The 121896-nt window shown below is 42.4% G+C and overlaps 1 long non-coding RNA gene across 4 annotated transcripts; it reads left to right on the top strand.

Annotated features, from left to right (window-relative positions):
- The first annotated feature begins 1270 nt into the window (after positions 1–1270).
- Positions 1271–72638, top strand: LOC309524188. 4 transcript variants are annotated; one of them, XR_014215840.1, is made up of 8 exons: positions 34226–35060; positions 35709–35820; positions 37332–37431; positions 37827–37972; positions 39564–39680; positions 41680–41820; positions 51375–51535; positions 70571–72638. It is a non-coding gene; the product is annotated as an uncharacterized lncRNA (long non-coding RNA). The 4 variants fall into 4 exon arrangements; XR_014215837.1 differs by lacking the exons at positions 34226–35060; positions 35709–35820; positions 37332–37431; positions 37827–37972 and adding exons at positions 1271–1403; positions 2635–2983; XR_014215839.1 differs by lacking the exons at positions 34226–35060; positions 35709–35820; positions 37332–37431; positions 37827–37972 and adding an exon at positions 2083–2983.
- The last annotated feature ends 49258 nt before the right edge of the window (positions 72639–121896 follow it).

Genomic DNA, 121896 nt, shown 5'->3' with positions numbered 1-121896 from the left:
CATCACATAATTTCAGAAGTCATGCTTTTAAAAAGAGTCATGTTCCCACATCCAGCCACTGGTCACCATGTGCGCAATCATCAGGCAAGAGAACAAGCAACAAATGTGTGAAGGAGCCCATGGTTTTCTTGATGTCAAGTTCAAATAGGGTATTCTATTTTAAGTCTTTCCTCACTCTCTCTGGTTTATACCTGTGAAGAACTATGGCCCCCTTTTTTTTTTTGCTATAAATTTCAAATTTAATTGCCTTTTGCAGTAGTTATTTACGCCTCATATTTTATTCATTTTTCAAATGTCAGGTAGGACACCAGGGATGCCTGGAATCTTTATCCAAAGTCCCAGGTGAGCCTAATTAACATTCCTGGCACAAATGCAATCCTAACTAATTTGTTATTGAGCTTAATCAAGCTATCACATCTAATTTCATCTTCCTGTAAAAACTCATTTCAGGTGAAATTATTCCTCTGTGCTTCAGAAAGGGCAACATTGGCATGAGCAGCATCAGTCTTGGCCCCCTTCTAATTTCTTGCTTCTGGACAAGACCCCAACTTTGCCCTCTTACTCCACCCTGCTTTTCTAATTGTTGCCTACTGAGCAATTACTCAGAACCATGGAGGCACACACACATGCAATCCATATTAAGAACCAGCCACCTTTCTTCCCTTTTGGTATGTAATCATTTTTTTGATTATTGCACTTTTAAAGGTTGTGAGCTGTTTAGTGCCTCTGGAGAAAGGCAGTTCACCAACTGGTATGTTCAAACCGCCGTTTGACTAATATCCTGCTTGTTCTTACAATCAAAGGGAGTATGATTCTCATTTTAATCCTTGGGAAGGGAGGTTGGGCGTTCTGTGTAGAGTTGCCAGCTCCCTTTTACTGGCCCTGCTCCCATGCTTTTAACAGTAGCACGATGCTACGTTTCTTTCTCAATTTCTTTTTGCCAGGAAAAGCTTCCCTTGATGAATTTCCTCACTTTGGCACAGGATGAAGGCAACTTGAATGGAAGTTGGCCACTCTTCACTACTCCTAATGCCTGTCATATCCATTGGATCTGATGGTTTGCATAACTTCTGAAACTTCTGACTCTGCTCCATTTTGTATGTATTAATTTAGAGTAGCTTTCCCCAACCAGGAGCCCTCAGATGTCTTGGACTGCAGTTCCCATCAGCCCCAGCCTGTGGTGGCTGGGGTTAAGGAAAGATACAGTTCCCAAACGCTTTGGTACCTGGACATTTTGGCTCCTGAACGCTGTAAACCCAGAAGTGAGTGTTCCGGTTTCCAAATGTTCTTTGGAACCCAAACATCTGATGGGGCTTCTGCAGCCAATCAGAAGCTGTGCTTCGGTTTCTGGACATTTTGGAAGTCGAATGGACTTCCGGAATGGATTCTGTCCAGCTTCCAAGGTACAACTGTATGTTTGTATGTTTGCCATCAATTGCCAAAAGGCACAATTGTTTTTTGAGAAAAAGTTGGAACTGAATGTGCTCGAGGCCTATGTTCTTGGGAGTGGTTCCAAGATGGATGCCAGACTAAAAGCTGCATAACAGAAATCAAAACCAGCTATTGCTCTTGTTACTGGTGTAGCCTAGATCATAGCTGTCAACTTTTCCCTTGTCTTGAGAGGAATCCTATTCGGAATAAGGGAATTTCCCTTAAAAAAAGGGAAACGTTGACAGCTATGGCCTAGATACGTTATAGGAGTTGCAGGCCGAAACATCTAGAGGGACCAGGTTGGGGAAAGCTACTCTAAATATTAGTAGTGGTAGAATTTATTAATTTTCTATACTGCCCTTCACCAAGAGACCATAGGACAGTTTACAACATAAAACACAAAATACAGTGGTACCTTGGGTTAAGTACTTAATTCGTTCCGGAGGTCTGTACTTAACCTGAAACTGTACTTAACCTGAAGCACCACTTTAGCTAATGGGGCCTCCCACTGCTGCCACACCGCCGGAGCCTGATTTCTGTTCTTATCCTGAAGCAAAGTTCTTAACCTGAGGTACTATTTCTGGGTTAGCGGAGTCTGTAACCTGAAGCGTATGTAACCTGAAGCTTATGTAACCCGAGGTACCGCTGTATATAATATAATAATAGTACATTGGAAAAAAGACAAATACTCCCCAAACACTTTAAAAGGCCATAGAATGAATAGCAGCCAAAAAGGAATATTTTCACCTGGCAACTAAAGATACTCAACAAAGGCACCTGGCCAGCCTCCCTGGAGAAAACATTCCTCAAATGGGGAGCAACCTCAGAAAAGGCCCATTCTTGTGTTGCCACCCTCTGGATCTCAAGTCATTTCCAAAACAAAAAAAGGGATTTCTTGCTAGCCACTGAAGGATCATGTAGCTATCATGTTGAGATCACAGCATTATGTAATCAGTCATATTTGGCTTGGTGCTAGCAGCATGAAGCCAAATTAAATAGAGGGCAAGCTTCTTGTTTGCACTCTGAATGGGAGAAACATTTCACTCCATTTCCCGGGTCCTCACAGTTATTGCCAGAATGTGGAGTGCATTTTGCAGGAAGTGTTTTTGTTTTGTGAAATGTGACCCCTACTATATTTTGGGCTCATCTCTACAATAGGTATGCCAGCAATACTGCACCAATGAACTATTATCTCTATTGTAGAGTCAGGGAGCTGTCCACTGAGATTTTCTGATGTGCAAGCCCTATGAAGTAAATGGGAACTGTGTACAAGAGCAGCGAACAGCATCCGTTAGTTTCAAATAGGTTTGTATTGGATAGCCTCCCAGTGGATTATGTCCATGGTGTATTTCATTTTCATTATTCAGTAAAGTTTCTTGACTCTATTCCCGGTGTCAGGCGGCGGCTGTTTCCAGAGCTGCCTCTTTCCTGAACTTAAAACATGCACCCTGTAAAGAAGTGAAAAGTTTCTAAATAATTGGACAGATGTGTGCAAAACAGCAGAGTATTCCTGAACAGGAAATTGGAATTTGCACTACAAATCCCAGGAAAGGTCAGTCTCCTGATGGAATTGTGATATGTGTTAATAGGGGTTGGGGCGAGGAGAAAAAATGCTTGAGCATATCAAGGGACTGCAGAAGTGCAAAAATGTGCTCTCCATTTGTGTTCTGGGGGGGGGGGACATACAAGAAACGTATTTATTGCATTTATATATCACCTTTCCCTCCAGTGAGCTCAAGCTCATGTACATGGCTCTCACCTTCAAAGTTAGCCCTCACAAGGTTACCCAGTGAGCTTCATGCATTCTACAGTGGTACCTCGCAAGACGAATGCCTCGCAAGACGAAAAACGCGCAAGACGAAAGAGTTTTCCGTTTTTTGAGTCGTTCCGCAAGATGAATTTCCATATGGGCTTGCTTCGCAAGATGAAACGTCTTGCGAGTTCTTGCGAGTTTGTTTCCTTTTTCTTAAAGCCGCTAAGGCACCACTGTAATCCCAACCTCCTAGGTCATATCTCAACACCAGGGCTGGTCCAAGAAGTTTTGCCACAGTAGGCAAAATGCCCCAGTGCTACCCTCACCCCCTTGCAAATCTGGGTACCTCTGCCCCCCTCCCAACCCCACCATCATGTCATGACAAAGGTTCTTGAGAGCAGAAGCAGGCAAGGCCTAGGCAGTGCGGCCTATGAGGCCTACACAAATCTTTCAAGCCTAACCGTTAGCAGTAAAATGCTGTGTCACTGTGACTCGTGACTCATCTTGGGTTCCCTATAAATGTAACCAGCCATCTCTGTGGGTCTCAGTGGAAAGAGAGAGAGTGTGTGTATCTCAGCCAGTATGTTGTGTTGTTGCAGACAGAGCGGCTGCAGGACTCAGATCTGTGCCTCTGTGAAGAGTCAGATAGCTATTATGAGCACTCTGTGTATGCTCTTTGACTATGCTGTTTCTGAGCAAGTTTATTGTCTTCAGTAAAGTTTCATTCTGTTTATGAAGAAGACTCTGTGTTGATTAATTTACTGCTGCGCGACACATCATGCCCCATCATCACAATTGTACTCTCACCTGCAGCTGTGCCCCTGCAGTGTCAGAGAGCAGGCAGGGGTGGGGCTGGTGCGTGTCCTGGGGTCGTGGTGTGCCACCCGCAGGGTCGTGGCTCGCGTTCTGGGGGTGTGGACGGCTGCCTGCGGGGGCATGGCACCTAGCGCAGGCAGGGGCGCAGCCACGATAGCACCCCACCAGGATCGTGCTGCCGGGGGTGGTGCACTCCCCCCACACTCTTCCTCCACCACTGCGCCCACGCTGCCACTATGCTGCATTAGCAGCAGCAAGGGCAATGGGGCTGTGTTGTTGGCATGGGTGATGCTCCAGTGTGGCTGGCAGCACAATGGCAGGGGCAGGATCTGCCACTTGAAGCAATGGGCTTCACTTTGCCTAATGGATGGGCTGTGCTTGCTCAACACTCAGTTATACCACACTGACTCTTAATGGCAGAATCTGTCAGCAATTAATGTTTCTAATTGTTTGGCATTTCATGATGTATGGAGAGAAAAGCACAGGCCATTCTGTTGGCATCTAAAGCATTTCTTTCTGTCCCCCTTGTACTAAAAGTATTGACAATGGAGCCTGAAGTAGTTATCTCTAGTGAACAGAGAGGCATTTCTTTTCATGTGGGTGCCCTTAATGGTTCATAAATGTCTGCATAATAATGCATCTGTTGACTTAACATTCATATTTATTTATTTTTACCATTCCTGTCTGTTACTTAAGTTGCTGTATGGTGCAAATTATTTGCTGCTCTGAAGAGAGAGGAGGAAAAATATTAGCTTATCTCTCGACTTTCCACCACAATCTCTTTGCATATTTTTCACTATGAAGCCTTTGCTTTTGTGCCTTTCAGAAACGATAGATTGTTCCAGCATTAACTGAAAATAATATGCAAACTGTACATTTTCATTTTAAGAGTGGTACAATGTAAAATATGGTCATTCTAGGCAAGTTAAAATAACTGTTGATCATTCCCAAGTTTAACTACTGATCAACAATGGCTGGTAGGGCTGGCACCTAGAGCTTTCCAGTTAAGTTTGTTGCTTTTCAGAATGATTTCCTATTATAGAACTGAATAGAGCAAAAGCATTTTGCATTCCAAACCTTCCCATGCAATCAATGAAACATGGAATCGATGGAAGAAGAGTGGTCAATATCCACTATTGGCAGTTCATTTGCACTGAAGGTGAGAGATTGCTAATCTTTTTAGAGGCTGGGGGCACGTTTGGAATTTTGTGAGTGTCATGGGTGCTTGCCACAAAATGTCTGCTGTGGAGTGTGTGTGTGTGTGTGTGTGTGTGTGTGTGGCAAAACACAAAATGGCTGCCACATCAAAAAGAACAGAAAAAGAGACAGGGAAACAAAATGGTGTAGGCATGGCCCTGGGGGAAAGAAAAAGACACCTACACCAGCCACTACTGCACAGAGACAAGCTATTTGCACCTCAAAATGGAAAAGTGGATGGGTGTCTAATCCTTGAATACAAAGAAATGTGGGCATATTTAAGGGGCATGTTAAGTAAGTAGGGGTAGCCAAACTAGAGCAAACAGAAACTGAGCAGGAAGCAGAAACAGTCTCTTGCACATTGTGGATTTTGCAGAGATATTTATTAAGACCTTTCTCAGGTGCAACAGAAGGTACTGTTGGCCTGTTTGACATTGGAATGGATTGCCTTGGAAGATGGTGGACTCTCCTTCATTGGAGGTTGTTAAACATATGTTGGATAGCCATCTGTTAGGGATTCTTTAGCTGTGATTCCTTCATTGTAGAGGGTTGAACTACAGTGGTGCCTCGCAAGACAAAATTAATTCGTTCCGCGAGTTTTTTCGTCTAGCGAAGGAGCTTTTATGCTGGAGGAAATTTAGGAGACACCCACTCACGGATTCGTCGAGCGACTGAGCGGCAGCAGCACTTAGGCTGCTCAGTCAGGGAAAGACACCACCAACTTCTAAGCAGTTTGGAACCGCTGGAGGTTTACACACAAGCAACCCCCATTTCCCGTGATAGCGTTCTATGAGTTGCTCCTCGAAGTCAAGTCACAACTGTATTAACGGTGTTAAGAAAAAGGAAACAAACTTGCAAAAAACGCAAGACGTTTTCGTCTTGCAAAGCAACCCCATGGGGAAATTCGTCTTGCGAAGCAGCTCAAAAACCGCAAAACCCTTTCGTCTAGCAAGTTTTTCATCTTGCGAGGCATTCGTCTTGTGCGGCACCACTGTAGATGACTTTTGGCATCCCTTCCAACTCTACAAAGCGTGTTCTCCAATAAATGAGAGCACATGTTGCGGTGTGGGCCACTGGGCCAGGCCTCTTGTTGCCAGGCAGGTTAATAGTTGTTGCCTGGCATTGTGATTGGATAACCGGGTTGCTGGGGCAAATTGTATGTTGCAAATTGGGTGGGTGGGACCATAGTCTTTAAATATTGGTGCACTCTGGTTTCTCTTTCTCTTTGCAGAGTGCATCGGATCACCCGCCCACCCGCCCTCTTTTCCGGTTGACCTTGCTTTGCCTGTCATGGGGTCGTCTGCCTTGGCGCAGGGGCCTAGTAGGAATTTTGCCATTTGGTGATTGGCTGTGCCATTTGGTTTTTGCCTACTACTCAGCAATTCGTCACAACTTGTAAGGTTGCGGTTAGGCATTGGTTATAATATGCTGCTGGTGGAGGGGTCAGGATAGGCCTTGCCTGCCCCTCCCATTGCGCTGAAGGGAATTCCGTTAAAGGAATCCTGGGGCTTGCCATGATTTCGTCCAATCCCTGTCATGGGACCAGGGCCGCCCAATCCCTGTCATGGGAATCCATGTCATAGGATCTGGGCTGGCAAGCTTTCGGGGAGCTGCTGGGGTGAGCGGCGTGGGTCCGACGCTTAGCTCAAATGACCCCCAAGTTTGACTTTCCCTTCTACTGGCTACCGATCGGACCTCGGGATGTCAGTTCTGTCCCAGGCGGGGGGACAGATAGTCATAACCAATGTCTAAACAACCACTCACTGATTTTGTATTTTAATAAAGTTGTGGCCAAAATAGTGCCCAAAAACCAAAACTAAATTACGTGTTATGTGTGAAGTTATTCAAGGGGTGGCCTGGGGACCTACACACGCAATTCTATGATTCTATGAAAAGCTCCAGGTTTGTTTGGTTTTTGTCTTTGGTGTCAGGGAAGGGATAGTACCTCTGGTGGGGGACATGTTTCCTACCTTTGGTCTCCACTCTGCACTTAGCTCACAGCTGGGGCTCCTAGAAGCTGTCACCATGTGACACTGGCAACACCCCAGGAAAGGGTTTTGATTGGCTGGCTAAACCAGGTGAGTGTAGCCAATGTGTCTCAAATCTTTGGTGAGTTAGGGACTTCCCCTACATGTGAGCAGACAAGACCAATAGGGGGTCTAATGATTCAGAAGGCAGTTTGGAGCAAGTGAGGGGCAGATGAGGCTCATCAACCTAGGCAGGTAGACAATCTAGGAAGAAGACAACTCTGATCCTAAACCTCCTCTGCCTTAATGGACATCTTCAGGAGAAGAAAAGGCTAAACCCTGCACAGTCCAGAGGGGAGTCCCTAAGGTGATTGGATGGCACCTTCTACGCCTTCTTCTGGCAACTCCTGCAGCCAAATGGTTTGCTCTGCTTTCCTTTGGACCACATCAGCGAGGCTGAGAGTGGGATCTTGGTCATCTGGGCAGCTCAGGACCTCCCTACACACTGCCCAGGCTTGCACTCCAGGGAAGTCATTTCAGTGCTGCTAATGCAGCGGTTTGTCTTCACCCCCAGAGACGCACTCCATTGTCTCCCAAGACAGACAGATTCCAACAACAACAGTATTCCTCCAGATGGCAATGATGCACTGACATTGGGGAAGCATTGCAGAACAACTACTAAAGTGAAATGATGTATTGAGGGTTCGGTAAAAATCCTGTCATTGACATGTTGGCGAATCTGGAGGGGTCCATGTTTTTTGCTGGCTTGCAATATCTGCTGCTATGGTTTTCAGTTGCTATGACTATTCCAAATTTGGTTAGACCTTCCCATAGCATTGACCTGGCTGTGATGATCAGATCACCTTCACTACAGAAGGTTAACACAGTGGTGCTCTTTTGACTGTACAGTAGTAGCAATAGAACGAAGCAGGAACCATTAGGAGTTGTATAGAAGGAAACTATCCTAGAGTGTTCTGAAAGCAAAAATAGAAGCCCAGGTTTGTCGTTTTGTTATGAGTTGCACAGTGTGCCTTGCTTTTCGATTGAGGTCAGCCATGTGCATAGTTCTATAATCCTCTGGGGCAAAATGCTCCTGTGGGCTTTGAAAAAAGAGTTGCTATCTGGCCCAGCCGTATAAGGATTCCATCAGTTTTATTTTTGTGCCACACATTGCTGATGCTGTATTATATAACTTAGTTTTAATGATGCAGTAAAACTCTGGAACAGGAAATGAATGGGCAGGGAAGTGATAGCTATTTAATACAGTTCTAAAGGTTGTAGGCTGGGTGATAATGCTGAATTTAATTACATTCACTCTGTCATAAACTATGATTGTTAGTCATAATATTATTGTACTCTGGTGTGTTTTAATCAGAACATTATTATTTTTTAAGTGCAGTGGACTGGATTTGCACTAAAGGCATAAGATTGTAAGAAGAGCTTTACTGGATCAGGCCAAAGACCTTATTACTCCAGCATCCAGTTTTTTTCAGTGGCCAATCAGATGCCTACAGGAAGCCCAAAAGCTGTATCATATCTTTTCTTTTCTTTTAAAATTTTATTCTGATTTTCGGTTATATGCATTTCAGTAGTTTCACAATCATTTAAAAATTTCAAAACTTGACTTCCTTCCCCCTCTTTCTGTGGTTCCTTTAAAAAATATTTTTAAATGTTTCCTGCATATTCCAGATTAACTTAATTTATTCATTTATTCATCTTCTTTTAATATATACTCTTATAAAACTGCAGGTTATGCCAATAATCCTGCCAATGTTCTTATCTGTTTATGGTTTGTTTGTAAATATTCAATAAACCATTTCCATTCTTTGGTAAAAAAATGTTATCTTGATTTCTTATTTTTCCAGTAAGTTTTGTCATTTCTGCATATTCCAAATTTTTTTGTATCCATTCTTCTTTCGTCAGGACTTCTTATTTCCATTTTTGGGCAAATAAAATGCTTGCCATTGCAGTCGCATATATGAATAAATTTATATACAGTTTGGATAGTTCTCTGCCCCAATAATTACAAAAAGGAAAGCTTCTGGTTTGTTTGTTTTTGTACAAATATTATTTTAAACATCTTTTTCAATTCATTATATATCATTTCCCAGTAAGCTTTAACCTTGCTACAAAACCACCACATATCATTAAAAGTACCTTCTTTCTCTTTGCATTTCCAACACTTGTTTGATTTTGATTTACACATTTTTGCCAATTTACTTTGTGTTAGATACCATCGATATAACATTTTCATATAGTTTTCTTTTAAACCATAGCATGCTGTGAATTTTATATCTGTATTCTACAATCATTCCCATGCTTCCATATCTATATTTTAAACAATAGCTATTGACCAATGTATCGCTGAGGATTTTACTTGCTCATCCTTTGTCTCCCATTCCAATAATACCCCAAGATGTATCATTGGATTGGTGTGAAATGGAGTGGGAACAGGAAGGGATTACTTAGATGCAGTGGCGTAGCGTGGATTGTCAGCACCCGGGGCAAGGCAAGTAATTTGCGCCCCCTAGAGTGAGTGAGCCAGGTAGGGGCAGAGAGCTGTGAGTGCAAGCGCGCCCCCCCATGTTGCGACCGGTGCGACCGGCCCCCCCTGCACCCCCCACGCCACGCCACTGCTTAGATGTAATAGAGTCAGAAGCAGGGATGGTAGAGAAACTCATGCCACTTTGCATTTAAAGGCAAATCTACCCAATTTATGCTTTCTAAAACATCTATAAAAATGCATGTATGAATGACAATAACATACAAAAATGCATTTTGTTTAGGGGAAAGTGCATCAGATTTTTATATTTTTAGGTTTTTTTGCATATTAGGAAGAATTGTATGCAAATAGGTATATGAGGAGAAATTCACACTAATATGCTGATAAATTTCCAGAAGGATTTTAAAGAAAGAAATTAGGAAACTGATATGGAAATGTGAAGAACAGAACTGAAGTCTGTAAAAATGAGAAAATGGAGAGAAATCATAGCTGACAGATTTGCCCATCCCTAGTCACAATGAAGATGAGAGGCTTTAATAATTTGGGGTGTAGATGAATTGTTGCATGCTGTATTTACACACACACACACACACACACACACAGGCAACAAAGTGAGCCTTGAATTAAGGTTGTAGCAATATCTGGTGCTTTATTTATTTTTAATTCCAAATGGCAAACAAGCAAATGTTTCCAAAGTTATTGCAGATCTGTGAAAATGAAAGAAACAGCTGTGACATCAGCCTTGGGAGCGTAAAACCTGAGATGTCTCTGTGTCAGTTGAGGATTGACTTATTGAAAATGTATATTGGTTTAGTAGCTTTCCAACTTGAGGACAATCAAAAAGTCAGGTGAGGTGGGGGGGGGGAGAGTTAGGTTTCCTTTCTGGAACTAAAGTATGTGCGTGTATCTGTGATGGAAAGATACCTAGAACTTATTGTTGAAGTTGGAAAGATACACGAGTGCTCTTGATTTTCTTTTAAGCTCGCTAGAACTGCTTATGGCTGTGATTTATTTATTCACTGTGTTTTTTATCCTCCTACTCAGCAGCTATGTGGTGCAGAAAATTTTCCAGTGATTTGTTTTTCCACAGGAAAAATGTTTCATAAATTCATTAGTAACAATGAATGGATGGCAAATTTGGCAATTTCAAAGTTTTTAGCTGTGCTTAATAAACACAAGTAAAGTAAGCTTGATGAGTTTGATCACTCTCTGGGGTATCAGGAAATTTTCTGATGCAAACTGATTCCCCCCCCTGCTGCAAATTGCCCTATACAAATTGTCCTAATTTGCATAGGAGTCCCACCTGCCCTGAAACCCACATCACTGCTTTTCAGGCGATTTGAGAATTGTAATGAATGATTTATTCACATGGAACAGTGAGAATTTTATGGGTGAGTTGAGCTGCATCTACTAAAGCTGGCCATGAGCATCCTTAAGAGGTTGAATTTACGGAAGTGATTTTTCCATGTTGTTAGTAGCCCATTTTCATGCATTTACTCATCCTTGAAGAGGAAGTCTGGGGGTGGGTGGCAACATTCATATACAGCATTCCAAATTGGAACTGGAGAAGCTAGTGACTGTTTCAAGATATGTGTAGTTGCTGTTTTGTTTGGCTTTGTCTCTTTGGAGCCGAAGCTATCAGGTGCTACATTACAAGGTCATCACAGGTCATCAAAGAATCATAAAGTTGGAAGGAACCACGAAGATCATCTAATCCAACCCCCTGCAATGCAGGAACATTTTGCAGACCTTCCAAGGGTCCCTATTTTCCAGGGACAGTCCTGGATTTGCAGAAGCCACCCCAGTTTCTGATTTGATTCCAGAATGTCACGCTTCCCTATTTTTATCAGAGAAATGTTGGAGGGTATGCTTTTGTCCAACGTGTGGCTTGAACCCACAGACTTGAGATTAAGAGTCTCAGGCTCTACCAACTGAGTTATATGCATGAGATGTTGAGGTTACAACTGAAAAACTAGCATGATCCTAGAAACAACCCCCCTCCCCGTGCTCCGAGGCCACTGAGACTGTAGGAAGACTGTGGAGGCAGAGCAAATGGCAGGTAGAGCCAACTATTTTTAGCTTTGTCCCCATCCTCATACCTGTTGACTTCAACAGTTGGCAACACTGAGACTAAGGAGGAAGAAACTGACTAGCTGTGCCACCCACTGGCAGACTATAAAAAAAGATGGCAGGTAACTGGGGGCTGACTGAGGACAGATTGAAAATGGCGAGTCAGGGCCCCCTTTGCCCTAATGAACCATCCTCTTCTGCAAGGACCAAGCTGACTAAGGTGTTCCACCTTCCTCGAATTCATAGGATCAAGCAATGCAATAACATTTCTCTGTATGTTACTCTAGTGATATGCCACCTTACTTCTGGTTTGTTTCTTTGGCCAATTTCAAGTGCTGGTTTTGAACTTTAAATGCTCCAAATTGTCTGTGGCCAGGACACCTTAAGGACCAGTAACTATCTACCTATATACCTGGATAGGAAACCTCCAGGCCCTGAGCCTAATTAGGTGAGCCAGGCCTCCCCATTCAGTCTGGCAGGCCATTTTGGCCAAGTCATGCCCACCTGTCAATCACCTGTTGACATGATCTCACATGTGGGCTGTACCAAAAGAAACTTCAAAGAACAGCAAAGGGTTCTTTAAAGCCCCTTTCAAAGAGCCCTGCACGATGAAGCCCAGGCAATCAGAGGTGCATTTGGACTTCCTAGTGCTGTGTCAACAGGTGGCTGACAGGTTGGTAGCCCTACTCACCTGATGAACTTGGCCCACAGTGGATAGGGAAGATAAGAATATGGCTCACTGGTCAGACCCAGTAGCCCACCCTTGTTATATATGAACTTCCTTGGTCATAATGTGATGAGTCTTGGCTGGCTGTGTAGATAGGGCCTTTTAAGTGCTGCCACATAGAATGGAACTGTTTCAGGGGGAATTTGGGTAATAGATAATTTTGTGGCCCTGATGCCCAACCTGGTGATGTTCAGCTTCTTGGCTGTCACTTGTTTTGTTTTTATGAAGTTGCTGTTTCAACATGTTTATCATGTTGCTTTGTTTTATGATTGCTGAGCTGCCTTAGGAACCTAGTGGCTTGCCATTACTAATATTTTAGATGCAGATTTCTATTAAATGTAAGCTGGCTCTCATTGACCTGACACATGAAACAGTGGGAATTTGTTTGGTCTTTTAACTTGATCTACTTCCCCCTATATTTTGCTTTCATTAAAATCTGGTGTGGACTACTGTGATCCAGATAAAAGGATTGTGTATTTTTTTCTTGGTTTCTCTCTGTGTGTGTCTGCTGGGTCTATGCAAAGCCTAATTATCAGTTGCCATAATTTCCAGATTCGCTCAGAAGGAAAGCCTCTGCTTTGCGTCCCTCTATTTGTGTAGCTGGCTGCTGCTGTACCCAGAAATAAGGCAATAAATGCTTTTAGCTTCCATTGCTGCCAAGCAATATTCCGTTTGGAAATAATCCATTACTTAGCAAATACACTGCAAATATGAGGATGGCAAAGGTACAGCCATGAGATGAGACTACAATATTGGGGCTTTTGGATGTGGAGCTCTCTGGCCTTTGGATTCTATCTTTCATTTTTTAGGTACAAATGTGAATTTGATATAACTCTTTGTTGAAAGGATTCAGTTCCTTCCCCTGACAGTAATCCACCGCTTTACTCTTTGTTCAAGGCTATAATTTATCTGCTTAACAGCAGCAACCATCTGTTAGAAAAAAAGGACTGAAACCAAAGCTTAGGTAGGGACAGAAAAAGAAAACAAAACCTGAATAGCAGCAAAGCAGGATTTGTAAAAAGGATAGTAGCAGAAGATTGTACGAAAGGTCCGTTTGAGAGCAAATGATTTTATTTTGGGGAGACGACTCACAAGCTCAGTATGAATGCTATAAGTTAGGGGTGAGGAACCTCAGAACCTCAGTACCAGTTTGGTACATATATTGCAGTGGCATGCAGAAATAAATAGTGTGATAAAACTACTGGTTGAAAGAATAAAGAACACTGATGGTATAATACTCTTGACAGACAAAGCCATTTACATGTGGTCAATATGGAGCAGTTAATACTAGCACAGACAAACAAAGGTTAACTGAACTTGGAGAAGCCAGAAGGAAGTAAAGCCTGATAAAACAATCTACCAACAGGTATTTAATGAAGAATCAGCAAAAGAGGAATAGGCTGCTTCTCCCCACTACTCCCCAGTTCAGGTAACTTATTGAAAGGGCTGTTGCTTTATTCCCAATGCTAAGCATGTTTACCTGGGTAGAAGAACGTGTCCCTGAACTGTGATATCCAAATTGCTTCTTTGGATGAAGAGGCTGTGTGTGCATTCACAGAACCTTCTGACTTTTGTGTGGCTGAAAGGAAACCTACTTTACAAAGGTCAGGGTTGCACCCATTGCTCCACCTTTTTGGCCACTGTCCCTGGCCACCACTAGAATTCAGCCTCCAGAATCTTACTCATGAATGAATGTGTCATTTGGGGGATTAAGGATCCCTATCCCTGTTATAGGTAAACTGAGCATCTCAGGAATACCTGGAGCAGATCCACACCATATGTTTAAAAGCACATCCAATGTGCCTTTAAAGCACATTCGTTTCCCCCAAAGAATACCAAAAGCTGTTGTTTCTCCCTCACATAGATACAGTTCTCAGACTACATTTCTAAGGTTCTTTGGTGGACATCATGCGCTTTGAATGTGCATTGGATGTGCTTTTAAATGTATGGGGCAGCTCAGCCCAAGGAAGAAAGTAGAAGGACAACACATATCCGTAGAGTAGGTATTGGAGGCCTCTGAATGACAGTTGCTAGAAATCACAAGTGGGGAGACTGCTGTAATGCTCAGGTTTTGCTCTTGAGCTTCCTGTAGGCTTCCCCTGCTGACCATAACCTTGTGCGGAAATCTGTTGACAGTTATTTTTGTCTGGAGTTAAGTGCACAGTGTAGAATTTGCAAAACATTTGGCATTCATGAAGGCATAGCACGGCACGGTGCCATAGATGCCATTTATGACTCCACAGACCTGCTAGGGACCTGTGGGTGCAATCCAACCACTACTTGGCATGACATTTAGCCTGCATAATAGACTTCATTCAAAAGACACATTATACTAAACCAAAATTTAATATGCACTGCTGTATGCTGGACAAGCGCTGCCACTCCCCGCCCCCCCCTTAATGGAGGTTCTGTGTCTGCCTGTCAGGCAGACAATCAGTAGATTAAGCTAGTGCCCTTCAGTGCACCACAATATAGAATTGCAAAATTCAGCCCTGCAAGTGGGAACTGAAGCATTCTGTCCAGGATTAAAATATCAGATGTGACAATGAAGGTGGGTAAAATAACTACTCTGAAGGCAGAGAAAATAAATGAACCTCCCTGGGATCTATGGATTAGGGCGCTATGCAAATTTTATAAAAAACAAAAATAATTAAAAAAATGTATTTCACTTTTCAAGCTTTAAAAGGGACTAGAAAAATTCAGATAGGTTTCCAATAAGTTGCTATATGAAACCTCATTGAATACAAGGTGCTGTGGAGCAACAGGAGAGGTCTGTTGGCTTCCCAGAGATACCAGGTTGTTGTTTTGAGAGCCAGTGTGGTGTAGTGGTTAAGAGCGGTAGTCTTGTAATCTGGGGAACCGGGTTCGATTCCCCGCTCCTTCACATGCAGCTGCTGGGTGACCTTGGGCCAGTCACACTTCTCTGAAGTCTCTCAGCCCCACTCACCTCACAGAGTGTTTGTTGTGGGAGAGGAAGGGAAAGGAGATGGTTAGCCGCTTTGAGACTCCTTAAAGGGAGTGAAAGGCGGGATATCAAATCCAAACTCTTCTTCTTCTTCTTCTACTATGGAAAACAGAATGGCAGGCCAGATAGATCTTTGAACTGATTTAGCAGGGCTCTTCATCTTCTTAGGCATGCTATGCTTGCTAGGTAGATACAAATTAAAGATGAGCCAACATTTCTCAGAAGATATTTCTCTGACAAAATTTCAGGTTTTCTTTTTTCTCAATACCACCCAACCCAGAAAAAGAAGGCAATTTCCCAGAATATTTCAGAATAAAGAATTTTGAGCCACAGGTTACATTACCAGCATTTGCCCTCCAGGTGCCCTCCAGAAGCTGTTGCAATGCAACTCCAACATCTGTTGTCCAACATCTGTAGGCACTAGGTTGGTGAAGGCTGACACATATGTATTTTCTGCAGAGAAGTTCCCAGTTTCTATTTTAGCAACTTTATTTAGTGGGATTTTGGGTAGCAAGACTGAAAAAGGTATTTCTGACAATTTGCAGTTGTAATGCAGTAAACCCACAACTTACCCAGAAGTTGCGCATTTGGTTCAAAGGCAGATGGGATTGTTAATGTCATTTACCCCAGGACCTGGCCCCCTTTCCATCTCCCCCTTTTATTTTTGTCATGTGCATAAAGCTGAATGTTCACAAGTTAAATGTGCATAAGTTATGGTCTTACTGTAATCACCTTTGGGAAATATGAGACCATGGTTTGCCTCTTTAAGATGGGTTGGGGAGGATATGTGGCCCTATGTTGTGTTATACTTAAGTTTCAAAGAGCCAACCCCAGTCCTTTTGGCAGCTGACTGATTGCAGCCCATTGGCATATGTTGGTCCAGGAGCGCCTCTTGATTAATGCCAATTGTCTGAGTTATAGAGGAATCAATGACAAATCATGCTGGAGATGGGGGCTTGTCTATGGCAGGGACACACTCCCAGGTCGCACTTGCTCTGCCTTTCAAGTTGGCAGGCTCGAGAGGCACAGTGGGATGCACTGAGCTCCCCTGACCACACTGGGTAACATTGCCAGGATTTTTGCATCATGAATCCTGGCTTTTCCTTGCCTGAACCTCCTCGCTGCCTGTGGAGGGCAGCAAGGAATGACCACTACTGACTCGTGACGACGCTGGAAACCCGAAATGGCTTAGTCCTTAATCCACTCTATTTCAAGCATAGTTTGCAAGACCCCAGCTGGTCCCAAGACTGAATCAAGAAAGTCAAAGAGCCTCCTAAATATATAAATAAAATCTCCAACATATTTTACAGGGACAATAACCATTTTGTCACAGGTGTGTGTGTGTGTTAGTCACCATGAAAAACAACAACAGTGTCTGTTGGGCTTGCAATAATTGCTTTTATTAGGGTATAAGTGAGAGCTGATCGCATAAAGAAGGCTGAACACCGAAGAATTGATGCTTTTGAATTATGGTGCTGGAGGAGATTCTTGAGAGTCCCATGGACTGCAAGAAGATCAAACCTATCCATTCTTAAGTAAATCAGCCCTGAGTGCTCACTGGAAGGACAGATCCTGAAGGTGAGACTCCAATACTTTGGCCACCTCATGAGAAGAGAAGACTCCCTGGAAAAGACCCTGATGTTGGGAAAGATGGAAGGCACAAGGAGAAGGGGACGACAGAGGATGAGATGATTGGACAGTGTTCTTGAAGCTACTAACATGAGTTTGACCAAACTGCGGGAGGCAGTGGAAGACAGGAGTGCCTGGTGTGCTCTGGTCCATGGGGTCACAAAGAGTCGGACACGACTAAACGACTAAACAACAACAGGGTATAAGGTTGTGTAGGTCAAATCCTACACACACACACACACACACACACACACACACACTACATATACCATCTATATCTATATCTATATCTATTTCTATTTCTGAATGATTTTATTGAGGTTAAAATAATTACAACAGATCTTATAACAAAGAAAACAACCACAGTTTTGTCTCCATGTGTGGTGGGGTTATTATTATTTTGTTGTGCCAACCTGAGATTGTTTTGTAGTTAAATTATTTGGTTCATGAGATTAATTACTTTATGATCTGTAATTGGATGACCAGGAAGTTGAGCCGATGACTCTATATCTACATTGTGTCTGACTCTTCAGTCATGCATAGGTCATTCCACTCCCCACCCCACAAAATTGGAAAGACTACACCCCCAGAATAGGGAAATTCTTTTGTCTGCATATGCCCATGCTGCGGGGTTGGGGGGAATAGTACAGAGAACCTACTTAACGAGAGATGCTTTTGAAAGAGCTGTTAAGTAGAATTTAAGTACTTTAAAAGAAACAAACACTCAGCAATTCTGTTGTGAAGAAAAGCCAATCAATTGGAAAGTTACAGGAAAGGATTTAGCAGGCACCTGAGATTGAAAATCGGTAGAGGCAAGCTGCTTTATGATCTAGCTTGAAAGCACTTTAGAAGTGTAGAAAATTTGTTCCTTCCCTAACCACAGGGTACAAAGTTTTTTGGCTACTTATAGCAGCTCTGAGAGGTTATTGTCTGAACTATTGACATGAATATATCAGACCCTCCAAATGTCCCTATTTTCCAGGGGCAGTCCTGGATTTACAGAAGCGATTCCAGTTTCTGGTTTGATCCCAGAATGTCCTGCTTTCCCTTAGGATGTCCCTATTTTCAATGTAGAAATATTGGAGGGTATGGTATATATGAGCAGTTATACTTTCTGTTGACTAAATGGGACCAAACTGCAACTAACTTGGGTCTGAGCCCAGCCCAATATTTTTCTTCTTTATTTATTTGGAATATTTATACCCTGCCTATTAATCAAAGTTCTTGAGGCTGCTTATAATATATCTTTAAATGAAATGAAATTAATTAAAACAAATTAGTTAAAACAAAGAAGAGTTACTTGGAACAGCGATCTAGTTGATTGCAAGGGAATGCATCTCAGGTTCCTCTTTCAGGATCCTTGCTTACTCTAACAAGTGAATGAGGTGATAACAAGGCTTTTGCGTGTGGCATTTTTCATTTACCCATAAAAATCCTGTTAAAAACAAGTTGACATGAATTTTATATAAATGTAAGTAAAATCAACTGTTTTAAAACAAATATACATTAAGAATTACATGCTAAAATTATATGGCTGGGTAGCCATGCCTAAATGGAAGTTTTTAGCAGGTGTTGGAAGCAGTACAGTGAGGCTGCCTGCCTAATATCAGTAGATGTTGAATTGTATCACTTGTGTGTTTGCTGCACTAGGCACATTTGGGAAGAATGGTAGGATAGACAATTTATTATCAACAACTAGCAAATGTTTTAGCAGACATTGGAAATAGTACAATGAAATCACCTGCTTAACACTGATAAGCAGGAAGTTCCAGAGGCTAGGTGGTGCCACTCTGAAGGAACAATTCCTTGCAAGCATGGAACAAAAATTATGTGGCACTTGTGAAAGTGCCAGTTCCACAGACTAAAGTGGTCAAGTGGAAACTGCCTGTCTAGACAGATCCTATACAATCATACCTTGGAAGTTGAACAGAATCCGTTCTGGAAGTCCGTTCAACTTCCGAAACATTCAGAAACTAAAGTGTGGCTTCTGATTGCCTGCAGTAAGCTCCTGCAGGCAATCAGAAGCCCCGGAAGCCCCGTCAGACGTTTGGCTTCCAAAAATAGTTTGCAAACCAGAACAGTCACTTCTGGGTTTGCAACGTTCAGAAGCCAAAACGTTCGAGAACTAAGCTGTTCGAAAACCAAGGTATGACTGTATGTGAACTGGGGGCCCTGCAGTATGTTGTTCTTCACCTAAGCAAGGTGTCCTTGGACTCCATAGCCTAATTTAGAAGGGAAAACGATATTTTTGGGGGAGAGGGAGGGGAGGGAAAGTGCTGTTAAAGAATTGAGAGTTGGCATTTTTGTGGTGACCTACTGCAAATCACACAGATATCTACTGGTAGATCCTCACCTACCATCTACCCCTCCAGTTTAAATTTACCTAACTGCATCACTGAATGCTGTATTTTGCAAAAGGGGAAATTCTATAAAGGGAATTGGCATTTGAGAAGTCTCTTGTCTCTCTCTGACATCCTTGATCCTTTAAGTTGATAAAGCTGCACTTTGATCAGGCTGGCTCAAAATCTTTTTGAAAGGATAAGATATCCAAAAGACTGCTAAGTCTTTTTTAATGATCTGTTAATTGTTTACATTCAGTCTGAACCTGTCCAACAACTTGTGGCATTCCCTCTCTCTCTCTCTCTCTCTCTCTCCCTCTCTCTCCCTCTCTCTTGCTTCTGCCAAGGCATTTTTGGCCCTCCTGCTCTGTTCACCCTCAGGCAGAACACCCCCCCCATTGAAGTGCAGGTGTGCTTAGCAGGTATCATAAAACTATCATAAAAAGTGCAGATGCGCATAGCATGCCTGTCAGGTGACATGCTCCTCTACGTTAAAAAGACACTGGCTGTGTATAAATTAAGAACCAATTTGCTAGCGTGCCACCTTTCTGATTGCCCTGCCTGAGTAATTTTCTCTGCAGCCCCAGACTGAATATGCTATTTCACCAGAGCTGGCTATGACTCATTTCCCTGCATTAGTTTCCTCTCACAGATGGCATCATTTCATCTCCTGCATTGAGAGTGACAATTGACATTGTGGAACTGAGGCGGCAGAGAGTACCTCCATGATGAATATATAATCTGCATGATAAATTTTCTCTAGTTTTGTGTTTTAGGGAGCGGGGGACAGCGGGGGGATTAAAAACATAAATGTGCACATATGCGCATGCAAGCGGTCTCACACATATCCAGACAAAATGACTTGGAGCTGTTAATTTGATTCCAAAGGCACTTGGTGATACGAATTGTTGGTCTCTCACATGCCAAAAATAGGCTAAGGGGAGGGGAGAATGGCTGCAAAAGATGTGAGGATGATCCAGTTATTCTTGGTGCGTGAAAGTTGGTTATTTACAGCTATTGCCTTCTTCTTCCCTGTTTGCCCCACTGCACCTGACAGTTTCTCTAGAGGTTGTGTTTCCTCTTGGACCCTACAGAGTGACATCACTCTTTGAAATGGTGACAAAACAAGCTGATTTTCTTGGCTGGTGAAATAATAGCCTTCCCAGGAGCTACTGTCAAAAGGCATAAAAATGTATCTGAATACATTTGGGCAAAATATCCCTCAATTGCAGGGAGCTGGACTAGAGGACCCTCTCTGTTCCTTACAATTCTACAATTCTATGCTTCTAAGACGATGTTAGGGACAATCACAATTTTGGACTCTTGCGTTCCATCTCTTTGCTCTTAGATATGCATGTGTTGGCACCATCTCAAAAAGAATTTCTGGAAAGGGGTGTGTTTGCCAAAAATGGCTCCAGCCTCTTCTGAAATGGTTGGATGTGGTTATGACACTCCTCCTCCTCCTCAGCTGGAAGCAGCTTTTTCATTACAGTGTCTTCCTTGATTACCTAGGTTGAGCATTGCTTCTTTGTTTAAATGGATGGATGTGCAAAACAACCAGGTGTGAAGATGCTGGGTGTATTCACTTCTGGGCATCAATTCAAGAAAGACATTGACAAGCCAGAGGTGATTCAAAGCAAAGATTTAGAAGGCACTAAATCTATCCTTGTTGCTGTTTATATATATTTTTTCTTTTCTTTTCAGATTTACATCCTAATGCCCACTTAGCTCCATAAGCCTGCTAGGCAACTCATAATATCGCACAGCTTATTAACAGAAGAGAGGTTGTTGTTATGGAAAAAGTCAGCGTGGGGTAAGAGTAGTAGACTAGGATTGAGTTGGAAACCCCATTCAGTTATGAAGCTCATAGGAAGTAGGGAGACTAGGGAAATGGCATGGGAAGAAAGGCTCTAAACACCTCATCCTGCAGAATATAAGGCTGGGGTAAGATACACATTCTGCAGAATTGGAGCCACCACCCAAAAGGGTCAATGCTCTGCAGAGTGGGGACACACTTTTAGCCCCATGTCCTGTAACAACCACACACTGTGTATGGTTATCTGCAGAGAAATCTTAGTGCGTGAGCCCCAGCACCTAGTTGCATGTAGAAGATCACATTTCAGAATATCTCTGCAGACAATACATGCTTTTTCCAGGAAGGCGTTGCAGTATGTGGTATGTGTGTGCTGAAACACACAGGCAACATGGCTATTTCCTTGGTGTAAGCAGGGTGATGCTAACATCAGGTTAGCTAGGATGCAGACATCTGAGGAGCACAGTGCTGATCTTTGAGGGGCACAGTTTTATTCAGATTAGTTTTTGTTATATCTTATAAATTTCCAATAATATTTTACTTTTATATTTTGAAGGATTTTATCATTTTTCAAGTAAATCATACATCAGAGTTCTTGTTTTTTAAATGTATGTATCAAATAGATAAATTGTAGAGCTGATTGGAGGTCAGTGCAATATAGTGAAAATGCACTTACTTTTAAATCTTACAGTCAAATCTTAATCTTATTTAGAAAATGCATTTATTTTTCTATGAGCTATGGCTGATTTTTTTTTTTAAAAGACTACCTGGAGCTCGGTATTGGAAACGAAAGGCAGAAAAAGCTAAAGAGCAAGCAAAGCAAAAGGGGTTCTTCCCGCAATGCCTTTGAACACAGAAAGCCATTGAAGAACAGCACAACTATACTTTTGTTGAAACTAACATAGAGGGAGCTGAATGTAGTGCTCCTACTACCAATGATGTAAACTCTAAGACAGAAGTTTCACAAATTGGAGATATTTCTATAAAACACACAGAGAAAAAGGAGGATGTCAAGAAAAGTGAAAATATTGCAAAGTCTGCAAAGGAAGATTGTATTGTGCTTGACTCGAATTACAGGGACCCTGCTAACTGGCCTAACTACTGCAGTGATAATTTTCAACAGTTATAGACACAACATGAACCACAGCAGATAGTATCACATGAAGTGTGATATATTCAACCTCAAAATATGTAAGTTTTTTTTTTAATAGATGGTAGTCACATTGCAAAGGAGCAAGGAGTCTACCAAACTTTGCGGCAATAGGTTTCTACTGTGCTATATTATACATAGCCATACATTCTGTTGAAGAGAGATTCCATCAGCTACAAAAAAAAAAAAAAAAATCTACTGAAGATGTACTTAAGGCCTACATGAATTTGGAAAAAGCACTTGATGCACAATGGAAACAACTATATTGATTCTGAAGATCTCTGCTGTGAACTTATAGCAATAGCTCGAAGACTTCCAAAGTCTATGCTGCTTCAAGGAGTACTTCTCTTCATACTACGACAAAAACTCCTGGATAATGTGCCTAATGTTTCTGTTGCTCTAAGGATCATCCTCAAATTTCCAGTGTCTGTGGCAAGCAGTGAATGCAGGTTCTTAAAGCTCAAACTTATAAAAACTTACAAACGCTGAACGATGTTGCAAAAGAGACTAATTGGCTTGGCCGCTATATCAGCTGAACATACCCAAGCACGAGCACTCGAGCCGAAAGAATTGGTGACAAATTTTGCAGAGGAAAAGGCATGGAAAGTGAGATTTTGATGTGCCTGAAACTGAAACTTTTAAGAGACTTAAATGTTAACATCAAAATCCACAAGATTATTCAAAATTATTTGTATGTTAAAACATTTTCTTTTGTACTTGAGAAAGGTAATAAAAGATGGTTGTATTACTTTTTCTTGCAATTTAAAATAAATTTAGCAGTTTCAAGTTTTGTGCATTTCATTTTTTCTACAAGACATATGTTTTGAAAATTGAAGTTAACAGTGTGTGTGCGTGCACGCGCCTTACCTAAGGTGCAAAATAGACTGGCACCGGCACTGGTGGAGGAAGAGGAGTGCGGGGGGGGGGAGCGCACCGCCCCTGGCAGCACGATCCCGGTGGGGTGCCATTATGGCTGTGGCCTCACCTGCGCTGGGCGCCACGCCCCCGCAGGCAGTGCATCACACCCCCAGGATGCGTGCCAGCCCTGCCCCTGCCTGCTATCCGCCACTGGGCACCGGCACTATAAGTATCCCATGGAAAGGCCTTGTAATAGATTGTGATCTGGCTTCTGGAATCTGAATATGGGCCTCACATAAATAGGAAGTTCCTATGGAAGAGGACGGGATGCGGGTGGCGCTGTGGGTTAAACCACAGAGCCTAGGGCTTGCCGATCAGAAGGTCGGCGGTTCGAATCCCCACAACGGGGTGAGCTCCCGTTGTTCAGTCCCAGCTCCTGCCAACCTAGCAGTTCGAAAGCACGTCAAAGTGCAAGTAGATAAATAGGTACCACTCTGGCGGGAAGGTAAACGGCGTTTCCGTGCACTGCTCTGGTTTGCCAGAAGTGGCTTAGTCATGCTGGCCACATGACCCGGAAGCTCTCTGCAGACAAACACCGGCTCCCTCGGCCAGTAAAGCGAGATGAGCGCCGCAACCCCAGAGTCGTCCGCGACTGGACCTAACTGTCAGGGGTCCCCTTTCCTTTACCTTTTTATGGAAGAGGACATTTTAAAGTTCTGGTGCCATTTGTGGAATTCTCTCTTTGAGGACGTTCACTCAACATCTACTGTTATCTCTTCATTGCCAGGTGAAAACCTAATTGTAGGTTTCCCATACTTGCAAAATTTGCTAGAACAGGCATCAGAATCTCACTAATGGACACTTATTTTAGCCACTCTTTTTTGTCACCTTTATATCCATGCCATCCTTCCTCTGGGTGATAGTGTGCACAGGTTGAGCCAGGTTGACGACTCATTCATGAATCCATCAGCTGCTAAGAAATGGAAAATGCAAACCCAATGTGGAGTTAGTGGTGGGCTGAGACACCTGTGCCTAGGGGGCTAACCCTGAACAAAAGGAACATAGTAATGATAATGATAATAATCATAATCATAATCCTCTCTCACTTGGTGTCTAATTATGTCAATATCCTATTGATGCCCTCCATTACTACAGCCAGTTGCAATTACTCTTATTGGTTTTCTGCCACAATTTAGTTCCATTGTCAAGTCTGTAACATTGTGGAGTTAAGTAACGTTTTCCTTCCCTGTTGATGTCAGTTGCCAGGGTAGCTGCATGCATTAAACTTAAAGGTTACGCTTTCTCTGTGTAAGAGATTTCTCTGAAGTGTTGAACTTTAATCTTTCCAGCACCAAACGTATCGGTGAATGTGTTACCTTTCATTTTTCTCCCCTTGAAGTTTGTGCAGCAGAGGTTACATCGCTGAAAGCCTGCACGCTTAAAAATAAAAGAGGGATTTTTTTGTTTGTTTGTTTGTCTGAAAAGAAACTCTTTCAGCTGCCTTTAAACCCACCCACTCCACCCCTTGGCAGACCATGGTCATTGCAAACCTGCTGTAGCCTTTTCCTCCAGCACGGATATCACCCCTGGGGCAAAGTTCCCACCTTATTTTTAAGTGCACACCTATGATTTTTTAAACTTTGCTTTATGACAAACAAGGTTGAATCCTTCAGATCTAGTGTTTTGTTTTTTGTTTTGTTTTTTAAGGTCACATCCACATCATACATCTACCATATTTTTTGCTCTATAAGACTCACTTTTTCCCTCCTAAAAAGTAAGGGGAAATGTGTGTGCATCTTATGGAGTGAATGCAGGCTGCGCAGATTCAGAATATTTTTTTTCTTGTTTTCCTCCTCCAAAAACTAGGTGCGTCTTGTGGTCTGGTGCGTCTTATAGAGCGAAAAATATGGTAATTCTGGGAATTGTAGGCCTGGGCCCTTGAAGACATCCTTTTTATTGTGCATTCATGATTATTCATGCTCATGGTGCTATTGGGGCAGACATATGTTTCCTGCTTTCAGTGTTGTTTGTGCCTGCAAAAGTATTGGGACAGTCACACTGCAGTCATACTGCTTCATTTCCATCTAATGAATATGCAGCGCAGCCGGCTAGTTTTGGGCATGCTAAACATATGGCTCAGTTCCCAGTAGAAGGAAATACTTGCTCCACGCCCCCCCCCCCCCAGCATTCACCTCCTAAACAGATTGCCTCATTCTGACTAATGGTAGGCCTGACCTGCCTGTGCCCCTGCAGGTGCTGTTGGGTTCCAACTCACCACAGCCCTACCCAGCATGGTACTGGCCAGGGGTCAATAGAGTAGTAGTCCAGCAATAGCTAAAGGGTCTCTAAAGGGCTTCCCATAAGACCATTAAATTCACAGCCAGCACCAGTTACCTGATCCTCTTAACTGGAACTGGCAGGATTGAACCTGGGATTGTCTACAAGCAAAGAATATATTCCGCCATAGTTGTTATTATTTGTATTTGTTTTTCATTGATGAATTGCTTTCCATAAAGCAACCTGAAGAAATCTATAGCACAGTAAACGCCACCCCACCCCCCTGGAACAACTGCATATGCTAAAACATTTGCATATACAGTGGTACCTCTGGTTAAGTACTTAATTCATTCCAGAGGTCCGTACTTAACCTGAAACTGTTCTTAGCCTGAAGCACCACTTTAGCTAATGGGGCCTCCCGCTGCTGTCGCGTCGCCGGAGCACGATTTCTGTTCTCATCCTGAAGCAAAGTTCTTAACCTGAAGCACTATTTCTGGGTTAGCGGAGTCTGTAACCTGAAGCGTATGTAACCTGAGGTACCACTGTATACTGTGGGTATCTAGGATTAAATATTGCAGTCGTACCTCGGAAGTCGAACGGAATCCATTCCGGAAGTCCATTTGACTTTGAAAACATTTGGAAACCAAGGCGCAACTTCTGATTGGCTGCAGGAATCATCGGACGTTTGGTTTCCAAAGAATGTTCGCAAACCGGAACACTCACTTCCAGGTTTGTGACTTTCGGGAACCCAAACATTCAACTCGCAAGGCGTTCGGGATCCAATGACTGTATTTGATTTATTCCCCATCATCTGGTGGGGGGGTATCCCTAGCTGTCAGCTGCCTCCTTTTTAGTCTCAGTGTTGCCCTGCCCTCAGCAGGGAGATGGAATGGGATAAAACTTGTATTAGTTGACTTTGCCTGTCATTGGCTGTGGCTTCACGTAGTTCTGGTCTCCTTGCCTTCCACTCTGCCAGGTGCAATGGGCACCAGCTATCACTGCAATGTGGTTTACACTGACAGCATCTCTCCAAGTTTCAGGCAGGATTCTTTTCTAGCCCTCCCTTCCTCAAGATGCTAGAGATTGAATCTAGAACCTTCTGCAAATTAAGCTATGGTCCTTCTCCTTTTTTAAAAAGGGGGAAAAGGAAAAAAGACTGCAAATGGCAGATGACATGATCTAGTCCAAGTGAAGTATATATATATTTTTAAAATCCCAATGGTTTTAACAGGAAAAGTTCAAAGCACCTGTTTAACACTTTCATTGACATCAACAGCAGTTTGAATTGCCTAACTTTTGACAGCATCACATCCTCTTTGTCTTTAATTTAGCTTTTGGGTGACCTCTATAAGTTTTATGCATTAATTTGTTTGCAGTGTTTCCATAATGAAAAATAAAGCTAAGTTAAATAATACTTCCCCTACATTTTATGAGCTCCTTTTATATTCTGAAACAGAAGCTTAATGGTCTCTGACTGTAGCCATATAAACTAATGAGAGCCATTAGAAGCTACTAATCTTCCAACAAGAACTTGGAAATGTTGCTCAACACTGTCAGGGCTGTCAACTGAGCAAGCTGGACAGCCATCCATGTCTCCTTGCTTGGGGATCAGGTGGGGATGGGGATGGGGAAAGCAGTCATCAGTTTGACCCTCTGCTCTGCCTATGAAACTGGTTCAAAACTGCAACTGGGGAAAAAAGAGGAATGATAGAGCTGGAAGGTAGCAAGAAGTTCCAGCACTAAAAGCAGGAGGCATTGTTTCTGTGGGCAGCAGCCCCATGTGGTGAGCCAGAGCCGTCTTTCCCATAGGGCTTAGTGGTGTGTTGCGCCAGGGCGCCGGCCTCTCATGGGCGCTCCAGTGAGTGGGGGAGCTGTGCAGCTTTGCTGGTGGCTTCCCCTTTCCCTCCTGCATGCCTGCCAGCTGCGCCCCATCAACCATATGGCTGGCAGGCGTGCAGCTTGCCTCCTAAACCTCTGCAGGAGGAGAGCGATCCCCACAGAGGCTTAGGATGGAAGCTACGCCCTGCCAACCATATGGCTGGTGGATGTGCAGCTTCCTTCCCCAGCCCCTGCGGGAGGAGAGCAATCTCCACAGAGGCTTGGGAAAAGGTCAACAACTATGGGAAATTGGGGGGGGGGACACAGGAGGGATCTTTGCACCGTGGTGCTAGGTATGCTTAAGACGGCCCTGTGGTGAGCTATCCAGAATGGCAGCTTAGAGGATTTTGTGGCCGCACACACACACACAGATCATTGGGTCTCCCTAGGCAGGAAGGACAATAAAGGGCTTCCTGTTTGGGTTGGGATTTTGCCTAACCACCTATGCTCTTGCTGGCCATGATGGGTTTCCCCATCAAACTCTAGGTTTGGTTCCTCTGTCCAGGCTAAACTCCCAGAAGTGGAACTTAAGTCTGGTGCCCATATAATACATGAGGTGTGGTAGCTACAGCAGGATTGTTCTTTCCAGCATCTCCAGGGGAATGGGCACTCACACTTTACACCGTGAGTGCCCTTTGCGGGATCGCGTGCTGCACTTTGGACCCCAGGAAACTTACCGGTTGTGTGGGCTGGCCTGCCTCTCAGGGTTATTCTTTGGAGGTTCACGCCCAGCCTCAGTTAAGTCAAATTACACTGCTGGCAGGTGGAGCCAGGCAGTTGGCTCAGGAGCATGGGGCTATCTGTTTAGCCCATTTTAGTGTTGGCTAAGCTCTAAAATCTTCTCGGAGCTTTTAACTGTGTATTGACAAATGTACTTTTTTCTGACTGACGGTCGAATAAAAGGTTGATGGTGATGATGGCTCAGGAGCTTCACCCACCCAACCCTCCCTTAGTTTAATGTTTCTTGTTTGCAGGCTAACCTTTTTACTTCCTGTTTAGTGGGGGATGCTACGTTCTTTGGAGTGGTTGCTGTTGAAGAACCGGGAAGAAATTTTCCTGCATTGGCAGGTTTTGTCTTCCCTGTAGCAATTTGTCACAACTTTGGTGGTTTAAGGCCTTGGGTGGACTCCTTTAGTCTTTTCTTCCCTAAAATTGGGGGAGGAGGCTTGAAGTGATGACTCACCCCCCACATGGCGGCAGCGGTTCTAGGGTCCTTTCTTAAAGGGGTTGTAATATGAGTGTCACTGGCCATACACTGAAAGGTTGTCAGTGAACTAGCCTGCGTGTGGGGATATGGGGTGGGCTGCCTGCTTACATGTGTGTCTTGCAGGGCACCCCATACCCTATTTACCCTGAGGAGCCCCAGTTCCCCCAGTTGGGGGGCTGGGATGGATACATGCCCAATGCCTAAGCCAAGGTCTTCCTACATTTGAAAGTTTAATAAAGTTGTGGACAAATTTTAATTCCATAAGACGTTGTCACAAGTCATTATTCCTTTCTGGCGGTCCCTGGGGCTGGGGCAGTCACTGCCTGGTCACACAAAGTACAGTGGTGCCTCGCAAGATGAAATTAATCCGTTCCGCGAGTCTCTTCGTCTTGCGGTTTTTTCGTCTTGCGAAGCACGGCTATTAGCGGCTTAGCGGCTATTAACGGCTTAGTGGCTTTAAGAAAAAGGAAACAAACTCGCAAGAACTCGCAAGACATTTCGAATTGTGAAGCAAGCCCATAGGGAAATTCGTCTTGCGGAGCGATTCAAAAAACGGAAAACTCTTTCGTCTAGCGAGTTTTTTTGTCTTGCGAGGCATTCGTCTTGCGGGGCACCACTGTAAGATTGTTCACAAAGACCCCGCATGGTAGTTCTGACTAGAATGGCCACTTACAAACAGCTGAAAGAAGAGAGGAAATGCATTGCCGAGAGAAAGAGGACAAAAGAGGATGTTCATTTGTGTCAAAAAATTACATATGCCCCCAAAACTCTATATCTCTTAACGACTCTGAGGGCTAGAGACTTAAACCATCTTTTACAGTGAGATGATCAGGAAGCTAAATTCTGTGCCAGATACCAAATGGAACTTGGAACATATGTCTGAAGTTGAGATTACCTTCCTGGAAAGCTTCTTGGTTACAATCCCATCTGGATTACTGTAAATGCGCTCTACGTGGGGCTGTCTTTGAAAAGTGCTTGGAAAATTCAGCTGGCTCAAAAAACTGCAGCCAGATTGTTAACTGGGGCTGGTTACAGGGAGCTCCACTGACACTGGTGTGTTTCTGGGCACAATTCAAAGTGCTGATTATGACCTATGAAACCCTACATTGCTTATGTCCACACTATCTGAAAGACAATATTCCCTCATATGAACCTGCTCCAGTTTTGAGGTCTTCAAGGGAGACCCTTCTCTCAGTCCTGCCACCCTCACAGGCATGCTTGGAGGGGACGCAGGGAAAGCTGTCCTTGGTGGCTGCTCCTAGACTCTGAAATTCCCTCCCTGGGGAAACTAGACTGGCTCCTTCCTTGTTGTCCTTCTGCCAGTGGGGAAGAAGCCTTGTTCTAACAGGCTTTTGGAAATTGACTGCTTTTAATGAAAGGGCTGGTGACATGATTTTATTGTAATTATTTGTATGTTTTAAAAAGAGTTTATATATGCATATTGTTTTAATTCTATTAATGTTCAGCTGTATTTTTAATGATTGCTTTTTCTATGTTTTTAGCAATTCTTGTTTTTATGTGTAAGCTGCCTTGAAAAAGGAAAAAGGCAGAGTATAAATAAATATATATTAATTAGTATTATTATCATTGCTTAGCAAATATGCAGTCAAGGCTACTGGAATACATTCATTTCCACACTGGATGCTCACTTTTCTGGCCTAAACTCTTATTCTATAAAATCAGAGTTGCATGTCCTTCTTGGCTATATGTGACTTTCACTGTTTTTCTTTCTTTGTTTGTTTTAATATCGCTTATCCAACTCTGTCCCCAGACCACATTAAAAGCTTAACTACCTGATACCTCTGTAAGTCAGAGTAACTGCCTCATGTGATGCTCCTGTAGATCAGCTGACTGCCTGGCTGAATTGCATAATTCACCAATACGTTAGCTAAACATATGAGTTCATCACAACATTCCAAGAAATTAGCTAGCCTTGGTCAAAAGACATGAAAAGTTGATCAATCTCTTTAGGGCTTCATTAAATTAATCTTGCAGGGGAACACATTAAAATTGCTGAATTTGATGTTATCTGTCCTTTAATAAGGGCAGCATTGGTTGGTAGGACTGTAATCAATAATTAAAAGATGTTATCTATTTGTTTGTAGTGTACAATAAACAGTTTCTGCGATTGAGTAGCAATCACCGCAAAGCTGAGGCATTTAATCAATCACTAAACTTGCTTCTTGTGAGTTTACTGCAAAGCAATATAGATTATAGATAGTGGGTCAGAGCTGCAGTAAAATTGCAGAGATGCTTTTCCAGGGGACATAATAGTAATCTACATAATATTTGCAAAGTATAACAATAAGGATAAGAAATACTTCATTGTAAAGGATGGTCATCACTATCTCATGAAAGATGTGAGGGAGCAAAACCTAATGGTGCAAAACACATTTGATGGGCTTTGGAGTTAAAGCTCCACAAAGATTAATATCATCTGATATGGACTAGTTACTTAAAATGTGTATTGTTTTTCAAATATGTAGAAGAGCACTAAAACGTCAATTCCATACCTTGTATTTATGTGTCTAAAGCATCTTCATGTTTTGTTTTATTTGCCCTTTCAGTTGTCGCGCTTTCCATCTCTTTCAGATATAAAATAAGCCTGTCTTTCAGGGAACCTTGCCCACAGATCTTTCCATCAGTAATTAGAAGGATTTCAAGTCACCATGTCTACGCACAACTGGTGACTCTGGATTATTGACGTAACCAAGGCCTTATCTGCACTACACACTTAAAGCAATATCACACCACTTTAAATGGTCTTGGCTTCTCCCAAAGAATCCTGGGAGATTAGATTATTAATAATTTATTATTTGTACCCTGCCCATCTGGCTGGGTCTCCCCAGTCACTCTGGGCAGCTTCCAACAAAGATTAAAAATACCTTAAAATATCACACATTAAAAACTTCCATAAACAGGGCTGCCTTCAGATGTCTTTTAAAAATAGGATAGCTGCTTATTTCCTTGACATCTGAAGGGACGGCATTCCACAGGGCGGGTGCCGCTACCGAGAAGGCCCTCTGCCTAGTTCCCTGTAGCTTTGCTTCTCACAGTGAGGGAACCACCAGAAGGCCCTTGACCCTGGACCTCAGTGTCCAGCACCTCAGTAATGGCGCTGAGAGTTGTTAGGAGACCACTGTTGTCCTCACAGGGCTAGAGTTCCCTGGGAAAAGGGACTTGCTGTTAAACCATTCAAGGTTTAAGCTGATAATTAAGCACCAACAGTCCCCATGTAGGCTGACACTATGAAGTGCAAAATCCCATTTCTGCCTCTATCTGCTTTAATCTGCAGCTTTCCTTTTATTTTGGCATTGGAGTAAACAATAATTAGTGTGTGTCAATGTGTATATGTATGTAAATAGATGGGAGTGTGTGGACAGAAGGAGGAGATGTATGTGGATGGATGGGGATGTGTGTGTATGAAGGGATTTGTGTGGTTAGATGGGGTGGATGTCTGTGTTGGGATGAGGGGATGGTGTCTACAGATGGATGCATGGATGGATGCGACTGTATATATGTATGGACTGGAGGATGTGTAGTTGGTTTGGGAGATGCGTGTACTGGGATGAGGGCATGGTGTGTTTTGGATGAGGGGATGGTGGCATGTCTGTGTTCATGGATTAGTGGTGTGTGTGTGTGTGTGTGTGGACTGGGGGGGTTGTCTCTGAGTGTGCATTTGTGATGTGTATGCATGCATATGCTATGTGCTTATGGATGGGGAATGTGTGAGTTGTGGTGAGGGCTTGGTGTGTGTATATGGACGGGGTGGTTTTGTGTGTGTGCATAAATGGGGGATATGTGTTTATGTATATAGATGGGGGGGCTGTGTGTGTCTTATGTATGAGATGAATGGGGTGGTGGCTTATGGTTTCCTGACCATGGGGAAGGATGGGTGTGTGCTTGAGAGTGCATGGACTGGGCTGGGATGTAAACACACAATCCCTGCTTCTGCCAACCTAGCAGTTCGAAAGCACGTCAAAGTGCAAGTAGATAAATAGGTACAGCTCCGGCGGGAAGGTAAACAGCATTTGCATGTGCTGCTCTGGTTCGCCAGAAATGGCTTTGTCATGCTGGCCACATGACCTGGAAGCTGTTTGTGGACAAACGCCAGCTCTCTCGGCCTATAGAGTAAGATGAGGGCGCAACCCCAGAGTCGTCCGCAACTGGACCTAACGGTCAGGGGTACCTTTACCTTTACTTTACCCAAGAAATGAATGAGAACAGCAAGAGGCAGTGGCACTTCATAGTGTCAGCCCTCCATGGCAATTCCCGTGGCATCACGATCAACCCAAAACGGGAGCAGCTGACTATATATAATCATAGTTAAGCAGGAATGACATTAACTAGAGTGTTTACTTTTCTTGCTCTTCTGCCCACAAGATGGTGCTCCACTGTTGGGCTTCTTGCCATCTGTAGTACCAGTTGCAATGGGCATCAGCCAGCCCTGACTGTTTGCTTCAGGGAACAGATACTGCTTTGCAAGCTGGCATTTTCTGCCTGGATGTTTTTCTGTCTCCAGTGAATACACACACTCACTCTGTCATCACGTGGCAAGACTGAAAAAAGGTGAACCTTGTGTCTTTCTACTTAGAGAAGTAGAGGTGGTGGTACTAATTTCTTGTAACAATATGGAATCCACCTACATTTGAGTAAAATAGCAAGTGTCTGAGAGTAACAAATAATGTATCACTTCCCTTGTTTCTTTGGAAAAGCCTATGTGCTCATTGACCTTTGACAACTGCTAAAAATCTTACCACAGTAAGGCTAATGCAGAGCCCTTCTTATTTCCTTTTATACATTCAAATTGGAGCTGTTTCATTAAATAACCATTTGTTCTCTCTCTCGCTTAAATGAATTTACATTACTTGGGGATTGCAAAGACAGCCTTTAACAATGAGAGCTGAAACTCATTTGATTTAAGCAGGCATGGATTTTATGTTGAAAGTTTGATGGGCTTTTGGTTTTGCAGGATGACTTCATTAAATGGATCGTAACTATATATTTTAAATGCACTTCTTTACTAGTCTCCTTCTCTTACGTTGTACGGACATAAGGCATGATGGGCTATTTTCACTGGGTGCCCTAAGTTCACTAGAAAATAATTTGAGCAGTGTGATGGGTCTTGATGTGTTGTTCCCTCATTCAAGCCTTTATATGTGTGTAAACACACACATACACACAACATTTTACTAATAGAGTCTAATTAAGACTGCAGTCCTAACTCTGCTTACCTGGGAGTAAGCCCTACTGAATTCAATCGGATCTGCTTCTGAGTAGACATGATTTGGGTTTGGTTTGGTTGTGCTGTTACTCATCTTTAAAAGAAAGTGAGATTGTTATTATTCCAATTGAATATATGTATAGATATATATATGGGTTATTGTTTATAATGGCAGAGATACATTTATTCTGGGATGATATATTGAGGTCTATAATAAATGTCAATATCAATTGCTATTATATTTCAGTGGATGCTGGTCCACTAGGGCAAGCAGGGTGGTAACCAACCAACCTCAGTATGCCTTTAGCCAGCCATCACTTGTCTGTCTTTTTATTTACTACCAGTCGGGTGAGGGTGGTAATGGTGGTGCTAGCTGTCAGCTTTCTCTGTCTTAGTCTCAATGTTGCCGTTATAGAATGTAGCAGCAAGTAGGCTGGGGTCAAATCTTTGGGGAATTAAATATCTGAATCCCTGTGGACCCTTGTGGAAAAGAAGTGGCTGTGTGCCTGGATTCAAAACATGGGCCTTGCATGCAGAGTATTAAACTCACAAAAGTTGAGCAGTAGTATAGCACTAGGAATATAGGTTGTTAGACCTCTTTGTCCCCTTTAGCTGCATTTAGCCCTTTTGCAAGGAACAGAACACACACTGCTAAGTAAGTTAAAAACACTTTACTTACAGCTATGTAGGTCTGATACATGTGTTGTTCCATGCAGCTGCAAGGAGAAACACAGGCAGGACACTCTTGGGTAGAAAGTACAGAATAAAGTTCCAAACATGCTGTATGCTTGGGAGGAAGTTTAAACATGTCGTTCTTGTTACATGATGCTGAGGGAGAGATGAAGAGGAAAGGTTTCAATTATTCTCCAGTTGAGAAGGAGCATGACCTGAGTCTATCTAGCAATACAACTCTGTGGTCTTTAACCCCTTCGTGCACTAACTAGCAGTCACGCATAGTTATGTTTGACTGTAATCTGCCACAAAAACCTGTTGGCTCTGCCTGTCATTGGCTCTGCATCAACTCCTGTTGGGCTATCAGCCTTCTGTCCTACTAGTCTCAGTGGCCACCAACCACTCCTGAACATAGATTCCCAGATCATTACTCATTCTTTTCCTCTCTCCAAAGCACACCTTTCTCCCTCAACCTTTCAGTTTTAGAAGAAGCTAATATATTCATTTGATCCATTGGTATGAAGAAGAGAAGCTGATCCATAGGGAGCCCCGAAGGGAAAGTGGCTGCAAAAAATCACTGCAGAGTAAGCAATGCTTTATTTCCAATCAGTGCATGCCCAATAGGTTCCTGCTAAAATAATGTGACTCGTTGTGTCACAAATGTTCCAGGTTATTCTTTCCTCCTGCTTTTGTTGTACTACAGTGCAAGAATGCCCCTCCAGCTGGCAATAACGAGATAATACTGAGAAAGCACCACAGAACAGTTAATAAAGTGAAATGATATCTGGATGGTCTAGTATGAATCCACCACTAATGCACCATTATTGTGTCAATGGCATGTTGCAGAAAATACCCACAAAAAGCAAAGAGTAAAGTAAACAAGTACCAGTGCTGAGGGACACATACACTGAAGGTGAATGAATAAGATCCTAGGAGCTCTTTGTTAAGCCTTATACTGTACTATGAGAACATTCACACTATTTACAGCCAGGAGAAGCCAGTTTGTTCAACTAGCAGCAACAGTTGCAGTAAAATGATCAACAGTATTGGAATAGTTTGCAATCGGAAATAACTTCCTCCTCCAGGGTGGAACTGTTATAACAATATAGGTGTTACTTTTAGAAAAATGTTTTGGCTAGCCAGCATGGATTTCAACTGCTGTCAATCAGTGGCTTAAACAGTCTGGATGGCAAAACTTAATTGAAATATTTTCTCTTGGGTCTCATACCAAGTGTCTGGATGTGAGACTTGCCAAGGTCTTTAAAAAGAAGAGGTAGACAGATGGTACTCATGCCTTGATGGACAACGGCAGAAAGCCAAGTTTTCAGCTTCCAAAATAGCAAGGTATTTCTTGAAAAGCTGTTATATTCCATTTCTTGATATTCTTTTTTGCATGAACTTTCAGTTTTAAGTACACACACACACACACACACACACCACACACACACAAATGTACAACCAGTATGGAGTACTGTCACCTTCTTCTACTACTTACAGAAGCATGGAGTAGACAACCAGTGGTCTGTGAGGTTTGTTCAGGTGGCCAGTAGCATGTCTATGTTAAATATTCATATTGATTGGAATTGCATTTTTATCGCTTCTTTTATTTCTTATATTGAATTGCAATTCAAATTCTAGGAAATGCAAATTGGAATAGAATAAAAGGCAATGTAAGGATAAAAGAAGCAAAAGGAACACAATTAAAAATCATATAGCACCTAGCACATTACAATTGCTACCACAGCCAAAAAAATCAAGTAGTTTGCCAAGACCCTCATCAGTGGTCTGTAGTATATGCAATATAAGACACAATAGAAACAATACTAAATCATTGAAATGATTGGCTGAGTTTATACAATTAAACAGTTGCATAAGCTTGTCTATATAAAAAGATATTCAAGACACTCCTGAAAATCAAAAGCCTGCTGAATCTCTGCTGGAAGTACATTCCACAGCAGAGGTCCAGTGATACCAAATGCCTGAGGAGGTACTATGTGGTTGAGTATTGTGGCTGAGTAGCTGATTTGAACCCTCCACTCCAAGTCTGGTTGGCTAAACACACACACACACACACACACACAGAGAGAGAGAGAGAGAGAGAGAGAGAGAGAGAGAGAGAGACTTTCAAGACTGGCTGTCAGACTGGTCTCACACATTGCAAATCTTATTGAAAGATAACATTTGGAGAAGAACGGGAAGCATTTTCCATCTGTACCACTGATGGTCAAAAATATCCACTCTGCTCTCATTTCATGGAACTTTATGCTACACACGGCACAACACATCTCAGAAAGATGTAGGCTTCCTGGGCCGCCAAGGGGAGGGGTGCGAGAAATAAAATTTCACAACTTCTGCAAGAGTTCTAAAACAGACGAATCATAATTAAAGCGGGAATTATGGCATTGCTCTGCCTGCCCACCCCCTGCCAAACACTCAATCCCAAATGATTGCTTGTTATACTTTAAATAAATAAATAAACCCAGACAAACCAACCAACTACTGGGACTTAAGTATTCATGTTAGTAGCAAATAAAATAGCACAAAAATCTTGGCAGAATTACCCTTTGACAACAGAGAAATTTTCCATCCCAGCTGGTCATTAGGCCTTTCCAACTGTCAGTGTCTCCTGCAATCTGCTTTAATAGCTGCATATAATTAGCTTTGTACAGATCACAGGCTTTGGGGGGTAATATTCAATCCAAATATCAAAATCCAAAGAAAGATAACTCAAAGGGACATATGTTTGAGGCAGGCTCCTCAGTGCTGTCTTTACTCCTAAAGACTGTAGCTGTGTTGATTTATGCATATTAGCTTTGAATCCTGATAAGGAAATCTATCAATTACTTTCCTTACAGGAGTTCTGGAAAGAAATATAGGATGCTGGCATAAAAAAGCAACATGTCATCTGGATACATAGATATCTTTGGGGGATATAATCCAATAATGATTTCAGAGGTGAACCTGATTTCATTAATCTCAAGGTAGAGTTTTGGGGGGGATTGGGGAGTGCGGCAGACTTGTAGAAGAGAGTAGTTCTGTTTGGGATTCCCAATTGGGATTAAAAAGTTTCAGTGTTTTCATCTGAACCTGATGGGTATTCACAGACCAATTATAATTGCTTCACCATGTTGAACTTGGGTGTCCATTGCAATAGCTAGAAGAGGCATTGACTAGAAGACGCAGCCAAAATGGTGCCCCTTCCCACTACCCTTGACCATTGGCTAGGCTGCTGGGACTGGTGTGAGCCCAATGACATCTGGGAGGCACTACGTTTGCTGTCCGTGAGCCGCACTGTAAATATTTTATTAAAATAAATACAAACTTTGTCTGACGGGATTGGGTCTTTTCAGAAACACAGTGGTTGTGGAATGCATTGTTTAGGGAATGCTGTCATTGTGCAAAGTAGATGAAAAGTAGAAGGGACTCAGGAGTCCACTGCATATTCCTCTGGCATTTCAGAGACCAAGCACGTGGTTCTAACCATGTCTGCTCAGAGGTAAGTTCCATCTAATTCAAAGGGCTTACTTACTGAGAGCCAGTGTGGTGTAGTGGTTAAGAGCGGTGGACTCGTAATCTGGTGAACCGGGTTCGCTTCCCCACTCCTCCATATGCAGCTGCTGGGTGATCTTGGGCTAGTCACACTTCTCTGAAGTCTCTCAGCCCCACTCACCTCACAGGGTGTTTGTTGTGGAGAAGGAAGGGAAAAGGAGAATGTTAGCCGCTTTGAGACTCCTTCGGGTAGTGATAAAGCGGGATATCAAATCCAAACTCTTCTTCTTCTTCCCAGGTAAGTGGGATCATGATTACAGCCTAAAATAGGGACATGCTTGTAACATTTCAGTTCTCATACTAGGAATCCAAGCCCAAGAATTCTGCTGCCATCAGAATAGGCTCTAGTCTGCCTTCAGTTGCCTCCTTTAGTCACCAGTATTCAACCAATTTGAGTCTGCAGAGGTGTAGTGTGTGTGTGGGGGGGGGGAGGGGAGAACAGTGGGGAAGTGCAGTTCATAATTTTTTCCAGAGCAGGAGTGATAACAGCCATCTGAAGGAGCACCAGGGCAATTTATGGGTATTACTTGCTTTGGCAAGTGAATGAAGTGATAATGAAGCTTTTATGTTTGCTTATGACAGATTTGCATAGAAGCCACAGAATGGGGGGGAGGGAATCAAGTAGAGGCCATATACTTCTTTCCTTTGATTGGGTTCCTACTTCACACTCATAAAGCTGAAAGGTTGCAATTTTTCTATATGAAGATATTTTGCTAAAGCTCACCATTGCTTACAAGTTTCACAGAGTTTATGACCATGTAGCTATTTGGAGAACTGCAGTCATGTTCAACCTAGTCAAGTGGGGCATGGTGATGGGTTTTCCTCCAGTGCTGTCATGATGTACACCTGCACTTCAACATTACCACTGCACCATTGAGAGCCAGGAAAGTGTTCATTCTTTAGGTTCAAGCAGAAAACAAAGGGTTGTATCCAGCTGTATTCTACTCTGAATAGACCCATTGAAATTAATGGACCTAAATTAATCAAGTCGTCAGCTTCAATAGGATTACTGTGGGATATAACCCATAATAGTGTGAGAATTGCATTGGTTGCCTATATGCTACTGGGCTTAATTCAGTGTGCCTATGTTAGCTTACAAAGCCCTAAATAACATGTGACCCAAATACCTATAGGTGTGTCTCTCCCTATATCAGCCTGTTCAGGTCTGATTCTTGAGGCATTCCCTGGTCTGATTCTTAACTCATTCATTGGTGATGTTAGAGAGGGCATCCTCTGTAGTAACACTTTGATTATGGAATTTCCCCCACTCAGATGCGCATACAACATCTTTGCTACTTGGGTTTGATGCTATTTAAATATACATCTTGTTACGTGGGCTTTTTTGGGGGGGGGACAGAGAATGTCTGGTGGTGAAAGATGTAAGATGCCTTAGTCCTTCACCTAGAGGGCCTGGTTGAAGATCCTTGATGCTTTTGAGATTCATAGATTAATGTACTGTACTACTTTCCAAAGCATCCTGGAAACTTCAATTGTTTTCAGCTAGATTTTATTTGTCTTTTCCCCTTCCTTCTATCCAGATGATGCCAACTTTGCCCGATCAACCTTGGCTTGTCCAATTGGCATCCTCACAGAGGCAAATATTGTTTGAAGAGACATGCATATTGACTACGAGACATTTAGAAGGCTGCACTACAGTGAGTAGATTTCTGAAAAATGATGTGTGTCCTTGTATTTTTCTAAATAAGGTACCCCCTAAGTGGTGCAATTTTTAAAGTCTGCAGGATCGCATTGGTGATTCAGGCAATCCTAAAGCACCACAGCTTTTATTTCTATAATAAAAGGATAAAATTAAGGGGGGAATTATTTGCCTTCATCATGTTAATCTGTCTAAAACCTTCAAATGAATTAATCACAAAGTATTCTGCCAGCAAGGCTGGTTCTGCAATATTGTTTTGTGCTTTGTAAAAGTCTTAACATTTTAATCTGCAACTATAGATATAAAAATAAATGTAATTGTACCATATAAATCCACATCATAAAAATGATAGAGATATTAAAAAGTGATGGCTAATTAAAAGTAAAAAAGTTGGGTGAAATGGAGTTCCAGAAAGTGCTAGGATTTCAATATAAGAGTAGCTTAATCCTTGGGTCTTCTTGGAAGCTTCTCTCTCTCTCTCTCTCTCTCTCTCTCTCTCTCTCTCTCTCTGTGTGTGTGTCTATATCTATCTATCTATCTATCTATCTATCTATCTATCTATCTATCATCTATCTATCATCTATCATCTATCTATCATCCATCTATCATCTATCTATCATCTATCTATCTATCTATCATCTATCTATCATCTATCATCTATCATCTATCTATCTACCATCTATCTATCTATCTATCTATCTATCTATCTATCTATCTATCTATCATCTATCTATCTATCTATCTATCATCTATCATCTATCATCTATCATCTATCTATTTATCTTCTATCGCAAAACCCTTGAAGATAATCCAGAAAGCTAGTGTATACTTCTTTGCAAACATACCTTTATGGCTAATTTGTGAGCACCTTTGGGACTATATCTTTGAAACATACCAATAATACTAGTTAAGGATCTAAAGAAAGTGGGTATATCATATAGTAAAAAGGTAAAGGGACCCCTGACCATTAGGTCCAGTTGTGAGCGACTCTGGGGTTGTGGCGCTCATCTTGCTTTATTGGCCGAGGGAGCCGGTGTACATGTGGCCAGCATGACTAAGTCGCTTCTGGCGAACCAGAGCAGCACCCGGAAATGCCGTTTACCTTCCCGCCAGAGTGGTACCTATTTATCTACTTGCACTTTGATGTGCTTTCGAACTGCTATGTTGGCAGAAGGGGTATATCATATATCTCATTCAAAAAAAACTGGAAGCATTGGATATCCTCAGAATATATGGTGAAAGTCTGCCCCCAATGAACTAAACTTTTATCAGTCTCTATTAACTGAGCTGGCTCTCAGGCAGCAGATGCCAGGGGGTTGGAGGGGGGCAGTGACAGCAGTCTTTCCAGCCCTGCCCCCGCCTGCTCTCCACCCTGGTGCCGGAGCATGAAGCTCCGCCACTGGGCTGAAGTAAAATCGAACTGCCAGTCATGTCTAGACATTCCACCATTTATATACCCAGTTGATCCCTGTGCTCTGCAGGTGAGGGTGACCTGCAGAAACCATGGACACAGCTATACAGCTGCAAATAAAAAAATTTAAGTGTGTTTTTGGTGCAATATACAATGTGGCACTAGACTGAGATGGTGAGCCTATATGGAAAATTCAATTTATTTTTAAAAACGCTTAAAAAAAAAAAAGAATTTTCAGAACGGTTTTTATATGTGTGTAGATTCCACCCATCTTATCAGGAACCCCATTTCACATGGTACAGGAATGGTGACACCTACCCTTTGGAATACATACGCTTCAGGTTACAGACTCCGCTAACCCAGAAATAGTGCTTCAGGTTAAGAACTTTGCTTCAGGATGAGAACAGAAATGGTGCTCCGGTGGCGCGGCAGCAGCAGGTGGCCCCATTAGTGGTGCTTCAGTTTAAGAACAGTTTCAGGTTAAGAACGGACCTCGAGAATGAATTAAGTACTTAACCCGAGGTACCACTGTAGCTCTTCATAATCAAAGCAAACTTCACCTTATTTTCTTTTGCTTGCTTTTCAGCTGAAGGTTCAGGTTAAACACCCAACCTAGCAATGAACGTTAATGGCCAGCGATTTTTCAGATACATTACTGCGAGGCGTACTCAGTATCTGTATGGATAGAAGCCGAGAGAAAAGGCAGGAGAGGGAACAGATGTAAATGGTGAGCTCATTTTCTCCTGCAGGTGTATTGATTTCTTACATCTCCTCTGATAGATAGTATGACTAAGCAGAAAACTACTTTCAGAAGCATCTTTTCAACAGGAATTGGGAGGGTGGCAGGAGTGGAGAGGAATGATGAATGCTGCTTCGTTAGAGGAAGCCAAAACGCAATCCTTCTTCATGAGGGATTTATCATTTCCCACCTTGTTCTGCAGTCATCTTAATAAACATTTGATAAATGCCCATTTAGTGGTAACAGAAACATCATGCTCAGAATCCCAGTTCATGGGTCATCTTTCAAAACAGCATCTCTTTCCAGGCCTGCTTAATGCGTTTAGGTTTCAAAACAAGCTCTGGGAGAAAACTGTGTGTGTGTGTGTGCGTGCATATCTGTGTCTGTAGGTTGGTAGTAGTGTCATTTTATCATGAGTGACAGAGGATTTGTGGCAAAATGGAGCATGATATGTTAATAAGTGTATATCTATGTCAGTGCCAGACTGCTTATGTGAAAACTGCAGTGGAAGAATTGGTCTCAGTGGAAATGCATGTTGTTAAAAGTAATGGGTATTCTGGATAAATGTAAAACTATCCTCAAAAGGGGCTTCTGTGGTATTAAATGAAGACATTAGCGAACACTGGGCGGTCAAAGGGATGATAGGAAAGATGTCTCTACAAATATTTCTAACAATTGATTTAATGTACCGGTCTTGATTTGCTAGTTTATGGAGGCTTAGAGGAGAAAGAGAGAGAGAGAGAGAGAGATACCTATTACTGGGCCTTTTTCTTAATGCATTCCTCCTATTGCACCAACATCCTCCTAAAAGCCACGAGGGAAAATAATAAGATAGCTTCCTTTCCCTTCATTTCAACACAACACGATCAGGAACTCTCTGCAGGGATAAATCTTGAATTATTATTGTTTTTTAAAGTCTTTATGGAATATACAGATGGTGCAAAACAATGAATAATTCCGTTGCACGTAACGTTATAAATTAGGTTGCAAACCATTTTGAGAGCTGAAGAGTTGTCTAGCTGACTTAAGGAGCCACATTCTCCCTTCTCCTTTGAATAGCTGAACCTGATGGCATATTGAATTCTATATTTGGAATGTCATATTAAATAATACCTTCCTTCCTTCCTTCCTTCCTTCCTTCCTTCCTTCCTTCCTTCCTTCCTTCCTTCCTTTTTTGAAAAAAGCATAACTATGAAAAAACATGTCTAACAGCCCAATCCTATACATGCCTACTCAGACATAAGTCCTATTGACTTCAGTTAACTTACTCCTAGGCCAGTGGGCATAGAATTGCAACTGGAAGTCCCACAGGGCTTCATTCAATAGTGCTTTGGAACCTTGCCCTGTTTACTATTTCAATATTATTTAAATCATACCCCCCCCCCAAATCAATACATTGATTTCTGCTCGGATTAAGAGCATTGCATGTTTGTCTTTTCTCTTTTTATCTTTGTATAAACTAGTCACTTGTGACATTATAGCTGTATTTCAAAGTTTATGAAGCCATTTGATAGCATTGTGAGCTTTATTTAGCTTTTGCTGTCTGGCAGAATCAATTTTGGCCATCTTAAAGCATCAGTGTCATAATACAGCAAGGAAGATTCTTGATGGACCGAGGGCAGCACAAAAACAACAACCAGAACACAGATTTGCACGGTTCTCAGTGTTTGAGCTACTTCTTTATCTATGGGGATTTGAGTGGCTTTTAAAAAGTTAAACAATGATATTCTAATATGCCATCCTGTTTGACCTGAATCATCCTGGTATTAAAAATCTTGAGGAAGTTAAAATAACTGTTTCCTCTTTGGGTCTTGTAGCTCATTCCTAAGCATGCTTTCTTGAGAATACAGCTATGAATAGGCAGGACATCTATCATGTGTTTGTCTCTTTTGTACTTTACATTTGAGGGGTGAGGGGAGGACTAATCCAGATTGAAACCATGGAGTATGAGTAGCTTTTTAAAAAAACCCTTCCTCTGTGCAATTATTCCCAATTAAATATCCCCCCCGAAGTTTCCATTTACCTTCACTCCTGAAAGTGCTATTTGTTGAAATGACATTTTGTGTATGTTTAGGGCAGAAACAGTGTGGAGGAATGCTATCTCTGTCTCCATGGTCCTGATTCATATCTTTTTCCCCTTGTTTATGGCTGCTTTTTCTTTTAAAGGCCTGAGATGATAGATGATAGATGATAGATAGATAGATAGATAGATAGATAGATAGATAGATAGATAGAGATATATCCAATGCTAATCATAGTCAGAATAGAGAATAGATTCCCTTAAATTAAATTAACATAAATGTAAGCCCATCCAATTCAATGGGTTGTATCCAGCTAAGTTTTTCATAAAGTTGACCAACTGATAAAAATGAACCTAAGTTAGTTGTGTCTATTAACTTCAATGGGTGGACTCTGAGTCAATGGATGTCTACTCTGAGGAGGACATAGTGTGATTTAACCCATTTTCAAAACACATTGTCCATTCTGAGCCTAAATTCCACAAAAATCAACATTTTATTATTATTCATTTTTACTTTGCATATGTATAAATACAGCCGGAAGCTATGGGAACATGCTTCCAATTTTAATGAAGTTAGGAATAGAAAGTATGGGCTTAGAAAAAAGCCTGTGCTCATCTTTCCTCCTACCCAAAACATGTAGTCAGAGCAACTTGTACATAAGAGATTTTTATTCAGTCAAATGGTACAGCCTCAGCAGCAGACAGAGTGCTGAATCATGATTCAGGAATTGAGGAGCAGGGCAGGGAGCTCAGAACTGAACAGAAGCAACAAAGATATCCTAACAATTTTTCTCTTTCCCTCCTACCAAGCTTTAAAAAACGAAATGTGACATGCTTACTCATGAGACTCTCCCAGTTTGCAGGAATGCTGAGCTTGCATGCTTTGTTGGGTTGAGTGGGTCTGCTATCTGCAAAGGTAGCACCTACTGATCGGTCATGGCCACCTCCTATTTAACCTCTCCCATCAGCTGATCAAAGCCTCCACTGACTCCTTCCTCCACAAAAGGGTTGGAGGGGAGACCCGGCATCCCTGTTTCCTCTTCCAAACCATCTGAAGTTAGGACAGAAAGGGGAGATTCCCCTCTCCAACTCAGGTTCCTTCAGTTCAGCCCCCCTCTGGTTCTTCCTCCTTCTCCATCTGGACCTGCCAATCCAAGTCCAATTCCAACAGCACTGCAAGGCTTAAAGTAAAGGTAAAGGTACCCCTGCCCGAACGGGCCAGTCTTGACAGACTCTGGGGTTTGTGCGCCCATCTCACATCTATTGGCCGGGGGCCAGCGCTGTCCGGGGACACTTCCGGGTCACGTGGCCAGCGTGACAACGCTGCTCTGGCGAGCCAGAGCCGCACACGGAACGCCGTTTACCTTCCCGCTGGTAAGCGGTACCTATTTATCTACTTGCCCCCGGGGGTGCTTTCGAACTGCTAGGTGGGCAGGCGCTGGGACCGAGCAGCGGGAGCGCACCCCGCCGCGGGGATTCGAACCGCCGACCTTTCGATCGGCAAGCCCTAGGCGTTGAGGCTTTAGCCCACAGCGCCACCCGCGTCCCCACTGCAAGGCTTATCACAGTGCTATTCTTGCTGAGGAGTTTGCGTCTGGCTAGAAACATTTGGACTTGGAGCATTGTATCTAGCATTTAGTAGCACTTATTCAAGAGCAAAAGTGTTTACAACCCTTTCCCCCCTAGCTTATTGTTATGTGCTCCCAAATTCCTCAAGTGGTGAAAATTGAGCACACTGCTTTATGGAAGTGAATTGTGGACAACTTACACCCACCAGGAATGATGCCTCAATGCCTTCCATATGCTCTGTGTCAGGAGGCTTTTGGGCATCACATGGCAAGACAAAGTTTCAAAAAAAGATGTGCTCTTCCAAGCCCACATTCTCAGCATGTTTGCACTCCTGTCTCAGCGACAACTATGCTGGCTTGGTCATGTACACAGAATGGAAGACGGCAGGATCCCCACGAGCTGGCTTGAGGCACCAGGCCTGTTTGCGCTACAAAGATCTCTGCAAATGTGACGTGAAGGCTGGCAACATTAACCCCCGCCATGTGGAATCCCTTGCAGATGACTGCAGTGCCTGGGGACAGACAATCAGTATCCACAGCTGTGACCAGAGGAGGAATGCCCTCTGGAAGGAGCGCAGAGAGAAAAAATGCAATGCTAACAGCAAAACCAGATGCCTAACTGCCTCTGCTGCAACAAAGCCTCTCTCTCCCATATTGGTCTCTATAGCCACAGCATGCTCTGCAACTCTCCAATGGTGTGACTTTACCCCAATGGCACACTCTCCCATTTTCTCTCGAGACAGATAGATGCCAAAAACATGTGAGAATGGCAAGTTACCACATCAGAGAAAATGCTAGTTATTAAAATGCTCTCTGATGTGGTGGTACATAGAATGATAATGTAAAATTCTGAGTATCAAAGGGAAAGTCATGTTACCTGGCCTTATGATTCTGCTTCCATTACCTGTCCTTCTACTTCTATACTGAATTTCATACACGGCTGCCTAATATAGCCTCATTACCTGTAATCACAGGCTACAAAGCAGACTTGGTATTGTTTGAAGGAATCTGAATGTAGCAGATTTTCTTGTTTGCTGACTTACTTTGACTCTCTGTCTCCATTTCCTTTCAACTATTTTTGGCAGTTGGCACCTGAAGATAATTGTTAGGTATGCATATGATAGTCTTGGTTAGCAATGGGATTCATCACAAGCTCACAAGGAAATGCCAGTCTTTGATCACCCCATTTGGAAAAGTGACAGATTGACATGCAGATATATTTTTTTTTGACCGAAATAGATTCATAGCAGTTAACCCCCTCAACATGGCGAGGGATATCATGTGGTTTCTTAAGACTAGGACTTATTCCACAGCTTGTACATTTTCAGGGGGGTTCCTCAGCCGCGCATCTTCATATAGCTGCTGTAAAGCAGTGTTGCCATATTCTTGGCCCCGGTGAGGCCATTTTAGGCAAACCATGCCCACCTGTCAATCACCTGACATTCTAGGAGGCAGAGATCTGTTATCTCAAATCTCAGTGCTAAAATAAGAGACAGTTCTCTTTGATCTTAGTGCTAAGCACCACAGCACTAAGATCAGAGATAAACTTAGGGTCAGATTATGGTTCCATGGTCCAAGTAGTTAGGAGGATGAAATTCTTAATAAAGCAAGAAAGATCACATGCAGTAAGAGTCTATGAGACAGCACTAGGACTGAAAAAGATAAGCAGGCTATGCCCTTCTCAACTCAGCAAGGATGTGTGGCCTGCTTGTAGACAGGATAAAAGCAAGTTGTTTGTTTTTAAGCATAAATAAGGAAAACAGATGCAAGAAGAATAACAGAGTATGTTTTCCGTGAAGGATTTGAGTGTAGGGAGCTATCCAGAATGCTGTGGTGCTGAAATCAGACTGCATCTTGCCAACGTGTTTGCAGACCACATTGCATAAAACCAGTAGTTGTGTGGTGGAGAACAATACTTAACTTTTGTGGGGAAGGGGGAAGAAAGCACTCTAAAGCTATGCTGAGAATGAAGAGTACAATTCTGTGTACATTTACACAGAAGTAAATCTCACTGTGGGCCTTAAAGGTCAAGGTCAAGGGACCTCTTACCGTTAAGTCCAGTCGCGGATGACTCTGGGGTTGCAGCGCTCATCTCGCTTTACTGGCCAAGGGAGCCAGTGTACAGCTTCTGGGTCATGTGGCGAATCAGAGCAGCGCACGGAAACGCCGTTTACCTTCCCGCCGGAGTGGTACCTACTTGCACTTTGACGTGCTTTTGAACTGCTAGGTTGGCAGGAGCAGAGACCGAGCAACAGGAGCTAATGGGGATTTGAACAGCCAACCTTCTGATCAGCACTCCCTAGTAAATATGTTTAGGACTGTGACCTGAATTAATATAGCCTTATACACAATATTATGATTTAATTCAGTCCTCAGCATTAGCCATATAAACTTCAATATCTTGTTGTCAGCAGTGTATAAAATAATAATATATACTCCAATCAGGTTTATCCATTCCACTCATAAATCATAGAGAACTTGGTTGTGTAATGGAAATGTAAGATTGAATTGTAACCTTGATCTTCAATCAGGAAGCATGCTTTAATATTGATTGCAAGAGAGTTATCAAGTTAGGGAAATGATTTGTGGAGGAGCAGCACAAGGAGAACACCGTGCTCTCCCTCATTGGTTACTTACATATATCTCCCTTCTAAAGAGCAGAATTGTACATATTTTACTCAAAATGCTTGAAAGAATAATAATAAAAAAGATTCTCAGTGGTAACAGGAACATATTTTATTACTATATGCTATAAAGTTGGGGTTTCAGCTGAGAATGGGTTTAACTGAGTTGTTCCTGGATCTGATAATATCATCTGCTGTTGCCACATCACATAAGATATCTAGGGAATTGTGGGCTGGTGTTATTTTTTTTTGTTTTTTGTTAGTTTCACCTTGAAATTTTTTGGCAGCTACGAGATACTGGAGGGAAAGGTGATTTCTACAGCAAGCGAATTGACATGGATTTTTTTTTTTTTTGGCAGGCCACTGAAATATCAATATTGCAGAGCATATCTCAGTGTGAGAATGTCTTTCACATGATTATTCTTGGGGCAAAAATCATGGAACCTATTTGCCCCCTCTGCCACCACTGCTGACAGAACTAAAGGGAGGAAAATAGAGGGGTAATTCTTCTCCTTTGCAATTCTTCCCTGCCTGTTAGGTTGTTACTCTTAAAACAGGTCTGCTCCCACAGTCTTAAGCCAGAAACTTTGTTTCTATATACATTTCTCTGTATTAGTGCTGAATCTGCCCCATTCCTGCCACATGGTTCATTATTAGAGAATCCATGGAGCTGTTTTGTGGGTTTACAGGCAGGACCAGATTTAGGTCTGATGAGGCCCTAAGCTACTGAAGGTAATGGGGTCCTTTATATGTCCAGCTGTCCTTTGTCAACAACAAATTGTTGCTTTTTGTGTGTTGAATATATGCTATATGGTAATTTATGGACCTAATAGGTATCTAAAGCCATTTGCACATAACAAAATATGTGATACTTTAGGGAGCAGGCGAGCAGGCCAGGCCCATTACTTACATCATAGGCGCCTACGCAACACAAAACACTGTTGCTGTATGTAGGCTTTATTTTATTTATTTTTTATCTTATATTTTGGAAATGTACGTCCAGTTTTCCCCCCTTTAAATTTTTTTGGGAGCCCCCAAGGGAGTGGGGTTAACCCTAACCCTAACCCTAACCCTAAGCTATAGCTTGTTTAGCTTATACATAAATCCGGCACTGTTTACAGAGCAGACTCAGATAGCTATCTTGCAGGGAGCCCGGTAAGATAAGGTGCTGCTTCAGCACTGGGTGGGTCCTGTTTTTTTCTTTTGAACTCGTGGCTTCCTTGAGCAGCTAAACACTTATTTTTAATATATATTTTATTCAGGATTTTCTTGTTTTACATAAGTGTAGTGCCTCGTATTCCCCCCCCCCATGTAACATTTTTACAAATCCGTTTCATTTGTTGAGGCATTAGGGGGAGAAGAAAAGAAAAAAGAAAAAAGAGAGGGGGTGGAGGGAGGGAGGATGGATGGGGTGGGGTCGGGTGGCGGTGTTTCTATTATGTTTAATGTATGTAGAGTTTGGTGTCAGCGTTGCTTGTGTTGTTCACTTGTGTTCCTTTGGTGGTGAGAGAGGTTGGGGTTGGCCTAGGGTGTAATTGTTTGCTTGCGATTGGCTGTGGTGATCTTTGTTTTCATGTGTGGGTGAGGTGGATGGGTGTTTTGGATCAGGTTAGTCATATTGATTTGTATGCTGTTGGTGGATTATTGTCACTGTCCTGTTGGGCTGTGTATGTGATAAAGGGGAGCCATACCGGGGTGAAGGCGTCTTCTTCTGTTTGTCCCCGTGTCAGTTTCAGTTTGTTAGTTAATTTTTCTAGTAGGGCTGTTTCCCATACTATTTGGTACCATTGGTCCATGCTTACTCCTGACAGGTCTCTCCAGTGTCTGGTTATGGTGTTTCTGGCTGCTGAAAGTAGGTGGGTTATGAGTTCTTTGTGGTGTAAATGGGCATTGTTGTCTTGGAAGATGTTTAGTAGGGCCAATTCTGGGGTGATGTCTATTACTTGCATAGTTATTTTACATATTTCTTGTATGGCTGTTGTCCAGAATAGTTGGATTTTGGGACACTCCCACCACATGTGGAGGTATGTGCCTGTGGAGGTGCACCCTCTCCAGCATTTTGGTGAGGGAGGTTCCTGGGTGTATTAGCGCTGGTTTCCTTGGTGTTAGGTACCACCTGTAGGTGAGTTTCAGTGTGAGTTCTTTTCTTTTCGTTGATATGGATTTAAAGGGGGGGTTAGACCACATTCTGGTCCATTGAGTGGGGTTAATCTCATAGCCTATGTCATTCTCCCATTGTTTTTTGATTGTGTCTAGGGGATTTGCGGGATTTTGGAGTAGTATTTTGTATATTGCAGATACTGTCCCTTTACCGTTTCCCTTTGTTGTTAGGAGGAGGTTTTCGAAGGTTGTCAGGGGCCTAGTTGCTGCTGATTTTACTGTTGGGTTGTTTAAGAGGGCATGTAGTTGGTGTTGTGTTAACCAGGGCATTTGGGTGTCTTCTAGTTTGTCTTGTATTTCTTGTGTTGACAGCAGCTAAACACTTGAAGTGGTGGTCTTGAGAGGGTAATGTGTGTCCACTTATGCTCCTTGTGCCCCATATGTACCAAGGCTACCTATATAGTCCATCTCTTCTTCCAAGGTTTTGTTTAATTCAGGACTGGTACTACCAGGAAGATGGTGGGACACAACAGAAATATGCCAGCATCTGGAGGCAACTGACATTGGCCTGGGAACCACACTGTAACCACACAGTCAGGTTCCTTCAGACACTGGCAATGATGTTGCTGTGTAATGTGTGGCTTTGCTTGTAATATATGAACCAGACTTGAGATGCTGAGCCGTTTTCATAATAAATGAAATAAAAATAATAAATAAAATTTCCTAATAATAAAATGGAGTGTAAAATAAATAAATATATTAGCTATAACCTGTTTATTTTAGGATTTAAATGAGTAAAACAAGCTACAACCCCCACCCTCTAAAAAGTGGTTACAGACACTTTTTACCTGTGTGAAATAATTGGATGTAATTGGTTCTTTTAACACATTTTCTTTTAACATTTTTAATCTTACTTAATTTTTCATTCTCCTCATGTGCAATAAAATTTCATTTTTCAAACACCTTCTTAAAAGAGAGAGAAAATGTCTACCTTCCATTTTTTCTTCCCTAATTATGTTTTTTTCTTCTGAAACAGGGCCAACATGGAAGAAAAAAACCCTATATGCCTATTTTTAGCAAAATACACAGGATCCATGATTATTATTAATTTAGAATAATCTAACACCCTCTGGTTCTGCTTTTTACTTTACTCTTTCACCTCCCTTTTGTGAGTTTAACAGGTCCTGTGTAATAGAGAGCTAAGCTAATCTATTTTGTTTGTTTGTACAGGTTTTTAGTTTTTTAATGGAATAAATACGTGATGGGGAACCTGTGGCCCTTCAGATATTGTTCGACTCTGAACTCCCATCAGTCACAGCCTGGCCAATAGTCAGGGATAATGAAAGTTGTATTCTCGCAACAGTTCAAAGGTTCCTTACTCCTGGAATAAAGTGAGTTTGCCAGTTTTAGAATCATTTTTCATTGTCTTATTTGAAGATTAAAGGTAAAGGTAAAGGGACCCCTGACCATTAGGTCCAGTCGTGACCGACTCTGGGGTTGCAGCACTCATCTCACTTTATTGGCCGAGGGAGCCAGCGTATAGCTTCCAGATCATGTGGCCAGCATGACTAAGCCGCTTCTGGCAAACCAGCGCAGCGCACAGAAACGCTGTTTACCTTCCTGCCAGAGTGGTACCTATTTATCTACTTGCACTTTGACGTGCTTTCAAACTGCTAGGTTGGCAGGAGCAGGGACCGAGCAATGGGAGCTCACCCTGTTGCGGGGATTTGAGCCGCCGACCTTCTGATCGGCAAGTCCTAGGCTCTGTGGTTTAACCCACAGTGCCACTCGCATCCCTATTTGAAGATTAAAGGTAAAGGTAAAGGTACCCCTGCCCGAACGGGCTAGTCTTGACAGACTCTGGGGTTTGTGCGCCCATCTCACTCAAGAGGCCGGGGGCCAGCGCTGTCCGGAGACACTTCCGGGTCACGTGGCCAGCGTGACAAAGCTGCATCTGGCGAGCCAGCGCAGCACACGGAACGCCGTTTACCTTCCCGCTGGTAAGCGGTACCTATTTATCTACTTGCACCCGGAGGTGCTTTCGAACTGCTAGGTTGGCAGGTGCTGGGACCGAGCAGCGGGAGCGCACCCCGCCGCGGGGATTCGAACCGCCGACCTTTCGATCGGCAAGCCCTAGGCGCTGAGGCTTTTACCCACAGCGCCACCCGCGTCCCATTTGAAGATTATCTGTGTCTTATTTGAAGATGCACTATATTCTGTGGGGCTTTCTCCCCATTAGGTTACATGTAGATCAAGCTGCACCCTAAGATAGAGTGGCTTTCCTATTACTTTGGGGGGATGCGAAACCTGTGGCTGTCCAGATGTTGTTAGAATTCGCCTCCCATCAACCCCAGAGAGCATAACCAATGGCAAGAGATAATGGGAGTTGTAGTCCAAAGATGTCTGGAGGGCCACAGGTCCCCCACCCCTGTATTGATATGGCAGAACAGAGCCAGAGTTTTAGAGCATGATATCAGGAGTGAAAAGTATGCTGAAGAGATTAAAGAACAATATAAAGAATTCTAAGCAGCTTGAGTATTTAAAAAGCTCCTTGCATGTGGAATTTAGCAAATTATGCTGCTGAGGATTGAGAAAGATTTAGATGGGAATTAGAGCTGTTTATGATAACAAGCCAAGCAAATGATAAGCCAGATGTACAGAAAATAACAATATTGCCAAGCGGTGCTGGGGAAGAAATCATCTATATTTTGTTTTTAAGAAATAAATCAGTTATGTAGTGAAGCTTGCAGCACTTGAAGGAAGATGTAATGAAACCGTAATAGAAGGGAGGGTGGGAAAAGGGGGCAAAGAATGTATCACATTCCTAGGGACAATCAAGCATAAGATTATCCATCTTTGTTCTTTTAGGCAAGTGTGCTGTAGAAAAGCACATGAAATATTTGTACCCAGCCAATCTAAATCATGAGACGAAAAACTGAAAGCTGCAATTTGATCTATTTTGTCCTGTTGCTGTCTGGTCTGTTCTTATCCTGCTGAGGACAGCCTAGGGCAATGCAAGTTGGGTGCTACAAAAGCAAGGAGAGCTCCTAGTGAGCAACATGCTGTACTCCCTTATGGGAGAACTAGTGTCTCTTAAAGAGCCAGCTCTCTGGTCTGAATATTGTATCGCTCCTGTGCTCCATGGCTTCTTACCTGGTGTGCTCTCTGCACAACTGAAGTGATAAGGTAGCATGTAAGGCACTTGATTCATTGGGCCAAGGAGAAGATGCTCAAGATGCCATATCTATAGGCTTTGGGGTATGACATATCATTATCACATGCGTCATCAATTTATTACAATCAGCATACAAGAAATACTATGATATCAGCAGACTCATGTCTACCAGGTTGAGTGGCCCCCTGATTGGCAGCCTTAGGGTGAGACCCAGGAACTCATTCCTTAGCTGTCAACACCGTAGCCTTGCATTCAATGCTGGAGTCATGACAGATCCATGTGAAATGAGAAAATGCCCATGTTCTCTCCTAGATTCTAGACCATGCAACTGTCATCCCACTTTCCAGTTTCTGATGCAAGTTTCTGATTTCTTCATTCAGTTATGGTGATTCAGCTAGCTCTCCTACAAGACCTAGATTCCTTTCAGCATACAGAATCTCTGTTTCACCTGCCCAGCTAGTTGTGCAAATGTAAGAGAGGGAGGCAGCCAGCCAACTGCTTTGCTCTGAGAGAGGGGACCAGGCAGAAGGTGGAAGAGTGTAGCTTTCCTTCTCTTATGAAGAAAACACACCTGAGGTAGTGGCGTGCTCAAAGCCAATCTGAATGAATAGCGTATTCTACTGTTATCCACTGGCAGGGAAAAGAAGCTGTTTTAAGAACACTAAGCCCCTTCCCCAACCCCCAGATACCATATTGAACAAGTATTTTGGCTTCTGAGATGACGCATTGAACCCATCACCTACCTGTATGCCTTTATTTAAACTTCATTTAAAGCAAACTGAAATATGGTGCTCTTGGGTAACTGAATTATGTGCTTAAGGTCACATTTTATGCAGTTTCTTACCTGCCACAGATTCAAGTTATAAATACAGTCCTGAAAAATCTACCTCCTATTTTTGAAACTAACTTTTTACCCCATCCTTAGGTATATACCCCTCTTCCATTTTCTTCCATCTTCATGGCAACCCTATGAAGCAGGTTAATCTGATGGTGACCTCCCCAAGGTCATCCAGTGAACTTCATGGGTGAGTGGGGCCCGCCTTCTGGAGCTAGTCCAGAGAGCTAGCATATCTATGATACTGACTAAGCTTGGAACTGTCCAAGCAGTTCAGCAATGGAACCAGTTACTGTGTGTGTTCACTCTCCCACAACAGAGGTTTTCAAGTAGAGGCTGGACAGCCATCTGTTGTGGGATGCTGTAGCTCTGAATTACTGGCATCAAGCAGATGGGCTTCTGGACCCTTGCCAACCCTATCTTTCTGTGACTCTGCATGTAGAAGCATTATGGCTCTTCGCAGAATATGGCTGTGACAACATACGGGAGTTGATGGCAATCTCGGCAGAAGTTTTATTGGCATGTGCACTCCCCCAAGTCTATAGGAATTGCTAGTGTTTTCTAGTGAGAAAATGTTGGATATCGGGTGGAGAAACTCAGCTTGAACTCCCAGCTCAGCTGGTACAACGTGGCTTCTTGACTGGACAGCTCCCTTCCTCCTACAGCAGAACTTCCCAAGGAGCTGCCCCTTACAGTGCTGGACAGCTCCCCAGACTGACTTGTTAACAAAGAGGAACTTGAGCCACACCACTCAGGGTTGGCAGAAACAGGATACTTGTCCAAAGGCCCCTGGAATCTGAGTGCTAGCTTTGCTTATAAAAAACGAGGGGTGAGATTTATGGAGCTTGCAGGCAGCTGGATATCAGCTTGTGTGTCAGCTGGACACATTTTTATCACTCCAGTGTCTATACAGTTGATGGCTGTAGTCAGATAACAATGGAAAAGTAATAGCCTGGCAGGCAGGCAGGCAGCCTAAGCAAGTTATGTCTATCTAATGGGGACAGATTGTCCTTGGTGAAAGAATTTCTAAACCATTGGATCCAAAACAATGACTTTCATTAGTGGAGAAAGCCAGCCAGATCTGTCACAAAGCAGTTTGTGTGTGTGTGTGTGCACGTGCGTGCGCGCATGCATGCATGCAAGACCACACACACACATCAGCATTTTCCCAAGTGCAGAGCAACCAGAATTGGAAGATGGCTTGTTGACTCAGCATATTAATTTACCACAGCCCATTGCCAAAAGACTGGAAATCTGAAGGCAGATGATTTTCAACTTTAGGAGAGGAAAGAAAAATTCCACTGCCAGTTGTAGGCTTTAAAGGGCTGTATCTAATTTATCACCCTCTAAAAGCTGCAATAACTCCTCAAGGAGGTAGTTAGGGTGGGTAGAGGGAAATCCTTACAGCAATTTAAAAATAAAACAAGACGCCCAGAGAGAAGAGCCTCTTTACTTGCAGGATCCAGAAGAGTTTCAGCAGACCTGACCAGGAATGCTTTAGGCATAAGCATTATTCTTGTAGGACAAATGGTCAAGCTAACTACAGGTCATGACCTTGGGAGGATGTCGGGCAGGGATCCAGAATTCTTGCCACGCTCTGGCCAAAAATGGGAGCTACAAGATATCAAGCTTGGCCTCTCCACAAAAAATCTCTTGAGCATCAATTGGCCAGAGCAGATTATGTGACAAGGCACAGACATATATACAAGCCATTGGCCCATCTATGGTCTGCTCTGGCTTGCAGCAACAATCCAGGGGAATTTTCTAGCTCTACCAGAGATATTTTAAACTATATGTACTGGCTAGTGAATCTGGCTTCCTATACAGTCAAAGTACATACTCAGCTGCTGAACTACAGCCCACCCACCTTTAAAAGCTTCTTGACAAGGTGTATCCTCTGTCCTAAATGATCAAGAAGGGAAGTTAGCTTGTTCCTTACATATTTGTCTGCCTCACTCATTGAGAGTCATGCCCACAGACTGAACGGTGGGTTGTATCTCAAAGCAGGGGGTGACCTATTCCTAACCTTTGATTCTTTTAAGGGGGAAAAAAATTCTGAAGTTACTATATTTTTTAAAAAGCTTTTATGGTTAAGGTAGGTCTCCATTTCTGAGAACTGCATGATCACAAGAACATAAGAAAAGTCTGCTGGACCAGGCCAGGCTGGATGTAATCCATCATCCTATTCACTCTGTTGCCAACCAAATGCCCACTGGAATTCTGAAAGCAGGACCTTGGTGTAATAGCTCTTTCCCCACTTGGTATTCCCAGCAAGGGTTATTCAGAGGCATACTTCTTCCAACCATAAAACATAGTCATTGTAGCTAGTAGGCATAGTTAACCTGTGGCGGTTGTTCTTGGTCCCCTTTTCAGTGGTGGCCCTATACCTCTATAATATTCTCCCTTGGAATAGCCATATATGTCTGTCCCTTAGAAGATTGAAAAAAAAAAAGACTTTTATATTCTGGTTTACATTTGGGTAGCTTTATGGTTATTGCTGTTTCCTCTTAAGAACTTAAGTTTTATCTAGTTACTGTTTTCATGTTGTTAATTGCTTCTACTGTTATTTCAAATCTCGGCATTTTAATGTTGCATTTTATTAGTTATTTGTAACCCACTTTGGGATGGTGTATAACCTAAAAGGTATGTTAGAAATCCATTGTGTTAGTGGTGGCGGCAGTGATAAATCATCACAATCATAATCAAAAGCTGATAATGCAATCTACACTGCATGAAACATTTGCTTTGCTAGGCTTACCAGATGCCTTGCAGAGGCTTGTGCAAAACTCTCAGTGAGCTTGATAAACTCTTCCCTAGATATTCTGTTTCCTTAAGTCTCAACTTGGTGCCCTACAGATGTTTTGGGCTGTGATACCCATCATCACTGGGCATTGGGTATTCTGACTGAGGCTGATGGGAGTTGGAATCATAGAATAATAAAGTTGGAAGGGTCAGCTAGTCCAACTCCCTGAAATGCAGGAATCTCTTAACATACAGTCCCCCATACAATTTGAAACCATACCGGACCCTGCTTAGCTTTGCAAATATGCTAGTAGTTTTATTGCTGCAATTAACCCTAATCCTTGCTGTTGTCCAAAATGACTGCAGGGTTGAGGAAGGCTGCTTTAAGCTATCCAATATTCCCCTAGTAGTTGCTCCTCTCCACTTCAAGCCTATCTGGCTCTTCTGGCTGACCTATGACTTGTGTTGCTGGAATACAACGCCCATCATTTATTTTATTTGAATTATTTATATGCCACTTTTCATTCAGAGAATAGTAAGGCAGTCAGTCTAGCCAGCTATGCCGTACGCCGCATGAACAAGTCTGCCCACACGAAGCAAAATCTAGGAGTAACATGAATTTTTTTAAATTCCTGAATTGCTGCTGAAATGGTTGCTTTAGCTCCACGTGGTATTTTTTCAAGAGGACTGCATTGGAATTTGCAACATTTATAAATCGAATGACTGAGGCGCCTTGATTGAAATGTATGTTCCGTATAAAGAGTATTCCTTTTTAGCTTTCTCTGTTACATTGAAAACAGTTCATGAATGAAGGAATGGAGACAAAAATACATGCTTGGTGGCACTTGAGAAAGAATCTTGCAAGACTCCTGGGAGGCACATTGGTGGAGATGAATTGCAATGGCGGAATAGTCAATGTAATGTGGGAGTTGAAAGTGGGTTTGAGAATGTTAAACATTGGTACCTGATTTCCATGCAATGAGAATGCATCACTGTATGTTTTATTTGGGGAGAAAATAATCCATACTAAAGGAAACTGCTTCTTAAAGCCCTAATGTTGCTTTGATTTGCCAGATGAGGAATGCATATCATAATAAGCCTGCATCTTACTCTTACTATTTTTATATCATTACATTATTGAGCCACACTTGCTATGGTTATCGCATCTGAATTTTTAGAATTGTTTCACATGGACGTGTATCATTGAGTGTTTCAATTTATTTTTTCTCTGACTCCACCCATATTAGAATGAGAGATTCATAGGCCATGATTTAGTGCGCCTGGAGGCCCACATGTTACCATCCCTGTCTATCCTATTGCAATCATATAAACAGAACAAAACACAAGGGAAGCTCTTCATGAAGGAACAGTGACCAGCACTGCACAGAATCAAATTCTCCATCTTAAGCAGAAGGATCCAGTTCCTGTTCAGCACCCCTCTCAACCCTATTTTAAAACCCTATTTTAAAGGTAAAGGACCTCTGACAGTTAAGTCCAGTCACAAACGACTCTGGGATTGCGGCACTCATCTCACTTTTCTGGCCGAGGGAGCCGGCGTTTGTCCACAGACAGTTTTTCTGGGTCATGTGGCCACAAGATTCATAAGCCACTTCTGGTGAAACCAGAGTAGCACATGGAAACACAGTTTACCTTCCCGCCAGAGCGGTACCTATTTATCTACTTGCACTTTGATGTGCTTTCGAACTGCTAGGTTGGCAGGAGCAGGGACCGAGCAACAGGAGCTCACCCCGTCGCGGGGATTTGAACTGCCGACCTTCCAATCGGCAAGCTTTAGGCTCAGTGGTTTAGACCACAGCGCCACCCATGTCCTCCTTCTGTGTGAGGCAAGGGTTCAGCTCTATCTTTGAGAGAGGACTTTGCCCACTTGGAGTGCATTTTTTTTCTTTTTCTTCCTCTTTCAGTTTTCATTTAGATTACTTTGATTCTTATTGTATTGTATTATGAAAAAGCTTTAATAAAATTTCATGAAAAAGAAAAGGTGTGGAGAAGCTTTTTCTGCTTGAGAATCACATTCACTTCTTATGGGGGGGCAGGGACGGGACGGACACACATGCCTGTGGTAAATAAGGCAGTAGCAAGAAAATATGAATCTTGATGTGTGTAGCTCAGTTGGTAGAGCATAAGACTCTTAATCTCAGAGTCATGGGTGTGAACCCCATGTAGGGCAAAATATTCCTGCAATGCAGGGGGCTGGACTATAAATGGCCCTCGTGGTCCCTTCCAACTCTATAATTCTATGATTCTACCTTTGTATAGTAGACTAGCTTGCACACAAACTCACATACTCTGATCTGCCTTACAGCCAGGTAAGCAAGAAAAGCATGACCACAGTTCATGAACATATTCAAGCCAGGCAAAAACACTCAAGGAGCATGCAAGGCAGAGGCAGTGAGGTGTGCAGCTTGAGAGGAGGGGTGATTTGAGGAGAGTCCTGAGGACCAGATACTGGAGGAGCTGCATTTTGCACCTGGGCCTGATGTTTTTCATCCTTCTGTTAAGTCCTAGTTCCCAGAGGGCTGCTGGTGCAGGGGGCACTCTTCTTGATATACTTTTTCATGGTAGAAATAAATTGTTCAGTGTGTGCATAATGTCTATGTCAGTGGAGTGTTTTAACAGCCATCTTTATATCATGCCTTGAATAAGCTGCACTTCTTATTGTGTGAATAAGTGATAAAAGGAGTAGTAAAAAAGAAGGAACCTAGGCTGCCATGATATTATACACATTTATCTCCTGCTGTAAATTAGATCCCGTTCAGTACTGCAATTAATAGGTAAAAGAACACACAGAAAGAAGGAAAAAACACATTAAGGGATTATGACCTAGGCGCATGCGCGCATGCACACACACACACATACACACACAATGCATACACTCTCTCACACACATAAATCTGGCTTCTTTTCTTAGACCTCTTAAATATGCAGGCTTTGTAATTCAGTTGGAGCAGTTTAATGTCTAATATTTAATGTAACACTTTGAGCCACTTAATTTCATATTCCAAAGCTTTAATGGGCATAATACTAGATAGATGATTGTACTATTAGTCTAATCTTTGACAGTATCCATATGGTGCTCTGGAAATGATGTACGTGTTTGGCTTTTCAAGCAGGTTTTTGAATTCAAAATAATGATAACCACTGAAGGTGTTTCTGTCGTAAAAGTAAGTTACACTGTGATCTTCAACTCTGTATTGCCTTATACATGCCCTTTTATTTTATCATTATTTTCACAGAGATAGGGAACAATGAATCTTTTCAAGATCTAAACAATGAATCTTTACCAATCATTTGGCAGTCTATTATGAACTAGGGTAATAGCAATGATATCTGAGCCTCTGAAGTAAAGCATCCCTAATTCCTTTGTTATTGACTCCCTCAATTTTTGTATTTTGGGTCTGGCAATGGTGGTTCATATTGACTGAAAAAGATTCAGGATAGATGGTTGCTTTAACTATATGTCTAAAGACCTTCACAGCAGATCACCATTGGAAACAAGTTTAAAAAGGGGGAAGGAACCTGTGGCCCAGCGAATGTTGCAAGACTCTAACTTATATCAGTTGCAGCCAGCATGGCCAAATAGTCAGAGATTATAGGAACCATACTTGAACAACAACTGAAGAGATGGTACCATCATTGAAACAGCACTACTGCAGGCCGAACTGCCAAGAAGTACTGAAATATTCACAATCAATAAAGGAAATGTTTTCTTGCTTGCTTGCTTGTTTTATCAAGGTTTTTTTTTTAAATAATCCACTATCAATCTAAATCTATATCTGCATCACCTATGTTGTGTCTTGAAGCTGCGTTCATTTTGAAATTTGGATGCCAACTGGTAGCTTAATCATTTGGCATGTCACTGCTTTCCTCAGTGCAACTTTGAGATGTTACAAACGGGGAAGGCCAGAGCTTAGTGGTAGAATACCTGCTTGTTATACAGAAAGTCACAGGTCCAATTTCTGACACCTCCAGACAGGGATGGGAATGTCCACTGCCTGAATTTTTGGAGAGCTGTTGGAGTAATTATGATTTTACTTATGCTTATGGATTTAAATAGGTTATAAGTCTCTTGGATACATTTTTGTATAGCAAGCGGCTGTAAGCTCAAATAGTGATAATAATTGCAGCTGAAAGTGTTACGATTAGGATACAGTTGTATTTTTCTTTAAGTTCTCTTTGGAATGTTGCTTGAATATTTTCAATCTGGAGTCAAAAGAGTTGTGGCTTGTTTGGCTGCTGACAATCATGAAGGGTGAATCAAAACCACCTTGAAAAATATGCTGTCTCAATAGATCATACAGACAAACTCTAATTCTCACAAATTTTGGCAGATGTAGACACTGGTGCATCGGAGTGCAGTCATTCTGCCACAAATACTTTCAAGGAAAACTTGTCAAAATTGCTGCCAATTTCTTCTGCAGCTAATGCAAGAGATGTGATTGTCTTCAGAACAGAATCATCACATTCAGCAGTAAATAAGCATCATTCTTTGGTCACACAACTCTCAGTGAAGAACATTATTATTAAATTTAATTAAAGCATGTAAAAACCATCGGAATTAACAGTACTTTTCTTGTTTGCAAACCAAGTTCAATTATTTTATTTTCCTGGACAAATACCTCAGTTTGAACTGGTGTTGCGCAAATTGTGAAATTAATCAAATTGAAAGTTCATGGTGAATATTAATGTCAGCTGCAATTAATATGTTGGAATGAAACTCATTTCCTTTTGCCTTGAAGCAGATGGAAGCTGGGCCAGAAAGCAAGAATCCAAATATTTACTAACTTCAGCTACAAGTTTAGAAAGGAAAAGGTTACAGCAATATAATTTGACAGTTTGAAAATGTATTCCCCCCACCCCCATTTGCTTACTCTTTCTGTCATGAACCTGTTTGCCAGTTAAAGTTATCGTCAGAGAATCTTTTCAAGTCTTCTCTACCTCCAGAGTATATGAGTATATGATTACTTTTCTTTTTCTGTGGTGGCATGCCCACTGGCGGAGGAAGAGGAGTGCAGGGGGAGCGCACCGCCCCCGGCAGTACGATCCCGGTGGGGTGCCATCGTGGCTGCCCCCCTGCCCGTTCTGGGCACCACACCCCCAGGACATACACCATGCTCCTATGGGTGGTGCGTCACACCCCTAGGATGTGTGCCAGCCCTGGCCCCGCCTGCTCTCCGCCCCCTAGTGCTGGAGCATGAAGCTCTGCCACTGGGTATGCCAGCTTTGGGATTTCTTCATTAGGGTCCCTCCAGACTGGTTTTTTTGGGGGGGACGGATGGACGGACAATGTAGGTGTATGATGCAACATGCCACTCATGCAATAATAGTGCATTAATGGTGGATTTTACTGGATTGTCCACACATCATTTCACTTTCTTAGTTGTTCTGCGATGGTTCCCCTATGTTACCATATTATCACCCTGTGGAGGGGCACTCTGGTACTATAGCACAACAAAAGTGGACCAAAAAAGTGGTTTGTAGTATAAAAAGTTATAGGATTTTAGCAAGAAATTATAAGACATGCATCTGATGCAAATGAAGCAAGAGCTTCATTTTTTTACAAGATCAATGTATGATTGCCTATATAGTCATACCTCAGGATGAATACGCTTCGGGTTAGGCAAATTCGGGTTGCGCTCCACAGTGACCCGGAAGTAACGGACCGTGTTACTTCCGGGTTTCGCCACACACGCGCATGCGCAGACCGTCAATATGGTGTCACGCGCATGTGCAGAAGCGCCAAAACGTGACCCGCGCACGCGCAGACGCACTGTCATGTCTTGCGTTCCATTCGGGATGTGAAAGGGGCTCCGGAACAGATCCCATTCGCATCCCAAGGTACCACTGTAAATTCAATGATAACATCCTGAACACAAATAATCATGATTGTTCAATAGAAAGGACACCTGAAGGGGACCTTTGGGCTGCTACTGCTGTGGCTCCTTTGCTCTTTATCATCTGCTCCTCTTAGAGGAGGGGAGGGGAGCCCCATGATGGTACTGAACTACAACTTTCATCAGTTCATGCCAGGGATGATGTGACTTGTAGCCCAGCCACATCTGGAGGACCAATTCTGTCTTAGAATCTTAGGCTTCTTCAACTTTTGATCCTTTTAGACCACTTGCCCATTTTCAGTCTTTTATCTTTTGCTTCCACTTTTGTTATTGCCGAAAAGAAAACAAAAAATGCAAGCTATGTTGGCCAGTGTGCTTTTGATTTTCCCTGGAAATTTCCCCTGTATTTTGTTCAAATCCCTTTTTGGCACAGCAAAGTCCTTGTACTGTATTGTTCTGTCCCTTTTCTGAATAAGTGGGCTGTTGAATCTCTGTATGGACTGCTGAAAACCTGCTTCCTTCCATCTTCCATCATCTCCTCCATGGCCTCTTTCTCTGCTATGCGCGCGCGCGCGCACACACACACACACACACACACAGCTTTATTGCAGTCCATAGACCCAAAATACACAGCACAACAGTAGTACATATCTACAGTTATTAAAGTGTAAGATTGGCCTTGCTAGCCATATTTCCTAGCAATAATTGTAGCCACTTACATATAATGTGTGTGTGTGTGTGTTTGTACAGTGGTATCTCGGGTTACATATGCTTCAGGTTACATATGCTTCAGGTTACAGACTCTGCTAACCCAGAAATAGTGCTTCAGGTTCAGAACTTTGCTTCAGGATGAGAACAGAAATCGTGCAGCGGCGGCGTGACAGCAGCGGGAGGCCCCATTAGCTAAAGTGGTGCTTCAGGTTAAGAACAGTTTCAGGTTAAGAACGGACCCCCGGAATGAATTAAGTACGTAACCAGACGTACCACTGTACTCATACACGGCACCCACATACAAAACATTAACTTGTTCATAAATAATATAGTTTGGGATGAGCAGTGTGGTAGCCATGCTTTCTGATGGTACCAGATTGTCCAGTCAGTTAAAACAAAATGAGCTCCAAGAGGATTGCTCCAAACTGGGTGAATGGGCAGTAAAATGGAACACACAGTTCAATGTAAGCAAAGTAAAAAGGTACAGATTGCACCATTCTACTCCATTCAATGGACAGATCCCATCTCCTTTCACCCGGACCTGGCTGCATGCAGTTTCCATGGCACTGTGGCTTTCCACTTCCCTTTAATTCCTTTCTGAAAATCAGTCACATAGATTACAACGTGCAAGAGAGATAACGTCGCTAAAATTGCTGAGGCCCCAAATCATGCAGAGCTGATGTTCAGAAAATATGCACATTCACGCAGCACTGTCATTTGTTAGCAGGGATGCTTAAAATATGATGTAAGGGGAAGCCAAGCTGCCGAACTCCCTTAAAACGTGCCTAGGAATTACAGCAGTCTTATGCAAGCAAAGGAAAACTTTAAACCAATTACAAATCTTGCTTGGAAGAAGGGCCTCTTAAAAATAAGAACTGTTTAAATGTCAGGTATTAATAAAAAAAACTGTCAATTTTAAATCCTATTTAACTTTCATGTGCTGGTTCCTTGTTGTCATAGCTGCTCATTAGGAATTTGAAACAAATGGGGGGGGGAGAGAGAAAGCTCTGTGGAATAAAAGCCACTGAATAAGAGAATGAAGCAGCGCATACAAAATATAGTAGAAAGTAGCACAGCAAGGTATGAAATCGTTAAAATGCTCTTCACAAATTTGTTTTCTTAATTATGATTTTAAACTGAATGCGTTTACATAAGCAACGTGGGTTTTCATCCAACCAACAGCCTCTTTCCTTTGTAAATTTTACAGCTCTATTAATTACTCTTTAGAAAAAGCATTGTTCTGAGTTTTATATAGAGAGAGAAACGGTGGTAGGGCTTATTTTTTATATATATTCTTTGCAATTTTATACCACCATTCTTCCAAGGAACTCAGGGTGCCATATATAGTTGCTCTGTCATGCGGAGTAGGTTCAGAACCTAGTTCTAAAACTGATTTCTTTTTAGGACTTGACCCTTGTTTCCAACCACCTCATCCTGGTTCTACACCTCTGTTAACTGCAATAGGAGCATAAGTAAAGCCTTGGTGGATCATTCCAAAGGGACATTTAGTTCAGCATCCTGTTCAGACTTCCTGTATTCAGGTTCCTTGATCTCCTGCACTTATTCCACCTTCCCTGTGTTCCCTCTGGCTCTGTTATCACAAAACTGCTGGCTACGATCTTGTTACCAATATTAATGAATGATGGACATTCATTTATATGAGAGTGTAGCACCAGAAACTGGCTCTTTTATGTACGGGGAGGTCATTAATTCTATATTCTAGGGGCACTCCAAATGTTCTTTTTATTGTCCATTCATGATGACGTGCTGATATAATGGCATGGCCCCTGCTATTAATACTGTTTGCAACTGCATAGGTTTTGGGGCGAACATACTGCTTTGTTTCCAATTAGTTCATTTCCCATATCTTCCTGCTGAAATTCTGTAACTCTTCATGTCACAAATGTTCCAGCTCAGTCATTAATCTTGATCCTTCCTTTGTTGCTCTATAGTGCTAGATTGCCTCTGCAGATGGAAATAATGTGATAACATTGGGGAACCATTGCAGAACAACTTGTAAAGTGGAATGATGTTTGGACAGATAAATGCATCACTAATGCAGTATTATTGCATCAATATGTTGAAGAATACACTGCACAACCGGCTAGTGAAACTTCCTACTCACTAATTTAAGTTTAAAAACCAAAAACCTTGGAATTTCTTTAAGATAATAAGAGGTGAATTCTAGGTTGGCTTATGTGTGTCTTTTCGTTTGTTTTCAAAGTTTCCAATCCTGCCACCACCATGTAAGGCTCCATTTTGTCCTAAAATGAATCCTCTCTCATACATAATAACCCCCAGTTGTGTTAACTTTCCTTCCTTAAAGTAGCCAAAAGACAACACCTGTCTCTCACAGCAATTGACCGTGAAAAATGTAGGGCATTTCTCTTATATGTTTTCCTCTGCTTCCTTATGGAATTAATTATATCCACCACTCTTGTGTGCGTTGCAGATCTTTCAGCAGATTTAATCTGCTCCACAATCTTTTCTGTTGCTCACTTATTCTTTTTGCTTCCTCCTTTGAAAAGATTGCTGATCTTATAATCTTTAGCAAAATTAGGTAATTTTTGGCTAATTAAATAATCTATGGCCTTTTAAACCATATGTGTGTGTGTATATTTCTGTTTGTTTCTATATTGTGAATTTTTGTGTTTTTATATTGTAAACCACCCTGTGATCCTTGGATGAAAGGTGGTATAGAAATTTAAAGAATGGACAAATGAATGAATGAATTTTCAAGGGATAGTGGCAAGCAGGCTAGAGTTTGTTTCCAGTCATTTAGGGTTTTGTGTGTGTTTTTTTTTAAATCTGAATGGCAATTGCCCAGTTTTGAGTTCAAATTCCAATGGCTGCAGAGGCTGCAAGTATCTGGAACACAAAGAAATGGACCAAGTTGGTATTTTGAGCCCAAACATAGGAGCAGCTCAGCACTGCAAATGGGGCAAAACCTTATGGATCCTCTAGGGTAGATGAGAGAATCAACCAGCAAGATGGTTAGAAAGGGGGCAGACTGGTTGTATGTAGAGAAGGGCAGCTTTGTGATTTCCTAGAGGAAACTGAGACCTAGGAGTTGTATAGAAGATAGCCTTCCCACCTGAGGGAACACTCAACATGAGGCCAAGGTCTTAAGTTAGAAATCTGCACTGTAATTCTTCTTAAATAATGCTTGCACTGACCATGCACACTTACTTGAGAGTAAGTCCTCTTGAAATCCCTGGGAGATAATTCTTCGTAAACATGGAATAGGTTTGCATGTATGAAAAAATAATAATTCCAAGGAGGATATTACGAAGGCAGCTTCACACAACATGGTATTTGGCCTTGGAAGCCTGAATAGGTCAATAGGTCACTCACCTGCAGGCAATCATGATTCACAATCACATCTCTCTCTCTCTCTCTCTCTCTCTCTCTCTCTCTCTCTCTCTCTGTGTGTGTGTGTGTGTGTGAATCATGGAATTGTAGAGTTCGAAGGTATACCGAAGGTCATCCAGTCCAACATTCTGCAATGCAGGAATCCTGCCCATAGCTGTCCCTGGGCTCAAACCACCAACTTTCTGGTTAACAGCCAGGCGCACTAACCCATTGCACCACAACATGTGTGTGTACACACACACATTTATACACACACTCGTAGCATACTCAAGCCTATTCTGGCTTCCCATTACATGTATACATAGTGCAACATGAGCTATAGAAATGTAATAAATAAACGTGCCAATGTTTGTGTATGAAACAAGTAGTGTAATTACAAGCTCCTGCATTTGCATGACACCCCCTCCCCTTGCCCAAATAAACTTTCAAACTTGCCTTTAATAGTTTATACATTGCTCCAGGCACTTTTCATGTTGTTGCTGTAGTGGAAGAGGCAACTTATAACACATTTTACAAATAATGATAAACATCAGCTCACTGAGCCTGCGAAGCTTTGAATTAATTCTGCTTTTTGTCCCCTACTGCAAATGACTTTAAAAATTCATTTGCTAAGTGTTACATAGCTGACCACAGGCAGCTGGACTGAACAATCACGCCAGATTTCTCTCTGCATCAGAGGCAAGCGCTGAATATGCTATTAGCAGCACATTGAGCCTCTGTAGCTCGGTATTGGACACAGATGAAAAACCCTTCCAAATGGCTTTCCCTTTGAATACAGCACTTCCCTGTGGATCTTACCTAATACAAATTCCTGGATGATTTCAGCTGTGAGATACAGTATTGGATTATTTTGCTGGGCATGTCTGTTTTATTGTTGTCGATAAAGGCTCCAGCATGGAGGAATAGCACTGTTCATGTCTCCTGCGTTGCCCACAGCATGAACTTGATTGTGCACTCCATTACTGAGAAAGTCAGGGGAAATGAAAGATCTAACTTGTGAAGCAAAAGCAAACCCTCCCCACACACAAAAAAGCAGAAGAGGTGTGCGTGCATGTGTGTGTGTGTGTGTGTGTGTGTGTATAGTGTCAGGATACAGGTATTCCAGAAATCATTGTGCTCTCAGAATACAAAGGGAGAAAAGGCATTTGTTTTCATTGCATTCCTGCAGTACTTTTGCTGAGAGCTAGAGCTGACAAGGGCAACATGTTCTGGCCACCGCCCCAGCCACCACCACTTCATATTTCCTCTACACTTGTGCCTTTCCACCATGGCACAAGTGGGCTGCACTCCCACAATCAGAGAGATATCTAAAGCAGAGAGATACCTAAAGCAAGCTCTCCCTCCCCAGCCATGGGCAGGGGGTGAGGAAAGAGGGAGAGAGAGAGTTGTGCCAACCGATACTCCCCCCTTCCACATGACAACAGCAGCAGCAGCAACAACAATGGTAACAATTTCTATTCTGCTCTTCATCCAAGGATACAGGGCAGTTTACAATTTACAATTTAAAAGCACAAACATACATAACATCACTGGCATGTGGTCAGTACACTGGGGTCCACTAGGCCCCTAAATGTTCACCTGACACCTCCTTCCCAAAGCCCAGGAAGCTTCCTTCTGGCTTTGGGAAGGAGGCAGGGGGGCTGCAGCATCCTGTCAGAGGTCTGGCTTCTCCTCCCCAAAGCCCGTGAAGTTTCTGCCTGGCTTAAGGAGGGAGGTACAATTCTCATGCATGCAACGTCATCATCCCCACCCCACAATCCCCCTTGCAAGCTGGTCCTCTGCCCCTAACTGTTCCCCTGTTCCCCGCACACCACTGCATAAACATGGGAACAAACCAAAACAATACCCCTCAACAATTTAGAACGCCTTAGATTGTTTAATAAGCCAAAGGCCTGGGAGAAGAAGAAGGTTTTTGTCTGGTGCCTAAAGATGTTTAACGAAGGGTCTAGGTGAGGCTCCCTAGGGAGAGCAGTCCACAAATGGGGAGCCACTGTTTTCGTATTACCACCCTTTGGACCTCTCATGGAGGGGGCACACAATGAAGGGAATCAGATGATGATCACAGTCTGGGTTGTATCATGTGGGGAGAAGCAGCCCTTGAGGTATTGAGGTCCTGAGCCATATATGGCTTTATAGATCAAAACCAGCACTTTGAATTGGGCCTGGCAACTAATTGGCAGCCAGTGGAGTCAGGCCAGTAGTGGCATAATATGCTCAAATACGGGTTCTTGCACAATGAGCCTGCTCCACATGCCCATTAAAAGAAATAAGAATTTTTGCAATAAGGAAAGTTACAGGAAAATGTGCTAGAAAGTGGTAAAAAACAATTGCTTGATGCAACATTGTGTAACCTCCCAGGTAACAAATCAGAAACAGTGTTAACTGAGCTTCCCACAACAATAAACAGCTCATCTAGAAACAAGCTAAAAAAAGATGATTTTTTTGGATATGGAAAGGCAGCTTGTATATTCCAAAATAACGTTTCTTGAAATTCTACCCTCCGAAGAGAACTCCACTATATTTTAGGGTTGGGGACACAGCCATGTTTGTCTTGGTGAAAAGGGAACCCAAGGCAATTCCCTTGATTAAGGTTCTTGGATCCCATGCAGAATTAATCAGTGTGAAATTACAGGAAAGTCTGCTCTCTGCCCTGTACTGGCAGCAGGAACACTGCACAAAAATAGACCTGATTCGTGACTTCTGCCTCTCTGCAGCTCCGAATGGATTAGCAAATTAAAGTGCCAGGAGGGAATTCTATCGGCTAGTGAGAATTTCAATGTGTTAAAGGCAACCTGAGCTAATGGTTTGAAATGTATGAAATGGTTCTTTGAGATACTTGCTTTCAATATGCAACTTAACCATCTGGGCAGTGCTGGGCGCGGTCAGAGCCAAAACTGGACAGAGCAACAAATGCAAATTTACCATTGGCAGGTAGGCTAGATTCCACACATGCTCACCCAGCCCTGTCTGTCACCATCCTGACAAGCAAGAGGCATTATCAGAGTTCAATGACATGTGAGGCAGGGACATTGAGGGGTGTGGCCTGAGCAAATGTTTGATAGAGGCCTGGAAGATCACATTCAGCCTCTGGGTCCAAGGTTTCCCATGCTTGCTCTAGAGATCTTTATTCGTTTTTTGAGGGTGTGATTGCACTCCTTCTTGTTCATACTAGTGGTGGAATGTGTCTGGAATGAGGTGTCTTACATCACAGCTCTTCCATTGTATTTTCCTTCCAGTAGTAAAATTCATATTTACTGGTGTGCACCTGAGTTATTGACCGATATTTGCATTTAGAGTGGAACCTCGCAGAGGCAGAGCTAGGTGCTCCGGCACCTAGAGCGATGCAAATGCTGTGCGCCCGGGGGTGGGGCAGCAATGTCACCCCCCCTAATGGATGACACCTGGGGTGGGCCGCACCCCCCTCCTCCACCAGTGGAACCTTGGTTTTTGAGCATCTCGGAAGCTGAACGTTTCAGTTTTTGAATGCCAAAAACCTGGAAGTGGATGCTTCTGTTTTCGAACATGCCTTGGAAGTCAAATGGCTTCTGAAGCATGTTTCTCCATTTTCTCAATGGAATTTGCTGACTGACCATTGTGCCTCAGTTGTTGAATGTTTCACTAGTCAAATGGTCTTCTGGAATGGATTACATTCAACAACTGAGGTACCACTTTATTAAAAAAAGGGTCATAGCCAACTAAGTTTTACTCAGAGTTTTATTCTGAAAATCTGTCCCACCAGGTCCTCCAGAAGATCAGATGGAAGAAAGAAGCATTCACCATACTGAACAGTGGAGGATTTGTTCTACTCAGATTCTACCTGGAGTTGCTGATTGATGAGTAGGCAATGATTGGGACAACTGCTGCAGAGGGACCACAGTATCTCCCTGGAAAAAGGCACCTACTGGAACTTGCAGAAAATGTCACCTATCACCACAGTGACTCACACACTAGATCACTAAATGTAGAGGATTGCTGCATGCTACCCCAAGTAGTGTGAGATTTCAGGGGTTCCGGGTGCTTACCCAGGAATCAGTTTCCTTGGAATGAGGGACAGTGGAGACTGTTTTATGTTATATGGTTTATTTACACACATCTGCAACCTGAGCCAGTGGAAGACTCATAACATTAATGGTCCAAGAAGGTCTTGCTTCTTCCATAGCCACAGCCTTGTATTCCAGTGGAAATCAGGCCTGACTCTCTCTCTCTCTCATCTGCCCAGCCTGCAGCCTGCTTCTAGCTTCTAACTCTCACACAACTCTGGATTTTGTTCTTCTAACTAATAGCCAGGTGAGGGAGAGGGGTCCACCCACTTGTCCTCTGGCACAGAGTAGCTTCTGGTTTCCCCCCCCTCAATGACCCATACTTATGCCATTATCAAGAAGCTGGCCTGGCTAGTCCAGCAACTGAATTCTTGTTGGGTTCAGGAATTGGAAGGGACTCAGGCACACAGCCCTCCCACAACAACTCACAACAGTATTGGGGGAAAATCAAATAACATCTACAGCAGGACAGTTACATACCACGAATACAGATAATTCAGAAATGTCAGATTCTTTTGTGGTAGGAGGAAAAATAGGATTGTATGGGAAATAAACTAGGATAACAACACAACAATGACAATGTCACATTGCCCTCAGTAATAAAATAAAATAAATACAAATTATAAACCCAAAATGAATAGGACAATGCTATGAAAGTAGATCTGGAGAAGCTCCCAGTCAGCTGATTCTCAGGAGGAGGAGTATGCTTTTTTAGGTACTTGGGATACAAGTACCGAAAACAACAACAACACATGTTCCCCAATATCAACCATATTGGGCTTCTATGATCAGCAGCGAGGCAATGTTTATGGTGATACCACTGGGAGTTGCCTGGTTGGAGGTAACTCATGACAGAGGCTTCTTGCTGGTGGTTCCTTGTTTGTGGAACATTATCCCTTGGCCAGTGCATCATTTGCACTCATTATTAACTATTAGGAGAATTTCTATTTGATGGCTGACCACTCAGAAATTATTAGCTTTGAGAGCAGGTGATTGCTTTTTGCAGTTTTCAAACTTTTTTTTTAAAGTTCTAATTATATTGTTTTAATATGGGCATATTTGCCACCCTGGGCTCCTTTGGAAGAAGGCCGAGTGAGCCAATGTGAACTGAAAGAGGGAGCCAACTGAACCCAATGTGGAGAAACGGACTCCTATTTTCAGGACATCTAAAGCACAACAGTCAAGTACAGAAGTGAGGCTTTTAGGGTTCAGGCTCTGAGTGTGTGGCAATCACTAAATCTGGAGAAGCAATAGGCTTTAACTGGCTGAAGTGGTGTGCAAACAGTGGCCAGCAATTCTTCTTTCCCTTCTGAAGTCCTGGATTGATGTTTAATATAATGCTTTAATCGGGAAGTCAGAGAACAGGTAATGTATTAAATACGACACAGCTGTGTCAAGAAAAGCATGTGTCCCAACGAATGCAAAATAATGTACAACAGCCACCTATTTTAATGCTGCTGGCACAAACTAAACAGGACAAATGTCCCAGAGAACAATCCCTTTGTGGCTTTAAAGAAGAAGAAGGGATAAAATAACCCCCTAAGTACCTGTTATACTGAAGGAATTGCTGAAAGAAGAGACTTTTCTTTTCTTGCTTGCAGGACTCCTCAGAACTGGTAGTGGCACGTCTGGGACCACTTGTATGGTGCATCAACAGACAATGCAAGGTTTCCATCTCTCCTTTTAAGCTTGTATTTGCTCTGATATAAAAGGCTGTAAAGATCTGATGGTTAAGGAAAAAATATAAAAAGTCAGCTTCTTTCAAGAGGAGCTTGTCTTTGTCCTTTACCTGGTCGTCGTTTTTTAAAAAAATGTTTTATAAATTACTGCATAGAGTACAACAGGTAGTTTTCTGTTGCACCAACCCAAGTGCATATAATCCTACACAATGAATTGTTTGAACTCAATACGTGCTGGCCAGAATTGACTAGAAAGCAAGTGATGCAGTTTAGATTTGGAATGGGGGAAACTGGAGCAGAAAGTTTCCTAGTTCAGTTTCTTAGGTTGAGGATAACCACAGACTACATTTGAACATCTCAGCTCAGCCATATTTAGTTTTCAAAACCCTAGGTAAAAGGTAAAGGGACCCCTGACCATTAGGTCCAGTCGTGTCTGAATCTGGGGTTGTGGCGCTCATCTCGCTTTATTGGCCGAGGGAGCCGGCGTACAGCTTCCGGGTCATGTGGCCAGCATGACTAAGCTGCTTCTGGTGAACCAGAGCAGAGCACAGAAACACCGTTTACCTTCCCACTGGAGCGGTACCTATTTATCTACTTGCAGATTGACATGCTTTCGAACTGCTAGGTTGGCAGGAGCAGGGACCGAGCAACGGGAGCTCACCCCGTCGCGGGGATTCAAACCGCCGACCTTCTGATCGGCAAGTCCTAGGCTCTGTGGTTTAACCCACAGAGCCACCTGCGTCCCCAAAAGCACTCCTTTTCCTTTCCTAATGGAACCCCTCCTCTTTCTAGGGCAGATACAACTTTGTGGGGAGGGACTTTCACAGCTTAAGACTTGCTGCAGAAAAAAACACCCTTTTCCAGACTTCCACCCCTGAACTCCCAAAGATTACAGAACTACCAAGGGAATTCCCTCTGCCAACCTTAACTCTTGAGCAGTTGGTTGGAATGTGTGAAGTATCCTTCCTTGATGGAGGATAGAGAGTGATGTGTGTTTGACCACACCCACTTCTGGCATATTACCTACTGGCATGTGGTCCCTGGAAAATTGTCCAAGGGGAAATGCGGCCCTCAAACGGAAAAAGATTCCCCACTTCTGGTCTGTTATATGTTGTTACCCAAGCACATTTCCCTGTTCTTCAGTGGACCCTTACTATGACCTACCCCTCACTCTTCGGTAGGCTATTTACTCAAGAAGTCTCTCTCAGGGTCAAGGGAATGGATTGATTGGTAGAGTGGAGTTTCCTATATTTCAGGCCTGCTGCTGCTTCCTCCTGCAGCTCCTTTCCACACATACCTTTGACTTTTACTCCTTCCCACTTTTACAGACTTGACCTCATTCCTGCATCTGGAGGCTTTGGCAAGGTGGCACTTGATTCCACAGTAGGTACAATAAACAGCCTTCCCCAACCTAGTGCCCTCCATATGGTCTGGTCTGCAACTCCTATCAACCCCAATTTCTACTCTACCAGATAATGCCAGGATTTGAAATTTGGATCTTTTGCATGAAAAGCATGTGACCTACCACGAAGCCCTTCTCCTTCATTAGGAAGAACTTACGAGTCATTTCCTAGTTTTATGCTTTCAGTTGTCATTTCCTAGATGTTTGTTCTATTTTGCAGTTGTAACTGTGTTTCACTGCTGCCAGGCAAATGACTTAGGTCCCAAATAGCTGAAGAACTGCTTCCAGGCTTTTATGAAAAGACAGTCTTTAGAATTTAAAACTACCAATGAAAACAAATATTTAAAATGTGTGTGTGTGTGTCTCAGTTATTTTAAAGCTATTATATTTACTGAACTAACACGTTAAAATTATTGCATGCTCAGATTACATGCCTGGGTAGGCTTGCTGGGTTTAATTATGGAGGTCACTTGAAAAGTAGGACATAAACATATTAAAAAAATAAATTATAGTAAGTTTTAAAAGGCTGTACCTGAGATACTAAAGGGGGGGGGAGACGAATTTTGCAATTTAGTAAATCACGCAATTCAGTTCTCTTGGGTGTTTGCTTTAAAAAACAAACAAACAAAAAACACTTATTAAGTATCCAGCATATAGAAATGTGTAACAGATTTCTAGTTTTGCTTGAGCTGTCTGAAGTGCCCTGGTGATCAGAAATAAGTAATTGCAATAATAACCTGACCAAACTCTGGGGGTTGTTTTCTGAGGCACATCAGTGCCTTTGAGCTTTTCAAAGATCCTCAGGCCTGCAAGCAATAATCCAAATTATTATGCTGCATGTTCTGAAGTGTGTATAACATTGACTACCTTATTTTTTTAAAAAAAGATGTCTCTTTTTCTGTTTGTTTATGTGTGTGTGTGCTCCAATAGATTTGTTGGAAATGTTAATAAAACTATTTTAGCATAATGAGGAGGATTATCCTATTTTAGGATAATGTGCAGACATGCAACACTGTGTGTGTATATATATCTATATATAAACATGGGAAACAATCTGAAATGGTTTAAAAAACCTTGCGGCCTTTCGAAATTATGAGGTTATTCTAACTGTTCTGTCTGCTTTCCATGGTAGAACTCTTCCACCAGTGGTTCAAAATCTCTGCACATGTAAATTCCTAATTAAAGCTATTTGGGGATTAAGTTTCCATCAATCTGAAAGACCACACACACACACACACACACACACACACACACACACACAAAACTGCAGAAGAAAAAAGAAATAGAAAAGATATCCTAGGCTGGTATCACACCAAAAACTTTGGGAAGTAATTGAAAGATGTCAGTTATAATGAGATAATGTCCTCCAATGAGGCCGGGTAAGCAGCCACTTTGAGGCAGTGCCCCTGTGGGTGCCCCACCCACTCTACTGCCTCTGCCACTGGTGCAGAAGCAGCATTGGCATTGGTGCTGATTTCTGGTGGGATCTCGCAAGAATGGATCAATTGACTATCCAAAAAAATTAAAGTCAGTCTTGGCTAACAGTCTACACCTTAGAGCTAAAGGGTTGACAAGCTTTAGACCAGAAGAGATGCTAAGTATATACTAAGTATAGTGGAGTGCCACCAGTTCCCAAATCATAACCATTTATTGATGATGCTCTGTTGTTGGCTGCCCTCCGATTATCCTTACGATTTGGTGCAATATGTTTGGGCAGTGCCTGGGCTGTGGGTGGCAAACCTACAGAGTGCACATTTTTCTTCAAGCCTGATCAGATGTTCCACATGTTCCACATTACAGAGGATAATTCTTTACTTGAAGAATTCTGGTTCAAGAACAGCCATCCAGAACATAGAAAGATGCCTTGTACTGAGCCAGACCAAATGGTCCATTTGGCTCACTCAGTACACTGACTGGCAGCAGCTTGCTAGGGTTTCCAGTAGAGGCCCTTCCCAACACTACCTGGAGATGCTGGGGATTGAATTTAGGACCTTCTGCATGGAAAGCAGGGTGCTCTACCACTGAGCTATGACTTTCCCTTGTAAAAAGGGAGAGCAGAGGCCTGATGTTGTCTATCCATAGTTAGCACCTGGACTGCAGCCCACACAGGTCACCTAGTCATGTTCCCCTCCCCTCATTACAGTGCTGTGTATTATATTTTTTATTTACATTATAGTAATTATTTCAAAAAATTCATCTATGCATGCAAATTGGCACATGCAAATCTTTTGCAAACCTGTTATCCTTTGTCTTCTTTTGGTGATGCATTCCATGTATTTTGAAGATGCTTAAGTACAGCAGGAAGAAAGTACTATTCTATTGATCAGACAAAGTCAGTGTGGTGTAGTGGTTAAGAGCGGTAGTCACGTAATCTGGGAAACCGGGTTCGCGTCTCCGCTCCTCCACATGCATCTGCTGGGTGACCTTGGGCCAGTCACACTTCTCTGAAGTCTCTCAGCCCCACTCACCTCACAGAGTGTTTGTTGTGGGGGAGGAAGGGAAAGGAGAATGTTAGCCGCTTTGAGACTCCTGAAGGGGAGTGAAAGGCGGGATATCAAATCCAAAATCCAAGTCTTAAGGCCAATATCTAAGTATTTATACTGCACTAGGAAAGCCAAACTCAAAGTTTACGTATATTGTTTGCCAATAACATACTGATGTTGCACACATTCTCTCACTGTCCCACCTACCACAGAAGGCAAGGATGCAGCCTTTTGTTGGGTTTCCTGGTTCAAACCCCAGGGCTTGTGAGGTTAGTTTAGAGCCGCTGCCAGTCAGAGTAGGATAGACCAATAGTCAGTATAAGCCAGCTTCTCATGTCTCTCTGATTGTATACTTTTGGAGAATCTGACCCTCTTCTATTGTGTCATTAGTAAATATGTATTATTGCAAACTTTTCACTTGCAAATTGTGTCATGTTAATTTGCAAGGACTTAAGTTTAACTGTGTGCTCATATTTCTTTATCTGAACTCTAACAGAAATTAATTGGACACCATAAATTCCTTAGAACCAGAATAGAATGTTACACTGTATTTCTTGAACTGCGCTACTTCAGTTCACTGTGATTGGGAAATGTTTACTCTTCAGATTTCAGACTGTAGCATGTTGGACACTATACATTCCCATGTGTACTTGGCACATATGGTAACTCACTATGCATCAGAAAAGAACACATTACAGCCTCTCGATCCATTATGCTTGGATGTCATACCAGATGACAGGCTGTTGCCCTAGTATGCAGAAAAATTGCATCTTCAAACTGCATGCTTCCTTCTGTGATCTTTATATTCCTGGATGAAAAAAGAACCTGTAGCTACATGGAAGACGGCTGTTAGGTATTGATAAATGCAAATTGAGAGAGGAAGGTCAATATGACAGACAAGAGCTAGAAGTACTTATATTGGTCTTGTCATGGAAGACCTGGAAATCTTATCTAGATTCTCTCTAGCATCAACTGGTCAAATAATAGTGGTATGAGAACATTTGTGCACATTGATAGGTTTTATAGTGCCATGTTTTGGGACAGTGTTTTACAGAATAATTTTCCATCCTTTCTACTGTTGTATATAGATGGCTTGAGAAGAATTCAGTTTATGATTTTACGCTAGAAAAAAATGGCTAGAAATAAAAAGCATTTTCTGATAATTGTCTATTAAAGAAACTCTTCTAAAAATACGCATGCATGGGACATTCAAACTGTACAGATATATATGGGACTTTCCAAGTTGGAATTCATGGACTAATTCATGGAGGAGAAGGCGCTCAATGGCTACTAGCCATGATGGCAGCGTAATGGTGATCACCAGTTGCTGGAAAGTGCAAGAGGGGAGAGGGCTCTACTGCTCAGATCCTGCTTGCAGACTTTGCTTTGGGGCATTTTGTTGGTTGCTGTGAGAATAGGATACTGGACTAGTTGGGCTACTGCCCTGATCTGGAAGCCTGTTAAGGGAACTGTAGAAGTCGGCAAATTTGTCCTATTTTTTGTTCTTCAGAATATGGCAACTCTACATAACAAGAAAAATATGCAGTAAGCTGAAAATGCACCTGATTGCAAAGAGCTGGGCCAAAAAGCTGTATTAGAATTCAGGGCATGCATCCAATGTAGTACTAAGTAAGTGTCCTGCTAGCACAATAATTTCCGCTTATGTTTTGGGACTTTGTTCCTCTTCTACCTCCCATGCACACCCCACACCCTTCCCAAATCTGCTCTGGAGGGCTGTGAGAACCCCCAGAACAGTTTTAGAGGTCGCATAGGGGGAGGAGAGGGGCGAAAGTCCTATTGCACAAGTGGAAATTCTTGCATGGATTGGACATTTACTTAGCACTGCATTGTATGCAAGTCTATAACCATATGTGATAAGTATTTCATCATCATGCAGGGCACAAACACAGTTGCCTGAAAATGTAGGACTTGACTGTGACAGGCAAGGGAGACAAATGTCTGTATGGGGGAGAGAAGATTCAAATTCACACAGTTTGGATTGTGTGCTGCTGCCCTTGCCTTTGCATACATTACAAAATGTGCTGCCCTTATGTAACTTTTCTCATAGCAATCTGGATGGTGTTGATTTTCTCAGAGGATTGAAAAAACATTTAACTATACCCACTACTATAAAATACTTTGCTAACTACAGAGGATGAAACTACAGTTTGCTGCTATCCATTTAATGGACATATCCTTGGCTCCATGAAGCCTCTTTTCACCCTCCACTCTGTAGGGTTTTGTTCTTTCCAGAATCCATGATCCTTCGAGCCTCTGTTTCATTTTTATCCAGGGACTTGGTTATTAGTGGACAAAGTGACAAGTATGAATTGCCCAATCAAGCTTTATGTCTTGAGAACGAAGGGCATATTTGCAGAGATGTTTTATGCATACGTGCCATGCCATCAAAATCAGTGGCATTGTTAATCGTAATTAGCAATGATAATTAGCCCCACATTGGTGCCATTTGTAAGAATGGCTGTTGTTTTCCTGCCCATTCTGTACCAATGAATATCTTTCAAAAATGTAGCACTGTGCTAAAGCTTATAGTCCAATGCAAACTTACCATTGAACTTGATTGGAATGACTTCTAAGTACATATGTATAGTACCAACGTTAGCCTGTTGAAATCTGCATAATTCCATGTTGCTCTTGGTGACATTTGCATCCAGGTCTCTAACACCAATGAATAAATGGCACAACTGTTTAAAGTACTGTTGACTGGGGTGACAGCCTGTTATCTGATATGCCATCCAAGCTGAATAGACATGTTCTGATCCATCTGCAGCAGATATCCATGAGGCAAGGTGACACCATGGATTGTTCCAAGTGAGTAACATACTGCAACAGAGATTGGATGTGGGCTGAAGCTTTAAGAGTCCATCCATTTGGTCCCCATCTTCTAAGCTTCACTCCCCTGCCTGAAGTGGCGCCTGCCCTGTGGAACGCCCTGCCATCAGATGCCAAAGAAATAAACAACTATCTGATGTTTAGAAGACATCTGAAAGCAGCCCTGTTTCAGGAAGTTTTTAATGACTGATGTTTTAATGTATTTTTAATCTTTTGTTGGAAGCCGCCCAGTGTGGCTGGGGAAACCCAGCCAGATGTGAGGGGTATAAATAAATAAATAAAAGATGATGATGATGAAGAGTGTGAATGTGTAAAATCAGGATGGGGCCTGTGGCTTTCCATATGCTATTGGACTGCAACTCCCATCAGCCCCCAACCAGCATGGCCAATGGGATGTGATCATGGGTGCAGTAGTCTGGGAGTAGATGGAGGACCACAGGTTCCCCACCCCTGACTTAAAAAACTAAATTCCTAGTCTGTGAGCAAGTGCTTTGCCTCCTTTCGGTTGCATAGCTGTCAACTTACAGATTTGAAAATAAGGGACCAGCAGCCTTGAAAATAAGGGACCAGCAGCCAAAATAAGGGAGCTGCAGCCTCACCTGTTCCAGGCACTCCAGTCTTCCTGTCCTCCTGCAGTCTGGTCAAACTCATGCTGGTAGCTTCGAGAACACTGTCCAACCAACTTTGTAACCAGAGGTTCAACTGAATAGAATCTGAATCACATGCACCACAAGGCCTATGCAGCCTCAACTTAAGATGGCTCCCTGGCCTGGCTTTGCACTGCAAAGTTTACAGCAGCACGTGCAACAAAATGGCATCCAGCATTCAAAAAACCCCTAAGCTTGCATTAACTAGCCACACACAAGGCATGCAAGCTCCCAGTCATTCTTAGGCTTCTTATTGGGTGAGCAACACAGCCAAGCAACACAGCTGGAGCCTCCTTCCTCCCTGGCCGGCAGGAAGGGAGGGAGAGGAGCTGCTTCCTTTGAAATTTAAGGGACATCATTTAAGGGACATTTAAGGGACATCCATCAATAAGGGACAGCAGTGGGACATGGTGCTGGAATAAGGGACTGTCCCTTCAAATAAGGGACACTTGACAGCTATGTTCGGTTGTGACTCACATGCCAGCTGCAGAGGCACAGAAGATATTTGACTCCACACACTAACTAGGCTTGGGAAGGGCTACAAAATGGTCCTGACTTGGATTCCACATTCTTCTGACTGAAAGTTAGAGGTTCTGTAGGAGGAACCCAATCCAGCTCTTCAGCTGACACTGTTGCATCTCTGAACTCAGCTCACTTACCTCCTGCTCATTCTGAGACTGGAGCCAAAACAGGACCTAGGGAGTCAGAATGTATTCTCTTGATGATGCACATGGGGGAGCTATATGCCCCTGGTCCCCAAGGGAACAAAGTATTCACAATGTGCTTTTGTATGAACTTGGGAAAGTAGTTGCAATTCCTAGAAATCTAACTCAGTTAACTTATTTGCGAAGAATGTTCCTCAGCCCTGCCCTAATGAATGCTGGTTGGCTTGCTACACATAGGAGTTCCCTGTTAGTGCTATATCCTTAGGCCTAGTTCAGATGCTTCCCAGATTGCGACTACATCTGAAAGTGACTGTGTGTTAAACTCTGCTGGGTGGAGTTTGGGCTTCCACAGAGAACTGCAATGTCTATGAATGACCAAATGAGCAAATGGAGGGCAATCCTGATAACAGCCAGTGATCTTAATAAACAAACCCCATAAAGCAGAAAAGCAAAGCAAACAAAAGTAGTACTTGGGCATCATTTGTTGACTTTATGGCAATTAGATCATTATTAACGAACATGTATCCCAATTACCAGAGCTGAAAATATGCTTGTCTTAATAATTTACCAAACTCCTTTCACTCTGTCACATTTACATATGTGCTACTGCAGTTTAATTAAGGGATGAATGGGAATATGTTCTTTAGTGTTTCTTTCTTTCTTGCTTGCTAGCTGCATAGTGATACCAAGAGAGCTGGGGGTGGGTGGGGAAGCCTAGGCACAGGTCCAGCCCTACTATGAGGCATGTTGAGGCACCTGTTTCAGGCAGCTGACAATTGGTGCCATAAAACAACAGCAAATGACTAGTTATTCAATTTATTATTCTTGTATTAATAATACTTCTAGAGAGGGGTATTTGTGGGATTTTCTGCCCTGGGTGTCAGTCTTGGGTCCCATGCACCATAACTGGAGGAGGGCAGCTTTTGTTCTTTTCCCTCAGGCACATAAGAAGTTGCCTTACAACAAGAGGTTGAACATAAGAAGTTGCCTCACAGGGTAGGACCCAAACCAATGGCTTCAGGTTACAAGGAAGGATATTCTGGCTAAACATCAGGAATAACTTTCTGATGGTGAGAGCTGTTTGACAGTGGAACAGACTCAACCAGAAGGTGGTGGACTCTCCTTCCTTGGAGGTTTTTAAGCAGAGGTTGGATGGCCATCTGTCATGGATGCTGCCATTGAGATTCCTGCATTGCAGTGGGTTAGAGCAGGATCTCTTCCAATTCTATGATTCTACAGTTTGTATCATGCTGCAAATTGTAGTCCAAAATAGAGAACCCATTCTCTAGAAAACTGGGAGAATTAGTCTTTTTTTTATATCTTTCGTTTCCTCATGTGTTCACCTATAACTCAGTTTTGTCCTTTTTCGGAATAAATTTGCAAGAAATCAGCAGTGAGAGGGGTGGGTGGAATGGCAGAGCAGGAGCAGAGACACCCTCCAAAAATGGTTCTATTACTTCCCAGGATGGGGATTGGTTGGCATAGGGCAGAGATGAGATCAGGCGAGCTCCAGATTTGTGGCAGTGGCTATGCAGATGTGTAGGCAGCTGCAGGTCTGCTGCCAACCTGGAATTCCCCCAACTTTGTTGCTGCCTTGCCTCAACTCATAGGCAGGCAGGTGCTGCTACCTGTTGCACAGCAACTGTTGCGCAGAATTTCCCCGCTGTGCAATATTAAAACTCAGCAGTCTGCTTGTGCAAGAGCATTTGCACCAGACAACACTGCATAGACCTCCAACTTCTATTTAGTTTGATGGAAACGTTCTGATAGATGATGTGTAACTGGAGAAGCTGTCGCTGGACACTTTTGTGTAATGCTGCTCACTTCTCTTGCCTTAGCTATGTTCATTATTACAAAGAACTGTTATCTTGGACAAACTTCCTGATAAGCGCAAGACTCTATTGGTGTCTGTATGGGGGCCTTCCTGATATTGAAGAACAGTGAAGCAAAATGGTCATTGATATACATGCTTAGCTTTTGCTTGGGCGTGGACTGCTGCAGGTTGAGTACTGGGCTGTAGAATAAAACAAAACTGATAACAGATGTCACACTGCCACCTTCTGGCTGCAGAATTAAGTATATCCTGGTTTAAGGGTAAGAACCTGCAAGTCAGCTGTGCCGCAGCGACACAGCTTGCAAAGATAGATGGCTGAAATGAAACTGTTCAGTAAGGGTAGAGCCTTGTTCGACAGATTCCACTCCCCCCTCAACTTCCATATCATAGTGATGCTTGAAAAGACTGTATTATGTTATGTTCTAATTATGTTTTCCTGAGGAATGAATTACGTATGCATTGTGCAGATAGTATGAAGGCTACCATGGTTACCAATGTGAACCTGGCAACATCTTTTATACACTTCCAATTAATCTGAGGTAATATTGGAGAGAGGAGGAGGTTGAGAATAGAATGCTAATGCCTCAGATGGAAGCTGGCTTTTAAATTACAGCATTTGGTTTCAGGCCTCTTCAGGGCTTCTTGAGGACAGGGCAGGTTGAACACTTTAAATTAGGAAAGAAACAGAGATCAGCATGGCCTTGTAAACTGGCCCAGCCTCCGGCACAATATGGAGATTGGTAGGTTTCAGTCATAGAGGAGAGACAGTGGTTCTTGAAATGTGGCCCATGAGCTCAAAGCCAGGAGATTGACAGAAAGCTTGTAAAGTAACAGCAAAGTAACTTGGTCTTGCACTTGATTTATTTTAACTGACTCTGACAGTTGAGGCCATTTTCACCACAGACTAACAAAGCTGATCATAAATAGGGTCCATTTTTTATATATATAATACAGAGCTATTAGTTTTCCTTAGAAATTTACTAGTTAAAGGCAAGACTACAGCTATTAAAATATGAATTATCCCTCTGAACCTTGGTTCTCGAACTTAATCCATTCTGGAAATCCGTGGACTCCCGAAACTGTTCAGAAACCAAGGCGCAGCTTCCGATTGGCTGCGGGAGCTTCCTGCACTCATGTGGAAGCCATGTCTGACGTTTGGCTTCCGAAAAACATTCAAAAACTGCAACACTTCCAGGTTTTCAGCATTCGGGAGCTGATTTGTTCGTCAGCTAAGCCATTCAAGAACCAAGGTGCCACTGTACTTACTTCTACTACTGCAGTGGTACCTCGGGTTACAAACTTAATTCATTCTGGGGGTCCATTCTTAACCCGAAACTGTTCTTAACCTGAGGTGCACTCTCGCTAATGGGGCCTCCCACTGCCAGTGCACGATTTCCGTTCTCATCCTGGGGCAAAGTTCTCATTCCGAGGTACTACTTCCGGGTTAGTGGCGTTTGTAACACGAAGTGTTTGTAACCCAAAGCGTTTGTAACCTGAGGCACCACCGTACTAGCAATAATGTACACTGATAACTGCTGGAGTAGAATAATAGATTGGAAAATAGGAAGCTGTCTTATATCAAATAAGAATACTGATCCATCTAGCTAGGTATTGCCTATGCTAACTAGCAGTGGCTCTCCAGGGTTTCAGGCGCAAGTCTTTCCTAGCCCTACCTAGAGATGTCAGGGAATGAACCTCAAATCTTCTGAATGCAAAGCAGATGCTCTATCACTGCCCTCCCCCCCCACAGGTAAAACTCACTGGCTGAAACACTGGAAACTTATTACTACCAACCCAAGGAAAAACCTGCCAGCTGAATGTGAGCGTCCGTTATCAAACAGAAGCAGATTGCTCCCATCTTAACTTCTGTTGCTGTTTAGCACAATGCGCTGAACTTGTAGTAAATCCTGAGGGATTTCAAGTGAAAATTCTGTGGTGACACAAAGTTCTATGCACAGGTTAAGGAGTGGCACAACAGAATTCAATGCAGCAAATACAATCAGCATTCACTGCTATTGTTGTGTTCAGTCCACAAGCGCTATGTAATTGATTGTGTTTCCATTGCATTTCCTTTGCATTGCAATAAATGGGTTTGGTGAAATGTAATGACGACATAGTTTATGTTATTTATACAAGTAATTATGTAGATTATGCACGTTATGTCATTTTGCCACAGTGGACAACTAGATAAATAGAAAAGATTTTTTTTGAAGAACACAAACTGCAGCAGAACAGAAACAAAGCTCCCTGCAACGAAAACAGAATGGAAAGGAAAATGACGCCTTACATCCTATAGTAGATCCATTGAAAACAATAGTCACAACTAATTTAAGTTCATTGAGTTCAGTGGGTCTGCTCTGGCTAGGACATCGCTGGACACAACTCTTAGACTTTAAAAATGTGCTCATGTTTTCTAGACTGGTGAACCATTTCTAACAGAATATCTACATTTTTACATGGCCAGCAGCTTGAGCCAACCAGATAAGCTGCTGCTAATTAACAGTGCTGTACTGTAATTCACAACAATGGTTGTATTCCTCTTCCATTCCCCCTTTTTATGCAAATGTCACATTAACAAATTAAATCTACTTTAATTGCTTATTAATTTATTGTTGCTGTCTGTTAAAAATGTATTTGCTATTGATGACAGTGGGAAATATATATACCACTAATTAAAAGAAGGATTTTCTCATTTTTAGTTTGGAATATGAGGAAGCCCATGAAGTAATTGTACTGGTGCTGGACTGAAATCAGTCCTCCATTTTTTTAAAATGATTTCTTTCCTTTTGAAAGAGGCTTCTAGTTTTCTCCTTCATTCTGTGGGTACTTTAGAATTACTCTGGGTGTGGGGTTTTGAACTTACCTTAACTTTGTGTGGTGGCCAGGGGTGATGTGAGTATTTTTCTTTCTAAGAAACATTTGTCCAGTAGTCTGTAGCCTCCATAGCTGCTGATGTTTCCTGATCTGAAAAAGACCCATGGGAAAAAATATGTCTCACTATGTCTTCCACTAGGCTTTAAATCCCAGGAACCTGGGGCAGTTGAAGAGAGCAGACTCAATTCACGATAATTTTGGCAAAATTTTCCACCCTGTTTTATAATTGTACAATGCAATAAATTGATGGAGAAAGGCTAAAAATAATAATGTGCATGACACTAAATTGTACAGTATTTTAACAGGGATGTAAGAATTAGTGGAGACCAGTAGAGAAAGCTGGCCCTGGTTTTTGAACTGGAGGACTGACTCACTGGGTGCTCTTGAACTGGATTGCATTAAGTGTCATCTATTTTATTTTAATGTGGTGCTAAGGGGCCTGCACCTGCTAAAATGTTCCTTAACTTTCTAATGCAACACTCTTCCCACTATTTATCCAACAGCCACTTATCATGTCCCACTTTCATGTGGAACTTGAAGCCCCCCTTGTTGCTGGTTACAACGGAGTTTGTCTCCTTTATGGAAGGTCCATGATAATTCTGGATAGCTCCCATATAATTCTGGATAGCTCCCAAGCAGCTGGTGAAAGGTCTAAGGTGGGTATGGGGAACTTCTGGTCCTTCAGATGTCCCCAAACTACAGTTCCTGTCAGCCCCAGCAAGCATGACCAGAGATGAGGGGAGGTGTAGTTCAGCCACATCTGGGGGGAGCTCCTGCAATCCTCCATTGGATGCACCACTAAATGTCAGCTGGGACAGCAGCAATGCTCAAACTGGCATAGTTGGACTCATTTACAAAACAAGGCACAAGTTCTCTGAAAATAAGACATACAATGTAATTCAAGCAAATTCATTAGTGTTGTCTGGCCCCCACACTCACATTTTTCACATTTCCATTTCTGTTCCATGCACTTGCCTCTTTCTTTCTCAGCATATCATTGGGGCATCCTTGCCCAACTCTGTGCAATGTGTTTGGGGCTTACAAAATGCAGTGCACAGAGCTTTGCAAGCCTTGGCAATCAGCTGAACATTTCAGCTTCCATGCACAGTGCTTTTGCAAAAATAGTTCACCCAACATTGTTTTGATATTGGATGGTTTTCCCTTTTCTTGCAAGGAATCCTATTCGGAATAAGGGAATTTCCCTTAAAAAAAGGGAAACGTTGACAGCTATGGCTAGATCTAGTCTTCCACCTATACCCTAGGTTATGGTTTGTCTGACTATAATTCAGAGAATTACACCCTCTCTGAGGTATCACTTATTGCAATAGAGATGCCATCTGTTCCAAGGCCATTAAAAAGAAGAGAAAGCTTCTGGATCTATAGACTGGAAACTCTGATACCACATGGCTTTGACCTAAGGTTAGCACCTAACATCACCCAGTTACAGCAGCTGTGACATTTCTGAATATTACATCCTTGGTATTCTATAATGATAACCTTGGCTACTGCTTTCATTCACATCAGAGTAGCTGAAGCAGACAGAAGATGAAATATTTTGCTATGAGAAATTAATCTCTTTTTTTGTTAGTCAGTGTAATGTGTGTGTGTCTTGATTCAGAAAATCAGTTTCCCCTGATGGATGTAATAATTAAGATTAGGTACCAAATGAAACTTAATAAAGTTCCAGATGGGAAAAACTTTTCAATAGTGGAAATAAGTAAAAACAACATTTTTTTTTCTTCCAGACCGCTCTGGAAGGTGGTGGATTCTCCTTAGATATTTTTTAACAGGAACATAGGGAGCTGCCTTATACTTGATTCATCTAGCACAGTATTTTCTGTGTTGACTGGCAGAAGTTCTCCAGGATTTCAGACAGTGACATTCTCCAGCCCTACCCTGAGACGCCAGGGATTGAACCTTGGACATTCTGCATGCAAGACAGATGCTCTACCACCAAGCTATGGTCTTTCCCCAACAAAGACTGGATGATCACCTAGCAGGGATGCTAGAGTAGTGGTTTCTCCGGATCAGGAAGGATTAGATAACCTCTCAGGTCCCTACCAACTATGATTCTAACTGAAATGGGCCAATGACTGATGGGATCCATAATCAACACTGGTTCAGCTAAGATGAAGAGGGTGTTACAGATTCTCTCAAGTGCAGTTGTGCATTCCCAGCTTTATACTGTTACAGTCTTTTAGCTTTAGGTGTCTAGGTATCCTTTGACTTCCATCATTTGGTGACTCAGGAAAAAATGCAACTGATGATTGTGTGAATATACTTTGTAAGTGGGGTGGAAGGAGGGGAGAATGTAAACCATATGCCAACCTTTTCCTTACCTCTTAATTTCCACGGTCTTTCTTTTTACAAGATCATCCAAAATGAGAAAGTACCTTTTCATCTAATGAAGTTTCAAAATGTTGTACCTGATTAGGTAGAAAAACAATTGTTTATATTTACAGATGGGTGGATGACTCTCTTTTTTCTTCTCTTCAGGCTCAAAATGGTTAATTATAGAAGCAATATATCACAAATATTTGACACATCAGGCAAGGTGGAAAATGTGTTTGTTCAGAGCAGCTGGTTCTGTGGATGGATGAACAACCAGATGGAGGAGTTCTGAGTGAATGAGCATTACTGAGGTTATGCAGAGAGCTGGCACAAGTTTGCCTCCATTAGAGGAAGGCTGCAATGGAACTGTAGGCCATTAACAGTTAAAAAAGCAAAACAGGAAACAACCCTAGATGTTGAAAGGCTGAAGATAATTGAGTAGGAATATGAGGGAGGGGAATAAAAGCAACCCAATTAATAAAGAATGACTATTCTTTATTAAAGTAATGTTTAAATTAAACCTGGAAAGCAGGTCATTAGAATTGGAGGGGTGGGTGGGAGAGAAACAAAATCGAGTGACATGTTGTTTTGCATTCATTAGACACAGCACAGAGTTTTATGCTTTGCTTTGAATGACAGAGTTGCCACAATGCAATCGGGTACTGGATTTCACAAATGGAGCTGCAAGAGGGTTAATGGCAGCAGGTGAAACTTGGCAAGACTTGCTTTGTTCGCAAGCTTTTTTGGAGTCATCTGGCTGTACGCTGCTGGAAACAAGGTGGATGCCTATCTGGATCTTTGATCTGACCCAGCAGGCTCCAATTCATATTCTACTTCATTCAAAAACACTGTCTCCATTAGTGAATGTTTGCTGTTTAGTTGTTTCTGCATGGAAGCTGGAATGGAAGCCTGGGAATGTTTTGACTTCCATGTTTTTAAAATGGGTCTTTGATATCTCTCGTCCACCAATGCCTTGGCCAAGAGTTGGAATGAGTTGCAGGGCAAATTTATATATTTAATTTTATTTATGACTCACATCCCAGTATGATTGTCAATACAAATATTCAATACAGATGCAGACTAGGAAATACATATTCACTTAAAAGATTTACTGAAAAAGTAAGGTGTTCAGAAGGTGCTGAGAAGGCAAGAGAGAAACATCCTATTTTATATGTAATGGAAGGGAGGTCCAAGGGGCTGCATTACACTAAGGGCCCAATTTGTATATTTTAAGGAATAAGATGCTATCTGCAGGAGGCCCTCTCCAGGAAAGGATAGTACATATAACCATTTCCTTTGGCATAAACTCATCACTGGCATGAACTTTAGGGGATTCTGGCTATCACAACTCAGTAAAATTTAGGACCAGCCCATTTTTCAAAAATGGGTTGTACATGATTGTGATCTCATCCCATGACAGCATATTCACAATATTCATTATATACCATTAAGCATCAGGTAAAAACACTCTTCTTCAACCAGGCCTTTGGCTGATTAACATTTTATACCCTTTTTGAGTGTGTTTGTGGGAGTGGGTGGGAGGTTTGTGGGTTTGTGTTTTTATATGGTATATGCCTGAAATCTACGGATGATGGGTGGTATGCAAATTTAATAAAGAAGAGGAAGATTGGGCCATGATGCCAACATATTCTGAAAAATCCATTCTTTGTGTTAACAAAATGGTGCTAAACTTGCACATAGTTTCCGCTTGGTACACAATAACTATTTCTGGAAGGGACTAGCCAGGTGTCTCTAGGACTGGTATTTAGAGATATGTTACACCTGTACATTTAACAAGAATTCTGAGAATGAAGAATAAATATAGAAGCCACTTTCATGGGAGAATAAGTGGTTCGAGAAAACAAGAGGACAATTTTTGGCACAGTACAATATCCAACCATTATAGAACTATATAAACACTTCTAGGAGTGACAGCAACAGGTTTTACAGTTTGTGGGTTGGGTCACCTGAGGTCAGTGGCAATACCGAAGAACATGACGATGAAATGAGCATCAACTTGTGTCTTTTTCGCTTTCCTCTTTTGATTATTGAAAGCCATTGATTGAAGAAGCCATTGCTTGTTTGTGCGGCTGTGAATGGAAGCAAAATTCTCTTTGTGACAAGGAAGAAGGAATCAGACGGCCTTTTATGTTTTCCATTCTTACCAATACTTTGAAAGAAGACTCTGTTTTGGCTAGTTCTGTAATTGTAATAAACCAACAAAGTACTGTGTTAACTCCTGGGGTGTGAGGACCTCATTAACGTCATTCTAATTGCCCAGCACTGCTTCATAACCATCACGCAAATGGAGAAGAACCGAGTCCAGCCAGCTGGACCTCATGTTTGAAGCCATGTTTTTCATTTATTCATGTGCCTCTTCTGTCTTTCCATCCCCCAAAACAGCTAGAAGTAGACCTGGCAACAAAGCAAAGTATTCAAGGGAAATCTGTACACATGAACAATTGCAGCTGGGGGAGGGGTGTGTGGTAGGCAATAAAATGGCTAAGACCATTGGGTTTAATTATAAATGCACTTCTGAGCTGTGTTCTAACTCTCCTGGTTAAATATATTAAACTAACTCTTCTACTACTTTGCATAGTACATTAAACAACTTAATCATAGTCTCCCCTCTTGCATCAATAAACTTATCATTTGCATTCTTTTTGCAGCAATGTTTTCTTCTCTCGTACTGTTTTACTTCCTGTTAGGAATACAGATCTGAAACTATTTCCATTTTCGTCAAGCTTGATTAGTTGAAAGTGAAGCCCAAACTTTTTTTTTTTAAAGTGCCACCAAACTTTTTAAATGAGTGCCTCAAACAGGGTCTCAACAGCAACAAAAATGTGCTAGGGTAGCAAAAGACTTTCCTTCTTTCTCGCTTCACTGCCAGCAAGCGCTGGAAAGGAAAATTACAAACGTTTTCAGATTTGTTGTATTGCAGACATATAAAATGGTTGTGTTAGAATTTAGATAAATGGTTGGATGCCAAAGAAAGCTTGGATTTGATCATGAAAATCAGGAGCACTGCGCTGCCTTAAAAGGGTGAGGGCTGGGATTGTGTCTCTTGTTCACACCCATGATCTCTGTGCACAGGAAGCTGAAAGACTAGCCAGAGCTGACAGGCAGTGGTGGACCTTGGGATCTCAGATTTCAGCAGTGCCTTGTGCAACACTAAAATCCAGCTTATTCCCTCCTCTCACCTTCCATGCAACAACATAGGTGTGGGAACCCCCGAGGCACTCCTGAGGTTCTGCACCAAATTGGTCATGTTCCCCTAAGTCTGCCTTAGCTGACAGGTATATAACCTGTACACACACAGGCTTCGTATGTGTTGATGGAGAGCTTTGATCATCCCTCACTAAGTCCTATTGACCTAACTTAATCATGTCCAATAATTGTAATGGGTATACTCTAAGTAGGACTAATATTGGATAAAACCCATTGCCTTTTCCAATAAGACTGCATATTTGGTTTGGTTTGAGGTGGTGCTGTGTCTAACTTCTTCAATCATTTTTTACTCAAGAGGTATTTCTTAAAAACAACAAGGCATAATTTGTTTGAGGAAATGCTATTACAGTGCTACCTTGGTTCTCAAATGCCTTGGTACTCAGACAACTTGGAATCCAAACACTGCAAACCTGGAAGTAAGTGTTCCAGTTTGCGATCTTTTTTCAGAAGCCGGATGTGCTCCATTTTGAGTGTTACGCTTCTGATTTGAGTGCTACACTTCTGTTTTAAGTGTTATGCTGAGGTCTGTCTGTTTTTGCTATTTATTTTGTGTTTTTGTTTTTGTGGCTCTTTTTGTTTTGTTTTTGTGACTGTGTGGAACCCAGCTCAGTTACTAATAATTGATTGTGTGACTGCAGTACATTGTTTATTGCTTTCATTTTATGGATCAATGGTCTCATTAGATAGTAAAATTCATGTTAAATTGCTGTTTTAGGGTTGTTGTTGTTGTTGTTTTAAAAGTCTGGTATGGATTAATCCATTTTGCATTACTTTCTATGGGAAAGTGCACCTTGGTTTTGGAACGCTTTGGTTTTGGAACGGATTTCTGGGACGGATTAAGTTTGAGAACCAAGGTACCACTGTAGCCAAAAACTGGGGCACAATCTCCTCTGTTCACTTTGCAATGGTGAAGTCTTTCCCTTGAAAGTAAGCAAGCTGCCTTGAGCTATGAGAAAGTTAGGTAAGAAACAAAGGATGGATGCTGCTTGCTGTCATAATTATAACTTCATAAAAAAGTGGTCATATGAAACTCCTTTACTGAAGTTAGATCACTGAACCAACCAATCCTACATTGTCTACTTTGACTGGCAGGGACTCTCCAATGTTTCCAGTAGAGGTCTTTCCCAGAACCTGCTATATCTGATCCTAAAAAAACAAAATAAACCCTGGAGATGTCAGGGATCAAACTTGGGACCTATGTTCTACCTTTGGGCTATGCACCATAATCATTGGTGTAGGAGCAAAGCCAAAGCTCAGAAGGCAAAGCATTTGGGCTTTGGGCTCACTGAGCTTTGGGCTTTGCTCCTACACCAATGATTATGGTGCATAGTCCAAAGGAGGAACATACATTTCTTATCTGAAAGTTTCCAGGTTCAGCAAGGTCTTAGCATCTGTAATCTTGGGCAGCAAGGATAGGGATCTCAGAGAGCTGCCACCAATCAGCACAGACAGTGCTGAGCTGGTTAGGCAAATGCTCTGCCTGTCTCAGAATAAGCAGCTTCATATGTAGTCATGTGATGATGGGCACCACCTTAGATAGTCTTAAAGAGACTCACAAAGAATAAGCCTATCAATGGGTGCTAGTCATGCCTCCAGGATCAGAGACAGCATGCCTCTGAATACTAGTCTCTGGGGAACAACATCCGATCATGTCCAGTTTGTGTACTTCCTATAGGCCCCTGGTTGGACACTGCAGGAAGCAGGATGTTTAACTAGATAGGACTTTGATTGCACAGGGCTCTTTTGACTTTGGAAGCAACACCATGCTTTTAACAAAGGCTTACCTTTCCCATTCCAGCTGTTAATTGTAGCCAGAAAACAAATTATTTTTACTTACATTTTACTTTAGTCTTTTGTGACCAGGGCAGGGTTTGCTGTTGTGTGTAGAGACATGCAGAATGACCAGGCTCATTACGGTATGCTAAAACATGTCTAAAATCATGCTTTCAAATTGTTTTAGATATCATTTTCAATCCAACTAAGTTCTACCAATGTGAGGACACAGCCTTTAGTATGTGTCACTAGATGGACTGGGAATCATGTGTAAAAATAACAGCTATGCAGGCAGGTCCTATCCATCATCTAGTAGCTGGAGCATAGGCCTGCTGAAAAACATGGAGGCCTATTGTGGAAGAGGAGTATGTTGTTGTTGTTTGCATGAAACCCTGCTTATTCTGTGCAAGTTTTGGAGGATATGTGAATCAAGTCTAAGAATTATGGAAACCTACTACGAGTTCTATGGGATATATCATGATGGGATGCAAAGAGACTCTTGTCCCTGCATAATGCTGAACTGAAATGCTGCCCACCCAAAATTTAACACTGTATCCAGTTGGCGTGGGCACTGCGTGCCGAGGTCCTCAAGGCACCCCAAATAACTCACACATCACACAGATTTTTTGTTTAAGGTTTTTGGCATAATTTTGGCCACAACTTTATTAAAATACAAAAAAAATGTGAGTGGTTGCTTAGGCATTGGTTGTGACTATCTGCCCCCGGTGGGGACAGACTGACATTTCGCACACCTGCAAAAGTCAGAAAAGGGGAATACATTTTGGGGATAGTGACAGAGCAGGGAACCTGCCCTCAGCCCTCCCCAAATGCAACCAGGGGCTCTTGCATGGCCCTAGCCCCTTGACAGGGTTCGGACAAAAGCAATGGTGAGCCCCTGTATTCCTTTAATGGAATACCCTTGCAGCAGCAGCATTAGAGCGGTAGGCACAGCCAATCCATACCCCTCAACCAACCAAACCAAACCAAAACCAACCAACCAAACCAATGCCTAACCACAACCTTACAAGTTGTGACGATTTGCTACACAGTAGGCAAAAACCAAATGGCACCAGCCAATCAGCCAAATGGACAAAATTCCTAGCGGGCCCCTGCCCCAAGAGCAGATAACCCCATGACAGGCATAGCAAGGTCAACACGAACAACCCTAAATATAAGGGGGGGGGGGGACAGGCAATCTGATGCATGAAGCGAAAAGAGGAAGCTCTACGCTTCGTACAGGGAGTTTTAACATTTCTGGCTGTCAATCACAAAATGGCAACATTAACTTCATCCCAACAACAAGGGAAGCCCAATCACAACAGTGGCCAATGATCAGTTAGTCCACCCCACAACTTTGGAGTGTCCTGTCGGCCCCCACTGCAACACGTGCTCTCCATGAAGGAGAACGCACTTTGTGGCAACTTGGCTGGGATGCATGAACAGGGACAAAGTGTTGGACCCATATGTGGATGAACATGCCATTTCTTCAGTGCTTCTTAGCCTCTTCCTACCTAGAGTAGTTTGAAAGCACGCAGTGCAAGTAGATAAATAGGTACTGCTCTGGCGGAAAGGTAAACGGCATTTCTGTGCGCTGCTCTGGTTCGCCAGAAGTGGCTTAGTCATGCTGGCCACATGGCCCAGAAGCTGTACACTGGCTCCCTCGGCCAGTAAAGCGAGATGAGCGCTGCAACCCCAGAGTCATCCGCAACTGGACCTAATGGTCAGGTGCCCCTTTACCTTTACCTAGAGTAGTAATCAAGGTAGACAGTACTTCCTGTTTCTCAACAATTGCCAGGGAGCTACAAGTAATGCAGTTGCATCACTCTCAAACTATATGCACAAGTGGCTGTGATTGCATATCAGTGGTTTGTAACTTTCCCCAGGTTCAAGTTGAAAAACTGGTTCAGGTCTACTCCTGTATTGTGTGTGTGTGTGTGTGTGTGTGTGTGTGTGTGTGTGTATCACAGTTGGAAGCAATAATGCTTCTCTTGTGCTAGGGCCTGCTTTAGGATGTCCTACACAAATCTGGTTGGCCATTGTGAGAACAGGATAATTGGTTGATGGGTCATTGGCCTGATCCAGCAGACTCTTATGTTCTTTTGTACAGCAGAGAGAAAAGCTTTCTATAAAACAAGGGCAATAGAGGAAAATGCCCTTTTTTGGATCACTGCCCTATGATATTAGCTAAAATCTCACTCTTGGCTCTCTCTATCTACTGATTACAAGAGTTTCTACTTTGGACTCATTCTCCACCTCATAATGTCACATTGACTTGGCAACATCATTAAGTAAAGAAGTAGAAAACCACACATGCCTAAATGATGGTTTTGAAGACATTTCTGAGATCTTTTGGATAATGTAAGCAGATGCAGTAATTTGGATAATGGAACCAGAAGGGAAAGTGGGCTGTCATTGGTATAATTCTCAGCTTTGTAATAGAAAATGGCAGGAGCACTGGTAATAATAATGTGAATGAAAATGGTGGGGGTTTAAGATTGCATTTATAGTTTCTTTCTCTTCTGGTGCATGAGAATGTGTTGAAGGGGAAGCCACATGCAGAGTGCCAGCTGAATGGAATTCATGTATCTTATATGCTGAAGAAACAGACACAGAGAGAGAAGTAAGTGTTTGTGTGTAGACGAAAGCTTTAATCAGTTTGATATATTAATGGCCCAAACACATCAAACTTAGAAAGCCCCAAATTTTAGATCTGCTAAACTCTACATTTGAGTTTGATTTATGAAAATCCTTGTGTCACAATAATCATGCTGGAACTACTTGCTGCTATTATTATTACTACTCAGAGGCAGGTACATTTTTTAATACAATGGTTTTAAAAATAAAATAAAATCCTGCCTCATTATTTGCATAAATATTTGAGCTTTTGTCCTCATTAGGGTTTATTGAAGTTTGTGGGGATGATTCTTCAAAAACATAATGAAGTAAGGAAAAAGAGTAAAGAGGGACCATTACGCCACACCAGCCTTTCTCTTCAAGTTGGAGCCACAGTTGAATTGTGTAGAAATCACCCTTTCCCTAAGAAGATCCATGGAATAAATTTTCACATGTCATTGCAGTTCTACCCTCCAAGGAAAGTGGTGTGCAAACTTTATACCCTCAGGGAACTCTAACCATCAGCTCAACTGCTTAGGAATCTCCCACTTTCCCCCACTCACCTCTCTATTTGGAATTCCAGAATGTCACAGAAGGCCATGTTCTAAGCTGCACTGTATATTTGCACACTGTTACTGTTATTGTTACAACCCCTAGCATGCCAACTGCTGCTCTTCCCCTGAAGTACATCCTGGACCATTGGAAAACAAGATAATGAACCACAAACAAACAAACAAACAAATAAACGGCAGGCAACCTATCTAAACGTATAGAAAAGATGAGTGCAGTGACATCGATTGACTTCCCATTACAGTTTTCTTGCTGAGGAACTTCTGATAAACTTCTAAAGAACCTCAAGGTTACCTGGGAGACTCTTTGCATGAAAACCGCTATATTAATCTAAAAGTATTGAAATTAAACCTCTCTATGGACTACTGGCTTTCAGCAAGCATATTGACTTCTGTTTAAAAGGCACCCTTTTCTGTAGAAGAAATTGGGAAAAAGTGTGTCCAAGAGGAATGGAAAATAGATTTCCCCCACCTGATTAGGGGTACACTTTTGTTGCCTTTCAGCTTCCATTTTGCCAGCTGAAGGTCAGAGAAATGAAATCAATTATTGTCTTCCAAATTCCAATACTGTATTGAAAAGCTCAATTTAGCTGCAGCTGCCTTATTAGTAACCACCCTTGTGCACCAGTGGTATGTCTTCTGAACTATTCAGAGGGGAGAAGCGCTGCATTGAAGAAAAAGCCACTCTAATTGTGGAGGCCCTTTCCAAGAGGATGTGTACATAAGAAGTAATTAAATGTAATGGACATTGCAACCTCTAAACAATAATAATGGTATTAGTTAAAATCAATGGGTTGCTACTTGTACATTTGTTTACCTGTTGTTGAAGACAAGAGTCTAGTTGGGAAAAGGGAAATAAAAGGTATTTTCTGTTTCAGCTAATGATGAAAAACTGCAAGAATGGTCTTTTGTCTGTTCTGTGCTTGTACAATTCTCAAAACAAATGTTAGGGATGCAGCGTTCTAGAGACTGTGATGGAAGTGGGGCCATAGCTCACTGGCAAAGAACATGCTTTGCATGCAGAAGGTTGCAGATACAATTCCTGTTATCTGGTGAAAAAAGAACCAGAAGTAGATGAAGAGATTTCGGGGAAGCAACTTCCAGTATGAGTACATAATTCTGGGCTATATGGAATTTTTTTCTCTCCCCTGTTTAAGGCCTATCTTATGTGTGTCTGCCTACCATGGAATCTCAGCAAGCAGTAAACTATTATGATGTTCTAAGCTGCACCCTGTACATCTGCAGCCAGGCCATTGCTCTTCACAATGTGAAAACGCACCAAGCAAAACACCCACTTCTGCTCTGCAGCTGTGGACTGAAAGGAAAGATTAACAGTGGCAGTCTTTCCAGAGACTAAATTAAAGCCTGCAGAGCACGTCTTGCCTGCTTTTATTAGGCCTTAGATGGCTCCAAGTTCTTGCTGTGGCGACATATTCCCATGTTGTTCAGTGAGACAAGAAATGCTAGCCAATGAATAGAGTTTTAGATTTAGATGTGAAAAACCTAGGTTGCCACTCTTGTTCAGCTCAGTTCATTTGAGAAACAATGGACAATAAATCTACATATCTAGGCTGCAATTCTAACTCCACTAACTTGGGAGTAAGCCGTATTGAATTCAATGCAACTAACCTCTGAGTAGGTACACATAGGATTGAGCTGTAGGCTACTGTATTTGCAATGGTCCCATTGAACCCAACAGAGAAAATTAATCATGACTTGGTCTCCATTGGCATGAATGGCACTTAAATTGAACAGTCTGAATCTGGATCCAACCCACTGAAATACATTCTGTTTCTGGTTCTTTAGCATCTGTTCATCAATAGTTGTTTGTTTGTTTGTTTGTTTGTTTGTTTGTTTTGCTGTTGCTTGCATTGTACTTTCCCCCTTGTCTTCTAAATCATTTGGTATTACTTCATAATCTTTTCGGGTTGTGAGCTGTGTTTCTTGGGACTTTTTTCCGTATCTTTCTCCTATACATAGATGGTGTTTCCTTTGCTTCTCTCTTTTCTTCCCTCATTCTCTCCTATTGTTCTTGTATTTCTTTCCTTTCTGTGTCTACATTATATATGAATAAGGTGTTCCTATGACATCTGTTACCAGAGGTTCCCATTATCCATCTTCTCACTGAACCCTTACAGAATCTTCTTCCTTCAGTGACTTCCTTCCTTAAGTAATTTTGCACTTCTGTCATAATATGTTTTCTGTTTATGTTTTCTGAGTTTATTATTTTCTTCTCATCTCCCTTTTAGATGTTAGCTGAAAGTAGTTTATTTGGGTTGGAAGACTTGATTTCTTTCTCTTGTTCATTAACAGCTGGGCTGGAAATGTGCCTTGCACTATTGGTGTGCAGTCCATAAGTCTGTGTATATGTCTTAATTAGAATAATTTGCTTTTTTCATCTTGTTGCTCATAATGTGTACTTTAGTTCAACTGTGGATAGTATGTGGTTATGATGTGGTTTTAAAACAGCAGTGTTAGGTGAAAGCTGAAAATTCAGCAGATATATGTTGTGGCTTATTACCAGTTAGAATTCCATCACATAGTCCATGTCATACTAGAATTTACTAAAGGGACTATCCTGGTATAGTGGTACCTCTAATTACGAACTTAATTTGTTCCGGAGGTCCGTTCTTAACCTGAAACCGTTCTTAACCTGAGGTACCACTTTAGCTAATGGGGCCTCCTGCTACAGCTGCGCTGCCAGCGCACGATTTCTGTTCTCATCCTGAGGTAAAGTTCTTAACCGAGGTACTACTTCCGGGTCAGCGGAGTCTGTAACTTGAAGTGTTTGTAACTCGCGGTGTTTGTAACCCGAGGTACCACTGTATCTGGTATGTCTGGATACTGACTGTAATAGGCTACAATGAGCAAATAATTGTTTTCAATCACACGTGAGCAATTTCAGTTTGTTACAATGGCCTGGCAGGCATCATTGGTTATTTTTTCCCCTTTCCCTTTTCATTTCCCTTTTCTTTCAAAAATGTGGAACACTTAGATAACCGTCTATCCTACCCCTGGACAATATAGGATGTACCGTGCTTGTCTCTGTGCCAAAATAGCCTATAACACGATTGGTCTTAATGATTTTAGGCTGATGATTTGATATTACCAGAGTCCATTTTCTGTTGCTGATTCTGCTTTGACAAGCCACCCTGGATAAGCAGTAATGTATGTGATTCTCATCTAAAATAACAGTAACCTTTGTATATCATTTTGTGCAAAGTCAACCAGCCAAAATATGATTATAAAAACAGGCAAAATAATAATTCATGGTAGCTAACTTTCTTTCTACTCTTTCTCTTGGATTGTGAATGCATATGCTTGAACATAAATTTAAATGAAAAAATGAAGACAAAACAAAACAAAACTGCACTCCATAGCTTCTTAATGCTCCAATGCAGTTCTCAGCATATGTATTTTGATAGATGACTCTCCTTGCCCTCTGTGCTTTTAGTTATTGGGGCTTTTTTGTCTTTCTCATGCTGGCTTTTAAGTGCTGCTTACTGATTGTATGCTATTGTATGGTTTTATGCTGCTTTTTATTAATTCTTCTGCTCAATATGCTTTTATATATTGATCATACTGTTGATGGTCTTTCTTTCTCTCTCTCTCTCTCTCTCTCTCTCTGATTTTAAATTGTGAACCATCCAGAGGACACAGCTGATTGTGCAGCATAGAAATACCTAAATAAATAGATCAATTTCAATGCAATATTTCATACATATTTTCGCTGCCTTCTCCACTGATTAATGGAGGCATAGAACAGAACAGACTTATGGGCAAGGATATGTGAATGTAAGAGACGGATCAAAAATAGACTGCTCTACCCTTCACTATTTAAAACAGTAGAATGGGAAACCTGTGGTCCTCCAGATGTTGCCAGACTCCTAATCCCATCAGCTGCAGACAGCATTGCCTATGGTCAGGGATGATGAGAATTGCAGTTCAGTGACAACTGGAGGGCCACAGGTTTTTCAGCATGGCTTTAAAACTTTTCATTAACTGCAGGTTGTTTTTTGGGGGAGGGGTATATTGTACACTGTACTGTCGTCAACCCCAACCTTAAAGGCACTTATTTTGACTACTGGAATTAAAAGCCCCCATAATATCTAAGCACTAGTAAATCTCATTGCATGGGGCATGGGGATGGACAGACTTCAGACACTACAGTTTCTGCCAGTTGCACCACTGGAATCCAATTCTTTTTAGCTGACAACTTTTGATACCTTTTGTACGACTGCTCTCCTATGCCCCCCGATTTCTATCTATCTTGACATGTCACAAAGAAGAAGCTGTGGATTTTGTTATATAGCCTTTTCTCTGTACAATTTGTTGTGTCTTCCACTGCCTTCCCCTCACGTTCCACACACAGTCTAACTTATTTGAGGAGCTAACTAGCACATCTCAGGCTCACACATACCTATGGGCTAGTTCTTGGATTACCAGTATGGCAGCATTGCTTCAAACAGGGGAACCATGGGAGATGGACAGATAAGGTAGCTTCTTCTAATGACAGTTGAAACAAGCTACGGTAAATAGGATGTGTGCACAAATGCAACTATGCAATTAGCAAGGCAAGAATTGGCCCATTGGCATGTGTGGGATGTGCTGTGCCATCCTACATATCACTCAGAAACTAAGCCTGTTAAGTGAACTAGTATAGTGTAGCACCCAAGAGGTCCCTGGACTGAATCTCACCTCTCACTTAGTGCCCTAAGCCCAGTCATATACAGTCATTCTGAGTCCCCTCATCTTCAGTGTCTGGAATAATAACACTGACTTTACAGCAGTGATTTCCAAACTGCCCCTGCCCCCAGACTTCTTGGAAATTGCTGAGGATCTTGGCAGATCACTTAATGACTTTTCTGCCTGCTGTAGCAATTGTTAATAATAGAATCACAGAACTGTAGAGTTGGAAGGGATATTGAGGGTCATCTAGCCCATCCCATTGCAGTGCAGTAATCTCAACTAAAGCATCCATGACAGATGGCCACCCAATCCCTGCTTTAAAAACCTCCAATGAGGGAAAGTCCACTACTCCCAAGAAAGTCCACTACCTCCCAAGGGAGACTGTCCCATGGTCTAACAGTTCTTCCTGATGTTTACTTTTCTTGTAATTTTAAGCCATTGATTTGAGTCCTTCCCTCTAGAGTGAGAAAACCATGGCCCTTAAAATATTTGGAGATGGCTATCATATCTCCTCCCAGTCTCCTCTTTTCCAGGCTAAACATACCATAACTTCCTCATAAGGCTTGGTTTCCAGACCCTTGATCATCTTGGTTGACCTCCTCTGCACATCAATATCCTTCTTAAATTGTGGTGCCCAGAATTGGACATAGTATTCCAGGTGTGGTCTGACCAAGGCAGAGTAGAGTGGTACTATTATTTCCCTTCATCTGGATACTATACTTCTATTGATGAAGCCTAGAATAGCATTCTCTGTCTGTCAGTTACATAAAAATAATTATTCAAAACATTCACTCTACAACTGCAATTATCATGTGTTCATCTTCCTTTTTAAATAAAAAGACCAAAAGGGGTTCCCAATTAATAATATAGATAAATGTCAGCAATAGTTTTTCTCTAGTTAAACATATCAACTTTTTCTTCAACAGTTTCAGCAACCATTACTCCATGTTAAATAATGGTAAATCTTTCCCTCTCTTCGCATATAGGAGTCTCTCCACTGCAAACATATATTGAAACAATAATCCATATCCATTGGTCTACACTCAGTTTTGTATGTTCAGTTTCTACTTCCTGTTGTATTTGGCATGTTTTTCCAGCCTTATGTCTTCCATTTCCATTTCTTCTATTCTTTTTTGGAAAAGAATGCCAAGGATTAAATAGCTTTATCCTCTGGCATCACTCCAAGTCCTAGGTAGAACTCGTTTTCTCTCAATGTCAGATTATCCAGCTATCTCTCTATAACTCCATTTAGAACTTCATTTTTGTTTTCCAAAATCTCAGCCTCATCAGTTATTCCTTTGAATTTTGCAAAAATTGTTCCATCTCTCAGTCCTGCCAATTCTTTGTCATCTAGAGCCTCTATGTCATTTCTGATACCATTTTCCATTCCAATCATCTTTGGTTTAGTTGCCATTCTTCATTTCATTGAGTGTTCCTTCTAATTTTGTCAATTTTTAATCTATTTTTTCTCTAAAGCCTCTGTTCTTCCATTAAGAGACTTGGTTTGTTCTGTCATCATCTACTTAAAAATATCCACAACAAGCAAGGATGACATTCTGTATATTGAGGCGTTCCCTACTTAACTTGAAAAAATTATTATTATTAGGACTTTTGTCTTTAAACAGCTTCCATCACATCTTTCACGTCTTGCAGCTATCATGTTCTGATAACAGCACGAGACAATAAAATTCCATTCCTAGGAATACAGGGTCAATGGGCAAAGTAGCATTCAATTTCTTAGACACACTTTTGTTGAAGAATAAAAAACAATTCGCTAAAAGGTTCACAGAGATTCCCCTCGTCCATTTAAAACATCAACTTTTTATGTCATAAATCTAGCTTTTTGTTGCTTTTGTGATCACATAAGCAGTAACTTACTTTCCTTCTCCTTTTTTATTATGGAAAGCAGTTAACTGGCCACGTGCTGGTTTTTGCTGACAGATGCAGAAACTCTTTTAAGTTGCAAATTATGCCCTTTGAAAGATAATTAAGAAAGGGAAGTGTTTGTGATCCCAGTGTCCATAATAGGACTGCTGGGTGGTTTGAGCAAGATAGTGGTCCTTGGCTTCCAGTCGCTCAATCTACAGGGCGGGACAACAACCCTTTGGAAGTCTCCCTATCCCATGAGAAACAACTTTTCAAACAAGAAGAGAGTAATTCCTTCATTCAAAATTATTTTTGGAAGTGAAAGCTGACAGCCAAACTTGCGTCTGGCCAGGCATGCCAATCCCAAGGGGCTGAGGCTTCCCACTCCCTGCAATATCCGCTGGGCAGAGGAGGCCTGGCAGGAAGTCACCCTGGGCCATGTAGCATTGGGAGGGCAAATGTCACATTGGGAGGAGGCCTGGTTGGCCTCTCCTGATGTGACAGTCAGCACACATGTCACATGCATGATATGTGTTACATCCACACACACACTCACAATGTCAGGTGCAACATGATGCCTTTGTGTCTAGCTAGCATCCAATGCCATGGTGCTTTTTCTGACAAACAACCTTCAGTTTCCCCTAGAAATTTCTCCTACCATTCTTTACTATGGGCCACTTGGATGAAGATCACAGTTTGGGAACCCATGCTGCACCGGATTGTTGTAAGGAGGGCAATTAGATAATGCACGTGTGCCACCAAAAGCACTATACAAAGTATTGGTGATTAAGTTCCCACTGTGTTGATTAGGACTCAATGCTAGCTATGTGCATATAGGACTATACAGTAGTCCTATCTAGATAGTGAATCATTACAGACTTTCGAAGATGCTCAGAATTTGGTACAAGCTCTATTCCTATTCCCACCCTCCACAGTATTTAAGCTTCCTTCATTTTCCCAGATTCCAAAACATTGAATTTGGTTTGCTAATTGCCTTGGGTTAAAGATTCCTTCCCAGGCTGGTGGATGCATATGATCCTTTGTTTAACGTCATTCTTTTCAAAGCAGGAGCTACAGCTTGTCTTCATCTTTATAATTAACTTGTCAGTAACTTAATAAACATCTTGCATCATCTCAGTGGGAGTTTAAAGTCATCAGGATGAAAAAAAAATTAATCCCATAGAGCCCTGTATTATAGATGCAAAGTATAACCTTGTGTGCTGTTAACAGTCTGGCAACATTTTCCATGAAAAAGGGAAATAGCAGGTTCAGGAAAGGGACACACAGGTAGCAAGACAAATGGCTAGTTCATACTAAAGTCCTGGAACATGCAGGAAGCTTCACTGACCTTGTGGCCAGACAACACTCATGCAAAAGAAATTAGTGAACAACCTCAAAAGTCATAAACTGCTGTATAAAATTAATGTATAAAATTGAAACCATCCAAACTGAAGTTAAGTCATCCTCATGCTACACAGCTGAAGAAAGGGTTAAAAAGATTTGGTAGAAAGGCTAATGCATCACCAAATCAGGCTTCTGACAGGGGTCTAGTGAAGTAGCATTCATGTTTTGCAAGCTGGTATCCATTTATTTATTATGTCAAGGGTGGTCAACCTGGTGCCAATTCCTTTCAGCCCTAGTCATCATAGCCAATGGTTGGAGATGATGAGACCTGAAGTTCACTAACATCTGGAGGACGTGGGTGGCGCTGTGGTCTAAACCACTGAGCCTCTTGGGCTTGCCGATCAGAAGGTCGGCGGTTTGAATCCCCGTGATGGGGTGAGCTCCCTTTGCTCGGTCCCAGCTCCTTCCAACCTAGCAGTTTCAAAAGCACGCCAAAAGGTGCAAGTAGATGAATAGGTACTGCTCTGGCAGGAAGGTAAACAGTGTTTCCGTGCGCTGCTCTGGTTTCAGTGTTCTGTTGTGCCAGAAGCGGCTTAGTCATGCTGGCCACATGACCTGGAAAAACTGTCTGTGGACAAACACCTGCTCCCTTGGCCTGTAAAGCAAGATGAGCGCCGCAACCCCAGAGTCGTCTGCGACTGGACTTAATTGTCAGGGGTCCTTTACCTTTACCTTTTTTAGCATTTGGAAGGCACTTTATTGGCTACCACTGGAATATGCTAATAAAGCTCCTCCACCCCACACCTACACATGCTTTACTTTGAAGGCCTGCTTTTACATATGCATTATGATAGTCACAATTGTATTGCTGATCTAGGCCTTCCCTTATTGCGCGGATGTAAAAACTATCGCCCTACAAGTGTTTTTGTAGTACATAACATCCTGACATCATGGGCCCCCAATTCCTGTCATAAGGAAATGGGTACTTAGCAATACCTTCTGGAGTTCATTCATTGTGAGTTGTTTGCTTTTTGTTCATTTATCAAAACCAATAAAAATATTTCCTAAAAACAAATCACATCCTGTCATCTTTGTTTAGCCTTGTACACGTGGTCAGCAATGTGCAGAAAAGTTTAAGGAGATCCAATCTGCGCGCGCGCGCGCACACACACACACACACCCAGCCAGCTACTCCCAGGTGGATAACACCCGCTGTACTATTAGTAATGGAACCAGGCCCAAGCAGAGCTTGTTTGAGGTGTGGGGCAAGAGTCTTGTTAGAATAAAGTTATAAACTCAGACTAAAAAGCAGCCAGGCTCTGGCATGTTCCCCCACCACAGCTGGCTTAGCCATCTGAAGCTTGGGACAAGTGTACCTGGCTGCCCTCCCTATGAACATACCTGGATGGAACCATGCCAACGAAAAACAACTTTACAGTGTCAGCAGCTCCTACCCCATTGCCATTGGAACCAGGCTTCAGGCCCTGACACCTGTGGCCACTGCTCCACACAGTTGCCTAGCAAATAGATCTCCCTGGCTATAGTAGCAGCACTGAATGTGGAGAAGAGGTGTGGCCCCAGCTAGCCATCAGTGTGTGCATAGGGGAGAGAGATGAGGCAGAATCTTTCAAGGGGCCACAAAATCCTGGAGGCCAAACGTCGAGCCCCAGAAGTTGTACAGATTTCTCTGTGTTCATAAATACTAAAACAACATACAATGGAGGGCAGGGCTCCTGTACATTGAATCTGCCAAAGTCTCCTCTTCTGTGCCTTATTACCTTACCCCTTTACACAAGGGTGTCTTATATCAGGTCCAAACATTCCAAAGTTTCAATCTTGATGATCAATAGGTTCCTAACCTTTTAACTGGAGATGCCAGGAAGTGAACCAGGGACTTTTTGCATGCAAAGCATGTGATTTCCCACTGAACTATGGCCCTGCTCTTCCTTCCCTTGGTCATCATAAAACACAAAGGTTTGTATCATGATCACTATTCCCCCCACATCAAACAAAACTTTGAAGAAGGGGGGGGGGAAATCAGGTAATGGTAAACATATTTAATAAACTTCCACATTGCCTCTTTGAGTTCTCACCATTACACCTTTAATTTCTGGCTATTCCTAGGTCATCTCAAAATCAACCTGTGTAGGTTTTTCAAAAAGAAAATCTAGAAAAAACAATTTGCATCTAAATACAACAGAATGGCTAGCAGGGTTGTAAAACAGAATGATCAATCTGCTGGATAGAATGAGACTTTTATCATAAATACTTACTAAAGAAGGAATATCTGACAACAGATCAGTTCAATTAATATAGCAAAAGCAGCAATGTCTGTCTACCTTTGCATTTTGTGATAATATCCTCCTTTCCTTGCCTCTATATTCCTCTCTAGAGGCCAATCTGTAAGTAAAGCTACACTGTGTCTGCAGAGTAATCTGGATCTGGCTGGCAACCTATGAAGGAAATCCGGCATACTGAATATTTATACTGAAGATTATTTAATGCTGTATTGATCTGAAGCTTCTATTATAACCTGGGAAATGTAGATGTTATAGCCCGTGGCTCTTGCTGCTGTGCATGGCCATTGTAACTACACATGGTTGTTTTGCCTAGAGCCTCCATATACTGAAAAGCAAAAAAAAGAGGACAGCCCAAGCCACTGCCAGCCCAAGCTGGGGAAAGAGGTGTGTGGGTGCAGACGTGCAGGGCCACTGTGCCCATGCTTCTCTCTCCACAGCTTGGGCTGGCAGTAGCATTGATGACAGACATTGGGAGGCAGAGCATTATAACACAAAAAAAGCCTGCTGGATTAAGCCCAATGGTCTCTCTAGCCCAGCATCCTTTTCTTACAATGGCCAACCAGATGCTTGTGAGAAAACCAGTAAGCAGGATTCAAGCACAGGTGAACTCTCCTCTCCTCTGGTTTCTAGCAACTGGGATGCACCTGGCTCATCCATCTTTGCCCTTGCATTGTGAAAAGATCTTCATGCTTGGGTGGCATGGTGAGTAGGAACCAGGCAGAGGGCCTTCTCGGTAGTGGCGCCCACCCTGTGGAACGCCCTCCCATCAGATGTCAAAAAGATAAACAACTACCTGACATTTAGAAGACATCTGAAGGCAGCTCTGTTCAGGGAAGTTTTTAATGTGTGACATTTTGATGTATTTTTAATCTTTGTTGGAAGCTGCCCATAGTGGCTGGGGAAACCCAGCTAGATGGGTGGGGTACAAATAATAAATGTATTATTATTATTATTATTATTATTATTATTATTATTATTATTATTATTATTATTATTGAAATAATCACCTCATTTTCAGAACTGTAACTTGGTCACCTAATTGTCACGCAAGATAGACAGGATAAAATAGGGAGGGAACAGCCATGATGACTCAAGAATTGGGGTTGGGATGTGTATAATGGGGATGGAAACAGCACTGAATTAATTGGATTTTATTTTATTTTATGGATACTGCCTTGGGTATCATCCTGGATTAAAGAATCACAGTGCATTGGGGTTTTTTGCTCAAAATTTGAAGATGCGTAAATATGCACATATTTTAAGTTAGCTTAGGATGCACATTTGTTAGGTACAATCCTGGGAGTGATTATGCAGCTCTACCAAGCAGCTCAAGATGGTATACTTAGGGCCACTGTTTGTCAGCACTTACATGCTTGTTCTTGTTTTGAGATAGGACTGCTAGGTTGAAAGCCAACAACTCAAGTCATTCTAGCTTGACTTGACAGCTCCATTTTAAAGATCTACAAGATGATAAGTGTCTGAAAACTCTATACCAGATGCAAATGAAAAGAAGATCCACAGATCAATGTCCATTTAAAACTCCCATTTTTGAAAACCTTTCTATTTCTATGAAACCTAAACGCTTAGTAGCTCATCATGTGGTGTTGCCTCTGTCATCAAATGTTGATTGACCAACTCCTTGTACATGTTTGATTTCTTGAACATACACTGACATTTATGCATGCAGATAGAATCAACTGATTAGGGCAAATGGGTGGGATTATGCAAGGTGATGCCTTTCTCAGTTCAATTGATTGAACTGTATTTGCTTCATATCCTGGCTGTTCACCTCTTTTCCAAGACAACTTGCAGATCTGATGCCAACGATTCTTTCCTTATGTAAAATGTAATGGCATAGGCTCATATGGAGGATGAATGGGATAAACTGTAAAGCACTTTCCCAAACGAAAGTGCTATATAAATGATAAACAATGATGTCTGGCAGAGACAGGCTGTCTGCATGGTTTATAGATAGCTCAGGCTTTTGATCTGTCACTGCAGAACATGATTAAAATTGCTGATGTGTTGGGAAATGGTTCTACTTTTCCTTAGCTTGGTGATCCAGAATCATAAAAAGCTGCTCATTAGGGAAGCATAGATTATGTAGGGAAATTCTATGCCTGTTTTGAAGGATGGGACATTTTTAGGTATTCATCACCTTTCCTTGTATAGCTGAAGTGTAGTGGGGCGTAACTCTCCATGGTCTGATTGAGATGTGCATTTTGCAGTGATAATGGTCAATCTCTCCTGAAACTGGAGGTGATGTCTGAAATACTGATTAGTTTCTGTAATTGGATGCCTGGCAATTTTGTTTCATTTGTCTTAAGGGAAAATACATTTCGTCTGTCCACCAGTGCAGTTTACTCATACAGCAACTTCGGGAAGTATGCACATTTACTTTTTAAAAATTGCACCCCAGCTTATAGACAGTGAACATGCTAGTTCTACCCAGAGTAAATCCACTGAAATTAACACACATGATAAATTTAGGCCTGTTATTTTCAATGGATCTACTCAGAGTAGATCCACTGAAATTAACAAATATGATCAACTTAGTCCTATTACTTTCAGCGAGTCTACTCTGAGTAATGCTGTAATCACCAATAGTCAGCATGGATTTCTGAAAAATAGGTCATGTCAGACTAACCTGATCTCGTTTTTTGACAGAATTACAAGCCTGGTAGATGAAGGGAACGCAGTGGATGTAGCCTACCTTGACTTCAGCAAGGCATTTGGCAAGGTGCCCCATGATATTCTTGTAAAGAAGCTGGTAAAATGCGGTCTTGACTATGCTACCACTCAGTGGATTTGTAACTGGCTGACTGACCGAACCCAAAGGGTGCTCATCAATGGTTCCTCTTCATCCTGGAGAAGAGTGACTAGTGGGGTGCCACAGGGTTCTGTCTTGGGCCCGGTCTTATTCAACATCTTTATCAATGACTTGGATGATGGACTCAAGGGCATCCTGATCAAATTTGCAGATGACACCAAACTGGGAGGGGTGGCTAACACCCCAGAGTACAGGATCACACTTCAAAACGACCTTGACAGATTAGAGAACTGGGCAAAAACAAACAAGATGAATTCTAACAGGGAGAAATGTAAAGTATTGCACTTGGGCAAAAAAAATGAGAGGCACAAATACAAGATGGGGGACACCTGGCTTGAGAGCAGTACATGTGAAAAGGATCTAGGAGTCTTGGTTGACCACAAACTTGACATGAGCCAACAGTGTGACGCGGCAGCTAAAAAAGCCAATGCAATTCTGGGCTGCATCAATAGGAGTATAGCATCTAGATCAAGGGAAGTAATAGTGCCACTGTATTCTGCTCTGGTCAGACCACACCTGGAGTACTGTGTCCAGTTCTGGGCACCACAATTCAAGAAGGACACTGACAAACTGGAACGTGTCCAGAGGAGGGCAACCAAAATGGTCAAAGGCCTGGAAACGATGCCTTATGAGGAACGGCTAAGGGAGCTGGGCATTTTTAGCCTGGAGAAGAGGAAGTTAAGGGGTGATATGATAGCCATGTTCAAATATATAAAAGGATGTCACATAGAGGAGCGAGAAAGGTTGTTTTCTGCTGCTCTGGAGAAGCGGACACGGAGCAATGGATCCAAACTACAAGAAAGAAGATTCCACCTAAACATTAGGAAGAACTTCCTGACAGTAAGAGCTGTTCGACAGTGGAATTTGCTGCCAAGGAGTGTGGTGGAGTCTCCTACTTTGGAGGTCTTTAAGCAGAGGCTTGACAACCATATGTCAGGAGTGCTCTGATGGTGTTTCCTGCTTGGCAGGGGGTTGGACTCGATGGCCCTTGTGGTCTCTTCCAACTCTATGATTCTATGATTCTATGATTCTATGAGTAAACCTTAATTGGATACAGCCCATAGTATTTAAGGACTTGATGAGATCCAGATCAGGTGCTGTGGGCATATAATAACACAATAGTAGGAGAGAACAGGCCTCCTATTGTATATTTCTGGTACCATACTGCAATTATGGATAAGCTTACACATCAAATCCATGTCATCAAGGGGCAAGAGAAACAGAATGCCTGCTTTTCAGAATGAAGCGGTTTTATATTTTATTCTAATAAGGCTGACAGTACAAGGACACCTCCAATATGCAGGAATTTGGAAAGATAATTAATGATTCAAGTGTCTGGAGAATTACCATCAGTTAATGTTATTTATGATGCCTTATGTCTGTCTATTTGGCAATATGATAATGATGATTGTCTTCTCTATCGCAAGAAAGGATATTGGGTGATATAAAACTAAGTCATACTCATACTCTTTAGTATGACTAATGTTCAATGTTGCTCATTATGTTGATATTGTAGTTGTCACTGGGCTTTTTCTCTGGCTTGGAGTTTTATTTGCTTTTTGGTGTTTCAATTTAATAAGTAACTGCAGTTCTCAAAATAAATGTGGGATTTGGATCCACCACTCTGAAACCGATCAGATCTCCCCTGCACTGCTTAGACAGCTGAGAAACAATTGAGAGTGGTGAAAAGGGGGCTGGATTGCATGGGGAGGGGAGTTAGAAGCAAACAGGGAGGAGAGCAATGATTGGACATTTCTGGGCAAGAGAGAGAAGTAAATGTATGTTTATTGGAGACTTTGCCTACTAACTGGAGAACCTGCGTATTTCCTGGAGAATGTACAAAATTCAATCAACATTTGCACATTCTACTAGGCTGGTTGGAGAGTATGCATAATAGCTGGAGAATGTATAAAACTCAATTGATATATGCACATTCCCAAAAGCGTATTCCTCTTCATGGATGGATTATGTGCACATTCTCCATGAGGCCTGGTGAATGTGCACAACTCATATAAATTCCTTCACGTTGGGTTCAGATTGTCAAAACAGTGTTGCCTTGTCCTGAAGCATCACAATTTAAATTCTACAATTGGGTAAGCAGCTTAGAATGTTATTAGTCATAGCACTGAGAGTGGCTGTCTGATGCCCGATGGTAAGGCAGCTTTGATTGACTTCTCATAGCACAAGGATGCCCTGAAAAGTGTGGGATCAGGTTTCTTTTAGTGTTAAGTGAATGGAATGCTTGTATAAGGTACAATCTGGCAACACTGAAAATTGAAGTGCCCTATTTTATCTGCAGGGAAAGGTGCAGGCTGAAAACTAGGTATATAAATTCATGTTCCCTTGCAGTGTGCATGCAATGTGCCTGAGGCCTAAAGCTGTCCAGATTGTAATGTACGACATGGCCTGAAATAGGCACTTGCGTGACGACATGACATTCTGCTGTAAATTCTTGACATCCACTGTTTTTCTGAAAGACAGCAGCATCCTAGTATACAACAGACAAGAGCTCTAAAGGATGCCGGGTTTTCTCAGGAGCTGATGGGGCTTATGGTATATAATTACCATAAAAAGAGTCTGCTGGATCAGGCCAATGATCCATCTAGTCTAGCAACCTGTTCTCACATGGGCTAACCAGATGCTTATGGGAAACCTGAGAACAGGACCTGAACACAACAGCACTCTCCCAACTTGTGATTCATGCAGATGTATGCTACCCCTGACAGTGGAGGTAGACCACTCTATAGCCATCATATGTTGTGCTTAGCCCTGACTTGGTACCAGACACAGAGTCCTCCAAGGATGAACCAGATGTCCCACAGGTCAAGGGCCTTTTAAGAGAATCAAAAGAATTATGATCATTACTTGTTGCGCAGATTCACTCAAACAATATTAGCCCCATTGTTGTCTCTGGTTAAGAGGTCTTGAAGGTTCCTGAAGTCATCTAAATCCTGTGAAGCCTGTATCTCTCATATTGCTTTCAGCACTTTGGGACCCTTAGTGTTTGACCAAACTTAAAAATCTCTTGATTTTCTTTCTCCAATTAAGGCTCCAATTATGAAATGCAACCATCAATTTCTTCAAGCTTCTTTCTTTTTAGGCCAAGGAGCCAAAGAGAATTCCACCTGTCGTAGGCTCAGAATACATTCTACTCTCAGTTTCTCCATATGAAACCAGATGCATGCTCTGCAAACTAAGAGATTAGTTTGAAAGGCATACTTGTAACCCCCACCCCAATCCAATCCTGGTGCTTGGTGTTACTTTATGAGATTGTGCTGTGTTTTCATTATCTTATCATTCTGGGCAGCAGCACAATATTATGAACTTGTAATGCAACCCTAGAACTCATCAAAATGTGATAAATAGCAATTTCAGAATCCAGATAATAAATGCATGATCCCAGTTCCCAGAAGTGAGCAGGAACAAAGTGAACACTGAGTATCAGTGAAGTTTGTAAATCAGCAGGAACATGCTGTGATATCTGGGTTGTGTATATTAGAAGGAATTGGAGTTCTTGTGATTTTATTGAGAATCTTAAAACATTCACATCTTGTAATGGGAGTGGGTGGGAATCTAAACAGCACATTAAATCACTCACCAAAGATATTTAAAATTAAGACCCAGCTCTATGACTGAGGTTTATACTTTCCCTGGTGAATATTTATCACAAACGGCAGTGACATCTTTGATTTTTATATAAGCTCTCTACTCCATGGATCTGTACTACTTTCCCTGTGATACAGTTTATTTCCTGCATCTCTGAATGTTACAGGGCTATATTTCTCAATGGCACCAAAATTGTACTAGAGTGCTCTTATTAATGGCGGTGCAAACACCTTTTCCTTCAGTCACCTCTCAAGCAGCATTGCAGATGCAGTGCTGTGGCTTGATAAGATGCCCTGGTAGAGGCATCATTTTCAACAATGTGCAGAGCCCTACTGATAAACACCCAAGATGCATAATTGCATGTGATAGTAACACTTTATAGTAGTGTTAAGGGTTTAATTTAATGGTGCTTGAAGAGTCAAATGAGTGTTCTGTTGATGCCTTGAGTAGTAGAAAAGGAATAATCATCACTTTATGGAACCTTTACAAAACTCCATTGGGAAATGGCTTGCCATTGTTCTGGGCATACCAAGGTAAAATTGAAGAGGAGATCAGGGGAATCTTCTATTATCCTTTTATTGGATTTATTTCCACCACCCCCATCCCATAACATGCATCTTCAGAAAGGTAGAAGTTCAATGGTCTTGAAATCTCAGCTTACGATACACAAAACAGATGCAAACATAATTGGTGAGCTTTAGAGACTTCATAAACTCCAGTAATAAAGGGCAACAGGATGAAAAATTAGAAAAGGTCACCTTTCAAATGAGGTTTGTAAAAGCCTGATCCTAAAATTTGCTTCAGTAGCACATAATTGATTAGGATGGGAGATAAAAAAACAGCTGCACTAACACAACATTGCAACATATGATGGTTATACTGGTGTTACAAAGCTGACGTAGCGGTGTGGCAGATGGATACAATGGCACAGTAATCACCAAGCAATAGCCAAGAACTTTGATGTTGGCTAGCTGGATCCCCAGTTCTCACTGGAAAATTTTCCAATGCATAATTACACCATAGGATGGAATCTGCTGGGCCTGTGAGCTGTAGCATGCTTGGTATTGTGGTTAATCCCACTCTAGACTATGCTGGGTATCTTTGTCACCTTTTGGGATCCAGAGGACATGCATTTCATATTGATAGGAACCAACTTTTTTCTGGTCACTTATCTAAGTATCTTACTCATGGAGGCTCCCTTTCATGCAGTGTTCTAAACTGTGCAGGGAACCTCTACAAGTTCAGAAGTCTCCCTCCTTCAGACCTTTGCTCCCCACCTAAATTGGTGGAGAATGATGTGGAGCTTGGCATACTTATCCCCACTTACAAGTACACTTTAGACACAAGACGACCACCTGCATAGGGTTTTTGTACACAGTACGTGGGGCTCTAGCTCAGGGCATTTGTATTCTCTTCCACAGGGTTGGAAAGTACGCCTTTATTGTCACAATTCATAATAGCAGGATCACACAACGGAGCCTAGATTCTGCTAATGACAATGCTAATTCACAGTAGGAAATTATTGGCTGACAATCCCAGTTAATATTTGGCTCATTTCCACCCCACGGCTGAGATGGGATAGCTGGAACGGGATCAGACAGATCCCCACAGTTCAGTTGCCGCCATGGTGTCTTTTGCATACACTTGGGTAGCTTGTTGTTTGCTCAGTCATATCAAGGCTATTTAATTATTTAAATGATCAAACAGTTTACAACCAAATGAGCACTAATGACACGAATATAGATGAGAGTTAATTAACACGCTGGATAATTTATTTGACTGTAGAAGATTTCATGCTAACAATCATCCTTGTGCCCTTGTGGTGTTTGTTTCAGACATTTCACATTTGCTCACCTGTTGCCTGGGAAGATAGCTCAGCAGCTTGTGTTTTTAACTAGTCAGTTGATAATAGGGCATAACTGGTTGCCTAGGATTCTGTTGTTGTTTAAAAACACACACCAACCACACACACAGAAAAGCAGTAGGTCAACAAATTAATTAGAGCAGAATTGTACATTTTCTGCACAAGTAAATGAAAACTGACTGTTTCACATATTGTGTGGGGTTTTAAGATTTTAGGAAGCAGGGGGCTGGGGAATCTAAGCTAATGTAAAACAATGGCTGTGCAAGAGCCACCTGGGAAATTCATAACAAGCAAGCCGACTACAGCTAAGTTGCATATGTACAATTAAATACTCCATTAGCAATTTTTAGCATACCATTTTACATGTTCCTGGCAGAGAACAGGGCTACATTTATTTATTTAACAGCCATCCTAAACATGTTTACTCAGAAGCAAGACATTCTAAGATCAAGGAGACAAGGTGAGGGGACTTATCCTGACTCAGAACCTAGTCCCTGAGAGCACCTACCAGAGTGTGACACATAGTACTGAGATTTCAATCCCTTTCAAAGACCTTGCTTTCTATCCAGCCAGGGTGGCTGCAGAGTTCCCTCCTGCAAGAAGTTAGACTAGCCCCATCCTATGTGGCTTTTAAGGGTGTTTAACTAGAATTCTGCAGTTTTAATTGCCTGCTCACAATGTTGCAAAATTTTATAATGTTTTAAATTGTCTTAATGATACTGTAAACTGCTTTCCCCCCCAGGGGAGTGCTAGGACTGAGAGCTGTCTAGAAACACCAAATAAACATTCATGCAGTGGTTCCCACAGAGTCAGGCAACATACATAGGAGCCCCATAACACCTCTCAAAATGGCAAGGAGGATTTATCTCACATATCACACATAAATCTGGAAAATTGGGAGAGTAATAAAAAAATGTCATTGCTTTCATGGGTGGCAGCAAGAGTCAACACCTTTGGAGGATCCACCACCCCAGCAAGGGGTCCCCTGGTTTGAAACCCTGGATTTGCCCAGTTGCCTTTCGCTTTGGCCCAAACAATAGTGGAATTGGGAAGGAGAACCCGCTGTCTGCTTGCTCATTCTTTAGTTCACTGTTGATTTTAATTAGTTTTAAAATGTCTTTAAACAACTGTTTTTAGCGGTCTTATTCATAACCTTAGCTTCTTCTTTTTTGTAAAGTGCTATGAGGTTTTGTCACAATCAGTTTATACTGTCATAGATCTAGGGTACTGTTAGTGAATGGTAAGAAAATAATGGTCAGGGGTGCCATGGTCAACACTGGCCTCTGTCCCTCTTTCCTCTGATACCCTCGCGTGTCTCTGCCTCCCAAAGGCTGCACAGCTCTTTGTTGCAGCAGTCCTGGCTATAAGCTCCACAGGTGAATGGTACCTCTGGGGTTGTCCAGGGGGTGCTGGTTGCCAGGAGCTGAGGTGGCCTTGGTGTAAGCAAGCACGTGGGAGTGGGATCCCAGCCAGCCAGTCCACCAGCCTTTGCTGTTGGGAATGGACAAACTAGTGGGAGGCCAAGCAGGTAGCTGCTGCTCTGAGCTTTCTTGTGCTTGCTGGGTGCAAGGCCTGCCATGAAGCTGAGTGCCCACTGCTGCCACTGCCACCTCCCAAGGTAAGGTGCTGGCCTCAGGTTCACATTTGGTCAGTCTCTGTTGGGCTACAAAGACTTGAGGTGTCTTCTTCCTAGGTTCCTGTGGGGCAGCGTGAGGAGGAATCTATCTGTGGAGTGTGGTGTGGGCAGCTCAGAGACCAGGGCAGCAGCAGCAGCTGCCCAGAGGACTCCTAAGGAGAGGGGAGAGGAGAGGAGGCACAGGAAACACTCCACAGAGGGGTTTGAAAAAGGGTGAGAAGCTGCCAGCTCTGCAGGCAAGGGGTGACATAACTGGCTCCTGAGTCCCACAGGGATGCCACAGAAAGAAGGCAGCTGGTCAAGGGAGCTGTGGACTCAGAAAGGTTGAAAACCTCTGGTTTATGCAAACCAGCCTGGCCAGGCTAGCTAGGTGCAGAGCTATTTAGAAACAATGGGGAGCCATTGGGGGGCAATTGGCCATTCATTAAGCTGTCTTCGCCAGCAGACATGGGAGCAGTTCTTCAGGAGCATCTTTCTCAACCTGTGGGTTCCCTGAGCAAGGCCAGAGCTCAGGGATGATGATGATGATGATGATGACGATAATAATAATAATAATAATAATAATAATAATAATAATAATAATAATAATAATTTATTATTTATACCCCGCCCATCTGGCTGGGTTTCCCCAGCCACTCTGGGTGGCTTCCAAAAGAATATTAAAATACTGTGATACATCAAACATTAAAAGCTTCCCTAAACAGGGCTGCCTTCAGATGTCTTCTAAAAGTCTGGTAGTTGTTGTTCTCTTTGACATCTGGTGGGAGGGCGTTCCACAGGGAGGGCGCCACTACCGAGAAGGCCCTCTGCCTGGTTCCCTGTAACTTGGCTTCTCGCAGTGAGGGAACCGCCAGAAGGCCTACGGTGCTGGACCTCAGTGTCCGGGTAGAACGATGGAGGTGGAGACGCTCCTTCAGGTATACTGGACCGAGGCCGTTTAGGGCTTTAAAGGTCAGCACCAACACTTTGAATTGTGCTCGGAAACGTCCTGGGAGCCAATGTAGGTCTTTCAAGACCGGTGATGGGAGTTGTAGTCCAACAACATCTGGGGACCCACAGGCACAGGTTCCACTTCCCTGCCAACACTACTTAGGAAAACACCTTATACCAGACCAAGCTCTACTCATCTACTCTGACTGGCAGCAGTGCTCCAGACTTCCAAGTCATTTGACAAAATTCTTTTAACTGGAGCTACTAGGGATTGATTCTGGGATCTTTGGAGTGGGGGATGCGGGTGGCGCTGTGGGTAAAACCTCAGTGCCTCGGACTTGCCGATCGCATGGTCGGCGGTTTGAATCCCTGTGGTGGGGTGCGCTCCCATTGCTCAGTCCCAGCGCCTGCCAACCTAGCAGTTCGAAAGCACCCCTGGGTGCAAGTAGATAAATAGGGACCGCTTAACAGCGGGAAGGTAAACGGCGTTTCCGTGTGCGGCTCTGGCTTGCCAGAGCAGCTTCATCACGCTGGCCACGTGACCCGGAAGTGTCTGCAGACAGCACTGGCTCCCGGCCTATAGAGTGAGATGAGTGCACAACCCTTTGTTGTTGTTGTTGTTTAGTCGTTTAGTCGTGTCCGACTCTTCGTGACCCCATGGACCAGAGCACGCCAGGCACTTCGGTCCTCCACTGCCTCCCGCAGTTTGATCAAACTCATGCTAGTAGCTTCAAGAACACCATCCAACCATCTCATTCTCTGTCGTCCCCTTCTCCTTGTGCCCTCCATCTTTCCCAACATCAGGGTCTTTTCCAGGGAGTCTTCTCTTCTCATGAGGTGGCCAAAGTATTGGAGCCTCAGCTTCACGATCTGTCCTTCCAGTGAGCACTCAGGGCTGATTTCCTTCAGAATGGAGAGGTTTGATCTTCTTGCAGTCCATGGGACTCTCAAGAGTCTCCTCCAGCACCATAATTCAAAAGCATCAATTCTTCGGCGATCAGTCTTCTTTATGGTCCAGCTCTCACTTCCATACATCACTACTGGGAAAACCATGGCTTTTACTATACGGACCTTTGTTGGCAAGGTGATGTCTCTGCTTTTTAAGATGTTGTCTAGGTTTGCCATCGCCTTTCTCCCAAGGAGCAGGCGTCTTTTAATTTCGTGACTGCTGTCACCATCTGCACTGATCATGGAGCCCAAGAAAGTAAAATCTCTCACTGCCTCCATTTCTTCCCCATCTATTTGCCAGGAGGTGATGGGCCCAGTGGCCATGATCTTCGTTTTTTTGATGTTGAGCTTCAGACCATATTTTGCGCTCTCCTCTTTCACCCTCATTAAAAGGTTCTTTAATTCCTCTTCACTTTCTGCCATCAAGGTTGTGTCATCTGCATATCTGAGGTTGTTGATATTTCTTCCGGCAATCTTAATTCCGGCTTGGGATTCATCCAGCCCAGCCTTTCGCATGATGAATTCTGCATATAAGTTAAATAAGCAGGGAGACAATATACAGCCTTGCCGTACTCCTTTCCCAATTTGGAACCAATCAGTTGTTCCATATCCAGTTCTAACTGTAGCTTCTTGTCCCACATAGAGATTTCGCAGGAGACAGATGAGGTGATCAGGCACTCCCATTTCTTTAAGAACTTGCCATAGTTTGCTGTGGTCAACACAGTCAAAGGCTTTTGCATAGTCAATGAAGCAGAAGTAGATGTCTTTCTGGAACTCTCTAGCTTTCTCCGTAATCCAGCGCATGTTTGCAATTTGGTCTCTGGTTCCTCTGCCTCTTCTAAATCCAGCTTGCACTTCTGGGAGTTCTCGGTCCACATACTGCTTGAGCCTGCCTTGTAGAATTTTAAGCATAACCTTGCTAGCATGTGAAATGAGTGAAATTGTGCGGTAGTTGGAGCATTCTTTGGCACTGCCTTTCTTTGGGATTGGGATGTAGACTGATCTTCTCCAATCCTCTGGCCACTGCTGAGTTATCCAAACTTGCTGGCATATTGAGTGTAGCACCTTAACAGCATCATCTTTTAAAATTTTAAACAGTTCAGCTGGAATACCATCACTTCCACTGGTCTTGTTATTTGCAGTGCTTTCTAAGGTTCTAAGTGCACAACCCTAGAGACTGTCAAGACTGGCCCGTACGGGCAGGGGTACCTTTACCTTACTAGGGATTGATTCTGGGATCTTTTTCCTGCAAAGCACATGCCCTTGCACTGAGCTTTATCCCTTCCCTTAATGCCACCCGTTCATTACCAGCTGTGGGCTCAAGTCTCTCCTGCCACACATGTACTACAGGCCACATTTGTCCTCCCTCCTGCTACTCAGGAAAGTTAAAACTCTGCAGTTCCTCAGCAGCCTTTGGCAGAGCAGAAGGTGGGGGCGACACATAAATGAAAACCCAGCTTCTTTGCCTCTGTGCAGCTTGGCTGCCTACCATCCAATTTACATCCCGTGAAGCTGTTCACCTGCAGTGTGAATCCTTTATTTTCCACTGAATGCACCATGGCTTTTAAAACCACTTCATGAAGTGACATCATATCCAATTACGTTATAAGTAGCAAGAGGGGAAACCAGGGATGCAAAGAGAGAGTGAACAAAAATTGTTCTTGATATCATCATTACCATCAAACAACTTTGTACTGAAAAGGGAATGCGTGAAAGAGGCTTGGGATATATATATTTCCTGATTGCCTCCATTTAAGCTAGGTTTGGTGCTGAGCTGGTACCTGTGCTTTCCTAAAAACTAATCAACAGACCAGTCACAGCTTATGAAGCATGGATTCCAGGCATCTCCGATGATGAATAACTGGGAGCTGTAGGGTAAACACTCAAAACACCATGAAGGGGTCCAAAACAACAGTCAGCCATGGCTCCCGGTCTGTCAGTGCAGCCTCCTCCAGCCAGTGCCAAAATGGTTCTGCCTACTTCCTCATTGTTCCCAGAACATATTGGATTTCAAAAAGGATACATTTTTCCTGTGACATCATGCCCCCCCCCGTCACCTAGACCACTTCCCAAATCTGTTGTCTCTGCCCAGATCTCAGAGCAGGCTGGGGAAGACTAATTGAACTAGCAGGTTAGAGTGGCCTGGTGATATTCCAGGTCCCCTATAGCAACTTTTGATCAGACCTTCTTAATGCCTTTTTTGATTATGGAACACCTCCAGTTGCCCCACTCCATCACTGTTTTCCCGCTTGAAAACTACTTTCCCCCCTTAATGTTCCAGTAGGCTGCAGACAAGTGGTGCAGAGGATAGGATACCTGGGTCCCACAGAGTCTCTCCAGTTCAACACTCCTTGCCTCTTGCACCCTGTTATCTAATGAGACATAGCGTCCATAGGTTTATGTCATATTGTGCTATTATGAGGTAAGTTAGAAGGAAGAGCATTTAGGACATATACCGAAGTCTTCTAAAACCAGGACCTGTACATCCTGCTTGTTGTCTTCCAATAAGCACTTGGTTGGCCATTGTGGCCAACAGAATGCTTGATGAAATGGACCTTAGGCTGAGTCAGTAGGGCTATTTGGATATTATTAATCCTAGGGACTTTAAGGGCTGCATTTGGTCCCCGAGTCTCTCTTTTATGGCCCTCACGTGCCTCCTCAGGCCACACAACTCTCAGCAATGCTTTGCACCTTCCTGGTTGGAATAAATCCTTGATCTCTGATGACAATGATCTTAAAAAAAAAAAAATCCGGGAGAGAGAAACTCAAAGTGATTTACAAAAAACATTAAAAACAAGTGTGAAAAATGGGAACTAAACAACATAAAATACACCAGCAATATATATGTGTAGATCAAACTAAATCCTACTCCATGTTAAAAATAATGCTTCTTGCTTTCCTGAGTGGAAGATAGAGAGGAATGTGTGAGTGTGAAGAAGCTATGCTGCTGCCCAAAGGTAAAATTCACCTTTGTTGTTCTGCCAACTTTTGCTCCCGATCCCTCCTACCACTGCCACATGACCCTTGGAAAGTTGCCCAGAGTAAACTGTGTTCTAGTCTTAACATTCAGCCTGCTCCCATAGGGGAGGACAGCCTTCGGGCTTATGGGGTCTACTTTGCCTTTTGCTGGGACTACTGAAATCCATGAACTGGAACCAAATTGGTACAAAAGACATGCACTTGCCATGAAAGAAGGAAATGTATCTAAGCAGCTGCTGGGCACGGGGATCAGAAATGAGTCCACAGTCCTTTTTCCACAAAGAGAGAAAGAGAGAGAGAGAAAATCCTGGTTACCCAAGCTTTCTTTATTTCCCAGCAGTCTAATTTAGCATTGGTAGGGGTGTTATGTTATAATCATCGCTAAACCATTGGGAATCAGAATTCTTTGCTGTTCTACTGCAAATCATCCATTAAGCACAGAGGTGTACAGTAACTAGGGTCCCTTGTGCTCTTGGCAATGAGCTGTGTTGGTGCCCCCCATTGGGGGGGGACACTTTATCACAATAGCCAGATTAGAAATTACTACATTTTACATGAACCAAGTACTCAAAAGTGTCCAGAGTGAGGGCAAGAAGGAGGGGAAAATACCAACAATAAACACACAGCTTCATGCCACGGTGTAAGAAGGACAGGAAGCTTCTCTCTTGTTTGATCTCACTGCAATAGTGATGGCCATAGGAGTTAACTTCTAGGGGCTGAGGTGCCTTTGGGCCCCCAATAAAGTATTTGAGGGGGCTAGAGCCCCCCAAGTTGATGGGCATTGCCATTGAAATGGTGCGGTGTGTGCCATGTCATGTGATCAATTATGCAAGTCAGGGCTCACCTGTCCCCCCGCCTTCAATATTTTATTCAAGTTGGCACCCCTGGTGGTGGCCTTTAACCACACACATATGTCATGCACTACATAATCTGATGGGTGATTTGTGCACCCTATCTGGGCATGGGCCCTAGCAGGAGCCTGCTTCACCATCCCTAGGTATGCCTCTGATTAAGTACGATCCCCATATATACTCTGCTCACCCTTGTATGTATGTCCCACAAGTACATACAGATTTATTTGCAAG

This window comes from Podarcis vaucheri (genome assembly GCF_965113315.1).
Source record: "Podarcis vaucheri genome assembly, chromosome: Z".
In the NCBI taxonomy this organism is placed as follows: domain Eukaryota; kingdom Metazoa; phylum Chordata; class Lepidosauria; order Squamata; family Lacertidae; genus Podarcis; species Podarcis vaucheri.
Note: the sequence above shows the minus strand (reverse complement) of the source record. Positions and strands in the feature narration are given on the sequence as shown.